This window comes from Nycticebus coucang, chromosome 21, assembly GCF_027406575.1.
Source record: "Nycticebus coucang isolate mNycCou1 chromosome 21, mNycCou1.pri, whole genome shotgun sequence".
In the NCBI taxonomy this organism is placed as follows: domain Eukaryota; kingdom Metazoa; phylum Chordata; class Mammalia; order Primates; family Lorisidae; genus Nycticebus; species Nycticebus coucang.
In genome coordinates, this window is record NC_069800.1 from 55,910,799 (window position 1) to 56,053,734 (window position 142,936).

At 48.0% G+C, this 142,936-nt stretch overlaps 2 protein-coding genes and 1 pseudogene across 4 annotated transcripts; 1 reads left to right on the forward strand and 2 right to left on the reverse strand.

Annotated features, from left to right (window-relative positions):
- Nucleotides 1–33,758: 33,758 nt before the first annotated feature.
- UBE2V1 (ubiquitin conjugating enzyme E2 V1) lies at nucleotides 33,759–73,113 on the reverse strand. Its single transcript, XM_053573482.1, has 4 exons — nucleotides 73,033–73,113; nucleotides 52,121–52,269; nucleotides 36,955–37,080; nucleotides 33,759–35,294 (listed from the first exon to the last, which is right to left on the reverse strand). The coding sequence occupies exons 1-4, from the start codon at nucleotides 73,052–73,054 to the stop codon at nucleotides 35,148–35,150; spliced, it is 444 nt and encodes a 147-aa protein (XP_053429457.1). The 5' UTR covers nucleotides 73,055–73,113; the 3' UTR covers nucleotides 33,759–35,147.
- Nucleotides 73,114–82,088: 8,975 nt separating this feature from the next.
- LOC128573346 (peptidyl-prolyl cis-trans isomerase FKBP11-like) lies at nucleotides 82,089–84,032 on the forward strand (annotated as a pseudogene).
- Nucleotides 84,033–89,206: 5,174 nt separating this feature from the next.
- Nucleotides 89,207–115,959, reverse strand: PEDS1 (plasmanylethanolamine desaturase 1). Of its 3 annotated transcripts, XM_053573479.1 has the most exons (7): nucleotides 115,735–115,959; nucleotides 107,374–107,493; nucleotides 106,899–106,952; nucleotides 96,873–96,964; nucleotides 95,517–95,661; nucleotides 94,038–94,250; nucleotides 89,207–90,219 (listed from the first exon to the last, which is right to left on the reverse strand). In XM_053573479.1, exons 1-7 carry the CDS (start codon nucleotides 115,856–115,858, stop codon nucleotides 90,098–90,100), a joined length of 870 nt encoding a protein of 289 aa, XP_053429454.1. In that variant the 5' UTR covers nucleotides 115,859–115,959; the 3' UTR covers nucleotides 89,207–90,097. The 3 variants fall into 3 exon arrangements, with proteins under 3 accessions (XP_053429454.1, XP_053429455.1, XP_053429456.1); XM_053573480.1 differs by lacking the exon at nucleotides 106,899–106,952; XM_053573481.1 differs by lacking the exons at nucleotides 106,899–106,952; nucleotides 107,374–107,493.
- Nucleotides 115,960–142,936: the final 26,977 nt, after the last annotated feature.

Consider the following 142,936-nt stretch of genomic DNA (forward strand, 5'->3'; position numbering starts at 1 on the left):
CTTGGTAGAGTCTTGTGGCATCATAGCTCATAGCAACCTCAAACTCTTGGGCTCAAGTGATTCTCTTGCCTCAGCCTCTGGAGTAACTGGGACTGTGGGTGCCCGCCACAATGCCCAGCTATTTTTAGAGATGGAGTCTTACTCTTGCTCAGGCTGGTCTTGAACCCGTGAGCTCAGACAATCCACCCATCTTGGCCTCCCAGAGTGCTAGGATTGCTGGTGTGAGCCACTGCGACTGGCCCTATTTATATAACTTTTAATCACAGTTTATTGATTTATCTAATGACAATGGTAATGATCTTGCAGCATTATCATTGTCCCAGGTGGCAGGACTGGGGAAGCCTGTGGGACCACAGGGCAGGCTGTGAGGAGGGCCAGGGCTGGTGGAGGATTTCCAGGTGGAAGAAGCTTGTCCTGGCCACACCCAAGGCCTCATGGGAAGCAGGTTTCCCAGGCCTGGCTCCAAGACCTGAGCCCCGCCACCCCCCGGGTCTCACTTGCTATCTCTGAACCTCAGCTGCCAAATGGGGACAGAATTCCACCTGGGGAGGATTTGAGAATGAAGACAGACTCAGGATTCAACTATGCTTCCAGTCCTGCCACGTCCTGGTCCAGCCCCATCCTGTCACATCCTGTGTCAGGGGCTTCTCCTGGGACTCTTTGAGTCCCCCTCCTTCTGTCACACTTGGCCAGAGAACCTAAGTCACACCAAGTCCTTCCTCCACTCAGAGCCCCCCTGGGTTCCCACCTTGAGCAGAAAGCTGAGCTGTCTCGCGCACGGGGCCCCCACGCCCCCTCCTCAGAGTCCTTCCACACTGGCTGCCTTCCTTGCTCCGTGTTCTCCTTCTCAGCACTGATGCCCTTCCTCCACCCTGTTCACCTTGTCTGCCCCCCAGGAGTGTTGGCTCCAGGAGGGCATTCCAGGTTGGTTCCTAAAACAGTAGGTGCCTAGTAGCTATTTGTGGAAGGCATGAAGGATTCCCCTGCCCTTACTGTTACTTCCACTTCAGGAAGGAGGAAAGTGAAACTAGCAAGATCTTGGCTGGGATGTGGAGAGTCAGGGCCCTGATGATAGTGATGATGAGAATGGGTAAGGCTGGGGAGGCGCCTGTGGCTCAAAGGGGTAGGGCACCGGCTCCACATGCCAGAGGTGGTAGGTTCAAACCCAGCCCCGGCCAAAAACTGCAAAAAAAAAGAATAGGTAAGGCATATTGAACACCTACTAAGTGCCAGGCAATGTTCTGGGTGTCAGAGCAATAGTGAAAGGAAAAAAAAAAAGCCAGGTATATAATAAATACTTTACACCGGGCGGCGCCTGTGGCTCAAAGGAGTAGAGCACCGGCCCCATATACCAGAGGTGGTGGGTTCAAACCCGGCCTGGTCAAATCAAAACTGCAATTAAAAAAAACAAACTTCATGGGGCTTTTTTTTTTTTTGCGATAGAGTTTCCTCAGAAGAGTGCTGTGGCATCACAGCTCACAGCAACCTCTAACTCTTGGGCTTAAGCGATTCTCTTGCCTCAGCCTCCCAAGTAGTTGGGACAACAGGCACCCGCCACAATGCCCAGCTATTTTTTGGTTGTAGTTGTCGTTGTTTGGCAGGTCCAGGTTGGGTTCAACCCACCAGCTTTGGTGTATGTGGCTGGTGCCCTAGCTGCTGAGCTACAGGTGCCGAGCCATTTGTTTTATTTATTTATTTATTTATTTTGAGACAGAGCCTCACTCTTTTGCCCACGGCTAGAGTGCCGTGGCACCATCATAGCTCATAGCAACCTCAAATTCAGCCTCCCCAGTTGGAACTCTGGGCACCCCCCACAACATCCAGCTAATTTTTCTTTCTTTCTATTTTTTTTTTTTTTTTAGAGACCGAGTCTCACTTTTGTCACCCTCTGTAGAGTACAGTGACATCACAGCTTACAGCAACCTCCAGGTCTTGGGCTTAGACGATTCTCTTGCCTCAGCCTCCAGAGTAGCTGGACTACAGGCGCCCGCCACAATACCCGGCTATTTTTTTGTTGCAGTTTTGGCTGGGGCTGGGTTTGAACCCACCACCCTTGGTATATGGGGCCAGCGCCCCATTCACTGAGCCACAGGCTCTGCCCTAATTTTTCTATTTTTCGTAAAGACGTGGTCTCTCTCTTGCTCAGGCTGGTCTCAAACTCTGCATTGGGAGAGCTTAAGGGATCCTCCTGCCTCAGGCTCCCCAGAGTGTTAGGATTACAGGTGTGAGCCACTATGCAGGCCCAAGGGGACTATTTTTATCCCCATTTTACAGATGAGGAAACAGAGGCCCAGAGGGATGAAGTGACAGGTTTCTAACAATAACTGGGACAGCAACAGCCCAGTTTCCAGAGCTGTGCTCTGGGCACTGGCTTTACATCTGGTGTCTCTAACCCTTCCCCCACTGTTGACTGTACTTGACAGCAGAGAAGCCCGGCCTCTAAGAAGTGCGGTAAGTCAAGCCCATTTTCCCAGGTTCTTCTGCCCCAGGACATGCCTGGCACCAGTCGGGACAGGCCCAATGCAGAAGCCCATTGCACATTTGGTGCTTCAGAGGAACCTATCCCGGTGTGTTTGTTTCCTTAAGTCTATTCAGGGTCTGGGTCCCACATTGTCCTTCCAACAGGAAACACCTGTCCTTCCACCTGGGACTCCTGCTATCCTCAGGGAGGGCCTAAACAAGTGGTAGCCACTCTGCTGTGGCTGTTGCTGTAGCCACTCAGGCAAGTTGCTGTACCTCTCTGATCTTCCAGACTGAACCAACTCTGTGGGGTTGTGGCTTGCTGAGAAGGCTCTGGGAGGAGTAAGGACCACTCATAGGAGGCCCGGCACCTGGGAGTACCTGCTTTCTGCCTGGAAGGACCATAAGGAAAGAGGGAACAGAGCCACCTTCGCCCCAGACCTGTTTCTCCCACCTGGTCCCCCACTAGAGCTCTGCAAGCCCCCAAGGGGTGGGATCTGGTTCTGTCCACCCATCCAACCGACCCTATTTTGTCCTGCCTGTCCTTTCTCTTCTCCAGATCCTCTCAAAACCCTGCATCCACCTGCTTCCACCTTCTCCCCCTGCTGCCCACCTCTGCGATCACTTCTCCTATTCTTTTTTTTTTTTTTTTTGTGGTTTTTGGCTGAGGCTGGGTTTGAACCCACCACCTCCAGCATATGGGACTGGTGCCCCATCCCTTTAAGCCACAGGTGCCGCCCATATTCTTTTTTCTTTTTTTATATACATATATTTATTTATTTATTTTTTGAGACAGAGCCTCAAGCTGTCGCCCTGGGTAGAGTGTTATGGCATCACAGCTCACTGCAACCTCAAACTCTTGGGCTTAAGTGCTTCTCTTGTCTCAGCCTCCCAACTACAGGTGCCCGCCATAACACCCAGGTATTTTTTGGTTGTTGTCCTTGTTGTTTGACGGGCCCTGGCTGGATTCGAACCCGCCAGCTTTGGTGTATGTGGCTGGTACCTTAACCGCTTGAGCTACAGGTGCTGAGCCACATTTCCTGTTCTTCAGTCCTTGCAGTAACCCAGGATTCGACCAGGGTGCAGCTTTGCTTCTTCCACAGATTGGAAGACTAAGGAGCAGAGAGGCACCTGGCGTGGTCTAAGTCCAGGGAAAGCCTGGATGTCATTCTCGGAGGCTAGCCTTCCCTATCCCCTGCTTGGGATCACAATGGCTCTGTTGATGGAGTTCGCATGCACTGACCTCCACTTTACAAGAGAGGGAGCTGAGCTTCAGACGGGGAGGAGGAGCCACCTACCCAAAGTCACATAGCCAGGAGGTGGCAGAAGTGGTTGGATGCAGAGTCTGTGACTACTGAGGGAAAGGCCAAGGCCCACAGAGAGGAAGGGCCTTGCTCAAGGTCATGTAGGCCCTTACGGAGCCCACCGAAGCTAGGCTAGTGCTGGGAGCACTGGAATCCCAGGCAGTGTTCCCATGGTCCAGGGTGGGGGTGGGGACAGCCTGGCATTTCCTGTTTGCATGGGCAGGGCCCAGAGCCTGGACTGAGTGGGGAGGTGGGGACACTGCCCCCGGCCCATGCCTCTCAGGAACTAGCCCAGGATGTAGTGAGAGGCAGGGGCTGGGGGCCCAGGTCCCTGGGTGTCCTTGCTCCTATCCTCCTACCCCACTCCACAGTCTCCATATCCCTGGGTTTCCCATTCTGGGAGTTCACCACTCAACCAACAGACTCATCCTGGGTCCTCCCTGGAAACTCACTTCCCCTCTTTGAGCCTTCTTTGACCCCTCCTTTGTCCAACAGGGTCACTTAGAGAGTGAAATGCGAAGTTGCCTGCTCAGCACTTTGGGAACTCCACTTCCTCGTGGGAGGGGCCATCAAGGTCCTGACCTCACATCATGCGTTTCCCAGACAGAGAACTGAGGTCATAGAGGTCACGGGACCCATGTGAGGAGACACAGCTGGCTGAGGCCTTTCCACTGCTATTTCCTCGGAGGCAGCAGTGCAGGGCCAAAAGGGGACGTTACGGTGTCCAACGCACTGAGGTCAAACCCTAGCCGTGCCACTCCCTGGCTGTGTGGCCTTGGGCAGATCACTCTACCTCTGTAAGCATCAGTTTTCTCTCCTTTGAAATGGGGAGAAAACTAACCTGATGCCAGGGCGTAATGAGCTAATTAAGCACATAAACCACCGGGCAGAGCCTGGCTCCCAGTAAGTCATGGTGGGTCCTCTTTCCAGAGGGGAGGCTGTGGTCCACCCTCTTGGATCCATTCAGGCAGGACGAAGGGCCTCCCCTGGCTGGGCAGGGTCAAGAGTCCACCCGGGGTTGCTGGAGAGCCAGGCGTGGCGGCTGACCCACAGCTCTGTGTAAACAAGACCCAGCTTGTCTGCGTCTTGACAGTCCTCTGCACTGGCCACAGCCTCTGCCCTGTTTATGCTTTCAAGTATCTGGCCTTGCTGACCTCTCCCCCCTCATCCCTCACCTCCTCGGCCTGATACTCACTATCACCATTTCTCCAACCACACAGCCCCCTTTCTGTCCCTCCATTCTCCAAGCTCTTTTTAGCCTCACAACCTTTGCACCTGGATCACCACCCCCCATATTTCCTCTATTTTATTTTTATCTTCTATCACTGGCATCTATTACGGGATAGAGAGGCCAAGGTGGGTGGATTGCCTGAGTTCACGAGTTCAAGACCAGCCTGAGCCAGAGTGAGACTCCAGCTCTTAAAAAAAAAAAAATAGCCTGGCATTAGGGCGGGTGCCTGTAGTCCCAGCTACTCAGGAAGCTGAGGCAAGAGAATCACTTGAGCCCAAGAATTTTAGGCTCTGTGAGCTGTGATGCCATGGCATTCTAACATCAGTGACAAAGTGAGACTATGTCTCAAAACAGAACAAACAAACAAAAAAAAAAAACAGGATAGAATAGGTACTTAATAAATATATGTCCAATGAATAAATGAATGAATTTTGATTTCTGATCCAACATGAGTCTTTGCTTTTTAATAGACCCATTTAACTTATTTACATCTATTATTTATTTATTTATTATTATTTTTTTAGAGACAGGCTCACTTTGTCACCCTCGGTAGAGTGCAGTGGCATCACAGCTCACAGCATCCTCCAGCTCTTGGGCTTAGCTGATTCTCTTCCCTCAGGCTCCCGAGTAGCTGGGACTACAGGCACCCACCACAACGCCCGGCTATTTTTTGTTGTTGTTGCAGTTTGACCAGGGCCAGGTTCGAACCTGCCACCCTTAGTATATGGGGCCGGCACTCTACTCACTGAGCCACAGGCGCTGCCCTACATCTATTGTTTAAACAATACATTTGGTCGCGTGTCGTCCTGTATTACGTTTTCTGTTGACTGATTGAATGATGGATAAATGAATGAATGAATGAAGCAGAGTCAATTGCACGTGGTGGATTGAGAGTAAATTCCAGGAACTGCTGCGGTGGGCTGGAGGTTGGGGCTTCTCCTACCTGCCCTGGGCCATCCAGAATGAAAAGGCTGAGACTAACCCCACACCCCCGGTTCTTGTAATTATTTATTCTACAGCATTGGTCCCCCAGAAGAGAACTCTGTCCAATTTCCTCATCCCAACCTCTCCCAGATACCCCTCTTCCCCACACAGGAGTACCAGGCTTTTGATTCTGAGTTGTGGAGCCAGATTTTTGTCCCTGTTCCCACTCTTGTTTTAACAGGCAGTGAGGCTTCCACATACCTGTGTGAGTCTTCATGTCCTCAGTTGTAAATTGGGGCTGCTGCGTTAGCTTTCTGTGATGGTTGCTGAAAGGATTACCCAGAACAACTCAGGTCTGCAGTAGGCGCTCAATAAGGGTTAGGTTTTATTATTGTTGTTGTTAATGTACCTCAGTTTCCTTCCATTGTAAATGAAGCTGATTGTCATTTCCTTTCCTTCCAAGCACCTCAGGACCCCCAGCCTCAAAAACTGGATCTGGGGAACTTGTCCAGCCCACCCTGTCACCTTCTTCACTCTCTGGGGACTTTGGGGGTGCCCATAGAGGCCTGACCTACCACCAGGAGGTGGCAAGAGAAGACGGAACACAAGGAGATCAGGGCTTTTTTTTTTTTTTTTTTTTTTTTTTAGTTTTTTTTTAGAGACAGAGTTTCATTTTATGGCCCTCGGTAGAGTGCCATGGCCTCCCACAGCTCACAGCAACCTCCAACTCCTGGGCTTAAGCGATTCTCTTGCCTCAGCCTCCTGAGTAGCTGGGACTACAGGCGCCCGCCACAGCGCCCGGCTATTTTTTGGTTGCAGTTTGGCCAGGGCCGGGCCCGAACCCGCCACCCTCGGTATATGGGGCCGGCACCCTACCGACTGAGCCACAGGTGCCGCCCCGAGATCAGGGCTTTTTATCCCTTCACAGTGGCCACCTCAGCATCGTCTCAACCACACAGATAAGGAAACTGAGACGCACGTACTCATTGGATTCCACATCCATGCCCTCAGGGAGCACCTGCTGGGTGCCAGGCTGTGCCAGGCCCTGGGAGGAACTCCTGGGGGAGCTCATAGCCCATCAGGACAGGCAGGGAAGAAGAAAGTCAGCCCTGCAGGATTTAAATCAAGTGCCTTGCCCGGCCCCTAAAAGGCTCTTAGAGAATTTTCCAGCATCCCTGCCTGGCAGCAGTGAGTGACCTTCCTTTTTCACAAAGGAGAAGGCCAGACAGGGGCATTCCGGGAGAGAGTCACAGCTTCTGAGGGGTGGTGACAGTCTTCCTGCCTTTGCATTAGCCAGTGCCCCTCCGGGAATGCTCTTCCTACGGTGGGTTGCCATGGCACTGCTGGGCGTCACTTCCTCTGGGGCCTGTCCTGGCCAGGAGGCCGAGGGCAGGCCCTGGTGCTTCTGCTCAGCACCCCAGAATTTCCTTTTTCATAACTTATTGCCTTGTCACTTGGAAAGTCTGTGTCCCTGAAGACTCTGAGCTTCTCCAGGGGTGCAGGCTCTGTCGTTGTAGCTGGTGTGTCTTATCTGCCTGACCGAGGTGTGAATGAGTCCTGCAGGGTCCTGCAGGAAGACACCCCACCTCTGCTCCAGGCATGGATAGCACCAAGGCCTCCCCCCTGAATGTGACCTACAGCAGCAATTCTGCGCTTGGTTCGTGGGGTCTTTTCATTGTCTAATTCCCTCTCTAGAATGTTGGCTCCATGGGGACAGAGATTTGTTTGTGTTTTGTTCACTGCACAATGCCAGGCACATAGTAGGTGCTTGATAACTATCTCTGGAAGGAAGGAAGGAGGGAGAGAAGAAAGAGGGAAAGAAGGGACGGAGGAAGGGAGGGAAGGAAGGAATTAGAGAGGGAAGGGAAGGAGGGAGGAAGGGGTGGGAAGGAAGGACGGAAGGAAGAGACAGAAGGAGGAAGGGAGGGAGGCAGGGTTGCAATTCTTTTGTACAGTTTTTCATTTGTTCATTCCACCAGTACTTATTGAACACCAATCTTGTGCCGATTCTGGGGAGAGGATGCTGATGGACACAGACACAGTCCTGCCCTCCAGCTGCTGACTTCTGGTCAGTGAAAGCACTTGTAATGTCTGGTGGTGCAAAGTGCTATGAGGCATCTGGCCAGGCTCCTGGCAGGAGGGGCCAGCTGGCAGAGGGGCAGGCTCTGGGCTCCCCCAGCCCCAGCTGGCAGATACACAGGGCTGTTGCAACTGCAGGCGGGTGGCCTGGGTTGCCAAACGCCACCACAGCTGCGTCAGTAAGAGACAGGAGGGTTCCCAAGGCTGAGGCGGTGGGAGGGGCCCTGCACACCCAGACTGGCTTCAGCCCTGACTCAGACAGAGCCAGTCAAAGGCCTGCCCTGTGCTCAGCTTGTCACTACGTGATGGGCCACATGGTTACTTGCTGCTATGGACCATTTATGACTTGCAAAAAGAAATGCTGCTTGAGTGTCAGCATTCCCACCTCCAAGAGAGAAATGAAAGGTGGCAGTGACCATGGGAGACCCCTGAGCATCCTGCAGGTCGCAGCTTCTCCCTTTCCTCCCACCTTGTCCTGAATCTGGCATCCATGACTTCATACTGTTACCTTCCTGGGTCTACATTTGTACATGCCTGGGCAAGTCACTTATGGACTCTGAGCCTCAGCTTCCTCATCTGTAAAATGGGGATAATTACTGTCCTCACATAGGAGGATTGTGCTGAGAATTAAACAAGCGCCTCAGTGTAAAGCCCTTAGATGAGGGCCCGACACACAGTAAGCCCTACATAAATGTTAGCCATTGTCGTGGTTATTGTTGAGCACTCAGAACAGGAGGGAGACAGCCATCACTTGTGTCAAGAATATAACCCTGAAATGAGCTCGTGTGCATGGGAGCTGAGCTGCACACTGGCACTAACCTCCTGTTGGGGTGCCTCCTGGATGTGCTCCAAAAATCCAAGGTCAGTAGGCTTGTTCTCTGCTGCCATCACTGCCCCACTCCACGGTTGGGTCAGTGGAGCTGACGAACGGGGCTCAGTTTCCTCATCTGTGTGATGGGTCTCAGTGCTGCACAACCCTCCTCTGTGACCCGCCACCCCAAGGCTAGGCCTGGGCCTCCTGCCCTCAGGAGAGCCATTACGCTGACAGAGGACCCCACTCCCTCATTCATTCATGCACTCCGGCGTTTATGCATTTGTTCATGCGTGCATTTAACACATTTTTTGAGCATCTACCAGGCTCTGCTGGAGCCCTGGGGAGAAAGAAATGAAAAATGCAGGCAAAACCTCTATCCTCTGTCTTGGTGGAGCTGACATTCTGTCAGGGGAGACAGACAATGGTTACAGTGTGGAAAGGAGTGTTATTCAAGCCTCGATGGAGGGGAGGGGTGATGGCTGGGGCCAGCTGAGACAGGCTGGACTCATTTAGGTTGTTTTTAGAGACAGGGTCTTACTCTGTCACCCAGACTGGAGTGCAATAGCACAGTCATAGCTCACTGCGGACTTGAACTCCTGGTTCTTTTTTTTTTTGAGATAGTCTCACTTTGTCGCCCTTGGTAGAGTCCCATGGTGTCACAGCTCACAACCTCAAACTCTTGGGCTTAAGCAATTCTCTTGCCTCAGCTTCACAAGTAGCTACAGGTGCCCCCCACAACGCCTGGCTATTTTTTTAGAGACAAGCTCTTGCTCTCGCTCAGGCTGGTCTCAAACTTATGAGCTCAGGGAATCCACCCACCTCAGCCTCCCAGAGTGCTAGGATTACAGGCCAAAAAACCCTTTTTTTTTAGGTTAGCAGGCTCCAGGCCAGGTTTGAACCCACCATTCCTGGTGCATGGGGCTGGCGCTCTAACCAGTGAACTATAGGCAGTGAGTCACTCTTTTTTTTGTAACAGACTTTGCTTTGGTGCCTGGGTTAGAGCACAGTGCAGTGTCATGATCATAGCTCACAGCAATCTCAAACTCCTAGGCTCAGGCAATCCTCCTGCCTCAGTCTCCCAAGTAGCTGGGACTATAGATATGTGCTAATTTTTATAATTTTTGTAGTGACAAAGTCTTGCTATATTGTCCAGACTGGTCTTGAGTGATCCTCCTACCTCAGCCTTCCCAAATACGGGGGTTACAGACAGAAGTGAGCCACCCTGCCTGGCCCGATTTAGGTTTATGAGATTTTGCCCTGGCTGTAGCGGGAGCATGGACTGGAGGGGTGAAACTGGGAGTGGGAAGAACAGTGGAGACACTGAGTCCTGTCCACCCACCAGATGGAGGGAGCTGCAAACCCTGACGCGCTGGGCCAGGCCTGAGTTCCCTGGAAACAGGCCCCGGATGTGGTAGCTGAGGTTTCCTTCCTCCCCACAGCGGGCTGGATCAGGCATTAGCAGCACCTCCCCAGGACAGCAGTTGGGCAAAGGCCCTCAGCCCAAGGGCTGCTCAGTCCTGTGACCAGCCAGGCCCCTTCTCGGAAAGGAGCCACGCCCCCCACCCCTGGGGATGTCGTCCACCAGGGTGTTCTTACACAGTTCCCACCAGCCGGAGATGAAAACAACCCAACTGTGCATCACCCGAGGCCTCGTCAGATCCACCAGGATCCATCCAGACAGCCAAATATTCTGGAGTCTCAGGAGAGGCAGCCTGGTGAGGAGTTTCAGGACATAGGCCGGGAGACCGACAGCCTGAGCCTGAATCTCCGTTCTGCCGGCCGCTGCCGCGTGTGGGCAGGTGCCGTGTGTCTCGGTGCTCCTGTTCCCTCATCTGCAAAGTGGGAATGATGATAACACGAAACCTTCCATAGGATCACTTTACCCGGTGATTAATGAGAAACTCTGTGTAGAGCCTGTGGAACTGTGTCCCACGCAGAGTAGGCCTGATAGAAATCTTTGTGGTTGCTATTATTATTATTATTATTAATGTTATTATTACTGGCAGCAGCGGCAGTGTGGATTAATCCAAGCGAGAGAACAGGAAGCAGCAGGCAGGAGGTAAAGTGAGCTGCTGCTTGTAGAAAGAGTAGAAAGAATAGCTGGATACATTTGTGCTCAGATGTTCATACTGTCTCAGGAGACCCAAGAAACTGGGGACAGTGCCTCAGGGATAGAGTGGGGACCTGGGCAGGAAGAGGGATACCGACTTTCTGCTCTGTACCCATTACCTCCTTTTCTGCTATTCCCGTTCTTTTCTCTATGCACTTGCATGCATATTCGAAACTGAACACTCCAGAAAAAAATTCTGCAAGAGGTTTACTTAGAGAAGGCCTTGAATCAGCCCCACCCCCACATCCTGGCCTGTGTGTGGCCCAGTCTCCTTGTGACAACGCTGCTGGTGTTCCCAGCCTTGGAGCAGGTCCGAGCTGGAGTGCCCTGCAAGAAAGGGGGCTCCTTGGAGACCCCCAGAGCAGCCTTGGCTCCAGGCAGCGAGGGGCATGGGGGCTGGGGGTCCCGGCCTACTGATGAGAACTCCAAATGCTCCCCAGCCCTGGCTGCTAATCGCTTCCAGATTGGCCGGGTCAGGGCCAGGGCCGCCGCCGCCTGGCTCCATAAACAGCCCGTCGCTCCAGATGGCGGCTGGCTCCAGCCTGGCGAGCAGGTTCACAAGGGACTGGGGGGTGGTAGCAGGTGGAGGACCCCCACCCCACCAGCCGGCCTCGGCTGCTACGCCTCCACATCGCCCTGAGTCAGGGATGCTGGGCTAGAAGAGGCAGGAGAGGTGAACCCATTGCTCAGAGGGGAGAAACTGAGGCCCAGAAAGGGTAAGAGGCAGTCAAAGTAGGTGGTAGACAGTTACGAGGAGGGGCTCTTCCAGGGTTGACACAGGGTGTATCATCTCTGTGAATCCAGCACACAGTGTGATCACCAAGGGAAGGAAGGGAAGGAAGGATTACTTCCTGCTGGGTTCAAATACTGACTCTAGCCTTTTACGGAGTGAATAAATTATTTCTGCTTAATGGGCCTCAGTTTCCTTATTTGTAAAATGGGGATGGGCTACAGTAGAGAGCTGGCAGGATTGCTGGAAGATCGAATGTGTGGCTCTGGCAAACTGCTTGCCCTGGGCTCAGCACATGCTTTCTCTCCCTATTCCTGAAACTCCTCCCATTCCTGCTCCTCCTCCCAGCACAATGGTCTCCTCCAGGAATCTGCCCTGATTTCTGCTCAGATCTGTCCCTTTGTGCTAGGCACGATGCTTTTCCCATGGTCTCTCTCACTGAGTCTCTCCAGCACCCGACACAACTGATACCTGATGCTATTGTCCCCTCCACAAGGGAGCAAACAGAGGGTCAGAGAGGTAACAGGTACCCAGAGGAATCAGACCCCTGTCCCCTGCTGATCAGGAAACCAAGGGCCAGGGAAGGAGCAGGATGTGCTGAGGATCCCACCGCCAGGAAAAGACAGACCCAGGTGTGCCCCTTTAGCTGTCTCTCATGGCCACACCCACCCTGGGCTGGAGAGACCCCGCCTATCAACCCCAGAGCCTGCATCCTAGCACAGGAGGAAGGACCTGGGACCATTGTCTCCCAGGTGGGTACCAGGTTGTGATCCCCCAGGGGAAGGGGGATGGAGCCCTGACCTGTTTCTACACCTGCCTATTTCCAAATGGGGCTGGAGCCTGGCTGGCCCTGGATGTCACACGGGTGGCTGGGCTGTAGTACCAGGCTGTCTGCTTTCTGGGTTCCCTTCCAATCATCCTTTCCTGCTTAGCTTCTCCAGGCCTGAGCCCCCACTTTTCATGTTAACACTAATACCCTGTACCTTGTACCCAGCACAGAACTGCCTTGGTGAAGCTTTGCTAAGTGAGGTACTAAGGGGCCACAGTGTGAAGTCCTAAGTCCTAGGTGTCTTCCACGCAATTTATAATAGTTTCTTTAATATTCTTATAACCCTCTGAGGGAGGGGCCATTACTGTGTTCCATTTTACAGATGAGGAAACTGAGGCTCAGAGAAGTTGAGTGACTTACCCAAGGTCACACAGCAGGAGATGAGATTGGAACCAAGGTTCCCAGCTCCAGAGTGCACGCACTTACCCCTGTGCCCCCACTCCCAGCGCAGTGGTGAGTCTGAAATGTGGCTGGTGCCTGCCTGGCATGTAGTAGATGCTTTTCCAAGCCCCTCTTTCACATCGCCCAGCCTTGAGGTCAGCAGCCTGTTCTGCCCTGTGCCAGGGAGGAATGTTCGTGGTGGCCCCAGCCTGGGTCCGAGAAGAAAGGCAGCCTTGTGGGCGAAAGGTGAGCGGCTGGGTGGGCGCAGGCATGTTTACCCAGGGCCGGCGTGTGGCTCGGGGTGGCGCCGCTGTCAGCCGCGCCGGCTGCCCCGGGCCTGTGCTGGCCTCCAGATGTGAGCTGGCTCCAGCCGGCCGGGCCCCCGCCCCATGCACAGAGGGGCTTTATCAAAAGCGGCTGTGAGGAGGCCCGGGAGGCCGCCTGGCTCCAGCCTGCTGGCTCTGAGCCCCGGGCCTGCAGAAGCCAGGCTGGCTGTGCCTGGGCTTTTGTGCCTGGGTCTTCATCTGCTCCACAGCCTGTTTTCCTCAGGTCCCCTGGGGGCCCAGGCAAGGGGCAGCGCCTTTGCCAGGAACCCAAGGCTGCAGAAGCAGTCTGGGGAGGTGACAATGCAAGAAGTCTCCTTAAATTTTTTTTTCTATATCTCTTCAGAGAGAGGTAACCCACACAGAAGAAAAGTGTGAATCTTGACAAAATGTAGGGTGCTCAGTGAGTAGGTACAGTGAAGACATGGGAAGGACAAACCCAAGATTCAGAACGCCAGTCCATTTGTGGGGAGGATACACAGGGGCTCTGTTCTTGCCATAGTATTAAAAAAAATTGTTTTTGATAGAGACAGGGTCTTACTATGTTGCCCAGGCTGGTCTCAGACTCCTGGTCTCAAGCTGTTCTCCCACTTCAGCCTCCCGAAGTGTTGGGATTACACGTGTGAGCCATTGCACCTGACCTCCATTGTGTTTTCTTTCTTAGGTGGGAGTTTGGGAGATGCTATTCTTTTTTTTTTTTGTAGAGACAGAGTTTCACTTTATGGCCCTCGGTAGAGTGCCATGGCCTCACACAGCTCACAGCAACCTCCAACTCCTGGGCTTATGCGATTCTCTTGCCTCAGCCTCCCGAGTAGCTGGGACTACAGGCGCCCGCCACAACGCCCGGCTATTTTTTGGTTGCAGTTTGGCTGGGGCCCGGTTTGAACCCGCCACCCTGGGTATACGGGGCCGGCGCCTTACCAACTGAGCCACAGGTGCCGCCAGGGAGATGCTATTCTTCATAGTTTCTTCATTGACCTGAATGATTTTGTAATAACAAATGATAATAACTGGGGAAAGAAAAAAAAGAAAAATATTCAGACCCCCTTCTGCTCTAGACTCTACTCCTGTTAACAATGGCTTTTTTTCTTTTTGAGACAGAGTCTCACTATGTCACCCTGGGTGGAGTGCCCATGGGGTCACCGTAGCTCATAGCAACCTCAAACTCTTAGACTTGCTCAATCCTCTTGCCTCAGCCTCCCAAGTAGCTGGGACTACAGGCTCCTGCCACAACGCCCAGCTAGTTTTTTTTCTATTTTTAGTAGAGACAGGGTTTTGCTCTTGTTCAGGCTGGTCTCCATTTGAACTCTCAAGTTCAAGCAATCTATCTGCCTCGGCCTCCCAGAGTGCTAGGATTACAGGTGTGAGCCGCCATGCCCAGCCAACAATGGCTTCTAATAATTTCTAGAGATTGTCTGAGGGCCCTGAGCAATTCATGGCCAATTCCTGTATATTCTCTTTTCCTATTTTGTTTTCATTTTTACGAATATTATCTAAATGTGTGCTGCTCTGCACCTGCCTCTTTTTGCCTAACAGTATGCCCAGCTCCCCTCTGCCGCCCCATCCTTTTTCATGGCAGTGAAGCATTCCACCACGAGCATTTTCCAGGCCCTTGTTAATGAACATGTAGGTTGCTGCCAAAGGACCACACTGACCACAGATGTCCCATATCCATGTCTTTTTCTTTCTTTCTTTTTTTTTTTTAGAGACAGAGTCTCCCTTTGTCACCCTCAGTAGAGCGCTATGATGTCACAGCTCACAGCAACCTCCAGCTCTTGGGCTTTCTTGCCTCAGCTTCCCGAATAGCTGGGACTACAGGCGCCCACCACAACACCTGGCTGCTTTTCTGTTGCAGTTTGGCTGGGCCCGGGATCGAACCTGCCACCCTCAGTATATGGGGCCAGCGCCCTACTCACTGAGCCACAGGCACAGCCCCCATATCCATGTCTTTGACGTAGGCAAGTATTTTCTTGACTGATGATTAAGTCTTAGAAGCAGCACTGCCAAGAGCCATTTTGAGAGCCCTTGCTAATTTGCCTTCCCCAAAGTTTGTGTCCACATACCATCCCACCAGCACTGTGGCTGACAGGGAAACTGGGTCACAGGGACAGTTATCTGTTCAGAAGGGTGAGTGGGAACAGCCTCTCAAGGAGTCTCTCCTAAAACAACCAATATACCTTTTCTTGATTCTGTTTCTTTCTGATTGCAAAAGAGAAACACATTCATTGAAGAAACTAAAAACATGCAGAAAATCACAATGTTAGGAAATAATCCTCCTCCTCCCCATGCACATGCACCCAGCCCACCTCCAGGGGCAGGATAAAGACCAGGGTTTGGGCCCCAGAGCAAGCTGCTGGTGTCCTCTCTGTCAAGCAGGACTGATTTGCTGTGTGACCTCAGGCAAGTCACTCAACCTCTCTGAGCCCCTGTATCCTTATCTGTAACTGGGACTTCTGAGGGTGCCACCCTCAAAAGGCTGTTGTGAGAATCAGATGAGGTCATGTGAATACAGGGGTGGCCCAAGAAAAAAGGCTTTGTAAGGAGAGGCTGTGGCGAGTCGGCTCCAGCAGCTCCACCTGCATGTACATACAGTCCAGGGCTTTCTCCTTGACTGTACCCCCACAGTGAGGTCTGGCATTCTATTCCTGCTCTGCATGGCCCTCCCCCTCAGCCAACTAGAAGGCATTCTTTTTATAAATAAATAAACACAGGAAATGGAGACTTTACATCCTTCGTATTAACCTGGATGGAAGTGGAAGACATTATTCTTAGTAAAGCATCACAAGAATGGAGAAGCATGAATCCTATGTACTCAATTTTGATATGAGGACAATTAATGACAATTAAGGTTATGGGTGGGAAGCAGAAAGAGGGACGGAGGGAGGGGGGTGGGGCCTTGGTGTGTGTCACACTTTATGGGGGCAAGACATGATTCCAAGAGGGACTTTACCTAACAATTGCAATCAGTGTAACCTGGCTTATTGTACCCTCAATGAATCCCCAACAATAAAAAAATAATAATAATGAATAAATAAATAAACATAGGGCGGCACCTGTGGTTCAGTGGGTAAGGTGCCGGCCCCATATACCAAGGGTGGTGGATTCAAACCCAGCCCCAGCCAAACTGCAACAAAGAAGTAGCTGGGCGTCATAGCGGGCGCCTGTAATCCCAGCTACTTGGGAAGCTGAGGCAAGAGAATCGCCTAAGCCCAAGGATTTGGAGGTTGCTGTGAGCTGTGACGCCATGGCACTCTACCGAGGGTTAATAAGCAAGACTCTGTCTCAAAAATAAATAAATAAATAAATAAAATAAACATAAAGGATTCCCAAGTAAGAAACAAATGCAACCCTACCTCTTTTTTTTTTTTTTTGTAGAGACCGAGTCTCACTTTATGGCCCTCGGTAGAGTGCCATGGCCTCACACAGCTCACAGCAACCTCCAACTCCTGGGCTTAAGCGATTCTCTTGCCTCAGCCTCCCAAGTAGCTGGGACTACAGGCGCCCGCCACAACGCCCGGCTATTTTTTTTTTTTTTTTTTGGTTTTGCAGTTTGGCCGGGGCCAGGTTTGAACCCGCCACCCTCGGTATATGGGGCCGGCGCCTTACCAACTGAGCTACAGGCGCCACCGCAACCCTACCTCTTACCAATGCTGGGATGGAGTTCAGGGAGCTTGGGAGGCACCTGATATAGCCTGTGTGGTCAAGGGAGGATTCCAGAAGGGAGTGAGCTCTGAGCTGAGGCCCCAGACGCATGAAAGTGATTTGGGGAGTTGGTGGGAGGCCACTGCACAGGCCCAGGTGAGGCGGATCAGTTGGGGTGCTGATGTTTGGGCCCAGCCCAGCCCAACTAAAGGTGAGACCTCTTTCCCTTTGAGCCCCTGTGTCTGATGTTTCTCAGCGGATCTTACTGCAGTCGTAATTAAAGCATCATTCCTGTAATTATCTGTCTCTGTCCTCCCATGCCGCAGCCCCATCTGTGAACTGGAACTCTAAGATGGCAGAGCCTGTTCTGTCTGCCTTGTTCACCACTCTATCCCCAGGGCCTGGAGTAGAAAGTAGGTACTTGTAGTAGGTTGAATTGTGTTCCCCTAAAATTTATGTCTGCTTGAAACCTCAGAATGTGACTGCACTTGGAAATAGGGTCTTTGTAGGTTAATTAGTTAAGGATCTTAAAATAAGATCGTGCTGGGCGGCGCCTGTGGCTCAGCGGGTAGGGCGTCGGCCCCATATGCCGAGGGTGGCGGGTTCAAACCCAGCCCCGGCCAAACTGCAACAACAACAACAAAAAGTAGCCAGGCATTGTGGCAGGCGCCTGTAGTCCCAGCTATTCGAGAGGTTGAGGCAAGAGAATCGCCTAAGCCCAGGGATTTGGAGGTTGCTGTGAGCTGTGTGACGCCATGGCACTCTACTGAGGGCAATAAGGTGAGACTCTGTTGCTACAAAAAAAAAAAATAAGATCGTGCTGGGGGTAGGGTGGACCCTGAGGCCAATGACTAGTGCCATTATAAGAAGGTGCTGGTGGCTCCCAGTGCTTTGAAAGACTGAGGTAGGAGGATTGTTTGAGGCTGGGAGTTTGAGGCCAGCCTGGGCAACATAGCAAGACCCCATCTTTACAAAACATTTTCTAAAAATATTAGCTGGGTGTGGTGGTAGGCACCTGTAATCCCAGCTACTCAGGAGGCTGAGGTTGGAGGATAACCTGAGCCCAAGAGTTGGAGGCTGTAGTGAGCTATGATCACGCCATGCACTCCAACCTGGGTGATAAGTGAGACCTTATCTTTAAAAAAAGAAAAAAAAGAGGACAGGGCATGGAGACCAATGAGGGGACGAGGTGGGCATGGGAAGAGAGGCAGAGATCAGAGATCAGAGCGACACAGCTGTAAGCCAAGGAATATCGGGGAACACAGGGAGCCACCAGGTGCCGGAAGAAGCAGTGGAAGACCCTTTCCTGGAGCATCAGAGGAACGCGACCCTGCCCACGGACACCTTGACCTCAGGTTTCTAGCATCCAGAGCTGGGGAGGACATATTTCTCTTTTCGTAAATCACCGAGTTTGTGGCAGCCCTAAGAAACCATAGAGCTTGTGTTGTGTGAATAAATATATGAATAAACGAGTGAGCAGAGGAGTTAACCACGAGCTTCTGTAGCTGGGGCAGGGCCAGTCGTGTGTGGTGAGGCATTTGCCCTCATCCCACGGGCCACAGGAGCCATGACAGGGTCTAGGCTGGGATCTGAGTGGGTTTACATCTGGGGCTCTTGCTTAGACTGTGGTGGGTAGGCCCAATGTGGTCTAGCTGGTGAAGGGGCCTGGGTGGGAGAAGCTGACGCGGGTCCAGCCTTGTGGAAGTGACCAGGAATCAGGTTCTACGGAACATCCTCAACCCCAGAAGTCCACGTCCACACTCAGCTTGGACACCCAGGGCGGAGATTTTTGGGAGATCCCTCCCCTCCTGGTGCCTTTCAGATAAGTTACAGCCAGTGCGTATCTCTGAATCCTGGACACTCCTCAGTCCACCCAAGTGACCCTCATCACCTTTGGTTACAGCCCAGGCAGTGGGAGGGAAGTTCTCCACCTATCTGCCCTTAGTCTGTTATTGAGAGGCAGTGGGTGCAGGGAGAAGAGCCTGAGTCCTGGCTCTGTGCTGAATGACTTGGGGTGAGGGACTGTCCCTTACTCAGCTGCAGTTTTCCCAACTGTACCTGGGGGAAAGTCACCTGGCTTTGCAGAACCTGTGTGGAGACTGGAGGGCGACACAGGCTGGCAGAGAGCCTGGCACTTAGAAGGGGCTGGAGTCCCCTCCCCCAGGACACAGCCTGGAATCCTAAAGGGGGGAGCAGACTTTCTGGCCTCAGATCCTTTTATACCCCCATCCCTGGCCCCTGGCCCATTCAGTTGCTTCACAAGGTCTCCCTTCCCCCAAGCAGCTCAACACCCTTGGAGAGACCAAGGCTTAGATTTCATGCCCATAAAACGACTGGAACCCAAGCAGGGCTCAGGACATGGAGGGTTTTGAAGTCAGCTCCAGGCAGGAGGGGGGCATGAAATTCCTGGCTGTCTTGGCCCCACTCTGAGGAACCTGCCATGATTGGGGGCCCATGGCAGAATGTCCAGGACCTGGGCCAGGAGAGTAGTGACTGAGTATAGGGGACATCTGTCATTTTAGCAATAATCTGAATACCAACAAAGACTTTGGGAGAAAATTTTCTGAGTTTAGAGGAGACAAATGGGGAAAAGGCAAGTGAACCTCCTCCTCGCTGGTGTTAGGGACCTGGGGGCACACAGCATGGGAATCCGGGGCCCTGGGCCCTGAGTTTCCATCCCTCCTTTCCCACTTCCTCACTGTGTGATGTTAGGCAAGCTGCCTAACCTCTCTGTGCCTCAGTTTCCTTGTCTGTCAAGTGGGGGTAATAACAGTCATTCCCTCTAAGGGTTGTGGTGAGGGTGACCAGAGTGACTTTACTTGACACTTGGCTGGGGCATAGCCGGTGAGAGGCAGGGCCGAGATTGGAGCTCCAGCCCTTCTGGATGCCCCATGCAGCTCTTAGTCACTTCCTTTTAGGAAAAATGCATAGGGGGTGGGGGTGGAATAAGAAAAGCTCCCCCACTCCCACGGGGAGATCAGAATTTTATTTTTTTTTGTAGAAACAGAGTCTCACTCTATCACCCTCAGTAGAGTGCTGTGGTGTCACGTAGCTCACAGCAACCTCCAAGTCCTGGGCTTAGGTGATTCTCTTGCTTCAGCCTCCCGAGTAGCTGGGACCACAGGTGCCCGCCACAATGCCCAGCTATTTTTTTGTTGTAGTTTGGCTGGGGCCTAGTTTGAATCCACCACTCTCCGTATATGGGGCCGGCGCCCTCCCACTGAGCCCCAGGCGCTGCCCGGAGAGGAGGATTCTTAACTTTGGCCCCATTCTGGAGCCAATAACTCTGCGTGGGAGCTGTCCTGCACCCTGCAGGGTGTCCAGCAGCACCTTGGCTTCTGCCACCAGATCCAGAAGCAGCTCCACAGCGAGACAACCAAAAATGTCTCCAAGGGTCCTGGGAGGGGTCAGATATTGGGGCTGAAATGTCAGAGTGTTTTTTGCTGGCTGTTTTTCCCCCCGACTCCACCACCCCACGAAACACACACACTTGAAAAATAGACGTGACTTTCATTTTGTGTTTTGCATTTTCCCATGAAAAATACAGCCAGATGACATCACACATGCATTGAACTTGGGCATGTTCATCTTCTTGGGTTGGGGATTCAGAAGGCAGAGCAAGACTGTGAGTGAGTAATAGGGTGACTCTGGTCCCAGGAGCTCCAGCCTCCAGCTGTTGCCAGCCCACCAGCCTTGGCTGGGGACATCCTATTGTGCGGAGTCCATCAAATGTTCAAAATCTGATTTTGCTCCGTTCTACCCTAAGCTCTGTAAGGTGCAGCAAAGAATCAAGTGGGTTCTGGGGTGTTTGCGGCCTCCCACTGGGCGTCCCTGTGGCCACAATGACCTTGCTGGGAGTGGAGCTGGGGCTCCTTCCTTCCTGACTCCACATGCCATGCTTGTGGGCAACAGGGTGCACTGGGTCTCTCCTGGTCACTTCCAGATCCCCACATTCCCCTTTCTCTGCAGCAGGACCATAGCCTAATCTTACCCTCCTAGTCCATTCATGGTCGCTAGGGAGGCTCCATTCTTTGGTATTGCACAGATGGGGAAACTGAGGCCCAGAGAGTGGGCGAGGTGGCAAAGCGCCAAGCCCAAACCGCTGGAACCCAGATGTGGCTCCTCATCTGGGGTCGCAGGTGTCACCTGAGTGGCATCCCTGTCTGGACCACCTCAGCCCCCAGGGCCTGCAGAAAACAGGACGAGGAACCCAGAGATGCGGGTGAGAAAGACAGAAGGTGGGAGGGAGGAGAGAGGTCGGAAGAGGCCCTGCGCCCACCTCGGCCCTCCAGAGCCACCCACAAGAGCACCTGCTATAGGAGAGACCCCGGACGGCCTGCTGAGGGAGACACAGGGGCCAGGGCCGAGGGTTCCCTCACCGGCACACACAGAAGCCCACTCTGAGAGGCCTTTGTCTTTCTCATTTCACAGAAGAGGACACTCAGGCCCCAGAGGTTGGGTGGTGGCCCAGAGTTGCACAGCAGTAAGTTGGGAGCTGGGGTTTGAACCCAGGCTGTCTGTCCCAGAGTCAGTTTTACCCACTCAGAATCTTATTCAGCTTGCAGACATACACACACAACACCACACACACAAAACCACACACATACATGTGTAGCAGCAGCTGCTCCCCTAGATTCAAGGACCCCTACACCTGTCTCCGGAACCCTCCAGGGCTGGGACTGCAGCAGCTGTGTCTGGTTTGCAGCCCAGCTGAGAGCAGATAATCCCGAGTCCCTCAGCTCCCATGCCGGCGCCCCATGGATCACTTACCAGCTGTGTGTCTCGGGGCAAATGGCTCCCTCTCTGAGCCTCAGGGTCACTCTGTATCACCAGGCCTCTTCCACCGCCTCATGGGGGCCTTCAGGAAGGTGGGATCTGTGCAGGGGCCAGCAGATGTTCTCTGGCAAGTCATTTAGGCCTCAGTTTTCTCTCTCTTTTTTTTTTTTAATTGAGACAGTGTCTCACTTTGTCACCCTCAATAGAGTGATGTGCTGTCATAGCTCATAGCAACCTTAAACTCCTGGGCTCAAGCCATTCTCTTGCCTCAGCCTCCCTAGTAGCTGGGACTACAGGCGCTCACCACACACCTGGCTATTTTTAGAGATGAGGTCTCGCTCTGCTTCATGCCACTGCCCACAGGGGAGGTGGGGAAGTGATGGCTTCCAAGTCCTCTGCCCAGGTGGGCCATGCTTATATGTGAGACCTTTTCCTGATTTGAGTGAAGGGCTCTCTTTTGCTTTTTTTTTTTTTTGTATGACACTGTCTCTGTTGCCCAGGCTAAAATCTAAAATGCCATGGTGTCATCATAGCAGTCTCCAACTTCTGGACTCAAGCAATCCTGCTTCAGTCTCCCAAGTAGTTGGGGCTACAGGTACCTGCTACAATACCCAGCTAATTTTATATATTTTTCGTAAAGATGGGGTCGTTCTTGCTCAGGTGGGTCTCAAACTCCTAACCTCAATCATCTTATCTCTCTCCCCCCTTTTTTTTTTTTTTTTGTAGAGACAGAGTCTCACTTTATCGCCCTGGGTAGAGTGCCATGACGTCACACAGCTCACAGTAACCTCCAACTCCTGAGCGTAAGCGATTCTCTTGCCTCAGCCTCCCAAGTAGCTGGGACTACAGGCGCCCACCACAACACCTGGCTATTTTTTGTTACAGTTTTGCTGGGGCCGGGTTTGAACCCACCACCCTCAGTATATGGGGCCGGCACTCTACCCACTGAGCCACAGGCATCGCCCCCACCTCCCTCCCTTTCTCTTTCCATTCATAGCCTACTGTAGGAGCTCAAACTTGAGGGCCACTCTGGTGCCTGTTGCCAGGTCACTCTGGACTGGCCAGCCTGTTTGATCTCTCCATCTGGTGGTCTGGCAAGCATTGCATTTTATTTTATTTTTTTTTGGTTTTTGGCCAGGGCTGGGTTTGAACCCGCCACCTCTGGCATATGGGACCGGCACCCTACTCCTTGAGCCACAGGTGCCACCCAAGCATTGCATTTTAACACACTCCTACCCAGCACCAGTGGCCCCCACAAAATTTTTCACCTGAGTTCCAGGCCAGACAAGGGGTCTCCTAACTCCTCCCTGCTTCACCCCAACATTCACCCAACTAGTGAGTCCTGGGGGCTTCACTGTCTGAGCATTCTTCATTTCACTGAATCTAAGAGGTCATGAAAGCATTTGTACCCCAGAATCAAGGAAATGTGGCATCCACCCAACCACTTCTTACCTCCTTTCCTGGGAATGCCTGAGCCAGCCCCATCCTCTGCCTCCTGGTGCACTGTAGTCACCACCCTGGTCCCCTGCTAGAGGGCCTCCATGAAAACCTGAGTCACATCTGTGCTGCAGGGCACCCCCACCCCCTGACCTCATCCTCTTCCCTCTCCTACTCTGCTCCTGCCCCACTGGCCCCCTGGCTGTGTCTACAACAAATTGGGCGTACTCCTGCCTCAGGACCTTTGTATTGGCTGTTTCCTCTGTCCGAGACATGCTTCCCCTGGTGTCAAATGCTACCTTCTCACTGTAACTATTGTAGTATAGACGCCAAGCCGAGAAGGTAGCATTTGACACCAGGGGAAGCATGTCTCAGACAGAGGAAATAGCCAATACAAAGGTCCTTGTGGCGGGCGCCTGTAGTCCCAGTTACTTGGGAGGCTGAAGCAAGAGAATCACTTAAGCCCAAGAGTTGGAGGTTGCTGTGAGCTGTGACGCTACAGCACTCTACTGAAGGGGACATAGTGAGACTCTGTCTCAAAAAAAAAAAAAAAATAGAAAACAAATGCTACCCTCTGAAGTATCAGGCCTCCCTGCCCCTGCACACCCCCATCCCCGTTCCTGTTTTATTTTCTCTTGTAGTATTTATCACCATCCATAATTTACTTTTTTTTTTTGAGACAGAGCCTCAAGCTGTTGCCCTGGGTAGAGTGCCGTAGCATCACAGCTCACAGCAACCTCCAACTCCTTGGCTCAAGTGATTCTCTTGCCTCCGCCTCCCAAGTAGCTGGGACTACAGGCGCCCGCCACAATACCTGGCTATTTTTTGGTTTCAGTCAGCCTTGTTTGGTGAGCCCGGGCTGGATTCGAACCCACCAGCTCAGGTGTATGTGGCTGGCACCTTAGCGGCTTGAGCCACAGGCGCCGAGCCGTATAATTTACTTTTTCATTTGTTCATTATCTCTCCCTGCCCCTCCACCCCTGCCCAGCACCACCTCCAGAATGTCTGTCTCACAGGGCAGTGGCTTCTGCCTGTTTTGCTCCTGGCTGTGTCTCCCGAGCCCAGGGCAGTACCTGGCACACAGGTACTGTGTCCACCTGGCTCATTAAATTTTTCTGGAATGTGTGACTGTGAAGTGTGGATGCCACCATGCCCCTGAGTTATGTGGGAAACTCTATGATTTGGAATCTATAGCGTGCAGAACCCTTTGGAGGCCACAGCTGGATCAGCATGTTTTGAGCAGGGGTTTGTGGGAAAGGAACAGCTGAGGGGCCTGGTGTTTATAGTCAGATTCCCAGGGCAAGGCTCTGTTCAGTGGGGCAGGGCAAGGGGTGGGAAAGGGGCTTCTGGGCCTGGCTTTGGGCCTCTGACCGCAGGGGCAGTGTCAAGTTTGTGAAGCAAAGGGCAAGGGAGGGCAGCAAAGGCAGCATGGCCGGAAGTGGCTGGCCCAGTCTTCTGGCCTGAATTATCTGGGAAGAAAAATAATCACATTCCAAGGAACCCATGGCTTAGATGCCAGAGCCACTAGGGGGTAAGAGGGGCAGGACCTGCCTAGGGAGATGGCGGCCCCTCCTGAGGTTCAGAGTAGTCAGATCACTAGGTTAGGGTGACCCAGGAGAACTGGGATTTAGACTGGGCCATGGCAGGTATCCCTTAAATTGAGACGGCTGGAGCACAGCTGCCAGACCTTAGGTCCTGCTTGGTGGGGAAGGAAGACCCTGCTCTGGATGGGGTACAGCTCTGAGAACCCTAGAGCTGGCTGAGTCACTGGCTTGGGCCAGGCAGTGTCCACTTCTCTCTTGGGGCAACTGCCAAGAGAGGGGACTGCCGGTGCCACAGGCTCATCCATGTGTCCATTTCTTCATACACAGAGCGCCTACTACTTGCCTTGTGCTGTGGACCTGTAATGTGACAATGTGATACACATTTACCCACCCAGGGCTTTTGCTCTTGCTGGCCCCTTCACCGAGCCCACCACCAGGTTCTGGGCCCTAGAGCTCCTCCTCACACTTGGGGGTCACCCTCAGAGAGGCTCCCACCTCCCCAGAGCTCCCCTGCTCCCCCTGCTTGTGTGCTGGCTACCTCCAGGAGGACACTGTGTGTTCCCTTCCCTGCCTCTCGGCCCCTCCACTGAAACATCAGCTCCACCCAGGCAGGAGTTTATCCCTCTGTTCACTTCCATGTCCCTCCATGCCTGTGTCTTGCATGGAACTTGGCACACAATATACAATAAAAGCTTGTTGAATGTGGCTCGGAGCCTGTAGCTCAAGTGGCTAAGGCGCCAGCCACATACACGAGAGCTGGCGGGTTTGAATCCAGCTCACCCGCCAAACAACGACAACTACAACCAGAAAATAGCTGGGTGTTGTGGCTGGCGCCTGTAGTCCCAGCTACTTGGGAGCCTGAGGCAAGAGAATCGCTTAAGCCCAGGAGTTGGAGGTTGCTGTGAGCTGTGATGCCACAGGACTCTATAGAGGGTGACAGCTTGAAGCTCTGTCTAAAAAAATATATATAATAATCATAATCATAATCATAATCATAATCATAATAAGAGCTTGTTGAATGAATGAACGCTCTGGCTGGGGCTGACTTCCAGACGGAGGATGTGGTCTGCAAAGGGCTTGAGCCGGCAGATGAAGAGACCAAGGAGATGGTTTTGTTTCAAAACACCTTCCTTCAAGAAGGGTTAAAAGGTAGTTCAGAGGTGACAACTAGCGATTAAAAACAAAAAAGCCTTTCATTTATTGCCACCTTAAAAATCGAGACATTTCACTAAGTCCTGACCGACATCCTGCTGCTCTCTTGAAAAACTGAAAGATGTGGCCATCCACGCCAACATTCCAGAGGCGAGTACGATCAGTCTTCCACGGTCCCCATCAGACCCTCGAGGTATCTGAGCTTGTGACCCCTGCTGTCGGCGGCGGCGGGGTGACCCCGGGGGCCGCTTTTCTGAGCCTGGGCCGGGTCCTCGGCGAAAGATGGGATGGTGGTAGCACAGGTACAGGGGAAGTTTGGGCACTCTCCTCTCGGGATCTCCAGCAGTCTTTCCCTGCGCCAAATGCACACACCCAGAGGTTTGGTGGTCCCCCTGCCCCGCCCAGCGGCCACGTCCGTCCCTGACTCCAGCCCAGCCCTGGCCGCCGTCTGCTAGCTGACGCGTGGCCGGGCCGAGCAGCAGCCTAGGTTCGCAGCGCGCGCACGCCCTCTGCTGGCCCAGGGCAGGCGTGCAGGCCCGAGCCGGCACGGCGAAGCCGAGGGCCGCTAGATCTGGGGAGTTTCTCCTGTGAAATGGCTTCAAAACAGGGCTAATTCACATTTACGGTTTTTACTCTGTGCCCAGGGCTGTGAGAAACCCGCTGTACGTAAAACTCCACGTATACCTTAGAATAACCCGGTGAAGTGGATACCAAAAGGCACAGAGAGGTTAATGAACCTGCTCAGGGTCACACAGCTGGTAGGCAGAGGAGTCCAGAGAGGTAGGGAGATGATGGCACGATCTTACCTCTACTCAATCACTTGAGTGTTTGTCTTTTCATCCCGTTTCCCATTTCCACGTACTTTTTTTTTTTTTTGAGACAGTCTCAAGCTGTCACTCTGGGTAGAGTGCTGTGACCATCACAGCTCACAGCAACCTTTAACTCTTGGGCTTAAGCAATTCTCTTGCCTCAGCCTCCCAAGTAACTGGGACTACAGGTGCCCGCCACAACGTACAGCCAATTTTTTGTTACACTTGTCATTGTTGTTTTAGCTGGCCTGGACCAGGTTCGAACCCGCCAGCATGTGGTCAGCGCCCTACCCACTAAGCTATGGGCGCTGCCCTACAGATATTTATTGAGTATCTACTGTATGCCATTGTGTGAGATAGCAGAACATAGCCGTGAATGCAGCAGGCCCTGTCCCTGCCCTTTTGAAGCTGACTTTTTTCTTTTTTTTTTTTTTTTGAGACCGTCTCAAGCTATTGCTCTGGATACAGAGCCATGGTGTCATAGCTCACAGCAGCCTCCAACTCAGGGTTCAAGCGATTCTCTTGCCTCAGTTTTTCTATTTTTAGTAGAGATGGGGGTCTTGCTTTTGCTCAGGCTGGTTTTGAACTCGTAAGCTCAAGCAACCCACCTGCCTTGGCCTCCAGCCGAGGGTGGCGGGTTCAAACCCAGCTCCGGCCAAATTGCAACAAAAAAATAGCTGGGTGTTGTGGCGGGCGCCTGTAGTCCCAGCTGCTCCAGGAGGCTGAGGCAAGAGAATCGCGTAAGCCCAAGAGTTAGAGGTTGCTGTGAGCCGTGTGATGCCACGGCACTCTACCCGAGGGCGGTACAGTGAGACTCTGTCTCTACAAAAATAAAACAAAAACAAAAAACAAACAAACAAAAAAAAAATAGCAAGATCTTGTCTCTACAAAAAAAAAAGAAAAAGGAATTTCATGTCATCACACCAAGCAGCATCAATTGCCATCTATTAGACAGCATCCTGGGCTGGGCTGGTGGTGATGGTGGTGGCTTCCCTCTTGGTGAAGCTCAGGGTAGGGAGGTGCCATTAGCTGCCGAGGTGGGTGGCCTACCGGCTTCTCTCTACCACTGCCTGTGCCTTTTTTTTTTGAGACAGAGTCTTACTTTGTTGCCCTGGGTAGAGTATCATGGCATCGTAGTTTACAGCAAACCCAGACTCTTGGGTTTAAGCGATTCTCTTGCCTCAGCCTCCCAAGTAGCTGGGACTACAGGCGCCCACCATAGCACCTGGCTGTTTTTTTATTTTTTTGAGACAGAGTCTTACATTGTTACCCTTGGTAGAGTGTCGTGGCATCACAGCTTGTGGCATCATAGCTCACAAGAAATCTCAAACTCCTGAGCTTAAGTGATTCTCTTGCCTCAGCCTCCCAAGTAGCTGAGACTACAGGCGCCCGCCATAACGCCCGGATATTTTTTTGGTTGTAGTTGTCGTTGTTTGGCTGGATTTGAACCCGCCAGCTCTGGTGTATGTGGCTGGCACCCTAGCCGCTGAGCCACAGGCGCTGAGCCACTTTCCAGCCTCTTGAGGGAGGTACTGACAATGTCCCTGACTGACTACGAGAGCAGAGTATAAATCTCACTGCACATGCACCTACACACCTGTCCCCGGGGCCACTTGGTGGCTGGTGTAAGTGGCCGCTGGTCAGCTGTCCCCCCAAGCTGCACCACAGCCACTTGTTTTTGCTTCCAATGACAGTTTCAGACAGCAAGAACTCATTATATAAGGCACTCTACAGGTCAGTGAGCAAAAGTAACCAAGACAAGCAAAGAACACAGTTTGTTTTTCACCATAAGGACACACAGCCTCGTCTGCACAAGATGATCATGACCAAGTGCAGCTCAAAGACAGAGTGTGCTCCCAGAGAGTGTGTGGCCCTGGGCCTGCATCCTTGGTGGGAGGGAGAGCTGCTACTTCTTTGTAGGCAAGTTGAAAACGTCAGAATTGGGCGGCGCCTGTGGCTCAGCAGGTAGGGTGCTGGCCCCATATGCCGAGGGTGGTGAGTTCAAACCCAGCCCCGGCCAAACTGCAACAACAAAAAAAAATACCCGGGTGTTGTGGCAGGCGCCTGTAGTCCCAGCTACTTGGGAGGCTGAGTCAAGAGAATCGCCTAAGCCCAAGGATTTGGAGGTTGCTGTGAGCTGTGTGACGCCACGGCACTCTACCGAGGGCGATAAGGTGAGACTCTGTCTCTACAAAAAAAAAAAGAAAACGTCAGAATTAAAAATGCCCATGTCAGGCCGGGCGTGGTGGCTCACACTCTGGGAGGCTGAGATGGGTGGATTCCTTGAGCTCAGAAGTTCAAGACCAGACTAAGCAAGAGTGAGACCCCCGTCTCTACTAAAAATAGAAAAACTAGCCAGGCACTGTGGTGGGTACCTGTAGTCCCAGCTAGTCAGGAGGCTGAGACAAGAGTATTGCTTAAGCCTGAGTTTTGAGGTTGCTGTGAGCTCTGACACCATAGTACTTTACCCAGGGTGACAGAGTGAGACTCTGTCTCCAAACAAATAAACAAACAAAAACCCATGTCCTTGAATGGAGAATTCAACTTCTAGGACTTTATTCCACAGATTTGCTCGCACACACGTGCCTTAAGGCTGGTCAGTGCAGCTTTGGAGACCATCTCAGGCCAGCAGTAAAGGCCTGGCCCGGAGGTGGTGGCGGGTCATGCAGCTGGTCAGGTGCAGGGCAGGTCTCTAGGCGCAGCTTCGCACCTGGAGAAACATCCAGGGGAGGAGGAAAGTGAAGGGCATGTGAAGGGGGCAGGGGCTCAGTCTTGGAGGAGGCTTCCCCCTGCACTCCCTTCCTTCTCTGTTGCTTAAGGTACTTTCTAAGTTTATGCAGTCTCTATTTAATAAAAAGCAAAAATGGCTGGCTCGGCACCTGTAGCTCAAGCGGCTAAGGTGCCAGCCACATACACTAGAGCTGGCGGGTTCGAATCCAGGCCAGGCCTGCCAAACAACAATGAGAACTACAACCAAAAAAATAGCCAGGCGTTGTGGCGGGCGCCTGTAGTCCCAGCTACTTGGGAGGCTGAGGCAAGAGAATTGTTTAAGCCTAAGAGTTGGAGGTTGCTGTGAGCTGTGATGTCACAGCACTCTACTCAGGGCGACAGCTTGAGACTGTCAAAAACAAAACAAACAAACCAAATGGGGTCTCTACAGTTCAGATTTGTCCTAGTGGTCCCGGCCTTCACCGGCAGGGTGGCTGCCTCCCACTCGCTGTCACGACTGACAGATATGCCAGCAGATATTCTGCTGACTCTGACGTGGACACTGTTGAACTCTAACATTTCTGGTACTGGGACATTCTTTACAATTAATAGTATCTTACATTTCCAAGTGGCAGCATTTTTTTCTCAATGGTATCTAGTGGTGCAGTGACCCGTGGGTCTGTTTCTCATGGGTCTCATAACCATGTTCTAAGGGGCCACAGCACATCCCAGGCGGAGCCGCCAGGGCCACAGGCCTCCTAGAGGTCGTGGGGATGCTACTTTGACAATCTTGGGAAGACTGGGGGCAGCTGGTGACAGAGGGCCATATGTAGCCATTTCAGCTGTGGCCTGCAAGCTGGGCTCAGCCCATGGATGAATTTACTTTGTTCTGCAGGAGGTGTGACAATTTTGTTAATTGACACAAATGTTGGGAGATTTAAAGGCCTGCATTTATAGCTTGTCATGGAAAATCAGAAAGATCAGATATTCACTGAGCCCAAGTGCCAAATACTGAGTGACACCTTCACACTTACCTGTCCCCACTCCCCTGTGTGGCATCAGACACATGCCAGAACCCCAAAGATTTGGCCTTCTTTTTTTTTTTTTAGTTTTTGGCCGGGGCTGGGTTTGAACCTGCCACCTCTGGCATATGGGGTTGGCGCCTACTCCTCTGAGCCACAGGCGCCGCCCAGATTTGGCCTTCTTGATCATGGTGACAGGACCAGTACCAACAATGAGTCACCATAGACCCATCTCATCTCTCCTCTGCCCAGGTCCCCTCAGCCTGACTGCTCCGAGTGCAGATGGCAGGTGACCTTGTGCAGGCTCCCACGAGGAAGACTGCGTAGATCTGCTATCAGCCCTGGGGCGCAGAGCTGTGGACAGCCAGCCCATGCCAGCGGCTTCTCTCTCTCAAAGTGGAAAGAATGAAGATGCTTTCGCAAGCTGCCTCTGCTTGGTTCTCCTCTGCTAAGTGAGGAAACCTGTAACGTCTGTCGCATCCTGAACTTCCTTCGTGGAGTCCCACGATGAGTGAGTGATGTTAAGCAGGGTTCCCTGCAGGACAGCAAGAGGAGCACAGAATCTGCAAGGTCTGGTCCATTTACCTGATACCATCCATGCTGCTGAACAACATCACACCTAGAGGTGGCAGAGCTGCCAACGGGGCCCCTACCCAAAGGGCCCAGAAACTTTCTTGAGCAGAGATGCAGCTCAAGGGACCTGCCTCACCCCAGACCAGGGACTTGGTCAGAGGTCACAAGGAAGCAGAGACCCATGGCTGGCTCTGCTGTTGGTAAACCAGGGGAAGGGAGTGCCTTCTGTATCTACCACCTCCTCCAACTTTGTCAGGTCACCATGGAGACTCCCCTGTACCCTAAAGTTCCACAGAGTGAAAATTAGGAGTGGACTTACCTACTCTCTGGTACAGAAAACCGGACAGAGATTGGGGATTGGAGGTGTGTGAGCAGGAAGTCACCTGGTAGGAGCGGACTCTGTGAACCTGATGAGCAGTTAAGTTTAGGCCTAAACTTCATCCATAAAATTCTGACCAACAATGGAGGGCAGTTACACAAGTGTAGGACATAATGCCACAAGATCAAACAGCGGTCACAGTGGGCTCTATTTCAGTGTCAGAGGCCTCAGCCCAGTTCTTCACAGACCAGTGATCAGAATGTTCCAAGTGCATGCTCTGGGATTTGAGACAGGACTTGTTTTCCTCTTTGGGAGTCACTCAGTACAGAAGAGGTGCCACTTCTAGATTTAGCCCTGAATTTGCTTTGGGGTTTTCCAACATTTTGAAATTATTATTATTTTTGAGACAGAGCCTCATTCTGTGCCCTGGGTAGAGTGCCACGGCATCATAGCTCACAGTAACCTCACACTCCTAGGTTCAAGTGATCCTCCTGCCTCAGCCTCCCAAGTAGCTGGGACTACAGGTGCCTGCCACAATGCCCAGCTAGTTTTTCTATTTTTAGTAGAAATGGGGTCCCACTCTTGCTCAGGCTGGTCTCAAACTCCTAACCCTGGGCTGGGTTCGAATCCGCCAGCCTCAGTGTATGTGGCTGTAGCTTAACCACTGTGATATGGGTGCCGAGCCACAAGAGCCTTTTTTTCTTTTTTTTTTTTAAGAGACAGTCTTCACTTTGTCACCCTGGGTAGAGTGCCGTGGCATCACACAGCTCACAGCAACCTCCAGCTCTTGGGCTTAGGCGATTCTTATGCCTCAGCCTCCCAAGTAGCTGGGACTACAGGTGCCCACCACAACGCTCAGCTATTTTTTTGTTGCAGTTTGGCTGGCGCCGGGTTCAAACCAGCCACCTGCAGTATATGGGGCTGGCACTCTACTCACTGAGCCACCGGTGCTGCCTAGAAGAGCCCTTTTTTAAACTAAAAAAATCTTTAAGGATAGGAGTTGCCAAACTATGGTTCATGGGCCAAATCTAGCCTGATCTTATAGAGTGTCTTCTTTTTTTTTTTTTTTTTTTTTTTGAGACAGACTCTTATTATGTCACCCTTGGTAGAGTGCTGGGGCATTATAGCTCACAGCAACCTCAAACTCTTGGGCTTAATGGCTTGGTGTCGGTAGCATAGTGATTACGGCGCCAGCCACATACACCAATGAACCAGGCTGGGCCAGCTAAACAACAATAACAATGGCAACAAAAACTGGCTGGGTATTGTGGCGGGTGCCTGTAGTACACAATCTCTTAAGCCCAAAAGTTTTAGGTTGCTGTGAGTTGTTAAACCTCAGCACTGTACCAAGGGTGACGTAGTATGATTCTGTCAAAAAAAAACAAAAACAAAAAACTTTTGGGGGGGCGGCGCCTGTGGCTCAGTGAGTAGGGCGCTGGCCCCATATACCGAGGGTGGTGGGTTCAAGCCCAGCCCCGGCCAAACTGCAACAAAAAAATAGCCGGGCGTTGTGGCGGGCGCTTGTAGTCCCAGCTGCTCGGGGAGGCTGAGGCAGGAGAATCGTGTAAGCCCAGGAGTTAGAGGTCGCTGTGAGCCATGTGATGCCACGGCACTCTACCCGAGGGTGGTACAGTGAGACTCTGTCTGTACAAAAAAAATTAAAAAAAAAAAAAAAAAAAGAAAAACTTTTGGGCTTAAGTGATTCTCTTGCCTTAGTCTCTCAAGTAGTTGGGACTACAGGTGACCGCCACAATGCTCACCTATTTTTTTTGTTGCAGTTGTCATTGTTGTTTCAGCAGGCCTGGGCCTGGTTGGAACCCGCCAGCCCCAGTGTTTGTGGCCAGCGCCCTAGCCACCTAGCTATGGGCACCGCCCATTATATGGTGTCTTGAATGAGTAATTTTTCATGAACATTTGCAATTGATCTGATAGGGAACACTAACTTTGAGCCCAAATTAAGCAAAATGTTATCCTCTAAGCCAGTGGTTCTCAACCTGTGGGTCACGACCCACAGGAACTGTTCCAAAGGGCCGCGGCATTAGGAAGGTTGAGAAACACTGCAAGCAAACTCTTCACCATAGTAGTAGGCCAGTAACATTTCAAAAATACTCTATTTTGAATTTCACCAATTAAAAAATTCGTGTAAATTTGTTTTCTCTTTTTATCTAAGTACTTCCATAATATCCTTGATTTTGCCTCTTGGCCTGCAAAGCCTAAATATTTACAAATTTAGGCCCTTTGTTGAAAAAGTTTGTCAACCCTTGCTTTAGGATGTTGACTTGAATCCAAAAACATCTAAAACATTAAATTGTCTCTAAAATTAAAATGTCAAGAGGAAGAAGAGCACAGCCTGTTAAATATTAACGCACACTTTTTTTTATTATATTAAAATCAGGCAATGGTCTGACAATCAAAAGGCTGCTTATGGAATACTGTTATGTTAAACTTTACTTACAGGATGTTAAATCCTTAGAACTAACGTTTTCCCCAGAAAAAGATTAATGGAAACATCAATTGCTTTCCAGACTTTTGACAGTTGCTGCTCAAAAGGTGGTTTTACACAAATACTAAATTTAAAAAAAAAAAAACCTTTAGTACACAATGAATTGCTTTTATTTCGGTACGCATCCACATTTCAGCATTTAGTGGTCCTGAACAGAATGTGAAAAAACGCAGCCATTTGCCAGGAAGTCAAGCCCGCCTTTTGGGGATCAGCTGTGCTCACCCAGTTCTTTCTGGATCCCTGCTGAGGATTGGATCGTGCGAAGCAGCAGCACCAAAACCAAAGTATGCACTGAATTCAAGGTTTTTTTGTTCCAGTTGTCAAATTCCAAACTAGACCCCAGTTGATTTCAAGGATGACAAAATGAGAGCCCTGTTTAAAACTTCTTTGATTTTTAAAAGCAAAAGCAATTACAGGAAAACAAAACAATTCAGAGAGATGGTGTGTGCTTACAAGTGTCTTCATGTGGGCTTTCTCCAAGTTCCCAAGGACTCTTCAGAGCTGGCAGGTCTGAGTAACCCTGGTGACTGTTCACCTTATCAAAACCTGAGCTAAAAAAATGCAACAGCTGATGATGACAGCAGAGGTGGCAGGGCTGAGGACCCAATTCATTTCCCAGGCTGGTGGAGTGAATAAATGCGATTCCAAAACTAAACAAGGGAGGTCAGAGACTCTTTCCAACCTTACCTGATGGCTTTTGGCCAAAGCAAGGAAGTGTCATGGAAAGTGTTGGGTGGTGACAGTGCAAAGAGGGAGTTGAGGAGGAGGGAGGAGAAAGCAGCACCCCTCGATAAAGGTGGGGGACAGAAGATATGGGGAAAGCCCTGAATTCCTCACCGAAGGCCAATCTCAGAGGGGAGCAGAGGGGTTACAATCTATGCTTTGGCCAAGGGTGGGAGTGGAGGAGAATGGGAAGGGGATGATGGCTTGGAAGGGGGCATCATTTAAGACTTAAAGAAATCAGGGGTGCAGACAAAGCACCCCACACACCCAGCAGTAGTCCCACAGGCTGTGACCTGAAACCTTCATGTCTACTCTAACAAGCCCCCAAGCTAGAGGGCTGTTGCAGGGAGGGGAGGAGACAGGGGCAAGGGAAAGAGAGAAGGCAGAGACCCCAGGCCATGTAATCAGCAGCAAGGTGATTGTGTGATGTGTCTTTTCACAGTTGAGTTAGATGTGCCCCACCAGTTATGATGGGAACCAATTTAAATATACTTTCTTGATCCCAGAAGTTCAGCTACGTGGACAGTGGTTACACTTGATGGGATGATTTGTTATAGCACAACTTATATATTTCAAATGGACAAAAAATTAGTATCATTTACAGTATCTTAAGATAAATTGCCTTTGAATGGGAGCTTCCTTTCCAGTACTTTGAGGTCTACAAGACGTATCTAGAAAATTTACTACTGTGGAAAATGAAGACTGCTTAAATCGAATAGGGGGAAGGGGGAGGGCCTGTGGTTTTCCTTTTGATTAATTGCTATAACACTGTCCTTCAGGTGGCTGAGGGAGTTTCATATTTTCTTTAGACATCATTAGGCGCCGAAGCTCTTGCAGGACAACTTTGATGCTATATGAATTCTGCCATTTTGCTAGCACTGATATGGCTCTTGGGTCCACCTAAAAAAGGCAAACAGAAACAAATTACTCTCAGGCTCTCAAATAAAATAGCTGTATGCTGTGGATAAGCTACAGTACAAACGTGAGTAAAGGGCATTTTTTTTTTTTAAGAGATAGAGTTTCACTTTGTTGCCCTTGGTAGAGTGTCGTGGTGTCACAGCTCACGGCAACCTCCAGCTCTTGGGCTTAGGCAATTCTCTTGCCTGGGCCTCCCGAGTAGCTGGGACTATAGGCACCTGCCACAATGCCCTACTATTTTTTTATTGCAGTTTGGCTGGGGCTGGGTTCGAACCCGCCACCCTTGGTATATGGGGCTAGTGCCCTACTCACTGAGCCATAGGCGCCGCCCGTAAAGGGCATTTTTCAAGTTCAACATGCTGACCACAAAATGACACTTGACACACAGGTCACACGCCTGCATGACTCCCTCCCTCCAGTCAGTGTTTCTGCCTAGCCTCCCGAGTAGCTGGGACTATAGGCACGTGCCACAACGCCCAGCTTTTTCCCCTATTTTTAGTAGAGATGGGGTCTGGCTCTTGCTCAGGTGGATCTTGAACTCCTGAGTTCAAGTAATCCTCCTGCCTCAGCCTCCCAGACTGCTAGGGTTACAGGTCAGAGCCACTGCTCCCAGACAGTTTCCTTTTTGTGCCCCAAATCCTCACTATTTGGGAGAAGGGAATAGTGACACTGACAGCTAGCAGGAGTCATAGCCTAACTCAACTCTGTAACAATGACCTACTGCAGGGCCCAGGGCCATCCCCACTTGACACCACCCCCAGGGGTGGGTGATGGAAAACAGGCAGGTCAGGAAAGAAAGCAAAGGCAGAGGGCAGCTTGAGCCTGAGCTTCAGTGACATCGGTCTGCACAGAGCCAAAGGCTCTGGGTTAGTGTCTTGTCTCCCAAAATAAATTCCCCAAAGTGTGGGCTGAATTCTGGGTTCAGGACTTTAGGTGTGACTGAGAGACAGCATTAAACACTGAATACACAGTGGCAAGGCTCATCTCTTTTCTGTTTCCTTTCAAGTCTTTTGAACATCTCAAAGACAAAGGCTTGGCATGATGGTGATGTGAGTATACCCTTTAACACTTGGTGATCTCCCCTTTGAACAGAACAGGTCTCTCTCTAAGGCTCAAAGCCTTTGACAAATAACATATAGAGTAAGAATTTATTAGCACTGTTCTATTTTGGTAATATTTATTGTTGCCAGAATTGCCTTCTTATGACACATGAGATTGGTTTCCATTTATGGTAGTAAAAAATAAGCTTAAAAGGCAAGGCCACTCAAGGAAAAACATTATGTACTAGTGGTTCAAAAATAAGGCCCAGGAGATAAAGGTGCTGCCTTGGGCAAGATCTTACATCTCTGTGCCTCAGTTTCCTCATCTCTACCTGATAAGAGTGTCAAGAGGGCTAAATGAGCTCATATCTCAAAGTGATCACAGAGCTGGCCCAGAGAAGGTGCTGAATGAGTGAGTGACAGTCAAATACAATCGGAAAACAGGTCCCACCCCAAATCTGCAATCACATGCACCGTGATGTATTTTATCATCAAATAACCAAAGAACATAAGGAATTTGGCCCAGTCCAAATGTTCCTGATGTTATGTAGAAAGCAATTCTCAATGCCAAGAAACAAGCAGGGACAGGAAAAGCTACTTACCACTCCGTTAGAACTATTAACTCCATTCATATTAATTTTTGTTACAAATCTTACAAAGGGGGGTGCTTCTGGGTATTTAGGTCCACATTCTATTTTAAGGCTGTATATTCGGTTTTCATAAATTGTCTGGAAAAAAAAAGGGTAGAAGGATATCAGGCAATTAGAAACAAAGAATTTGAAAAGGTGGATCTTGTGAAACCCTATTCATTTCTGACTGTAGAACTGGTACATCTGTTTCCAGCACAGCAACCATTTGTTACATGGTATGTCAGTAACTAGTTGATATGAATTCTGGGTCTTGGGGAAACAAAAAAAGAGAGAACATTTAAGCTAACATCACTGGAGTTTTTAGTTAGTATTATTAAATCCAATCAGAAGGACCTATTTTTATGTTAATTTCCCTACTCTGCAACCCTGTTCTACTCTCTGGGGAATGGTGTGGAAGAGGCAGTCTTTATTTTAGGAAACCACACTAAATGTCCACTCTCGCTGGGATCATCAACCAGTATCAAATACCACCATGTGCAAAGCATTGAACAGGCAACTGCTTTGGAAAACTACAAAACTCAGACGAGGAGCAGGTGGGGTGCAGACCCAGAGCAGCTGCCCCTTCTCCCTCACTCTGGGGCTGGACACCATGTAAGGGATCTCAGCCCCAGTGCTTTATCTTCCCTGCAGGCTTTCTTTTTTCTTTGTAGTCGTGATGACCTGAGAGATTAGTGGCATTTTGTGGGAGAGGACCCCACACCTGCACAGGAAACAAAAGTCCTGCTTAAAAGGCCAACTGAGCCTTTGTTGAGAAACACTGAAAAAGCCTATCCCAGGCTGATAACCTTTCACTGTAACATCTACCTGATGAGCAGCAAGACACGAGCTGTAGCTGGGCTCTTCCTTCTGCCTGGAGTGCCCTCCCCTACCCAGATACCTCACATCCTGAAGACTCAGTTCAACACCACCCACTCTCTAACTCTCTGTCCTACGGGAAGTCACAGTGTTAGAATGTTACGTCTGAAGACCACACCAAAGGGTGACAGCTCCCTATCAGGGTAACCCCTTTGAGGGGAAAGGCTACCCTCCTGTGGGTTATTGTCTCAGGCATCAGTGCCCCACCCTCAGGAGCCCTGTGCTGCCTAAGTAACTGTCCTGATGTAAACAGAGACACCTATTGGTCTTAAAAGGGGGAACAGATCATAGAGGATGAGATTTAAACCCTTGAAAAGGTATTCTAAACAAGATGCCATGTACTTTAGATCCAGAAGGTGTTCATCATGATAAACCCACAGAACTCTCTCATCTAGAAGGATCCCAGACTATAACCAAACCAAACCAAAATCAAATCTGGATTTCTTTTTTTTTTTTTTTTTGTAGAGACAAGAGTCTCACTTTATGGCCCTCGGTAGAGTGCCGTGGCCTCACACAGCTCACAGCAACCTCCAACTGGGCTTAAGAGATTCTCCTGCCTTGGCCTCCCAAGTAGCTGGGACCACAGGCGCCCGCCACAACGCCCGGCTATTTTTTGGTTGCAGTTTGGCCGGGGCCGGGTTTGAACCCGCCACCCTGGGTATATGGGGCCAGCGCCTTACAGACTGAGCCACAGGCGCCGCCCTCAAATCTGGATTTCAACTTATACTCAACCTACTCCTCCTCCCCTCTCTTCCTTAGAAGTGGTACCACCCAAAGCAAAAATCTAGCAGCCAACCTCGAGCTCCATTCCCCCTAACTCATACCTTCCAAGCATCAGAAGGTCCCATTGCTTCTACCTTCAAGAAACTCCATGTTCCTCCACCCCACCGTGACCTCCTCTGAACACCGAGTCTCTGCTGCCTTAACCCCTCCAATGGCTTCCTACAACACAGGAAGCCCAAGTTCCCACACTGACCCGTGCAGCCCTGGCCTCCTCTCCTTTTACTCTACACCCTCCCTGCCCAGCCCCTCACTCCTCTTCACACATGCCGTGGGGCCCAGTGCCAGCTGCTCCTCTCTCAGTGCTCCTGATCCCCGCCTGAAGACTGGCACTCAGCCACACATCAGCCTCCCTCACTAAATGCGAAACCCAGAAGGCAGGGGCCTCAACAGAACTGACCCGCAGTGTTCGGTGATTGAATGGATGGTGCTCTTTATACTTTCACAAAAGGAACACCTCATTGCAATTAATGTGTTTCTTCAAAGAAAAGTCTTCTCAGTAAACAGAACAAGTAGGAAGCAAACAAGGAAATGATTTACATACAGATTTATGGAAAATATTATAAAAGATCCTTAGCACCCAGCACAGTCTCCATCGACAACTGCGTTCTCAGGTGTCTGTTGACTGCACGGATCACAAATTCATCTCTGCGTGTGCCCAGCATTTGTGCGCCCATGGTTTTATCACACAATTTAAAGACCTTAAATTGAAGACCTTGAAGATCTTATATTAAAAAGTCTCTTTTAAGCTGGACTTGGTGACTCACACCTGTAGTCCTAGAGCTGTGGGAGGCCGAGGTGGGTGGATTGCTTGAGCTCAGAGGTTCAAGACCATCCTGAGCCAGAGTAAGACCCCGTCTCTACCCAAAAAAGCTGGGTATTGTGGTGGGCGCCTGTAGTCCCAGCTACTTGGGAGGCTAAGGGCAAGAGAATCGCTAAAGGAAGAAAAGAAAAAAAAATTAAAAACAAAAAAACAAACTTCAAACTAAGATGAGTAAAGCCAGTTGAAAGCCAGTTGAAAGCAAAATTAAAAAAAGAACAAAAACAAAAACATAAAAAGTCTCTTTCAAGGGGCATGGACTCAAAATCCCAGTCTTAAAATCATTGGTAACACATTGTGGAGGCTTGGATACACCAGTTTAGTCATCTGTTGGCATGTTCTGCAGCTTCTCAGTGCTGCTAAGATTTCACTAAGCATTTTATTGACAATAACCTCAAACGGCTAAGAAGGTGAGCAGCTTAGTAAAGGGATTCTGATCTCCAGATAGAGCAAATCTTTTTATTTTTTTGAAAGAGTCTCACTTTGTTGCCCTCGGTAGAGTGCCGTTACATCACAGCTCACAGCAACCTCAAATTCTTGGGCTTACGTGATTCTCTTGCCTCAGCCTCTCAAGTAGCTGGGACTACAGGTGCCTGCCACAACACCCTGCTATTTTTTTTGTTGTTGTTTAGCAGGCCCCGGCCAGGTTTGAATCCACCGGCTCCGGTGGATGTGGCAGGCACCGTAACCACTGAGTATGGGCGCCGAGCCTAGAGTAAATCTTAATATTACTTGATATTATGAAGTTAAAATTTAAAATACCCATGCTATCACTAATTTCTTAAAAAGAAAAAGACCTATCAAATTTTTGACCACTGATGTTCAACTGACACTTTCATACAATAAAAAAAGAAAAAAATCCTCAAGTCAAGTGATCATAGAGACAAACCTGAAGGGTCATTGAAAAGCCCCCCAAAACTTTCTTTGGTAGAGAATAGAGTTTCTGGTTTTCTGCTTCTAGTTTATTCATTGATGGTCCAGGGACTTGCTAAAAATGTCTCTGAAGGAGAATTGATAGAACATTCTGTCTCTGTGAGGAACACTACTCTTAAGACTCATTATTTGATCATGAAACAAACACTTTCCACTTTGTTGATATGGTTTAAGCTTCCTGGGGCAACTTGGCAATGCCTATCTAGTCAAGAATCAGGCAATTCCTTTTAGGAATTCCTACAGATGCACTCATACTTGGGCACAGTAATGGGAAGCAAAATAAATATGGTATATTCCTGTAACTGAACACTTTGCAGCCTTTTCAAAGGTGTGCATACACACATACACAAAGACTGCCAAGACACAGCACTTGGTAAAGACAGAAGCTGCAGATTATACACCACCTATTGAAGCAGACACACACCTTGTTCCAACTCTGGGTATATTTGTATTCACAGAGGCTATTTTAGCTATTAGGCACTACTACAGAACCAGAGCAAAATTTTCCTGGGCCTTAACATACATGCACATGTGTATATATAACCCCAGTCTGTTTATGAGAACACCAAAGTTTCTTTTTGTTGTTGTTGTTTTCTTTTTGGAGACAGAGCCTCAAGCTGTCACCCTGGGTAGAGTGCCATAGCATTACAGCTCACAGCAACCTCCAGCTTCCGGGCTTAAGTGATTCTCTTGCCCTAGGCTCCCAAGTAGCTAGGATTATAGGCGTCCACCACAACGCCCAGTTATTTTTTGCTTGTAGTTGTCATTGTTGTTTGGCAGGCCTGGCTGGATTCGAACCCACCGACTTTGGTGTATGTGGCTGACGCCTTAGTCACTTGAGCTACAGGCACCAAGCCAACACCAAAGTTTAATAGAGAGACATTCTATAAAACACTTGATCATTACTCCTCAAAATAATCAAAAGGCACCCAAACCAAGAAAAACCTGAGAAAGTGTCATAGCCACAAGGAACCTGAGATATGACTTCCAAATGTAATGGGGTACCTTGGATGGGATTCTGGAACAAAAAACAGACATAAGGTGAAAACTAAGAACAATGAATAAGGTATGGACTTTGGTTAATAATAACGTATCAAACAATATTGGTCCATTGGTTATGACCAAATGTACCGTATTAATATGAGATGTTAACATTAGGGGATATGGGGTGGGGGCATGAGGGGAACTTTCTGTACTATCTTCTGCAACTTTTCTGCAAATCTCAAAATATTATAAAATAAGATTTATTTAAAAAATGTGTAAGATATAAGGCCGGGTGCGGTGGTGCATGCCTATAATTCCAGCACTCTGGGAGGCCGAGATGGGTGGATTACTTGAGCTTAGGAGTTTAAGACCAGACTGAGCAAGAGCGAGACCCTGTCTCTAAAAACAGCTGGGCATTGTGGCGGGTGCCTGTAGTCCCAGCTACTTGGGAGGCCGAGGCAAGAGAATCACTTGAGCCCAAGAGTTCGAGGCTGATGTGAGCTATGAAGATAGGGTACTTTACTGAGGGCGAGAAAGTGAGCCTCTGTCTTAAAAAAAAAAAAAAAAAAAGATATCAGGAAAGGAATAAGGTATTAGCTATAAAAATATGAAAAGAAAATTACAAGGTCTTAAATATATAAAAAGGTAATATCAAGTCAACTAGTCAACTGCTACTCAATCCAAATCTTGCCTAGTTACGTATAACATGCATTTAATGTACAATGTGGGCACATGATATGTTAAAATGCTGATCATACCACGGTGCATCTTACAAGGGTACACGTGAAACTTACTAAATGTAGACTATAAATGTTTAACACAATAACTAAGAAAAAGCCAGAAAGGCTATGTTAACCAGTGTGATGAAAATATTTCCAATTGTATATAAAACCAGCGCATGGTACCCCCCATGATTGCATTAATGTACACAGCTATGATTTAATAAAAAAAATGCTGATCATAGTCACTCTGGGGAGAAGTTAGGGATTTGGTAGTTAGGGCTAATTCAGGAAAAAAGATACCACATTACATATTATAACACAGAATTTATTTATTTATTTTTTTGAGACAGAGTCTCACTATGTTGCCCTGGGTAGAGTGCCGTGGCTGTGATGTAGCACCTCAAACTCTTGGGCTTAAGCGATTCTCTTGCTTCTGCCTCCCAAGTAGCTGGGACTATCGGCACCTGCCAGAAAGCCTGGCTATTTTTTTGGTTGTAGTTTGTCGTTTAGCAGGCCCTGGCTGGATTCGAACCCACTAGCTCCAGTGTACGTGGCTTGCACCCTAGCTGCTGAGCTATAGGCGCTGAGCCTGTAACACAGAATTTAATACGGAGAATTGGTTAAGAAGATGTCAGTAGACTGAAAGAGCAAAAAGGCAACTTAAACTAACATAAAAGTAAAAACTACAGGAAGCAGGATGGAGACCCTTAAGGCTGGCGAATGAAGGGAGCAGCTTTACTGAACTAAGGAAGAGGTTGCAAGAGCTGAACTCAGATCTTTGAGGGGGCACTGCCTGGTTGCTGCTAGTACCTCCTGGGGGGCATGGTGTGAACTCCCTGCTGATACCAGGATAAAGGAAATCCCTTCCCTCTCCCTCTGCCTTTTAGGTGCTCTCCTGAGTGCCTGACTAGTGGAACCTTAACAAGAAGCCAGCTGATGAAGGAAATGTGTAGTGTGCAGAGTCCAGCCCCAGTACCCAAAGCAGAGCAGAGCAAAGTGGGTTTGGAGCTTACTAACCAGCACCTGTATGTACTCCTCTGCCCAGCGACAAGACACAATTCTCCTGTGAATACTCTCCCTCTTCCTCCCACTCACGAGCACAGTCCCATCTCCAGGCAATATTATTTATTCATTTCTCTGATCAAGTCCTAACACACTCAAATATCATACCACCTAAGGAATGAATTGTCAAATTAACCACAAGCTCCTAACATACAATAAAAACAAGGCGGCACCTGCTCTTCCTATTTGCTTGCTATCTCTGTCAGCATCCCCCCAGTATAAGCTCCTCAGCTTGGCGTTGGTTCTGGCTTCCACCACTTGCAATGCCACCACCCACCACCGTCAAGCCTCACCCCCAAGTCTCACCTGTACCCTGCAGGGACCAGCCAAGCACTGGGTTCTGACAGCTTCAGCTCCCTCCCTAGCTCCCCAGCCCCAGGGGTGGTGACTGTTTTCTGCAGCTGTTATCTTTGTGTCCCCATAGTGTGCCATTTTTGCTTTCTCAGTCCAACATCTATTTGATCAACTTCCTATGTTATCTGTTACCTAGTGTTGGATATAAAACCAAAGAAAATAAAATCAGTATTTTGAAGAGGCATCTGTACGTCCATGCTCTCTGCAGCATTATTCACAATAGTCCAGACTTGGACAGAAACAATGTACGTGTCTGTCAATGGATGAATGGATAAAGGAAATATGGTATAACACACACAACAGAGTATCATTTGGCCATAAATCAGAAAGAAATCTTGCCATTCTCAACAACATGGATGAACCCGGAGGACATCACATTAAGTGAAATAAACCAGACGCAGAAAGAACAGACAGCATGATCTCACTTATAAAAGCAATCTCAAAGTCGAACTCATGGCAGCCGAGAGCAGAAGAATGGTGGCCAGGGGCTGAGCTGTGTGGGAAATGGGGAGATGTTGGCCAAAGGTTACAAACTTTCAGTTATGGGTTAAGTTCTGGGAATCTAATGTATAGCATGGTGATTACAGTTAATAATATTGGATTGTTGACTTGAAATCTGCTAAAAGAGGGCGGTGCCTGTGGCTCAGTGGGTAGGGCGCCGGCCCCATATACCGAGGGTGGGGGGTTCAAACCCGGCCCCGGCCAAACTGCAACCAGGAAATAGCCGGGCGTTGTGGCGGGCACCTGTAGTCCCGGCTACTCGGGAGGCTGAGGCAAGAGAATCGCTTGAGCCCAGGAGTTGGAGGTTGCTGTGAGCTGTGTGAGGCCACGGCACTCTACCGAGGGCCATAAAGTGAGACTCTGTCTCTACAAAAAAAAAAGAATACATTTTAGCCAGGTGTGGTGGCTCATGCCTATAATCCTAGCACTCTGGGAGGCCAAGGCGGGTGGAAAGCCTGAGCTCACAGGTTTGAGACCAGCCTGAGCCAGAGCAAGATCTTGTTTCTAAAATAGCTGGGCACTGTGGCAGGTGCCTGTAGTTCCAGCTACTCGGGAGGCTGAGGCAAGAGAATCGCTTGAGCCCAAGATTTTGAGGTTGCTGTGAGCTATGACTCCAGGGTACTCTACTGAGGGTGACAAAGTAAGACTCTGTCTCAAAAAAAAAAAAAAAATCTTAAAAGTTCTCACCAGACAGAAAAACATGCAGTAAACACGTGCAAGGATGCACATGTTAATTTGATTGTGGTAATTATTACACTATATATATCAAATTATCACACTGTATAGTGTGATATAATCGGAGTCTTGACTATTTGTCAATTATACCAAATAAAGTGGGGGAGGAGGGAAGAAATAGCCGGTAGAATTTCTTTCTTCCTGACACACAGAGTTCAGAGAAACTAAGTTAGCTTCTTATTCTATATACTATCTATTTTTTTTTTTGAGATAGAGTCTCACTTTGTTGCCCTTGGTAGAGTGCCATGGCATCACAGCTCACAAAAACCTCAATCTCTTGGGCTCATGAGATCCTCTTGCCTTAGCCTCCCAAGTAGCTGGGACTACAAGTGCACAGCTATTTTTTTTTTTAGAAATGAGGTCTTGCTCTTGCTCAGGCTGGTCTTGAATGCCCTGAGCTCAGGCAATCCACCTGCCTCAGCCTTCCAGAGTGCTAGGATTATAGGTGTGCGTCACTGCACCTGGCCTATTGTTGAAAATTTTTAAGACAACATTCGTTTATCAGTCATATAACTGAAAGCTTTTAAAAAAGGGGTCAGGGGCTGGGTACAGTGGCTCACGCTTGTAATCCCAGCACTTTGAGAGGCCAAGGTGGGTGGATTGCCTGAGCTCACAAGCTCAAGACCAGCCAGAGCTAGAGTGAGACTCATCTCTAAAAAAATTAGCCAGGCCTTGTGATGGGTGCCTGTAGTCCCAGCTATTTGGGAGGCTGAGGCAAGAGAATCGCTTGAGCCCAAGAGTTAGAGGTTGCTGTGAGCTATGAAGCCAACGCACTCTACCGGGGCAAAGTGAAACTCTGTTTCAAAAACAGGCTCAAAGGGGTAGGGCACTGACCCCATACGCTGGAGGTGGCAGGTTCATACCCAGCCCCAGCCAAAAACTGCAAAAAAAAACAACAACAAAAAAGAGGTCAATACACACTGATACAGAAAGATGTCCACCATCTATTAAGTGAAAGAAGTAAAGCTACAAAACATTATGCATAGCCAGGTCCCATTTAAGAAAAATACGTATTTATGTTTGTGTACCCACAGCCAAAGCAGGTAGAAACACTCTCCACACCAACTCACGAGTTTTCTTTCTGTGGGGAGCATGATGAACTGCAGAAAGGATCACTTTCTTTTTCTTCGTATGCCGCTGAGACTATTTTGTCCCTTTTAAGCGTGGGCACAGTACTTTTGGGTATGTGTATAAACACACACCCAGGCTCTAACCCACACACAGAAACACTAACTTGGAGAACCGCAGAGGCCTAACAGTGCTTTTCAACCAGAGCGAATTTTGCCCTCGCCTGCTGGGGAGAGGAAGGATTAAACATTGTCTGGAGACATTTGTGGCTATCATGATTGGGGCAGGTACTATCGCAATCTAGTGAGTAGAGGCCAAGGATGCTGCTGAATACCCTGTAATGCCCCCTTGTAACAAAGAAAGGTTCAAGCCCAGCGGGCGTCAGTCATGCTGAGGGTAAGAAACTCTGCTATGTAACCTGACCATGCAGCCCTTCTGTGGTGAGAACAGAAATACTCCATACCTAATGCTGTGGATAGTCAGCCATTTGCCAGAAAAAATTGTACAAGGAGTACTTGGATAGAAAGGTTTGCTCTAAGGTTGAAGGACTTCCTTTTCTTTTCATGTACTCAAAGAGTATAGGTGGGAACACGGTAAAAATTAAGTTTACTTTCCACCCCAGCCCCAGCCAGCTAGCTCTTTCCTGAAGAAGCCAACCACTGTCATCAGCTTCTTTTATGATCTTCCGAAGGTATTCAAAGCTCACAGAAGCACAAGTGTACACACAGCCTCTTCTTCTCCCCCACATCCCCCACCCCAAAAGGCAGCATATTCTGTATATTGCTTTGTAACTTACTTCTTCACTTAAATATCATGGAGATCATTCCATGTCAGCACATGTATATCTGTCTCATCCTCTCCAACAGCTCAACAGTACATAATATGGTCTACTGAAAGACATTAAGGGTGTTTCCAGTATTTTGCTAATACTGACAATGCTACATAAAATAATTTTATAAACTTTCCTTGGGCAATACAGTCAAGAAAAACTAGACAGTAAACTCCTAGCAGAACTGCCGGATCAGATGGTATATACCTCTTACATTTTTTTTTTTTTTTTGAGACAAGTCTCACTATGTCGCCCTTGGTAGAGTGCCATGGCGTCACAGTACCTGGCCTATTGTTGAAAAAGAGCAACCTCCAGCTCTTGCTTGGGCTTAAGTGATTCTCTTGCCTCAGCCTCCCAAGTAGCTGGGACTATAGGTACCCGCCACAACCCTCAGCTATTTTTTTTTTTTTTTTTTGGTGTAATTGTCATTGTTGTTTGGCAGGCCCAGGTTGGGTTTGAACCCGATAGTTTCACTGTATGTGGCTGGCGTCCTAGCCGCTAAGTTACAGGCACTGAGTTATCTCTTACATTTTGTTAGAAGATTTTCTTTTGAGTAAAGCAATAACAAAAATACTTAATATAACAGGGAGATATGCTACTCAAGTGCTCTATCTAGATGCTTTAATAATTATGTGGGTATTCTAGTTACAGAGCTTATGACTTAATTTTTAACCTTGGAGAACCAGGGTGATCAGAACTACAGGGTAAAAAGACAGCCCATAAGTGTTGGGAAAGATACAGAGAAAGTGGAACCCTACGCATTGCTAATGGAAGGTAAAATGGTGCACCCACTTTAAAAACCAGTTTGGCAGTTCCTCAATATGTCAGACATAGAGGTCCCATATGATCCAGCAATTCCACTCTGAGAATATACGTCCACACAAAAACCTCTACACAAATGTTCCTAGCATTGTTATTAATAGTAGCCAAGAGGCAGAAATGACCCAAATGTCCAACCGATGAATGGATAAATAAAAAAGGTATAGCTACACTGTGAATTTTTTCAGCCATAAGAAAGAATCAAGTACTGATAAATGCTACAAAACATGGATGAACTTTGAAAAAATTATGCTAAGTAAAGGCAGCCAGTCACAAAAGATGATATATTGTATGATTATATGCAATGCCCAGAGGAGGCAAATTCACTGAGCTAGATAGAAAGTAGATTAGTTTATCAAGGATGAAAAGGGACTCTACTGGGTATGGGGTTTCTTTAGGGGGCAATAAAAATGCTCCGAAACTAGAGATGGTTGTACAACTCTGAATATGATAAAACCTACCAAACCATATACTTTAACAGGACGAATATTATCTCAAAGTTGTTATTAAAAAAATGTATGGATCCTGGGCAGCGCCTGTGGCTCAGTAAGTAGGGCACCAGCCCCATATACCGAGGGTGCCAGGTTCAAACCTGGCCCCTGCCAAACTGCAACAAAAAAAATAGCTGGGTGTCGTGGTGGGTGCCTGTGGTCCCAGCTACTCAGGAGGCTGAGGCAAGAGAATCGCCTAAGCCCAAGAGCTGGAAGTTGCTGTGAGTCATGACACCACAGTGCTCTACGGAAGGCGACAAACTAAAACTTTGTCTCTTAAAAAAAAAAAAAAAAAAGCATGGATCCCAAACCTGCAGATGCTGGTGTGGATCTGTACAGAAGGGAACCCTTTTACAATTTTGGTGGGACTGCAAGCTAATCTAGTCTCTTTGGAAAGAAAAGAATCCTCAAAGAACTCAAAATAGACCTTCCATTTGATCCTGCAATCCCATTAGTAGGCAATAACCCAGAAGAAAAAAAATCATTTTATTATTGTTTGCAGTAGATTGTGTATCGCAGCTCAATTAACAATTGCCAAGATGTGGAAACAACCTAAATGCCCATCAACCTAGGGATGTATTAATACATTGTGGTATATATGTACCATGGACTACTATCGGCCATAAAAAAAAGATGGGGACTTTACATCTTTTGTGTTAACCTGGATGGAGCTGAAACACATTTCTTAGTAAAGTATCGCAAGAATGGAAAAGCAAGTATCAGATGTAATTCAGTACTAATATGAAGCCAGTAGATGATCTCATACACCCCCACATAAGGGAAAAACTCAATTCAATTCAAGTTGGGGGGATGGGGAAAGAGGGAGGGAAAGAGAGAGGGGGATTAGTGTGCTCCCACTTAATGGGCACAATGTAAGGGTATATGGCACACCTCTTGGGTATGGAACACAACTACAATAGGGACTCTGCCTAACATATGCAAACATTGTAACCTAATTGTTTGTATCCTCGCATTAATCTAAAAATTTTTTAATAAAAGTATGGAGAGCACTTAACATACTATAGCTACTCATTAAAACTTAGCCCTGACTGGCGGCGCCAGTGGCTCAGTGAGTAGGGCGCTGACCCCATATACCGAGGGTGGCAGGTTCAAACCCGACACCAGCCAAACTGCAATAAAAAAATAGCTGGGTGTTGTGGCGGGTGCCTGTAGTTCCAGCTACTCAGTAGGCTGAGGGAAGAGAATCGCCTAAGCCCAAGAGCTGGAGGTTCCTGTAAACTGTGATGCCACAGCACTCTACTGAGGGTGACAAAGTTAAACTCTGTCTCAAAAAAAGAAAAAAAGAAAATTGCCGGGTGCAGTGGCTCATGCCTGTAATCCCAGCACTGTGGGAAGCTGAGGAGGGAGAATTGCTTGAGGTCAAGAGTTCGAGACTCGCCTGAGGGACAGTAAGACCCCCGGCTCATGAAAAAAGTGTAAAAATATGTAAAAACCCAGGACACCGGGCAAGTGCCTGTAATCCCAGTGGCTTCCGGAGGCTGAGGCAGCAGGATGCTCGTAGCCTGAATCTGCTCAGGGGCATAGGGTGGGACTCTGTCTCAACAACAAAACAAACAAACAAACAAAAAACTTAGCCCCGTTTGGAAAGAGATAAACTGAAATCCAGGGTAGTCCAAGCTGTTTTAGGAATAGAATATTTTAAACAGAACATAGTGATTCCCTGTTTTTTTATCGCCCTCGGTAGAATGTCATAGCGTTACAGCTCACAGCAACCTCCAACTCCTGGGCTTCAGCGATTCTCTTGCCTCAGCCTCCCAAGTAGCTGGGACTATAGGCGCCCCGCCACAATGCCCGGCTATTTTTTGTTGCAGTTTGGCTGGGGCCGGGTTTGAACCCACCACCCTTGGTATATGGGGCCGGCGCCCTACTCACTGAGCCACAGGCGCCGCCCCATTGGTTCAATTCTTACTATTATTATTATTATTTGCAGTTTTTGGCCAGGGCCAGGTTTGAACCCGCCACCTCTGGTATAGGGGGCTGGCGCCCTACTCCTTGAGCCACAGGCGCCACCCCTGGTTCAATTCTTAATATGTCAGACCCTGTACATCAGTTGATTAACAAATCTATTGAATAACCATTCCGTTCTAAGTCATTTCCATGTACTCTCGGGAGTAAGGAGGGGTAGAATAGTTTTCATCTTCAAGAAACCTAAACCATTCTTAGTAAGAAAAAATGCAGTGACGGAGAAAGACATCAGCGTATAATGGACTTTCAGATATAGCAAAGGAAATTATTTTAATGGAGAAATAGTATTTTTGGATTGGGTTTTCCTGAGTCTTTAAATAGAAAATTCTGGTTTTCATAGGAAAAGAGGATAAGGAAAGGAGTAAAAACAGATGGAAATACATACATTTTTATAAAACCCACAGAACTACAGGGCCGCAATATAACTCAAGAAGCAACATTAAATGGCAAAGCAAGTCATTCACATGAGTGTTGATGACCATCTGTGATGAATAACAGACTAGGATGAACACTGGATGAGCACGCCATGCTTCCCTGTTCCAGCCGGGGCCACACCCTGCACGTCTATTCCCACAGTGCTATGCAGCTCGCAGGCAGCCAAAAGAATAAATGAATGCTGTCATCCTTAAGCACAGGCAGACACAGACAGGTCCTGCTACATTCAGGCAGCGTCTCCAGCTGCTTGTCTGGAGTGTGTTACTGTATGGAATCTACTTCTTACCTCATATCAAGTTACTACTTAACACTTTGGATAATTCTACAATGGTTAGCAAATAAAAACTCAAAATTTGAACAAGAGGGAGATAATGTGGCACACAGGTTAAGAGCACAGGCTCTGGGATCAGACCTGGTGTGGGAGTTACCAGATATGATTCTGGGCAAATAACTTCACTTCTCTAAGTCTGTTTCCTCATCTGTAAAATGGAATCCAATCCTATGGCTCAGGGAGTAGGGCACCAGTCCCATATACTGAGGGTGGCAGGTTCTTACCCAGCTCCGGCCAAACTGCAACTAAAAAATAGTTGGGCATTGGGCGGCGCCTGTGGCTCAGTCGGTAGGGTGCCGGCCCCATATACGGAGGGTGGCGGGTTCAAGCCCGGCCCCGGCCAAACTGCAACTAAAAAATAGCCAGGCGTTGTGGTGGGCGCCTGTGGTCCCAGCTACTCGGGAGGCTGAGGCAGGAGAATCGCCTAAGCCCAGGAGTTGGAGGTTGCTGTGAGCTGTGTGAGGCCACGGCACTCTACCGAGGGCCATAAAGTGAGACTCTGTCTCTACAAAAAAAAAAAAAATAGTTGGGCATTTTGGCAGGCGCCTGTAGTCCCAGCTACTCGGGAGGCTGAGGCAAGAGAATCACCTGAGCCCAGGCGTTGGGAAGTTGCTGTGAGCTGTGACGCCACAGTACTCTACTGAGGGCGATAAAATGAGACTCTGTCTCTAAAAAAAAAAAAGATGGAATCCAATTAAACAACAGGAGCAACTAGATAGAGCACCGAGAGAATTAAATAACATTTTTTCCCCACCACTATATTAATGAGGATAAACTACATTTCTTGAGAGTTTACTACGTACCCTCAAAAAAAGGCTGTGGGCACCAGGAAACTCTCACAAATCATGAAGCTCTGTCTAGGCGAAATCGTTTCTCCCATACCTATCAACTTCATCTTTGCAAAGGCCTCTGGGCCTAACAGTGCCTGGAACACAGTTTATAGGCTGGCAATGAACCTTGGCTGAATGGCCCAGTGAATTAGGATACAGGTACTGGACAGACCGGGGAGGAAGTGAATAAAAACCACAAAACACAACTGTGAGGGCTTTTCAAAGTTGGTCTGGAGGCTGACTTCAGGAATGCTGGCTATACCTGGAGCTTGGCTATTTGATAAGCCCAGAGTTTATTCTAAACTACATCTGAGGGTGCAATGACCTCAAACCTCACTGTCTGTGTTGTCATGTAAATTCACACTGGAGTCTGAACAGGGTTTTGCTTACCATTTAGAGGGGTTATTAAATAGCATCAGAGGAGGTTCAAATATATAAACTGAAACTGGTCAAAAAAGAATAGCCACATTTCAGAAAATATACCATAGGTGAGCATTTTTCCATGATAAGGCTAAGATTCTTTTTAAAAGGAGGCACGGTGAATTTAAGACATTGACATTTATAGCCGTAGCTCGACGCTTACTCTTGGAGGCCCAATTATCATCCCTGTCCATCTTGTAAGTGTCATGTCTTCGTCATCTTCTAGACCCCAGCTAACTGTGCCATCTCCTACTCCTTTCTGGCCTTCTTCGAGTTCTTCCAACAGTCGGAAATTGCGAGGGACTTTTACTCCTAAAATAAATGGAAAGAAATTCAAGATACTAGCAACTCCAGGGGAACCTGTAAGCCTAGAGCTAGCTGCTCATTATTACTCCCTGGGAACAAAGGTGCTAACATGCAAAAAAAAAAAACAAAAAACTGCCACACCTCAAACCTGCCACTTAGAAACCTATCAGCATTGACCAGCACAACCTGAGGGAAAAGGCACCATGGTTCTGTGATGCATGAAGTGACCAGGGATAGATAACCAAATTCAAGGACCCCCACCCCTACCCCTCTGACAAACCTCATAAAGGATCTAAATGCTGATAAATTTGGGTCAACTTGTGAGATGAAAACTATCAGTATCAAAAGGACCTTGGAAGAGAAGAGACTTTAAGGGTATGCTCACTTGTTGGAATGACCCCCGAACGCTCCGAGGAATAGTCACCATGGACATGTCTCATAAAAATGGTGTCCTCTTAATCAGCTAAGGATCAACTGAAAGTGCCAAGGATACAATCTTTAATTATTTTTCAATTCTGTAAGCTATAGTTTCTCTCTCAACTTGTAAAAAGCTAGAAAAGGCTAGCTGGTTCTCTGATGTGTTTCAAAAAACTCAAAGCCTGACAAGGAGCTCAAGAAAGCAACACACAAACACATCTCCCAGGTTGAAACCGTGGATCTGAGTTCAGGTTGAGGCTTGAGCCATTTCTGTCTTCCAGCACGGAGCCTAGGTGATGGGGCCGCATGAGGATGGGGCGAGCGAGGGAAGGGAAGACTGCCTTTCTTTCTGTGTTTGGGCACAGAGCATCTCTCCTGGGGTTGCTCTCCTAACCAGCCTTGCCTGTCTCTTCCTCCTCCCCAACTTCCCCTAGAAAGAACTCAGGATCCAGACAAGTTTCAAATTCCCTTTGCCTTGAATGCTGGGCCCCCAACTGGCCAGACTCTCAGAGGGAAGTAGGACTTACCACCACAGAAGAGACCCACTGGAAAGATATAGGACTGAGGGACGCGTTTGCAGTGTCGGCATTTCCCGAAGCATGGGACACATGTCATTATTAATTTGATTAGAATATCTGAGCATCTATTATATGTCAGGTACTTTTCAAGGCACTGAGGAACAAGCAATAAACAAAACAAAAGTGCCTGACCTTGTGGAGATTACATTCCAGAGGGAGACATAGAAATAACAAATATGTAAATTACATAGTATGACAGATTATGGTGTTCTGGAGCAGGGAATAATGGGGAAGGGGTAATAATTTTATTTTATTTATTTTTTTGAGACAGAGTTTTATTTTGTCACCCTCAGTAGAGTGCTGTGGTGTCATAGCACACAGCAACCACAAACTCTTGGGCTCAGGTGATTCTCTTGCCTCAGCTTCCCAAGTAGCTGGGACTACAGGCGCCTACCACAAAGCCCTGCTATTGTTTAGAGACGAGGTCTCGCTCTGGCTCAGGCTGGTTTCAAACCTGTGAGCTCAGGTGATCCACCCAACTTGGCCTCCCAAGGGCTGGGATTACAGGTGTGAGCTACCTTGCCCAGCTAAAGGCAACAATTTTAAATAGAGGGATCAAAGTAAGTGTTACTATGACCAAAGACCTGAATGTAAGGAAGCTTGACTTACGGATAGATGAAGGGAGTATCTAAGGCACAGGGAACAAGTGCAAAAGCCCTGAGGTAGGGCCTTGTTTAAATTGAGAAAAAACAGCCAGATGCCAACAGTTACTTACAAGATCTGACTTGTTTTGAGACAGGGTCTCACTTTGTCACCTAGGCCAGAGTGCAATGGCCTTATAGCTCACAGCAACCTCAAACTCCTGGGCTCAAGAGATCTTCCTATTTCAGTCTCCTGAGTAGCTGGGACTATAGCCTTTTGACTACTTTGAGGAGTAATGATCAAGTGTTTTGTAGAATATCTCTCTATTATAAACTTTGGTGTTAGCTTGACGCCTGTAGCTCAAGCAGCTAAGGCGCCAGCCACGTACACTAAAGCTGGTGGGTTCGAATCCAGCCCGGGACTGCCAAACAATGACAACTACAACCAAAAAATAGCTGGGTGTTGTGGCAGGCGCCTGTAGTCCCAGCTACTTGGGAGGTAGAGGCAAGAGAATCGCTTAAGCCCAGGAGTTGGAGGTTGCTGTGAGCTGTGACACCACAGCACTCTACCCAGGGCTATAACTTGAGGCCTGTCTCAAAAATAAATAAATAAATACATAAATAAATAAAATAAAAATAAATAAAATGTAAGCTAAGGAGTCAGCTGATTAAAGAAAAATATTAAATAATAGCACATGTTACTTTGAAAGGAAACCGCAAAAATCTGAAAGGATATGTGAACTGTTCTTTTGGAAAACAGAGACATTTTTCATCTACAGAATAGTCAACTGTTTTATTCAGTCATACTGGATTATTTCCTCTAGAAAACAAAACTGGGCCAGGCGTGGTGGCTCACGCCTGTAATCCTAGAACTCTGGGAGGCCGCGGCAGGTGAACTGCCTGAGCTCAAGAGTTTGAGATCACCCAGAGCAAGAGTGAGACCCCCATCTGTAAAAATAGCTGGGTGTTGTGGCAGGCGCCTGTAGTCCCAGCAACTTGGGAAGCTGAGGCAAGAGGATCACTTAAGCTCAAGAGTTTGAGGTTGCTGTGGACTATGATATCACAGCACTCTACTGAGGGCAACAAAGTGAGACTCTCGTCTCAAGAACAAACAAACAAAAAAACCCTGAAAGATGTTTGTGATATGACAGGGAACAATTCAGTCAAAATGATACTTCTGTTCAGAAAGAATTAAATGTCAACCTTTAATAACCTACTAATTTGGCTAGGAAAAAAAGTCATTATGTATTAGTACTGGTTAATTTATAAGCCTGCACTAATGGCTCTGCGCCTGTAGCTCAAGCAGCTAAGGCACCAGCCACATACACCATAGCTGGTGGATTAGAATCTAGCCCGGGCCCACCAAACAACAATGGCAACTACAACCAAAAAATAGCTGGGCATTGTGGCAGGCACCTGTAGTCCCAGCTACTCTGGAGGGTGAGGCAAGAGAATCACTTAAGCCCAGGAGTTGGAGGTTGCTGTGAGCTGTGATGTCACAGCACTCTACCAGGATGACAGCTTGAGGCTTTGTCTCAAAAAAAAAAAAAAAAAGCCTGCACAAATAAAAATATCAAAAGAGCACAGAATCATAGTGATAGGAAGGCTGATGAAGCTACTCAGATTTAGGTGACAAATACTAACCTAAATGAAATTGAACTGATTTCCTTATTTCTTTGGTTCAATTGTGTATGTGGGCTTTGCATATTTGTTTTTAAGTAATTGGATATATAATCAAATAAAAATGTCTATTGGAAGCATAGGATTAATCATTAATAAAATATTTTGCCGTATTTCACAAGTAAAAATTAAGTATCTGAAAAATATGGGCTGGGTGCAGTGGCTCACGCCTGTAATCTTAGCACTCTGGGAGGCCTAGGCAATTGGCTTGAGGTGAGGAGTTCGAAACCAGCTTCAAACAAGAAGCAAGAATGAGCAAGAGTGAAACACCCCACCTCTTTACAAAAAATAGAAAAATTAGTGGTGGCCTGAGCCTATAGTCCTATTTGCTTAGGAGGCTTGTTTGAGTCCAGGAGTGTGAGGTTGCAGTGAGCTATGATAATGTCCCTCCACTCTAGCCTGGGCAACAGAATGAGACCTCGTCTCACAAAAAACAAAAACACTGGCTCAGCGCCTATGGCTCAAGTGCCTAAGGCGCCAGCCACATACACCTGAGCTGGTGGGTTGGAATCCAGCCCGGGCTGCCAAACGACGACAGCTGCAACCAAAAAATAGCCGGGCATTGTGACGGGCGCCTGTATTCCCAGCTACTTGGGAGGTGGAGGGAGGAGACTTGCTTGAGCCCATGAGTTGGAGGTTGCTGTGAGCTGTGATGCCACAGCACTCTACCCAGGGTAACAGCTTGAGGCTCTGTCTCAAAAACAAACAAAAAAAAACACTAAAACTTTTTGAGACAGTCTCACTAATATCCCCCACAACTCAGAGCAACCTCAAACTCTTGGGCTTAAGCGATTCTCTTGCCTCAGTCTTCCACGTAGCTGGGACTACAGGCGCCTGCCAAAACGCCCAGCTATTTTTTTGTTGTATTTGTCATTGTTGTTTGGCAGGCCTAGGCCGGGTTCGAAGCCACCAGCCTGGGTGTATGTGACCAGTGCCCTAACCGCTAGCTACAGGCGCCGAGCCAAAAAATAAAAAACACCAAAACTTTTAATTTCCTATCTCTTTTGAAACTAATAACAACAAGCTTATATTTAAATGTTAGATCTGATTATTAAGTGAAAAGGTAGTATTTTAGCCATAAGGAAGTTCTCTAAAGTTTTCAAGAGGAACAGTCCTGCTAGAAATAGTCTAGCCTGACAATTAAATACCTAACACAAGAAAGTAACACATTTTTTAAACTTGCTAAAAAGAACAATGCAAAATAAAGTGCAATTTCCCTTTAGTAATGAAGAGCTTAGTTATGGATGTTGTTACACGTGGCCACTGTCCATTTGACAGTCAGAATAAGTTTTACTGACATTAAAAACAGAGACCATTTAAAAGCAGTCACACAGGGAATGCCATTAAGTGAGATGAGGCTGTCATATAACTGAAGCTCTGAGGAAGGTGAGGGAGCGTGACTTCCAGACATCCAGGAAACAATCTTCTGAACAGAGGAAATAGCAAATGCAAAAGCCCTGAGGTAAGACCTGGCCTAGAGTGCAGTTCTTAAATTGTTCTATTACAAAAATAACATGGGATCAGGTAAAATAAATGTAAAAAAAAACGAAAAGGGGAGAAAAAACACCCATAATTCTTACATGCAGAGACGACAGCTATTAATATCTTGGTCTATATCCTTACCAACTTTATTAAGCTATGAGTTTACTAGGGCTGCCATAACAAAATACCACAGACTAGGTACAAACAACAGAAATTTATTTCTCACAGCTCTGGACTAGAAGTCCAAGATCGAGGTATCAGCCGGTTGAGGTGTTTCCCTTGGCTTGCAGATGGTCACCTTCTCACTGCGTCCTCACATTGCCTTTTTTCTGTACATACACATCCTGGTTACTTTTCATGTGTCCAGCTGTCCTCTTTTCTTGTTTTTAAAGACAGGGTCTCACTCTGTTGCCTGGGCTAGAGTGCATGGTGTCATCACAGTTCACTGCAACTTCCAAGCTCAAGTGATCCTCCTGCCTCAGCCTCCAGGGTTGCTGGGACATAGGTGTGTGCCACCACACCTGGCTAATTTTTCTATTTTTTTGTGTGTGGGGGTGTCTCCTTCTTGCTCAGGCTGATCCTGACTTCAAGAAACCCTCCCACCGTGGCCTCCCAAAGTGCTGGGATTACAGGTGTGAAGCATTGTATCCAGCCCACATTTCCCCTTCTTTAAGGAAACTGGTCAGTTTTTTTTTACTAGTTAAAGAACTTTATTAACCTTTGAGAATCACTTTTTTTTTTTTTGGCCAGGGCTGGGTTTGAACCCGCCACCTCAGGTATATGGGGCCGGCGCCCTACTCCTTGAGCCACTGGCGCCAGCCAGTAATTGGTCAGATTTATTAGAGCCCACTCTAACAGCGTCATTTTGGCTTGATCAGCCATGTAAAAGCCCTGCCTATACATGCTTGCCAGGGAATAAAAAATAATAAATACAGTCACATTTTGAGATACTAAGAGTTAGGGCTTCAATATATGAATCTGGGGGAGGGGACACAACTGGCCTGTAACAACATCTATTAAGTCAGACACAGTTTAATAAATGAAAAACTTTGGATTGACCAATATCTATTAGGCGGCCTAGAAATACTCCAAGTAGGAGCTGGAATGTATGTAATGTAAATATTGCAATAATTATAACCATATACTGAATAATTACAGTAAGCATTTATTCCATTGGAACAGCAGATTTCAGACTTGTATGGTCTCAAGACTCCTTTATAGGGCAGCGCCTGTAGGTCAATGGGTAGGGCACCAGTCACATACACCCAGGCTGGTGGGTTCCAATCCGGCACGGGCCAGCTAAACAATGATAACTACAACAAAAAAAACATAGTCGGGCATTGTGATAGGCCCCTGTAAGTCCCAGCTACTTGGGAGGCTGAGACAAGAGAATCACTTAAGCCCAAGAGTTAGAGGTTGCTGTGAGCTGTGATGTCAAAGCACTCTACCGAGGGTGACATAGTGAGACTCTGTCTCAGAAGAAAAAAAAAAAAGACTCCTTTATACTCTTAAAAATTACTGAAGACTAAAGAGCCTTTGTTTGTGAGTTATAGCTATTATTTGCCAAGTGAGAAAAAAAAATTTTTTTTAGAGTTTCACTTTGTTGCCCTCAGTAGAGTGACGTGGCATTGTGGCTCACAGCAACTTCAAACTCTTGGACTCCACAGATTCTCTTGCCTCAGTTTTTCACTTTTAGTAGAGATGGAGTCTCATTCTTGCTCAGGCTGGTCTTGAACCTGTGAGCTCAGGGCAATCCACCCACCTTGGCCTCCCAGAGTGATAGGATTACAGGCATGAGCCACCATACCTGGCCTCAAGTTAGGAATTTAAACTGAGAAATTTTTATTTTATTTTTTGAGACAGAATCTCGCTTGGTTGCCCTAGGCATGAGTACAGTGGTGTCATAGCTCACAGCAACCTCAAACTCTTGGGTTCGAGCAATTCTCTTGACTCAGCCTTCTGAGTAGTTGCCTGCCTTGATGCCCGGGTAGTTTTTCTATTTATAGAGACAGCGTCTTACTCTTGCTCAGGCTAGTCTTGAACTCCTGAGCTTAGGCAATTCACCTACCTCGGCCTCCCAGAGTACTAGGTGAATCACCTTACTAGGCCTAAACTGAGAAAATTTTAAAGTATTTATCATTTGGGCAGCACCCGTAGCTCAGTGGGTAGGGCACCAGCCATGTATACCAAGGCAGGGGATTCGAACCCGGCCTGGGCTTGCTAAACAACAACAACTGCAACAAAAAAATAGCCAGGTGTGGTGGCGGGTGCCTATAGTCCCAGCTACTTGGGAGGTTGAGGCAAGAGCATCGCTTACGCCCAGGAGTCAGAGGTTGCTGTGAGCTGTGACATCATAGCACTCTACGGAGGACGACAAAATGAGGCTGTCTCAAAAAAAAAAAAAAATTTATCATTTAAATCTAACTACAACAAAACATTGTGTTAAGTAGTTAAGAAACAACTACATTTTCCAAAGAACAAAAGAAAATCAGTGAGAAGATGGCATGGCTTTGCCAATTTTTTTAGTGACTGGTCTAAAACAGGGAGTCTGAAGAACTGATGTGAGTTGGAGAACACATGTCCAATCTAAAGGGGGACAGTTACTCCTTTGCTCTGATTAAATGTCTGTGGGCCAGATTCTTCTCATGGATCACCAGCCTACAATATCTAAGGCCACCTAATTGCTCACAAACTCCTTGAGCTCTAACACCTTAGATTTAGCTCAGAAAGTATTTTAAATTCTCTGTCAGAAGGGAATGTACAGATTGGTAAATGTGTGTTAATCTGGCATAGGGCAGTTAAGTACTGCTAACCTTTATTCAACCTTAAATCTTTTTTTTTTTTTTTTGGTTCTTGGCCAGGGCTGGGTTTGAACCCAACCCACCACCTCTGGCATATGGGACTGGTGCCCTACTCCTTGAGCCACAGGCGCCGCCCTCAACCTTAAATCTTGAAGAATTTAAGTCCTTAAAGTAGAAAGTTCTTAAAGTAGACTTAATTTTCAATTTATTTTTTCTAACACAGATTTTAATTTTCACCCAAAAATTAATTAAAAGCAAGTCTGGGGAACAATAACAGCCAGCAGAAATCAGGAATTACAAAAACACACAAATTATGGAGTGGTTCATTTAATCTTTCCTGATATTTAAATGTAAGTGTCTAACTGCCACCTGGTCCACTGAACTCTACTGTGCTAAGAACATAATGTTCTTGATAAGGGACCAATCTGGGCTCACCATGTTCAACGTGTGTAAAACTGGATTCATTCTCTCCACATTTATGGGCAAAAAAACCCTACATACTTCAGAACTATAATAAAAAACGTTTGCGGCTGGGTGCCTGGGGCTCAAGCGGCTAAGTCACATACACCTGGGCTGGAGGGTTCGAATCCAGCCCGGCCCGCCAAACAACAATGACAGCTGCAACCAAAAAATAGCCGGGCGTTGTGGCGGGCGCCTGTAGTCCCAGCTACTTGGGAGGCAGAGGCAGGAGAATCGCTTGAGCCCAGAAGTTGGAGGTTGCTGTGAGCTGTGATGCCATTGCACTCTACCCAGGGCAATAGCTTGAGGCTGTCTCATAAAAAAAAAAAAAAACAAAAAAACGTTTGCTAGGTTTTTTTACCTGCTGTCAAAATTTGCCTACATGTGAATATCAGTAACATGTATGTACACACACCTTCTTTCAGTGTGATAATTACTCAATACTTATCCAAGCACTTTACTAGACAATACAGGGGTGAGGAAGGAAATACAAATGGGCCTCCCCAGCAATTTATAGTCTTGTGTGGAAAGAAAAGATATCCCATACAAAGGTCCATGAAACAAAACATTATCAAAATGTATGAGAGGAACAGAACCCACCAGAGCACAGTGTTAACCTCTGAGAGGTCACAAACTCCTCTAAAATGTGATGAGAAGCTAGAGGTTGGGGCCATGTTATTAAAACGACTGCACTTTACCTTAACGGTAATCAGAGGGGACCAGCACAAGGCTCATGAGTAGGACAAGAGATAAGGCAAGTCTCCCGGGTAATGCTCAGGGTGGCCTGAAAGGGCAAGAGGCCAATTTAGGGATGTACCAATGCTAATCTCAGGATATAGAGCAAATTTGCTTAGAGCAAATAATATGACAGAACATTTGTTACTAAACTTCTCTTTTTTTTTTGAGACAGAGCCTCAAGCTGTACCCCTGGGTAGAGTGCTGTGGCATTCCAGCTCACAGTAACCTTCCAACTCCTGGGCTCAAGCGAATCTCCTGCTTGAGAATCCCTTGTAGGCCCCCAAGTAGCTAGGACTACAGGTGCCCACTACAATGTCCGGCTATTTTTTGGTTGCAGCCATCATTGTTGTTTGGCGGGCCCGGGCTGGATTCCAACCCACCAGCTCAGGTGTATGTGGCTGGCGCCTTAGCCGTTTGAGCCATAGGCACCGAGCGGTGTTAATAAACTTCCTTTTTTTTTTTTTTGTGGTTTTTGGCTGGGGCTGGGTTTGAACCCGCCACCTTCAGCATATGGGACCAGCGCCCTACTCCTTGAGCCACAGGCGCCGCCCGTTACTAACAGGTATGGATAACAGAAGCAGAAGGTGGCAAGTATTCATTTGCATGACTATGGCAGTAGTTCCAATACAATGTGGCCAAACCCCCCCAAAATTACAGTAGGCTTGTATGTATATACTCAAATCAATGATCTTTGGATGCCACAGATGCAGAATCACAAATGTAAGGATACATGGGCTACTACTATTTTTATTTTTTTGAGAGTCTCACTTTCTTGCCCTCAGCAGTGTGCCATGGCATCACAGCTCACAGCAACCTCCAACTCTTATGCTTAAGTGATTCTCTTGCCTCAGCCTCCCGAGTAGCTGGGACTACAGGCACGTGCCACAACGCCTGGCTTTTTTTGTTGTTGTTGTTGTTGCAGTTGTCACTGCTCTTAGCTGGCCGGGGCCAGGTTTGAATCCACTACTCTCAGTATATGGGGCCAGCGCCCTACCCACTGAGCCACAGGCACACCCCAGGCTACTGCTATTTTTAAAAGACTAGTCAATGTAATGTCTATGTTATCTCCCACAATCATAATCAGAATATATATATATTTGTAGACAAGAGTATCACTCTGTTGCCCTGTGTAGAGTGTCATGGTGTTAGAGCTCACAGCAACCTCAAACTCTTGGGCTTGAGCAATCCTCTTGCCTCAGCCTTCCCAGTAGCTGGGACTGCAGGCATATACTGCTACACCCAGCTAGTTTTTCTATTTTTAGCGGAGACTGGGTCTCACTCCCACTCAGGCTGATCTCAAACTCCTGAGCTCAAGCAATCCACGCACCTTGGCCTTCTAGAGTGCTAGGATTACAGACGTGAATCACCACGCCCAGCCCGGAATATACTTTAAATTCTATAATCTTTCAGCAGAGGATTAAGACACCTGGGATAAATTCTGACTCCACAACTTTCCAGCAATCTAGTTGTATGCCTGAGCAAGTTGCCTTGAGCCCCAGTAAAGCAGGGATCACAATACTCCTGCAAGGGGGAATAAATGAGGTGAGACTGGAAAGCACTTTGTGTAATACCTGGCATATAGTAAGCTTCTGCTGAACTGCCTGCATTAGCACATTATACTATCATAAAATACAAAACAAAACCCCCTCCCATGACCCCATGTCCCTTTTCATCTACTGTCTCATTTCTTTGTTCCTTATCAGGAAAAAAACCTCAAAAGGGCTGTTAAGAGTCCTTGTCTGTGACTCTTCAACTGGTTTGCTCCTATTCCAATCGGGCTTTTCCACTTGTCACTCAGGACAGGGGTACCCAGCAGTACCATCTGAATCCCAAGGCCAAACCGCACGGTCAGTTCTCAGCCCCAGGTTACTGGAGCTCTTTGCACCAATCCCTTCCTCTTCCCCTCTGGCTATCAGGCCTCAGGGCACAGGAGCTCTCCCCTTTGCTCAATTCTCCTGAGTGATTTTACCCAGAGCAATGCTCCAAGGAAGCTGATGACTCTCCAATGTATATTTCTAATTAACTACCCCCTAGGCATTTCCATCTAGATGGCTAATAAGCCTTTCACAATTAAAATACTTCCAAAACAGAACTCCTTGCACTCCTCCTCTAAAAACAAAAACTAGCCATTCCTCAAGCTTGGTGTATGGAGTAAACAATGCTCTGGCCAAAAACCTTTGAGTCATGGCAAGAAATCTCTCCCTTACACCCCATATCCAGCCCATTTCCAAATCTATCCCACATTTGGTCATTTTTACCATCTCCACCATGACTGCTGTCATCCAAGCCACCTTAGCTTCCTAACCAGCTCCTTCATCCCCCTGGCCTGCCTATGGCCTATACTGCATAATGATCCTTTTGAAGGTATATAAGGCACCTTCCCTCCCCTACTCAAAGCCAGCCCGGCCTCCCACTGCAACTGAACACACCTCAACTCCTCACCTGACCTATAGAGCCCCACTTGCTTTGCTAACATCATTTCCTGCCACTCTTCCCCTTGCTACTTCACCCTCCTTCAGCCACAACAGTCCTTCAAGCTTCTGAAAAGGCAGCCTAACTTCCTGTCTTTGCGCTGCTAGTCCCTCAAGCTGGAATCCTGTGTCTCAGAACTGTGACCGGCTCACTTGTTCTTCAACCTAAGGTCTAACTTCCCATTTCCTTAACTTGCTTTATTTTTCTTCATAGTACTTGTTGCCACTTGACATTTTAAATATATTCATTGCCACCTCATTGAGTGTTCATCATCTGTGTCTCCCATCTAAACATAAGTTTTGTGAGAGTAAAACTTGGTTTCATTCCCTGCTGATCTCCAATGCCTCCGAGTGCTCTAACCTTAAGTACTCAAATGCTTGTCCAAAGAATGAATGAATGGCTGGGTGCTAGCTAGGAATAGTAATTCAGAATGAATAATCATCAATCTCACAAAATCCTAACTATGGTTCATCTCTGAAACTATAAGAGGAAAACATTCACAGCACCATTTAAAGGGAGTTTAACATAATAAGCATTATCAAAGGGGCTTAGCATGAATTTTAAAGTCCAGGAAAAGTCATACATTACATTTTGAATATTACAATTTTAAAAACCATGAATCTTGGGCGGTGCCCATAGCTCTGTGGGTAAGGCGCCAGCCACATATACCAGGGCTGGCAGGTTCAAACAACCCAGCCTGGGCCAGCTAAAACAACAACTGCAACAAAAAAATAGATGGGCGTTGTGGTGGGCACCTGTAGTCCCAGCTATTTGGGAGACTGAGGCAAGAGAATCGCTTGAGCCCAAGAGTTTGAGGTTGTTGTGAACTGTGACACCACAGCACTCTCCCCAAGGGTGACAGCTTGAGACTTTGTCTCAAAAGAAAACAAAAAAACAAACAAACAAAAAACCATGAATCTTCTTTAGAAGGCAGGCAATCTGCAGAGGCCCTCTTAAAGCCCTCTGCCTCTTACACCTACCACAGGGGCTCTGCTGTATTTTTTTTTTCTTTACATTTTCTTTTCTTTATTGTCTGACTCATTCTCTGAGGTTCGCAAGGCAGAGATGTGACTCATTCAATTCTGCCTCCCCAGAATGTGGTATGCTGTCTGGCATATAATGATACTCTAATGTTTGCTAGTGGAAGAGACGGCAGTATCTCTTCCTTTCCTACTGTAAATCTAATATGGTCCACGGGGATTATAATATTGGGTATTGATACCACAGAATTGAGATACCTGAGGTTTTTATTTTGAGATAAGTAAATTTTGATAACGAGTTTTATTTTTTAATGATGGAGAATTTTAGGAAAATTTATACTTTTTTAAATGGGGGACCCCAAATCACTCAAGAGGAAGGGTTCTTCACTATAAAATGAACTTTGTTTCATAAAATATGGATGAAAGCATGTTATTAATATTCTAAACCATTTAGAAATTATACACAAAGTAAAGATATCAATATTTTCTACAAAGCAAAAGAGCATTTAATTCCAATGGCCTAACAACACTCTGAAGTTCTAGAACTTAAATAAATCTAAATATTAGTGGAATTCGAGATCCTGCAGACTAATGGATGCATCAGTAACAAATGAGGACCTCATCTTACCCCAAATGGAGAGCATAAGTCCAAAATCATGATACATTAACAATTTAATGACTATAAATATTAAAAAATTAACTCTACAGGGCGGCATCTGTGGCTCAGTCAGTTGGGTGCTGGCCCCATATACCGAGGGTGGCAGGTTCGAACCTGGCCCCGGCCAACTGCAACAAAAACTAGCTGGGCATTGTGGCGGACACCTGTAGTCCCAGCTACTCAGGAGGCTGAGGCAAGAGAATTGCCTAAGCCCAAGAGCTGGAGGTTGCTGTGAGTCTCACTTTGTCGCCCTTGGTAGAGTGCCACAAAGTGATGAGACTCTGTCTCTAAAAATAAAACAAAAACACACTCACAAAAAACCCAAAACTCCGCATCTCCACATATGCCAAAGAACAGAAACATAAGAAGTTGGAAAACCCAAGAATACTCTAACATATTATTTTATTCCTATGGCAAGTTAATCAATTGAATGAACAAATTTTAAGATTTCCAGATTTTAAGATTTTTTGTGAATCTGACTACCAAAAGCAGCTGGAAAAACAGTATCCAGTGACAAAATTATAGAAGACATAAAATTGGACTCCTATAATCTACAATAGTTAAAAATTGTTGTAAGAAAATCTAAAGAATAGACTATAACTATTAAAAAGTAAACTATGGGGCGGTGCCTGTGGCTCAAGGAGTAGGGCGTCGGTCCCATATGCCGGAGGTGGCAGGTTCAAACCCAGCCCCGGCCAAAACCACACACACACACACACACACACACACACACACACACACACACACACACACACACACACAGAAAAAAAAAAGTAAACTATGAAAATGTTAAGAAACTTCACCAAGGTACTAAAATATCACAGTAATCCAAGACTTTTTTTTTTTTTGTAGGCAGAGTCTCACTTTACCGCCCTCGGTAGAGTGCCAGGACGTCACAGGACTCATAGCAACCTCCAGCTCTTGGGCTTCTGCGATTCTCCTGCCTCAGCCTCCCCAGCAGCAGGGACTACAGGCGCCTGCCACAACGCCTGGCTATTTTTTTGTTGCAGTTTGGCCGGGGCTGAGTTTGAATCCACCACGTTCGGTATATGGGGCCAGCGCCCTACTCACTGAGCCACAGGCGCCACGCGTAATTCAAGACTTTTTAAAAGAAAGTATTTGCTCCTATTCAAAATTCTTTCCAGAAGGATTTTTCCTGGATCTGTGTCAGTATCAAAAGCCAGCCAGTTATTCTCTTGGCTAAATATAAACTGAAAAGTCAGCAGCTGCAGGATATTACAAAGAAAATATGACAACTAGGTTGGAAAAGTATGAATATTTGATAGAGCTTCATACCACAGTACAGTAAAACATTCAATGCAATAATTTGAAACACAGCAACATATTAAAATATTTGTGGTACAAAAAGGATTTCTGAAGTCCTTTAAAAAAACATCTTTTGGGAACATCATGGCCACAAAGCAGCAGCTTTCTCAGCATGTCAATCTTGAAAAACCCTGGCCTAGTTCTTGAATTGAAATGGCAGAATCTCACAGGTTACTCCTGAAAGAAAGCTGCTGATTAAAACTGGTTTGGTTGCCCATTCATGGAAGATAGTGAACTGAACTAGGAATCTGATGCTGCTCCCACTTCAGAAAATGAGGAGGTCTGGAGGGTTTTGACTGGAATTCAATGTACCTGAAAGATGCATATAAAGCCAAAGGCAAGTAACTTATTCTGAGCACCAGCTGGTGTAGTCTGGCTGCCTAATTAGCCTACCCAGATGGGCAGATTTTCTTTCTCCTGGTCTAAAGCAACAGTTCTTCCAGTGTAGCCCCAAATAGTCTGGACCTCATCTAGGAACTTGCTAGAATTGTAAATTTTCAGGCCCCACCTCAGAACTCTAGCATCTAAAACTGCAAGGGTGGACCTGGCAATCTGACAAGCCCTACAGGTGATTCTGATGCTCACTGGTTTGAGACCCATTGCTCCAGAAGAAACAGTGGCCACTTGTCATTCTTTACAATCTAGACCAGGCGTCCTCAAACTGCGGCCCGCAGGCCACATGAAGCGGTGTGAATTGTATTTGTTCCCGTTTTGTTTTTTACTTCAAAATAAGATATGTGCAGTGAGCATAGGAATTTGTTCATATATATATTTTTTAAACAATAGTCCGGCCCGCCAACGTTCTGAGGGACAGTGAATTGGCCCCCTGTTTAAAAAGTTTGAGGATGCCTGATCTAGACAACGTGACAGCAAACACGTGGTGAAAGAATGCAAGACCTATGTTCCTGCTGTGAGGGTTGGTGACTATGCCCAAAGATCAGATTTTCTCTGACAAGGATGGAGAAGAAGAGGAAGATGTAGGAAGTAAGTCAGGACAGCAGGGGAAGGAGAAGACACAGTCGATTCTATGAGAAAATGCTTCTATAAATACCAACTAGTCAGGATAAGAGCTTTCCAGTTTAATAGGCTGAACAACCACTTTTGCTTTTGCCCTATCAGATAAATTTTTTCTCATATATGTCAAATTTATATACTTGGCTATATCAAAAGTCAGACCTTAGATTAATTCATTGAAACACTGTAATTATTTTTTAGTTTATATTTTAGAGACAGGTCTTGCTCTGTGTCCAGGCTTGCCTCAGCTTCCTGAGTACCTGGGACTACAGGAACTGAACCAGGCATCTGGCTCTCACCAAGTATTTACTGAACACCCACTATTATGTCAGGGACTGTGCTGGGAACATAGAGAACAAGACAGAATCCTCCCTAGTGATAAGGCACAGAAAATACACAAGAAAAGAAAGAAAACTTTAGGTTAAGTACTTTAGAAGAAAATAAACAGTGAGCCATGACAGTGATGAAAAAACTTCATCGAATAGGGTGGCCAAGGATGGCTTTTCTGGGTAGCTATGACCTGAAGAATGAGAAGCAGTCAGGAACAGAGGAGCAGATGCAGGGACAGAGTAGGAACAGAAGTGTGTGTCATACCACGTGAGCTCAGGGGGCAGCAGGGTCTTCTGGGTCATGGAAAATTGCTGGATTTTATTCTAAGCATAGTGGGAAGTGCTTTCTGAAGGGGAATGGCAGTTTCTGTCTTATGTCTCTAAAAGATCATTCTACCTCCTGCATAGAAAATGGATCGGAAAAGGGCAAGATTGAAGCAGGCTTTTTCAGTCTTCCAGGCAAAGGAAAAATGGTTCTGGTTAGACTAGGATGACAACAGAAGAGATGGTAAAGATGGAGAGAAGGAGGATTTGACATTTACTCTGGGGTTACCCCTACCAGACTTGGGATGCATGTGAAGATGAGGAAAGACTCCTACTTGAAGGTCATTACTATCTACCCAGGAATGAACTAATTGGCCAAGACAGAAACATCAACACACAGGTCAAGAGGTTGACACCCGGAGATACTTAGTTCAGAGCGTAGGCAATGGAGGCTGGAAGAAGGATGACTGGCCAAGAGCACTTGTCCTGGAGCAAAGCTCTCCTGGTTTCTGCACTCTGGCTCTGCAAGTCACCCACTCTGAGCCTCAGGCTAGTCACTTCCCCTCCCTGAGTCTATTTCCTCATCATCACAATAGATATTTGCCTCAAAGGGTTGCTGTGAGAAGTGAGATAATGTAGTTAAATACAGTGTCTACCACATAGTAAGCACTAGACATGCAACTTAACAGAAGCCCCATGTATAATACATGACACGAGGGGGCCCCAAGCCTAGTAGGGTAAGTTATTCAGTATAAAGCATAAGCAAGAGCTTCCTTAACAATGGACCTAAGTCGTACATTACTCAGAAGGGGATGAACAGTGGCCAGGGACGCTATAAAAAGGGTTCCTGAGATGGATGGCAGCAAACACTTCTCATTAAACCCTTCGCCAAGATTAAACACTCCAAGATCTAGAAGAGCATGTCAGAATCCATGCCTTTTCCATCTCCTTCCTAAAATGCTGGAGCATGTCAGGGAGGGAACTAGAGTCAAAATGCCTGAGCTACAGTCTGAGCCTCACCAGTTTCCCTCGGCTTCCGGCTCCCTGGCTAGGCACTGGGTTGTGGTGAATTATAAGAATGAACAGGTAAGCCAAAGTACATGGAAGACTCTAACGCACCATATAGGATCTAACAATGGTATTAAAATATTTACTTCACAGTGGCCTTTCAGAATTAAACAGAGAATCCCTAATTTCGTATTCCATTTTTATCAAATTACTGTAGAGACACAACCCAGGTTGGGGCAGGGAAGGGAGAGGGAAGAATAGAGACAGATATGGAGAACAAAGAGAATGATGGGGGGAATAAATAGGGCAGTTTTCCAGTTAAGGTGAAGGAGAAAACCATGATCATCAAAATTAACCTTAGCAAGCTCTCTGGCAATCCCTCAGGAGTACAAAAGCTTGTACTAAGCCCAACAAAGCCAGTTCCCCTCCATTGCTCGAGCTGTTTGGTTAGCAATGCTGAATGTGGGGCCCATGGCACTTAACTACAATTAGTACAAGATGCTCCCACAGTGAGACACAGGGAGACTAAGACCAACTAAGGGACTATGGTTTCATACCTCCTCTCTCCAGCTTTCTCTGGGGAACACCCTTGAATGAAAAGGATAGCTACTTAAGTCTCCACTGCCCACATGATTAAATTTTCATAAGTTGAATGTGGGTATGAGACCACTCCCACGTATACAAATTAAAAATCATGCCAAGCCAGGGCTTACCTCACTGGCACTTGGTTTCTGGTTAACTGTTAGGGAAACCCGCGGGATGCTGAGTGAGAGGAAGGACCAAGGGCCACTGTCTGATGTCCTGGAATCCTTGCCAAGGCAGGAGGAAATCACCTGTCATAGCATGGGCATCCTGAAGGATGGTGGTGGGCTTTTCAGTTCCACCCTCAGGGATTTATGCAGAAATCACACATTGCAGAACCAGGGGAAGTGGGAAGGCAGTGTAGCCAAATTCTGAGAGCCGTGACCATAAAAAACTAGATTCCACCCTTACAGGAACTCCAAGGCTTCACAGCTGTTTCCTGGCAACCAGAGGCATAGATTAATCAAGAGGCTCAGTCTAAACCTGACTAAGAAGGCCTTGGGGCCCCTGACCACACCTGAAAGACTTCTCTGGGTTAGAAGGTAGAGAGACCTGTACATTCTTTTTTTTTGGAGATTCACTACGTCACCCTCAGTAGAGTGCTATGGCTTCATAGCTCACAACAATCTCAAACTCTTGGGCTTAAGTGATTCTCTTGCCTCATCTCCCAAATAGCTGGGTCTACAACGCCCAGCTATTTTTTTGTTGCAGTTGTCATTGTTGCTTTAGCTGGCCCGGGCTGGGTTTGAACCTTCCAGCCTTGGTGTATGTGGCTGGCGCCCTACCCACTGAGTTACAGGCGCTTTTTAGTTTAACTCAATTATGGTCTTTTTACTTCCACTCTTAGCACCCCGCACTATTCCCACTGCCTAAGGTCGTAGGTCTCATCGTCCTCCTCTTTTTAAGACTCTCATTCTAAACTTAAATAAATTTGAACCTATTTCTTTGGAAAAAAAAAAAAGACTCTCATTCATTCATTCATTCATTAACTATTTACTGAACACCTACTTCCCACTAGACACTTGTTCAATGGCTTCCTCTTACATTTATTAAAAGCCAAAGCCATCTTCTCCATTTCATCCCCTTACAAGCCTCCTTGCACATCGAGGCTCTTTATACTATTCTTTCAACATGCCAAGTTCCCACCATGGGCCTTTGCACTCAGTCTGCTCCTCTTTCCTCCCTTTGACATGCTGGGAGTTGGCTCTTTCCACCACTTAATCTTGGTTCAAATGCCATCTTCTCAGAGAAGTCTTCCCTGACCACCCCTGCAGATGTTATCACATAATTTCTTTCAAAGCACTTGCTGCTTATGTCTTACTTATTCCTTCAAGGCTTTCTCCCTAACTTGTACGGAAGCTGCTCAAGGACAGGGGCCACGTCCATTTTGTTTGCTATTCTCAATGGGACACAGACCCTCAGTGAGTATCTGCTGAATACATAGACAAAGAGAATTTTGGGAAGCCCATTCTAGGGCACCTCAAAGCCTGTTCTATGTTATTTAAACCATGCCAAGTGCTATTGTATTTCATCAGAGAGCAGCTGATGATGCTTTATCTGACCCTCACAACATTTATGAAGCACTCTTCAATTGGCAGGGTCTCAAGAAGTCAGAATCCAGAAGTTATTAAACTGGATTGTAGGTTGCCAACCTCAAGTGATTGCAAATGTGGCTGAGCTGCAATAATACCATAATGCTGGCTGCCCCAGGCATACCATACTCCCAAGTCCTTAGCAACCCAGCAAGGGTGTTATTCTGGTGAGAAGTTTCCCTCGGAAGTCTGACCTGATTCAGTCCCTCTCCTCTGGGTGTGCTTGTGGCGATATCTTGGTAAATTAATTGACTCAGCACTCTTCCGGCTGAAACCAAAATCTGATAAAAGGACATATGGTCTCCTTTATATTCCAAAACCTCCACTGCTTTAAGTGTAAAGTCAGCTTTTGGTGAGTCACTTCAGTAGATCCCTTACATCCAGTTCCTTTTATTCCCACCTCAACACTCAAACAAGTATGGCTCCTTGGATGCTAGAGAAACAAGATCCTAGAAAGATGGAGTCCCCTCACACCATTTCCCTTAGATCACCAATCCTTTCCCTACACTGCTGCTGCTGTGGCCTTAAATTGTCTCAGGACTATAGTACTCAGGCTGATGTCCCTGCAGGCCCACTGTGGGGAACATCGCAGCCCTGTTTGTGCCCTCCATCAGAGGGAATCCACCCTCACCCCATTTGGGAGAACCTCTTTGGCCAATTTTACCACCAGGCACTAATGCTGCACCTTCACCCAAGAGTTCCCATCTCATCTGTTCCTCTCTTCACTCCCAGCCAATGGGGGAACTTTTTAGCTAAACCCACATATCTGACCCAATAATCCAAAGGAGTGCAAAGGAGTGACAGTCTCCAAAAAGACACACACTTCTAGGGTATGCTTCCCTCTCACTCAATATAGGAAAAGGAAATTCTTCTTTAAAAGATGTATCTCTGGAACCTGACCTGTTCCCACTCTCACCTTCTGCAGGAGACTCCTTCAGTGGACCCCTGCTCCCAACCAGTCACCCCAAGGGCACAATCCCATCTGCACAATCCCCTCATCCAATGTCAGAATATCCACCAACTGCCCCAGTGAGAGCTTGCCTGCTGAAACCTAACTTGGAGGAATTCATCTGTCCCTAGAAGAGGGGTCTGGTAATAATGGGTTTATTTCACTATTGCTCCAATCAGATCCCTCTGGCATCCGAATCCTTTCTCCCTCCTCACTCATTCTGCGAAGATCCCCTTAATTCCCACGAAGAGCAGACACTCCAAGGCTCCTTCTTTCAAATCAACATAGGTATTTCTCAGCTAAACCCATCCCCAAAACTAACGCTGGAACCATTCCCTTAACCAATGGGAGATCCTCTCTGGATCCTGTTTCCTCCTATCCAGCCTGAGGGGCTTCTCTGATGTCCCTTCCAAACAGATATCCCAAGCCCTCCCCCTCACCTGGACCTCCAGCACCCAGTAAGGGACGTCCCTCCGCTTTGGGGAGCCTCCTCATTCTCCGGGGACCCTTCGATCCTCCCAGAGTCGCTAGCCCCGATCTCCTCAGGAGTGCTCCAGGGCTTGCCCCTTGCCCACTCCGGCCCCCGAGCAGCGCCGCCGGGCCCGGCCCTTCCTCTGATCGAGGCCCTCACGCCGTCCTGGGCCTCTCCGCGCCGCCCACTGGCCCCTCAGGCCCCCGCCCGTGCTTCTGGCCACCGCCTGCTCCTCCTCCCCCATCAGGCCGCGCCGATCGCCGCCGTGGAGTCCAGCGGACAGAGGCGGCGCGGAGACCCTGGCCTGCTGCAGGGGCCTCTGCGAGCCCCCGGCTCAGGCCCGAGCCCGCGCCCCATCGGCTGGCCGAGCCCGGCACCCTCGCTCACCCGAGCCCGTGGTGGCTGCCATCTTGCGTCGCTGTCGCTCGAAGGCCGGCCCCTTCTTCACCCCCCACCCGTTCCCCTGGCCCTGATGCGCAGGCGCGCGCGCACGCGCAAACGCCATCGCTGACGCCCGCTCCGCGGACCTGCGCGACTCAGGGCGGTGAAGGTGTTTTCTCCCCCTTTCCCTTTTGGAGAGCTGAAACTCGGGTGCGCGAGGGCCCAGCAACCTGCAAGACATTCTGGGCTCGGGTGCAAGGGAGGTGTTAAGGTGCTAGGTGAGAAGGGCAGGGGTAATCAGGCTTGGGAAGGCGCGATTGTGAAAGAAGAAGGAGAAAAGCAAGTTTCCAAACAAAAAGAGCCTCTTTCGCTCAGGGCATTTTCCTATCTAGTTGAATCCTCACAACATCCCTACTAGGTCAAGATTAATGTGAAAAATGAAGCTAAAAGACATGAAGCAATTTATCTAAACTCAGATGTTAAGTGGCTGAGTTAGAGTTTGAACCCGGGCCAGGTCGTCTTGCATCGAGGGATCCCGGCCAGAGGCAGCTTGCGTTAGGTGCAGCTAAATGATTTTGAGCCATTAAGGAGGCAGGGAACGCATTCGCTCATCCATCCGCCCTTTCATTTATTCATTTCTTCTCTCATCGATCTATGCATTGATCCAAATGAATATTTATTAAGCATCTACTATGTGTCAGGCACGGTGCTAGGTTCTGGGGTTGGATATATATCCCCGAGGAAGCAAGTTCCTGCTCTCGGGGGCTTACAATTTAGTTGGAGACAGAGGAGAGCAAATAAATAAATAGAGAATGTAACTATAATAGGATAGAGAATAAACCAGTAACAGGCAGCACAGAATGGTCAGGAAGGGCCTCCTAGGGTGGTCATATTCCAACGGAGACCCGAATGATGAGGTGAAGGGAACCGCCTGTACAAAAGCCCTGGGAAATGTATATATGTATGTGTGTGTGTGTATATATATATATATAATTTTATTTTTTTTGATACAGAGTCTCACTTTATCGCCCTCGGTAGTGTGCTGTGGCGTTACAGTTCACAGCAACCTCCAACTCCTGGGCTTAGGCTATTCTCTTGCCTCAGCCTCCCGAGTAGCTGGGACTACAGGCGCCTGCCACAACGCCCAGCTATTTTTTTGTTGCTGTTTGGCTGGGGCCGGGTTAGAACCCACCACCCTCGGTATATGGGACCGGCGCCCTACCCACTGAGCCACAGGCGCCACCTATATATTATTATTATTATTATTGTCATTTTTTTTTGAGACAGTCTCACTTTCCTGCCCCCGGTAGAGTGCTGTGGTGTCATAGTTCAGCAACCTAAAACTCTTGGGCTCAAGCGATTCTCTTGCCTCAGCCTTCCAAGTAGCTGGGAACCCTCCACAACGCCTGGCTATTTTTTTAGAGACCGGGTCTCACTTTTTCTCAGGTTGGTCTCAAATTTGTGAGCTCAAACCATCTACCTGCCTCAGCCTCCCAGAGTGTTGGGATTATAGGTGTGAGCCACCACACCTGGCGGAAATATATTTTCAAATAAATAAGTCCATGAAGCAGTGCCTCCTTTATCACAAATGATCTGAGAAACCCTTATATGAATGTAGAAACTGAGTGTGAGAGAAGTGAAGGAATTGACATAAGGTCACAGGGCAAAACTCTGGCAAAAGGACAAGGACTGTAAATACAGAGAGACAAGGAAGTTGGAATCCAATTCATTATTATTTTTTTTTAACTACATTCACTTCTCCCAATCAGGGCAAGCTCCATTTGCCTCCCAGTTGGAGGACTCCAGCAGCTTCCATCCTCTTCCACACTATCCATTTTCTATATGATGGTTAGAGTATACTAAAGATAGTCTCCTGTTAAAGCCTTCAGTGGCTCCCCATTTCCTCCTGATAAAATATAAACTCTGCAAGTTGAGTGACCAAAGATTTATCACCCACTGAGGACAAGGGAGACCTATTATAATCTCACCAGGATAGGCAGGGATGGTGGCCCATTCCTGTAATCCTAGCAATCCCAGGGAGACCAAGGTGTGTGGATAGCTTGAGCTCACAAGTTCAAGACCAGCCTGAGCAAAATCGAGACCCTTGTCTCTACTAAAAATAGAAAAACTGAGACAAGAGGATCGCTTGACCCCAGGAGTTGGAGGTTGCTTTGAGCTATGACGCCACGGCACTCTACCCAGGGCGACAGCTTGAGATTGTCTCAAAAAAAAAAAAAAAAATCTCAGCAGGACAATTGGAAACCAGGACAAACCAGGATAGATGACACTCTACCCATAATGCCTTGCACTCAGAGCCAGGCCACTGGGATGTCTAGGGCATCAAAATTGAAGTCTTCCACTCAAGTCATGACACTGCATTTGCACAACCCTACAAGTAAGTATCTCCATAAAGTTTGCCCCCTAATTGCCTCACTTAATCTTATCCTAGCCTTGGCACTGCCTACACCTCTGAGATTTTCTGGATCTCTGCAGCTACACTGGTCCTTTTAAAGGCCTGTAGAACACAACATGCACTCTCCCTCAGGGTCTTTGTGCTGTTCCCACTCTTCAATTTTCAGATGCAGCACCACCTCCTCAGAAAGCCTTCCCTGATTTCTGCTACCAAGTCAAATTCAGCTGTAATCAGCTCTCAAAGTGCCAAGTGTTCCTTCTTGCCAGCACTGACCACATGTGAAGGGACTTCTTATTTCTTGTATCGTGATAAAAGTTTCCCTTGGGAAGCATGGAAAATATTTGCCCTGGACTTTAGTAGCTGTAAAGCATTAATAGTAAGTGAAAGCATTTTGGGTTTCTAAGGTGTGGAGTGAAATTTTCTGAGTTCAAGTCCTTCTTCAACACTCACTTTGCTGTGTGACTTCAGGTAAGACGTTTGAACCTCTCCTGACATCAGTCTTCTTTTCTAAAAAGCAAGTTGGCCTGCAGTGGTGGCTAATCCTAGCACTCTCCGAGGCCGTAGGAGGAAGATCACTTGAGCTCAGTTCAAGACCAGCCTGAGCAAGAGTGAGACTCCATCTCTACTAAAAATAGAAAAAATCAGCCAGGCATTCAATGTGGCAGGTGCCTGTTGTCCTAGCTACTGGGGAGGCTGAGGCAGGAGGGTCGCTTGAACCTAGGAGTTTGAGGTTGTCGTGAGCTAGGCTGACCCTATGGCACTCTAGCCTGGGTAACAGAGTGAGGCGCAGTCGCCAAATAAGTGCTTTCTAGTATTGACTTCACAGGATTGCTGTGGAGATAAAATGCTTTGATAAAATTTTTGGCACAGAGAGGAGGACGGAACACTGAAAGAGCTGACATTTACCAAGGCGGTAATCCAGTTTTTAATTCTTCCCACTAGATGAACCAACTCCTAGGAATGTGCCCATTTTAGAGACCAGAAAAATGAGACTCGGAGCTAATGGGTAGAAAAATGAGGATTAAAACACAAGTCATGTGTTTTATTCATGATGATCATAAATGTTTGCTCGCATTGAATCCTTGGTTCTTGTAGAGATTTTCTTGCAAGCAAAACTGACGATACACTGTAATTCGAATTCCTGCGCAGAGCAGATCGCTGAAAGAAAATGTTAAGCGGAACGGCCTGAGGAATGCTGGTTATCGTAGTACAGCGATGTCGCGGAGCCTGCTGGGAGTTGTAGTGCTGCCCGCGTACGTGCCTTTTAGGAAGAGGCTCCGCCCCCTTCCTGGAAGACAGGGAAGGTTCGCAGAGAGGTATTCTTCTCCCTTGCTTTGTGCTTCAGCTGGTAAACACAGCTGATGGGGTAAGAGAGTCTTGTTTTATTGGATAGTTGAGAAGATTAAAATGGTATCTAGAAATAGAGAATTTAAGAATTTAAGTGCTATGTAAGTATTAGCTGGTATTGTTATTTAATCTTCGTGACCCTTGTAAAAGTAGCTATTGCCATCTCCATTTGTCAGATGAGCAAACTGAGTCTCCTTGGAGTTAGATAGGTTTTTCAGGTCACACAGGAAGGAGAAATAGTTTTGGAAACCAGTTCTCAGTAACTTTGTGCACCTGCTGATTTTCCCCTGGTGAAGGAGGTGGAGCCTGAGAGGATTCTAGCAAAATGTGGGCAGGTTTGTTTTCTCAAAGTGCATTCTGGCTGCCTGGAGGGAACTAGACGAAGATACGAAATTGGGCAGCAGCAATATTGGAGGCAGGAAGTCCAGAGAGGTGGTGTGTTTAACACTGTTTACTGCCAGACCAGCCACCATGTACCCACATGGGTGTGAGTGTTTGGAAAGTTTCCCTCTCCTGATAAAAGATGGAGAGAAAGCTTTTCTGTCCCTTTTCCTACAATATGAGGTTGTGGTGGCTGGAGCTGAGACCAGGAGGCACAAGCCAGAGGTCATAAAGCTGATATGTTGAAGATGTTAGTTCAGAAGGATGGCATGATGTGGCTGAGCTGTTACAGGACTCCTGGGGCTGACTGCCTAAACAGTTCTTAAGACATAAGTGACTATTGCTTAAGCAGCTTTTTTTTTTTGGTGTTTTTTTTTTTTTGTCGGGGGCTGGGTTTGAACCCACCACCTCCAGCATATGGGACCTGCGCCCTACTCCTTGAGCCACAGGTTCCGCCCGCTTAAGCAGCTTTTAAAGGTAGGTGCTTGTTACCTACAGCCAAAAAACATATCTAATAGATACAGAAAGCTGGTCCAGTGGTTTAGCTGAGAGAAAACTGTTCCACAGTTTTTATTCACAAACTATTATTAACAAGTAGGAAATCACTAGGGCTGCTTGGGAATCTATGGGATCTGAAAGGCATGAGTCATTTGACAAAGTATATCCAGGGTGGCGCCTATGGCTCAACAGGGTGGCCCCATATGCCGGAGGTGGCAGGTTCAAACCCAGCCCCAGCCAAAAACTGCAAAAATAAATAAATAAAAAGTATATCCAAAATATAAAAAATTATATAATGCTATCCACAGCCTTTATGTTTATATTCCCAATTTATAGTTAAAACAACTCAACTTTGGGTGGCACCTGTGGCTCAGTGAGTAGGGCGCCAGCCCCATATGCCGAGGGTGGCGGGTTCAAACCCAGCCCCGGCCAAGCAACAACAAAAAAAAATAGCCGGGCGTTGTGGCAGGCGCCTGTAGTCCCAGCTGCTTGAGAGGCTGAGGCAAGAGAATCGCATAAGCCCAAGAGTTAGAGGTTGCTGTGAGCCGTGTGATGTCATGGCACTCTACCTGAGGATGGTACAGTGAGACTCTGTTTCTACAAAAAAACAAAAAAAAAAAACCAACTCAACTTCATGTTATACTTTTTATAATTACAGAAAGTAAAGTTGAACTGTTGACAGAAAGGGTCATGGAGATCCAGAAGAGAGACAGTAAAATTCCTGGGAAGGGATCTATGGTTAGCAGGATTTGTGATGCATTTGTTAGAGGCATTTTATGGTACATATGTGAACTCATACCCCCCTGAGCTGTGTCTGAGCATAGCATTAAGACATTTAATGTATGTTGTAGTTTGTAAAATATACAGTCACAAGGGGGTGGGAGTGGATGAGTAGAGGGATCACAGTACATTTCATTTACTCTATACGTGGATGACTGGGTAGTTTTCATCAGCATTTTCCTGTACATTTTATTTTTGTAACATCTAAATTTTGTATCATGTTACTTTTATGGTCAGGGAAAAGAATGAAAGCTAGGAGCAGGGGTGTGTGGTGTGACAAAACGAACGAGGTTCCTTAATTTACTATATAAACAAAAAAGATAGACAACCCAAAAGAAAGTTATAATCATGTCAAGCATTAATAGTTACTGTGTTCCGGGAACATAATGTTTTGCATATACCAATCTTCACAATTATCCTATGAGGTAGGTACCATTATTATTTGCATTTTGCAGGTGAGGAAACTGTGACACAGAAAGATTAAGTAACTGCCCTAAGTCATAAACTTGTAAGTGGCAGAGCTGGGATTTGGAAGCCAAGTTCTTTTTTTTTTTTTTTTTGAGACAGTGCCTCAAGCTCTCTCCCTGGGTAGAGTGCTGTGGCATCACAGCTCACAGCAACCTCCAACTCCTGGGCTTAAGCAAGTCTCCTATCTCCGCCTCCCAAGTAGCTGGGACTACAGGCGCCCGCCACAACGCCCGGCTATTGTTTTGTTGCAGCCATCATTGTTGTTTGGCGGGCCCTGGGCTGTATTCCAACCTGCCAGCTCAAGTGTACGTGGCTGGCGCCTTAGCTGCTTGAGCCACAGGCGCTGAGCCTGGAAGCCAGGTTCTTAATCACTACTACTCTGCCTTCCAAGAAAAGTAGGAAAGGATGTGAACAGATAAGGAAATGCAAATGCCTTTTAAACTGACAATAATCTAGATACCCAGTATCACTCAACCTATTGTATTTCAGTGATCGTAACACACACAGTTTTACATCCGAACAGCTCTGAAATCAGGCTGCATCTTAGAATCAATGACATCTTAGATTCAAAGAAATACAGTAAGAGAAATGCAAATTAAAACCACCTATCAGATTGGCAAAGAACAAAACATTTGATAACACACTGTGTTGGCAAGGGTGTGGGGAAACAGGCACTCTCAAAAGTTGTGTGAGTTTAAATGGACACAGCCTCTGGAAAACAATTTGGTACAAGCTATCAAAATTCAGAATACAAACACCCTTTGACCCAGCAATGCCATTTCTAAGAATTGATCCTTCTTATCTACTGGCCTTAAGAGCAAAGACTTAAAGTTCTCTCTTGAGTATGGCAGTGTTGTAATGCAGTGGGAACCACAAGTGGGTTTTGGTCTAGGTCCAGTTGTTCTCTGCACAGAAGCCAAATTACTGAGTTGACCAACTAGTATTGCCGAGGAAGAAAGGATTTTTTTTTTTTTGAGACAGAGTTTCAAGCTGTTGCCCTGGGTAGAGTGCCATGGCATCATAGCTCACAGCAACCTCAAACTCCTGGGCTCAAGTGATTTTCTTGCCTCAGCCTCCCAAGTAGCTGAGACTCAGGCACCCACCACAATGCTTGGTTATTTTTTGGTTGTAGTTTCATTGTTATTTGGCAGGCCCGGGCTGGATTTGAACCCACTAGCTCTGGTCAGTATATGTAGCTGGCGCCCTAGCTGCTGAGCACTGAGCCAAAGGAATTTTTAATAATGGCAGAAAGGAATTTTTTAATGTGTCTTGCCATGAGAAGGGGAGTAGCTGCCTCTAATCTGACTCCCTGACTGAGGAAGGTCATGGGCTTTTTTTTTTTTTTTTCTGATACAGAGTCTCACTATGTCACTATGTCACCCTTGGTAGAGTGCTGTGACATCACAGCTCACAGCAACCTCAAACTCCTGGGCTTAAGTGATTCTCTTGCCTCAGCCTCCCAAGTAGCTGGGACTATAGGTGCCCACCACAATGCCCAGGTATTTTTTTTTGTTCCAGTTGTTTAGCTGGCCTGGGTAGGATTCGACCCCGCCATCCTCTGTATGTGGCTGGCATCATAACCACTGTACTACAGACACTGAGCCGATGGTCATGAGATTTTTAAGGAGGGGCCACATGCCTTGGGGTGGGTCCTGGTGATATCATAAGGGGCTACATGCATTGGGGGCAAATTGTGGGGGACTGTGATTCTTGGGTCAGGAAGTCTGCCCTGGAGCCTTCAGAATTTCAACTCCTTGTCTTGTAGAAAATCCTTCATTTCTGGCTGTGGTGGCTCACTCCTATAATCCCTGAACTTTAGGAGACTAAGGTGGAAGGATCACTTAAGGCCAGGAGTCCATCATTTCTGAGAAACAGCTCAAAGGGTCAAACAGTTAAGATTGAGAGGATTATAAAAAGTGTGTGTGTCTGTGTATGGGTTTGTGGAGCCAGTTACAGTAACACCTACAACTGTGAATGACCTCAACACCCATTGAGGTTAAAAAAATGCAGGTTGGGGCTCAGCGCCTGTAGCTCAAGCAGCTAAGGTGCCAGTCACATACACCAGAGCTGGCAGGTTTGAATCTAGCCTGGGTCTGCCAAACAACAATGACAACTGCAACCAAAAAATAGCCGGGCGTTGTGGCGGGTGTCTGTAGTCCTAGCTATTTGGGAGGCTGAGGCAAGAGAATCGCTTGAGCCCAAGAGTTTGAGGTTGCTGTGAGCTGTGACACCACGACACTCTACCGAGGGTGACATTGTGAGACTCTGCCTCAAAAAACCAAAAAAATGCAGGTTGGGTCCATTCCAAAGTTGGGAGGCTGTGCATCTAAAAAAGGACTAAGGAAGCTTTCTGAGCATAGCATTATAATGACAGTGTCTCCAAAATATGTTGTAGAGAGAAGGAAAACTTCCCCTTTGTTCCTGGAAGGTGCACTGAAAGATCAGCTCGTAATAAGGCAGATTAATAAGAAAGAGATTACAAATGTATTTATCACACAAGGGAGAATCACAGATTGATTACCCAGTATCCCAGTGGGATCCAGAAATTTAAATACCCTGATTTTAGAGGGGAGGGGGAAATGAGGAGTATAAGTTTAGGAGCAATAAATTGTTACTAGGGAAGATGAATAGATACTCCAGAGAATGAATGGGTGGTATGAAACAGACTTGTATGATTCTATGTGGAAATTAAATTAACCTGAGATAGGTATTATCTTTAAAATGGAGGGAAAGCCCCTTTCAACACCTGTTGATCTCTAAGGACCTTTATTTTTTATTTATTTAAAAAAATAAATATTTTTTGGAGACAGACTCACTATGCCACCCTCAGTAGAGTGCTGTACCATCACAGCTCACAGCAACCTCACTCTTGGGCTTAAGCAATTCTCTTGCCACAGCCTCCCGAGTAGCTGGAATTACAGGGCACTTGCCACAATGCCCGGCTATTTTTTTGTTGCAGTTGTCATTATTGTTTAGCAGGCCTGGGCTGGGCTCAAACCCTCCAGCTTCAGTGTATGTGGTCCGTGCCCTACTCTCTGAGCTACGAGTGCCAAGTCTCTAAGGGCCTTAAATTCAAAATATTCTTTAGGGTGGCGCCTGTGGCTCAGTGGGTAGGGCGCTGGCCCCATATACTGAGGGTGGTGGGATGGAACCCGGCCCTGGCCAAACTGCAACAAAAAATAGCCTGGCATTGTGGCTGGCGACTGTAGTCCCAGCTACGTGGGAGGCTGAGGCAAGAGAATTGTCTGGGCCCAAGAGCTGGAGGTTGCTGTTAGCAGTGACGCATGGCAATCTACTGAGGGCGAAGTGAGACTCTGTCTCAAAAAACAAACAAACAAAAAAACAACCAAAATGCTGGGTGCTGAGGGAAGGCTGTCCTAGCCCCCGCCATCCAAGCAGCCTGCCTTGGTGCCCCACCGCGTCCAGTCATGACCCTGCGCCCCTCACTACTCCTGCTTCATCTGCTGCTGCTGCTCAGTGGGGTGATGTGCCGGGTGGAGGCTGGGTTTGAAACCGAAAGTCCCATCGGACTCCCAAGTGGAGACACTGGTGGAGCCTGCTGCTTTGGGAGACATGCTTCACATACACTACACGGGCAGCTTGGTAGATGGATGCATTATTGGTATAACCCTCTGGTTATAGAACTAGGCCAAAAGCAGGTGATCCCAGGTCTGGAGCAGAGCCTTCTAGACGTGTGTGGGAGAGAAGTGAAGGCAATCATTCCTTCTCACTTGGCCTATGGAAAACGGGGATTTCCATCATTTATCCCAGCCAGTGCAGTGGCACAGTATGATGTGGAGCTGATTGCACTGAACCTAGCAAACTACTGGCAAAAGCTAGTTCCCGGAAGGGCATTTTGCCTGTGGTAGGCGTGGCCATAGTGCCAGCCCTCCTAGGCTTCATTGGGTATCACTTATACAGAAAGGCTAACAGACCTAAAGTCTCCAAAAAGAAGCTCAAGGAAGAATAATGAAACAAGAGCAAAAAGAAATAATAAATGGTAATTAAAAAAACAAAACCCCCTAGAGTATTCGTTATACCAAGGAGTCATATTTTCGGGTGAAATTCCCTGAGACCCTTCAATGTAAAAGGAAAAAATGCAGGACTGGGTCCATAACATCCTAGTGTGTGAAAAGGTGGAGCATACATACCTCTCTGCCTATATAGGGGACTTGCAAGGGCCTTGTGAAAGTGATGGCCTCTAAGGAGAACTGAGGGCTTAGAGGAACATGAGCTGGGGAGCAATTTAATCTTCACTTTATTTATTTTGTGAGACACAGTCTCACTTTGTCACCCTCAGTAGAGTGCTGTTGCATCACAGCTCACAGTAACCTCAAACTCTTGGGCTCAAGCAATTCTTTTGTCTCAGCCTCCCAAGTAGCTGGGACTACAGGTGCCTGCCACAACGCCCAGCTATTTTTAGAGATGAGGTCTTCCTGTGGCTCAGGCTGGTCTCTAACCTGTGAGCTCAGGAAGTTTACCCCCCTCGACCTCTTAAGTGCTGGCATTACAGGTGTGAGCTATTGGGCTGGCCTACTCTTCATTTTAAATCGAGGGTGGGGGCTTGGTATCTTTTTTCTGTAAAGGGCCAGATAGTAAATATTTTAGGCTTTCTTAGGCCATTTGGTCTTTCAGGCAGCCATTCAAATCTGCTGCTGGGAGCAAAAGCAGCCTGGGACAGGATGTAAATAAGAGGGCGTGACCACATGCCAATTAAACTTTACAAACCACCTAAATTTGAATTTCCTGTCTTAGGAAATATGCCCTCCTAATCATTTAGAAAATACTTGTGAGGCTGGGTGTGGTGGCTCACTCCTGTAATCCTAGCACTCTGGGAGGCCCAGGCAGCTGGTGGATTGCTTGAGCTCATGAGTTCCAGAACAGCGAGCAACAGGGAGAACCCTGTCTCTATGAAAAATGAAAAACTGAGGCAAGAGGATTGCTTCAGCCCAAGAGTTTGAGGTTGCTTTGAGATATGATGCCACGGCACTCTACCTCGGGGGACAGAGTGAAACTATTTCAAAACAAAACAAACAAAAAACCCCTAAACGGGTGATGTCCACAGCTCAGTGGGTAGGGTGCCAGCCATGTACACCCAGGCTGGTGGGTTCAAACTCGGCCTGGGCCTGCTAAACAACAATGACAACTGCAACAGCAACAACAACAACAACAAAAATAGCCGGGCATTGTGGCAGGTGCCTGTGGTCCCAGCTACTTGGGAGGCTGAGGCAAGAGAATCACTTAAGCCCAAGAGTTTGAGGTTGCTGGTGACACCATGGCACTCTACCGAGGGTGACATAGTGAGACTCTGTCTCAAACAAACAAAAAACAATCCAAAAAACTTGTGAGCTATAGAAAAACAAATAGGCTGAATTTGGCCCACTGGCTCGAGTCACTTAGTCCTTTTGTAGTGTTTGATTCTTTTTTTTTTGGGAGACAGAGTCTCACTATATCAGCCTTGGTAGAGTGCTATGGTGTCACAGCTCACAGCAGCCTCAAACTCCTGGGACTACAGGTGCTGGCCACAACACCCAGCTATTTTTTTGTTGTAATTGTCATTTTTGTTTGGCAGGCCGGGGCTGGGTTCAAACCTGCCAGCTCTGGTATATGTGACTGGCGCCCTAGCTGCTGAACTACAGGCGCCGAGTCAGTAGTGTTTGATTCTTATTCTTTATGCTTATGCATGTAACACCTATTGCAAAATATTGAGAAGCGTAGCTTGAAAATTTCTGGTTGTCAGTCGGGAGTGGGTTAAAGTTGGGTCAGGTGCCCTGAGGCGTGTGCCCAGACCCCCCCCCCCCCCGAAAAAAAAAAGAAATGAGCAGAGAGGGATGCGTGACCTCAGGTCAGAGCTGGAGCCCTGCATGGCACCTACCCTGCATCACCACCAGATAGCAGCACATGCCTGCCTAAAACCAAGCCACCCCTCAACCGCTGGGAGGCCGTGGGCAGAAGTTGGCTCCTGCAACTGTTTTATTTTACCCATGGTGTTTTTTTTTTTTTTTTTTTTTTTTTGTAGAGACAGAGTTTCACTTTATTGCCCTCGGTAGAGTGCCGTGGAGTCACATGGCTCACAGCAACCTCCAACTCCTGGGCTTAGGCGATTCTCCTGCCTCAGCCTCCCGAGTAGCTGGGATTACAGGCGCCTGCCACAACGCCTGGCTATTTTTTGGTTGCAGTTTGGCCAGGGCTGGGTTTTGAACCCATCACCCTCAGTATATGGGACTGGCGCCCTACTCACTGAGCCACAGGCGCCGCCCTACCTATGGTGTTTTAAACATGGAGCCAGAGTATATATGTATGTATGTATTTATTTGAGATAGAGTCTCACTATGTTGCCCTCGGTAGAGTGCAGTGGCGTCATAGCTCACAGCAACCTCAAACTCTTGGGCTTAAGCGATTCTCTTGCCTCAGCCTCTCAAGTAGCTGGGACTACAGGTGCCCACCACAACGCCCAGCTATTTTTTGGTTGTAGTTGTCATTGTTGTTTGGTGGGCCCTGGGCTGGATTCGAACTCATTAGCTCCGGTGTATGTGGCTGGAGCCCTAGCCGCTGAGCTACAGGCACGGAGCTGGCGTCAGCGTTTTTAAAGTCTGCATTTCTGGCTTCTCTTTAACTAGCTGGTATGAGTAGCAGCTGCCCTTTGGGGCCTGATGTCCCCAGGTCATCCCAGTCCCCAGTTGTCAGTTGCTGTTTCTCCTGCGGGTGGTGTTCCTCGTGGCAGACCATTTTCACTTGTCACCTGCCTCATTCCCTCTCACCAGTGAGAGTGTTTAAAGCACAAGGGCCCTGGGTCAGGCCTGGACTCTAATCTTGGTTCTGCCACCTACCAGCTGTGTGACCTTGAGCATATCACATGACCTGCGTGCCTCAGTTTCTTCACCTGCAAATGGTACTTAGAGTACTCACTTTTCAGAGCTGCATAAACTGCTTGATGGGACCTGTGCAAAGCTCCCTGCACAGTCTGGCACAAGGTAAATATTAAATAGCATTTTTCAGGCTGGGCACGGTGGCTCATGCCTGTAATCGTAGCACTCTGGGAGGCCAAGGCGGGTGGATCGCCTTGAGCTCAGGAGTTCAGGACCAGCCTGAGCCAGAGCCAGACCCTTTGTCTCTAAAAATAGCTGGGTGTTGTGGTGGGTGCCTGTAGTCCCAGCTATTCAAGACGCTGAGGCAAGGGGATCACTTAAGCCCAAGAGTTTGAGGTTGCTGTAAGCTCAAACCCACGGCACTTTGCCAAGGGTGACAAAGTGAGACTGTCTCAAAAAAAAAAAAAAAAGAAAAAATTAGCATTTTTCCATCTGGCCCTCAGAGACACTTGTTTGCAAGCCCCTGATCTCACAAGTGGCCCCAACGCTCAGACCCAATGCATACCTTCTTTAGGTTTTGAAAGGAGTTTTTGCCAGCCTGCTGGATTTAGAAGTGATATGGTCTGAATTTGAGGCCTGGCTCTGCCTCTACTAGCTGTGGAACCTTGGGGGAGTCACTTTCTCTCTCTGGACTCAGGCTGAGTCTTCTTGCTGGCTCCGGCAGAACTGACAGATTGGTAGGGCTTGGAAACCAACCTCTGCCCGCGAGGCTGCTCATCTGGCCTCTCAGAAGAGTTTGGCTGCCTGCTCCATCCACCAGACTTCCTTTTGTAGTTAATACCTTGATTTTCTTCTGGGATCCTTCCTCTCTCTTCTGGCTTGGAAAGGGTTAATCACACAATCACACTTCTACAGCTCCAGGTGGACATAGTTCAGACCTGACCAGTTGGAACATTTCTCTCTCTCTCTCTCTCTCTCTCTCTCTCTCTCTCTCTCTCGCTGTTATATAGAACATTTCTCTCTCTCTCTCTCTCTCTCTCTCACACACACACACACACACACACCTTTAGCCAAGGTGATAGGCACACTACCTAATCCAGGCCAATGAGAGTCTGGACGTTTCACTGCAACTACTGGGAAAGCTCTTGCCACTGAGATTGTTGAGCTGGTCCCAAGTTGGAGAAAAACAGAGCTAAGAGAGAGAAACCAAGCTCTGATGAGTCATGTGAGCCCGTTGGTCCTGTCAATCCTTAAGTCAGAAAGTCAGAAACCTGTGGACTTCTCAGTTTTAAGAGCTTAGATAATCGTCTTAGCAATTAACTTTTGCTTTAGTTTCTTTTTCTTTCTTTTTTTTTTTCAGATAGAGACTCTCTCACTCTGTCACCCAGGCTAGAGTGCCAGGCTTTCGCTCACAGCAACCTCAAAACGCCTGGGCTCAAGCAGTCCTCCTGCCTCAGACTCCTAAATAGCTGGGACTACAGGTGCATACTGCCACCCCAGGCCAATTTTTCTATTTTTAGTAGAGATGAGGTCTCCTTGCTCAGGCCCGTCTCAAGCTCCTAAGCTCAAGTGATCCTCCTGTTTCAGCCTCCCAGAGTGCCAGGATCACAGGTGTGACTGACATTCTATCATTTTTTTTTTTTTTTTGAGACAGAGTCTCACTTTCTCACCTTCTGTAGAGTGCTGTAATGTCATAGCTCACAGTAACCTCCCAACTCTTCAGCTCAAGTGATTCTCTTGCCTTGGCCTCCCAAGTAGCTGGAACTATAGGCACCCACCACAGTGTCCGACTATTTTTAGAGACAAGGTGGTCTCACTCTTGCTCATGCTGGTCTTGAACCTGTAGCCCAGGACAATTCACCTGCCTTGGCCTCCCAGCGTGCTAGGATTACAGGCGTAAGCCACAGTACCTGGCTCTGTTTTTTGAGACAGAGTCTCACTTTGTTGTCCTTGTAGAATGCTGTGGCGTCACAGCTCACAGCAACCTCCAACTCTTGGGCTCAAGCGATTCTGTTGCCTTAGCCTCCCAAGTAGCTGGGACTACAGGCACCCACCACAATGCCCAGCTATTTTCAGAGATGGGGTCTTGCTCTGGGCTCAGGCAGGTTTGGAACTTGTGAGCTCAGGCAGTCCACCTGCCTCAGCCTCTTGGAGTGCTAGGATTACAGGCATGAGACACTGTGCCTGGCCCATTCTATCATTCTAATAACCTTCCTTTTGTGGACCCCTTCTTTAGTCATAAATCCAAAGTCTAGTGGTAGGCAAACTTTAAAGAAAATGGAGTTATTGGGCGGCGCCTGTGGCTGAGTGAGTAGGGTGCCAGCCCCATATACCAAGAGTGGCGGGTTCGAACCTGGCTCCAGCCAAACTGCAACAAAAAATAACCAGGCGTTATGGCAGGTGCTTGTGGTCCCAGCCATTCAGGAGGCTGAGGCAAAAGAATTGCCTAAGCCCAGGAGTTGGAGGTTGCTGTGAGCTGTGATGCTACAGCCCTCTACTAAGGGAGACAAAGTGAGACTCTTGTCTCTACAAAGTAAATTAAAAACAAAACAAAATAAATGCCATTATTTGTGACTCTACCCAAGAGTCTTTTCTCATTTCCCAGGTTTTCTTTTTTTCTGGCTAAACTATCTAGCCTGGACTAGATATTAATTGTAAAGTCTGGATTGTTCGCTACAGAACCCCAGTGCCTGGCCATATGAGGTACCTTGTAATTACTTGCTTGGTGAATAAACAAGTTATTTATTTGTCAAAAATGTGTGGAGGCTCTCCACTCACTATCAGGCTGAATGTAACATGTGCCTGTTTTCCAACCTCATCTTCCACCTTCCCCTGTTCACTGTCTCCTAAAAATCCCAAGCTTTTCTGGCTAGGGAATAAGACAAAAACAAACAACCCAACCTGCTTCTCATCTCAGGGCTTTTGCACTTCCTTTCCCATCAAGAGGCCCAGTCTCAGATCAACATAACCTCCTCAGGGGCCCTCCTGGACCAACCTTCCAAAGCAGCCTCTACCCTGCTTCTCTAATGTGGTTCCATCCTGTTTAATTTTCTTCACAAATCACCACCTGAATTTCCATGTGCATTTATTTATGTTTATTTTCTCTTTCCCCAGGAGGGCAGTTCCAGCAGGGTCCTTATCAGTCTGTTCTCTGCTGTACCCCAGTGTCCAGGACAGAGCCTGGCACACACTGGGTGTCATAAAACATTTGCTGAAGGAATTCACAAATAGAGATCAGCCATCATTACTTTATCATCATGATTGACATGAAAGGCCACTTCTCACCAAATGGGGGGGTCCCCTCCAAAAGTGTTTGGAGCAGATGTCAACATTATTTCACTCTAGATGACAAAGCCCCCATCCTGAGGCCAGGGTTGGGGGGAGCTTGGAATGCGGTGGGAGTGAGGCCTCACCTCAGGCTCCTTAACACCCCTAGTCCCCCACCCCAGCCAACCAGGAAACATCACGAGGCAGCTAAGGTTAGGTAGACTCTTGCTGCTTTGTTATAAATATATTATGTGCATCCAAAACATGACATTAAAATATTACTCCGTGTTACAGAAAAGATATTAAGGCTTTCTATTATTTACATTAAACAAGCAAGCACCTTTACAAAAAAAACAAAAAAACAAAAAGCCCCACTCTTCCTTCTGACACAACCTGGCCAGAGGGGACACCATGTCCCCTTCCAAACGACCAAGACTCTTTGCAGGGACTACGCCCTGTGAAGACATCCTTGTATTGGAATTACCAGCTCTGGCTAGAATCACGTGGGCAGATGGGGGTGGGAGGATAGTGGAAAAGGGGGTTCCAGACTAGGGCAGAGAAATCCGGCCACTTCTGGCCAGCTGCCTTCAGACCCTTGAGCTTTGCCATCCGGGGCTCCAGGTTCAGTTTGCAGGGCCATGGCAGGACAATGCTCCAGGGACACTTAGTGTGCCTGGCGGCTTCCTAGACCACTGGGGACAGACAAGGAGGGACCAACAGAGGCAACTCAATGGCCCCGATGCCAGCCACACTGAAGGGCTGCTCAGCAGGGCACAGGGCAGAGTGCAGGGAGTGGGTAAGCCGCCTCTCTACAGGAGGGACGGTGGGCAGGGCGGGGCTCCCTTTTCTGCAGAGTCAGGCTTGGCAGACAGAGCAGCTCAGGTGGCTGGGGGGGGGGGAGTGGCAAAGAAAGAAAATGAAAAAAGGAAATGATAAATCAGTGGCTCAAGTATTCTGTGTCACGAGGGGTGGGCTGGGATTGCCTGGGCCCAGCCCAGGAGATGTCCTCTCCACCTGGAGGGGCCAGCTCAAAGAGGCTGGAATTTGGCAGATGGCTTCGGTTTGGGAGTTAGGGAAGGTTGGCAACCAGGTGACAGACTTGGAGAAGTTATTTGATCTTCTGGGCCCATTTCATGTCATCTGCCCGAGGCTTCTCCCCTGTCAGGCCCTGGATGATATCCTCCAGGCGTCGCCAGAAGCCTATCTTCTCCAGAGGGTAGTTGAGCCAGCCTGCAGTAGAAATGGCAGTGGGAGATTGAATGGAGGAGCAGCAAAGGGATGTTAAATATGGGCCCTGCCTGGAGTTGGGGGGGCCTAACAAAGAGAGAGTCTGCAGAGGACCTGGAACAGGGACCAATCAAGGGCTCTGGAAATGGAGGCTTCCCCACTAATGGACTTAGGGCTACATGTTCCTTTTTATGAGATGGGTTCTTGCTCTACTGCCCAACTAGACTGCTGTAGTATGTTCACAGATCACTGTAACCTCAAACTCCAGAGCTCATGCAATCCTCCTGCCTCCCCTGCTGGGACTACAGGGGTGTGACATCACCCCTGGCTAATTTTTAAAATTTTTTGGTGGAGATGGAGTCTCACTATGTTGCTCAGACTGGTCTCAAACTCCTGGACTCAAGTAATCCTCTTGCCTTGGCTTTCCAAAGTGCTGGGATTACAGGTGTGAGCCATCTCACCTGGTCTTCATTCACTGGCTTTGTTTTTGAGACAGAGTCTTGCTCTGTAGCCCTGGCTAGCATGCCGTGGTGCCATCATAGCTCACAGCAACCTCAAACTTCTGGGCTCCAGTGATCTCCTGCTTCAGCCTCCCAAGTTGCTGGGACCACAGGTGCCTACCACCATACCCAGCTGTTTTATTTTTTTTTTGAGACAGAGTCCCACTGTGTCACCTTCAGTAGAGTGCAGTGTCGCTACAGTTCACAGCAACCTCAAACTCTTGGGCCAAAGCGATTCTCTTGCCTCAGCCTCCCAAGTAGCTGGGACCACAGGCGCCCACCACAACGTCTGACTGTTTGTTGTTGTTGTTGTTGCAGTTGTCATGGTTGCTTTGGTGTGCTTAGGTTCAAACACACTACCCTTGGTGTACATGGCTGGCACCGTAACACTGTGCTACGGGCACTGAGCCCCCAGCTGTTTTTTTTTTTGGTGGCTTTTGGCCGGGGCTGGGTTTGAACCTGCCACCTCTGGCATATGGGACTGGCGCCCTACTCCTTGAGCCACAGGTGCCGCCCGCCCAACTTTTTTTTTTTTTATCTTTTGTGGAGATGGGAGTTTCCCTCTTGCTCAGGCTATTCTTGGACTCCTGAGCTCAAGCAGTCTTCTTACCTTGGCCTCCCAGACTGCTGGGATTACAGGAGGGAGCCACTGTGCCTGGCCCATTCACGTTTTCACTGAGCTCGTACTATATGCTAGGCATGTAGTAGCCTTCTTATCACTTGGCTCAAATGCCACCTCTGTCAAGAAGCCTTTCCTGATCACCCTGTTAAGCAGCATCTCAGGTTTCTCACATTACTCTCTTAATTCATTATAGCCTTTATGATAAACTAATCATCTTCATTAATTCACTGTTTTCCTATTTTGTGTTGTTTTTTTCTCTCTCACTAGAATGTCAGTTCTGCAATGCAGGACACCATGATCTTTTCACTGCTAAATCCTCAGTACCTAGAATAGAGCCTGGCACATAGTATGTGCTCAATAAATATTGCTCGCAATCTTATTTAATCCAAGTTCTTTGTCTCCCACCCCCACCATGAGATAGGTGCTAGTATTTGTCCCATTTTCCTCATGAGAAGACTGAGGCTTGGAAAAGTGTCTCCCAGCTACCAGGAAGCCAAACCAGGATTTGAACCTAGGCCTGCCTAAGTAGTTAACTGATCTCCTAAATAGCCCTCATATTTTTGTTCGTTTAGGAGACAAGTCTTTCTGTTGCCCAATCTGGAGTGCAGCTGCCAACTCACTGCAGCCTTGAGCTCCTGGATTCAAGTGATCCTCCTGCCTCAGCCTCCTGAGTAGCTGAGACTTTAAGGACTTCACCATGCTCAGCTATTTTTTTTTTTTTTAATTATATTTTGTAGAGCAGGGTGCAGTGGCTCACACCTGTGAGCTAACACTCTGAGAGGCCAAGGTGGGTGGATTGCCTGAGCTCACAGGTTCAAGACCAGCCTGAGCTAGAGCAAGACTCCATCTCTAAAAATAGTTGGGTGTTGTGGCAGGTACCTATAGTCCCAGCTACTGGGGAGGCTGAGACAAGAGAATCACTTGAGCCCTAGACTTTGAGGCTGCTGTGAGCTATGATGTCACAGTACTCTACTGAGGTGACAAAGTGAGACTCTGTCTCAAAAAAAAAAAATTATATTTTGTAGAGCTGTCTTGCCCAGACTGATCTTGCGCTCTTGACCTCAAGCGATCCTCCTGCCTTAGCCTTCCAAAGTCCTGTGCTTGTAGGTGTGACGAGTCACTGTGTATGGCCAAAATAACCTAACTTTTAATCCTTCCACCTGTATTCCAAGGAGTATGAGTATGACATTTAGGGCATGAAGACGTTATTTTTTGTGGCTCTCATTTCTCCTTCCAGAAAGACTTAAAAAAAGAAAAATACAAAAACCAAAAACAGGGGGCGGTGCCTGTGGCTCAAGGAGTAGGGCGACGGCCCCATATACTGGGGATGGTGAGTTCAAGCCCAGCCCTGGCCAAAATTGCAAAAACCAAAACCAAACCAAAAACAGTAGCTGTAATTTATTGAGTACCCACTACACACCGAGCACTTCGTATGTGCCATCTTCCCATTCTTAGCACGGCCCTGAGAGGGTGGTAAATGAAGGAGGAGGCTGCATCCCCATTTTGTGGATGAGAAAAGTGATACTCAGGGAGGTTTCGGAATTTTCCTTTTTTTTTTTTAAGTGAGACTCTGTCTTACTTTGTCACCCTCAGTAGAGTGCCGTGGCATCACAGCTCACAGCAACCTCCAGCTCTTGGGCTTACGCAATTCTCTTGCCTCAGCCTCCCGAGTAGCTGGGACTACAGGCGCCTGCCACAACGCCTGGCTATTTTTTGTTGCAGTTTGGCCAGGGCTGGGGCCACCCTCAGTGTATGGGGCCGGTGCCCTACTCACTAAACCACAGGCACTGCCCTAGGTTTCTGAATTTTCTAACAGCACAAATGGAGGAGCTGAGAGTTAAACTTGAGGTGGCCTGGGACTTGATAGTACCTGTTATACTTAACCTTGAAAGCAGCCCAGTTGGTCCATCACCTAGCATGGTACCCGAACTGTTCTTGTTCCTCAACACACTAGGTATGTTCCTGCTTCTGGCCTTTACACTTAACCCTTTCCTTTGCTTGACTCTGTCCCCATTTATCTTCAGGACCCTCCTATGCTTCTCCTCTCCCACCCTGCTGTCCCCCAACTCTCCAGTCCAGTTAGGGAACTCCTTGCTGCTCCTTAGACACATCAGCCAAGCACATGCCAGCCTCAGGGCCTTTGCACCTACGGTTCCTGCCTTCCTGGAGTGCCCTTCCTTCTCCCTCAGCCCCTGCAGGTCTTGGTTCCAATGTTACCTTCTCAGGGAGGGCTTCCCTGGCCACCCTGCTTAGAGGCACAGCCCCCATCTCCTTTTCCCACTCCCTGCTCTATTTTCCTCCACAGCATTGGCACCATCAGAGGTACTACATCTTATCTGTTATGTCTCTCTCACTAGGTGAGTACTGTAAGGGCAGGGATTTGTGCCTGTTTTGTTCACTGCTGGATCCTAAGCCTTCAGCAGTGCCTGGCATGTGGCAGGGACTCAGTATCTGCTGGATGGGTGGGGAGCTGGGAGTCACGATGCCATGAGGACAGGGAGAGGGCTTTGCTGCGGTGTCCTCAACACCGAGGAGAGTGCCTGGCACACAGTATGTGCTCAGTAAACACATGTTGGACAGACTATTCTGGGAGGGCAAGGACTACATGACCTCCCGCTGTGACCTCTGCCCTCCTGACCTCACAGCTGGTGTGGTAGCTGGGGTGGGGAAAGCCCATTCCACGCCACTTGTGGCAGCACCTGTGGTGATGCAGAAGTAGGTCTCGTGGGGCGACACGTGGTGGATGCGGTGGTGTTTACGAGGCAGGATGATATGCCAGTCTTGCAGGAGGGTGACCCAGCGTGGCAGCCCGAAGTATGTGTGTGACCACTTGTGGATTTGGTTGGTGAAGGTGCCGAAGATGATCAGGCAGAAGATGAAGCACTCCCAGGGGTAGAGATGCTCCAGGGCTTCTGCAGGATGGAGCAGAGGGGACCCATGCGGGGTGAAGGACTACTACCAACCTCCCCACCTGCCCTTGGGCAGCTTCCAACCCTGGGCAAGCACCCAGGACTTCTCCCAGTCTCCCTCCCAGCTGCAGGCAGCTCAGATCCCCCTGGGCCTCAGGCTCCCCTTCTGCTCGGTGGGCAGATAATGGAGTCACAAGAAACAAGAATGCAGGCTGTGGAGTTGATTGAGCTGGGCCAGATCCCTGCTCAGATATTCCTTGGTTGTATGGGTTTGGGTTGGTGACTCTGCCTCTCTGAGTCTCAATTTCTCCATCAGTAAAACGGGAATAAGGACTTTGTCCAGGTTCCCTAGAAGAGCTGGAGAAAGCTTTCTACCTATATGACTTCTCCAGCAGGTCTCTTCAGAGAAACATCTCAGGGAATAAGGGAAGCAAGACAAGGCCGGGAGCAGCTGAGGGCAATCATGGGCAGAGTCTTGTCTCAGCTCACCCTGGGGGGGTCTTAATGGCTCCAGAGGTGAAGAGACTGGCTCTCTGTAGCGTTTTCAGTCACTGGCTTCAGGCCTATTCCAAGGGGAGAGAGGAGATCTCCCTGGAGAGTCTCTGGAGAAGCTGGGAGCTATTGGCAGCCATTGGTGGGGGGGACACCATGGCACCTGCTACACTACAGAAATGTGTCATCTCTGCCCACAGGGAGGCTGCTCTAAGAATCAAAGGGTATTACGTTGTTAGAACAGGATCTGGCCTCTCACCTCCACCTGACAGATGAGGTTAACTGAGACTCAAGAGTCAGGAAGTGACTTGCCTGACAAAAATAGGCAAGGCCAAGATGAGAACTCAGAACTGAGTTCACAGCCTATCCTCTTCCAGGAGGTCAAAGTAGCAAAACCAAAAGCCCTCACGGCCAGGCAGACAGTGCAAATAAACAAGGTGGGTTGGGTGGAGGACAGCAAGGAGCAGTGGGGACTGTGGTATATTGGAGAACGTGTGTTCTGTCAGCCTGACAAGGAGGGTGGCCACAGCTCAGCTCCTGTCCAGCAAGGCCAGGTGTGAACAAGAACTTAGGGTGGCCAGATCAGATTGTTCAAGAGAAGCTGGAAACTTAGATCTTTATGTCAAATATCCTGATTTTCATGACACAACTGACTAAAAATATTTTAAAACACCACGAGGAGCCAAACACACACACGCACAAGCCCTGGAGGCTCGTTGGGTGAGACTCTGTCCCTGATGGCCCCCTCCTGGCCCACCACCAGCTGGCGCGCCTTACCAGGGCTTTGGGTGCAGAACTTGTAGGCCATGTTTAGCAGTGGCAGCAGTGTCAGCAGGCAGTTGTCCCCATTGGTCTCGATGAAGTCATGCCGTGTAATAGCTGTGGGATCGATGTGGTGCTCCCGGAATGGTCGAATGAAAGCCTGGGGTGGGTTGGGGTTGGAGATAACAGCCCCATCTGTCAGCCCGTGGTGGTCAGCTGCGCTTCACCACACCCTGAACACACTAGCCCTGGGCTCATGCCTCAACTTTGCTCCTGTAGTTCTCTCCACTCAGAAGGCCCCAATATTCCTTCCATGCCACTGATACAGACCCCTCCCGCCTTCAGGGTCTAGGTCTGGCAGCTATAGCAGAAGATGAGTTGAAATGGTGGCAGGGGCCTTGGGCTGGTACTATCCTCTTCTGGGCCTCAGTCTTCCCACTTGTGCTGTGAGGGTGCTTGGGGACAATCTCTATCCCTCTTCCCCACCCTAAGGCAGTTGAGGAGGCCCCTCACAATAACAGGTGGGACCATCTGTCTTCCTAGCATCTGCGCCTGTCCTTTTGGTAACAGCCTCCCTTTCTCTTGGCACAACCTGTTCTGATAGGGCTGACTCCACCCCATGACCAGGAGAGAGCATGTGTTAAAACACCACGAGGAGCCAATCAGGCCTGGCCAATCAGAGCCTTCCCTCTCTCTGGCCACAATGACTGGCTGAGGGATAGGCATATGACCCAAGCTAGGCCAATGGGAATGAGCCATGGGACTTTGGCTATAACTAGGGGAAAGGAGAAATCCTCTTCTCCTTGGAGGAGGGAAATGAGAAGTTTTCTTTTTCTGGAGATAGGAAGATAGATGAGTAGGCAGCCAGGAGCCATTGTGGCTACCTCATAAGGGGAAAGCAGAGATAGAGATGGAGGGAGACTGAGTCTGAAGAATATGATGTCTCTCCCACTGGACCCAGCCATACCCTCATTTGGCTGTAACTGAATTTTCAGTTACATGAATCAGTACCTTATTTGCTTAAGTCAGTTTAGATTTTCTATCACAGCCAAAAAAGTCTTGACTAATACTAGAAAAGTTCAATTAAAACAGTGAGATGCAGCAGAGGAGGCAATGGGAAAATAAGACATGGGCCCCAAATTCAGTGAGTTCTGGAGAGGCAGGTACATATCAGAGCTCTCTCACCATCCAAGCTTGGTGCTTTTACTTTCACAAAATGTCAAGGGATTCCTGTTCTAGTCTTGCAGAACAGGCATGAGGAATAGGTTGGAATAATGGGGGAAAGTAAGCCCGAGAGAGGAAAGGAGACTCACCTACAGTCACACAGCCCCACCTCCTTCTGGAGGAGTTAGGCTCAGTCCACATACCTACCTTCCCCACGATAGGCAGCTCCACGGAGCCCCATGTGTCGGCACCCCAGTGCACCAGGCCAGACAAGAAGTCAGCAATGAGAGCCCCTGCAACTGTGGACAAGAAGTGGGTGAGCTGGGGGAAGGGTTACACGTGGAAGGACATCCCTCACCAACCAGAGGGAGTCATTCATTCATTTACTCACTTGCCTGCTCATTTACTCATTTGTTAAGGGACAGACATCCCCCTACCTTCCCTGAGGATGAAGCTTCAGGCCTAACACTCCTGTCCCTTCTGCCCCTTACTTCCTCTGCACTCCTGGGGTAGGGGGAGGGTATGCAGGACTCTTCTGCTTGGGGAGTCTGGAGAGCATAACCGGGCATGCTCAGATCAGCTCAACCTTTCCCTGTTGGGGGCTGGCTGTCCCCGTCTTTCTGCTTTACAGGCTCACCCCACATAGGGAGCCTGCTCTGCCACAGGGCTGCCGGGGACTGGAGCAATGTCTTTGTGGGTCTGGTGTTAGGAAGTACCTTACCTGCAGATAGAAGCCACCCTCCCTACCCCAGCTTTTATCATCAATAAATATGATAATTCTGCCCCCAGCAGCCTTTTCCTTGCCTTTGTTATCAATCTGTTCAGAACTGGAGGGGAGTTCCCTTCAGAGACTCCAGCATCATTCATTTACTTGAAAGTTCCGTGTAACCCAAGAGTTAAGAGCTGTCAGATTAGCTTCAAATTCCAACCCTGGCACTCACTATCTGCACAGTGACTCTGCAAGTATTTTTTTTTTGGAGACAGAGCCTCAAGCTGTCACCCTGGGTAGAGTGCCGTGACATCACAGCTCACAGCAACTTCCAACTCCTGGGCTCAAGCGAGTCTCCTGCCTCTGCCTCCCAAGTAGCTGGGACCACAGGCGCCTGCCACAACGCCCGGCTATTTTTTGTTGCAGCCGTCATTGTTGTTTGGTGGGCCCGGGCTGGATTCGAACCCACCAGCTCAGGTGTATGTGGCTGGCCCCTTAGCCACTTGAGCCACAGGTGCTGAGCCTGCAAGTGTTAATTAACCTCTCTGTGCCTCAGTTTCCTCTTGTAAGCTAGGAATGATGATGACTAACAAAAACATACCAGCCAGCATTTACTGAGCACAAAGCCAGGCACGGATGCTGTCTGCGTTAGATCTCAGTGCATTCTCACCTTCCCTTAGAAGTTGTAACACTTTTATTTCCACTTTGTAGAGGTGGCAACTAGGAACGGAAGTAACTGGGCTGAGGTCACACATGGCAAGTGACACAGGATGTACCTCTTAACAGCAGGGTGTACCACCCCCATTGTTCACATGGGGAAACTGAGGCCCCCATCACGCTTCCCTTGCTCACTGCAGCCCAGCCCTACTGGCTTTTCCCTTACCCTTGCAAATCCTTATGTGCCTCTGGGTTTTTGTTCTTGCTGTCCCCTTTGCCTGGAACATTCTTTCCCAAGATTCAACACAACTCGCTTTCTTTTTTTTTTTTTGTAGAGAGAGAGTCTCGCTTTATCACCCTTGGTAGTGCTGCAGCATCACACAATTCACAGCAACCTCCAACTCCTGGGCTTAGGAGATTCTCTTGTCTCAGCCTCCCGAGTAGCTGGGACTACAGGCGACTGCTACACACCTGGCTATTTTTTTTGTTGTTGCAGTTTGGCCAGGGTCGGGTTTGAACCCGCCACCCTCGGTATATGGGGCTGGCGCCCTACCAACTGAGCCACAGGTGCCGCCTAACACAACTCACTTTCTTATCTCCTTTCAGTCTTTATGTAAGTGTCCTCTCTGGACACCTGATCTACAATTGTAACCACCTTATCTCCCAGCATTTCCTATCTGTCTGTATTTTTCTCCTAGCACCTCAGCATATACATGTATTTTCACTTGGCTCCTCTGACTTCTCTTTTGCTGGTTTATTGTCTCCGGCCACAAGGATGTCAGCTCCACGAGGGCCCCAATGGCCTGGTCCCTTGTCACTGAGCTTTAGTCTCTTTTGTTGATGCCCGAATCCTGGTTTCTAGAACCTAACAGGAACTCAGTAAAGCAACAAGTGCTTGACACATCGTAGGCCCTCAGCATATACATGTATTACTGTTGTTACTCAGTCACTTAATCAATCAAACATTCTGTGAAGACCTTCCGTGTGCCAAGCTCTAGGGCCAGACGCACGGCAGATACTGATTTCACATCTACTGGGGGAAGGATGTCCGAGGGAGTGTGCTATAAAACCCAGCAGGGGATGAACCCCTTCCCTGCCCCTCCCTAGGCTCAGTTTCTCTGTGTGAACTGGCTGACCAAGGCCCAGGTCTGAGTTCTGCTAGAGCCCTCAGCCCCTCAGTGACAAGGGACCAGGCCATTGGGGCCCTGTGGAGGCTGAAGAAAAGCCCCTGGACACCTCCTTGGAGAGCAGCAATCGTGACTGAGGAAGGAGGGTGAGCATGCAGCAAGCAATTCTGCTGGCTAGGCCTGAGGAAGGGGTAGCTGCTGAATGCAGAACAATTTCTGCTTCAGAGGCCTCAGAGCACCCAGCACACAAATGCCACCTATGGCAGGTGTGGCCCGGGTGACATAGCTTCATGCACACACCTGCAAGTTCCTGGAGATAAGGCCGGGTGGGGAAACTTAGCAGCTGTGCCTTCACCTGTGCAGAAGCCAAACGACAGGCTGAAGGGTATCAAAGCAGGGTGGCGGGCTGGGCGGTCCCGCCCCTTAGTGATGACGCAAGGAGGGTGGATCCAAGCTGAGGGTGTGGTTGGGGAGGCGGCAGAACCTTCTGCACCTGCTGTGCCTCTAGCCAGCACTCCACCCCCGCTCTACAGACCCTATGCTGGCTCTTTCTCAGCCTTCTCACTCAGAACAAAGGTCACCTCAATCCCCTGGCTACCTGGCCAAACCCATCCACCCAGGCAGGCACTCTTAGTCACATCTCCGCTTTCTTTCTTTCATGGTATTTGTCACCACTGGAGATAGCCTCATTTATTGTCCCCACTTCTTGGATGAGTTAAGAGGCTCAGAGAAGTGAACCACCATCCTCTAGTCAAGTGGGGGGAAAAGGGACCTCCTGTCTGCATCCCAAGCCAGCACCCCCTTTCATGCCCTTAAGCTGCACTGGTCTTGGGCATCATTAGTGCTCCTATTGCATCCTATGGGATGCTGTGTGTGCACTGCTTGTCTACAAGGAGGGACAAGAGGCTGTGTGGCCAAGTATGGCAAAGCTAGATCAAGCCTTGGGGGGGCCTCATCTATCTCCACCATATTGCTGTGTGACCCTGGGCAAACCCCTTGCCACTTCTGGCCCTCAGCATCTTTACTCACATAATGAGATCAGCTGAGGTATCTGCAGAGCCCCTGCCCCAATCGCTCTAATGGCACTTCTGAATGCTTTGTCTATGAGAGAGATAGCTACAGATGAGAAGTGACTGGATGCCACAGGGGTGTGGCCCTGCAGGGATGCAGTCCCTGAGATCTGGGCTCCTGGGGAGAATAGGACAAACCTCTTCCCCTCTCCAAATTTTGGCTCATTTGATAATTGAATATAACCTGCATATAAAAGAGGGCAAGGCCTTATGCCACTATGGCTTTTCTATATATGGACACACCTGTCTCACTACTCCTTAGGTTGAGACAGAGACTCTATACCTACATAGCATATGAGGGGTTGGCAAACTTCTTTTCAAGAGCCAGACAGTAAATATTTGGGGCTCTTCAGGTTACACAGTCTCTGCTGTGGTAGTGTGAAAGCAGACATCAACAGCAAAGGGGGACAGGGCATGGGGGCTCAGGCCTGTAATCCAGCATTTTGGGAGGCCAAAGCTTAAGGCCAAGAGTTTGAGACCAGCCTGAGCAACATATCTGTACAAAAATTTTTAAAAATTAGCCAGGTGTGGTGGTGCATGCCTGTAGTCCTAGCTACTTGGGAGACTGAGGAGGGAGGATCTCTTGAGCCCAGGAGTTCAAGGCTGCAGTGAGCTATTATCATGCCACTGCACTCTGCCTTCCAGCAGCCTGGACAACACAGGGAGATCTTGTCTCTAAAAACAAAAACAATAGCAAAAATACAGCAAATGGGAGTGGCAGCATTCCCATAATACTTGGTTCACAGTATTTCCGGTTCTCAGGCCATAATGTGCTGACCCCTGATGTGGAACATTTCTAGCCCCTCAGCAGGCTCCCCCTACTTCCCCTCCTTCTCTGCTCCATACAACCACAGACCTGCCTCCCATCACTATAGATTGGCTTTGCCCATTCTAGCATTTCATATAAATAGATTGATATGGTATGTGCTCTTTGGGATCCGGCTTCCTTTGCTAGTGTAATGCTTCTAAAGACGTCCCTGTAGTCGTGTGTATTGCTGAGTAGTATTCCACTGTCTGGATGTACCATGACGCTTTTATCCATCTGGCCATTGTTGGACATTTGGGTTGTTTCCAGTTTGAGACCATTTTGAATCAGGTTGCAGCGAACATTCATGCACAAGCCTATGTGCCCTCATTTCCTTTGGGCAAAGACATCGGCTACTTAAAAAAAAATCCTGATATTCATTGAACATTTATACCTACCAGGTCCTGTGGCAGTATCTTTTTTTTTTTTTTGCAGTTTTTGGCCGGCGCCCTACTCACTGAGCCACAGGCGCCACCCATGTGGCAGCATCTTAAATGTGTGTGTGTGTTTTTTTTTTTTTTTTTTTTGAGACAGAGTCTGATCCCATTACTCTGGTGCCATAGCTCACAGCAACCTCAATCTCTTGGGCTAAAGCGATCTTCTTTGCCTCAAACTCCCAAGTAGCTGGGACTATAGGGGCCTGCCACAAGGCCTGGCTAGTTTTCCTATTTTTAGTAGAGTTGGGGTCTTGCTCTTGCTCAGGCTGGTCTTGAGCTAGTCTCCTCGGCTCAAGCAATGCACCCACCTTGGCCCCCAGATTACAGGTTTAGCCAACGTGTCCAGCCAGCATCTTAAATGTTTTATCTCTTTTAATCCCTAAACTGTAGGAAGGCCAGGCATGGACGACATCTCCTTAATGCACATCTCCTTAATCATCCTAAACACTTAATCCTCACAGATAAAGGGAACATGGTGATAACAGAAATAATACTGGATTAGAAAAACAACACGGTCATGGTAGCTGTGTGTCTGGTGCTTCACCAGGAGTGTTAAAGCGTATTCAGATCTGCGTTCCCTAATGTGGGCTGTGCACAGTGACTTCCTCCCAAAGACGGTACAGTAGGGAAGGGGGAGGAAAGTCCCTTTACAGTGACAAACTCGACGTGTGCTAGCTCAGCTTGTGAGACAAGTCACATCAGCAGGGTATACTTTTGCTATGATGTGTTGAAAATGGTACCACGCCTGTACCATTTTCCTGGCATTAGGTAAAAACTGAGGAGATCTGAGTAAACCCTGGACTTTAGTTCACAATACTGTATCCGCATTGGTACAAGAATTGGAACAGGCAGCACCTAGCTCAGTGGGTAGGGCACCGGCCACGGCCACCGAGGCTGGTGGGTTCGAACCTGGCGCAGGTCAGCTAACTCAACAATGACAACTGCAACAAAAAAAATAGCCAGGCATTGTAGAGAGCTCCTGTAGTCCTAGCTATTTGAGAGGCTGAGGCAAGAGAATCGCTTAAGCCCAAGAATTTGAAGTTGCTGTGAGCTATGACGCAACTGCACTCTACTCAGGGCCACAGCTTGAGACTCTGTCTCAAAAAAAAGAATTGGAACAAATGTACCCAACAAGGGTGAGCTATAAGATTTAATAAAAGAGGAACCTGAGTCCAGGGGATATATGAGTACTCTCTGTACCATCTGATCAATTTTTCTGCAAATTTAGAATTGTTCTAAAAAAAGAAAGCCTGTCTTTGTAAAGTGCATTATCGCCCTTCATGCCACAGTGACAGGCCCCACCGCATCCCACCTTTCGGAAGAGGGTCAGGCCAGCCTGGCGTCACACAGTGGCAGGGTCCAGTTAAGAGCTGCTGGTGAGTAGCTGGAGACCATTGCTAGGGCCAGCAGGGAGATTCGACTTAGGCGGCTGAGCCTTGGTGGCCAGGTCTGGGGAGTGGGGATGTTAATAGCACCTGCCTCCCTTAACCAGAAATGAATATAATGGGTTGCAGCAGGCCCGTCGGACTCAGTGAGGATACCCCACTTGCAGCTGTCCTTAGTTGCCTAAGTATTATGCCCTTCTCTCAGCCTCAGTCTAGCCATCTGTCAAATGAGCAGCATCTGGCCTTTTCAGGCTACTGAGTGTGTGGGAAGGGATATGTGCTTTGTACAGATATCAGGAATTATTTTGGGTAAGGAGACTCCATGATCCTTAGGCCTCTGCTGGTGGCTGTTCCCAGGACTGGCTGCCTGAGGCCCCTTTAATGGGAGCAGTGGTGGCAGACAGGCACACAGAAGTCTCTTTGTCCCAGCTCTGGGGGTGGCTGGCAGCTGACTCTCCCTGGGGGCAGCTTCGGCCTAGTTACTGCCCCTCCCTGCACAGCACTGGGCTGAGGAAGGGGCTGGGGATGACTCACTCCAGGCTACCCTGACTCATAAGTGACTTTGAGGCCTGAGCCAGGGGCCTCTTGTTTCCCACAGGTCACCCAGCTGGAACTTTTCCGCCCTACTCACCTCAAGGGCCTGGTGTGGAGATGGAGACTGGCTGACGTGCAAGTGAACACGACTGAGGGCAAGTCCACAGCCTTTTTAGCTCACAATCTGCCCTGGGTTTAAATCCTGTCTCTGCCACCCTCCAGCTCAGAATCAAATCCAAACTCTCCACTTCCACCTATCAAGTGAGCTATGACCTGAGGCCGCATGACCCCTCTGACCTTGAAACTGACCTCTGTACTCACTGTGCCTGCTGTGCTATGCATCTGTTCACCCATTCATTCGTGACACTGTCCTTGTCAAGGTCCCTAATGACCTCCACATGGCCAAATCTGGCAGTCCCTTTGCTGCCCCATCTTGCTCATGGCTGATCCCCAGTCTTCTGGAAATCACAGTCTTCTCCTGGCCCCAGCAGCTATCTCCGGTTCTCCTCCCACTTCTCAGCTTGCTTCTGCCCCTTGGGCGCCCCAACAGCCTCTGTCAGATGACATCTGGACTTTTCACTTCCTGTTAGATGCCCATCCTGGGTGCTCTAGCAGGCAGGCATCTTGGGCTTCTCCCCTGGCCAGCTCTTCTGCCCTCTCCCCAGCTGTCAAGAATGACCTCACCCTTCTCATCACTCAGCCATAAATCCGAAAGTTGCCACTGACTCCTCCCTCTTTTGCCTCCACGGCAGACCTGGAAGCTCACTCTGGCAGCTCACCCTCCATGGCTTGTCTGCAACTGGTCAGTTCATTGCCACCCCCACTGCCCTACCTGGGTCTGGGCCACCACCTCAATGCAACTGGCCACTGTGGGCACCTCCTCCCGAGCCTCCCTAACCCTGGCCACCCTCCCTGTAACATCAGATGATGTCAGCTTCCTGTGGAAAACTCACCAATGGTTTCTCACAGTCTGTAGAATAAAACCAAGTGTCCACAGCCCTTGGGCCCTACACCATCTGCCCCAACTACCTCTGATCTGCTGCCAACTCCTTTTATTTTGATTAATTTTCTCCAGCCACACTGACCTTTCTATTCCCCAAACACATGCGGCAGACAGCAGGCTCAGGGCCTTTGCACTTCCTGTTTCCTCTGCCCAGAATGCCCTCCCAGCCCCACAATATATCCGTATGGGCCCCTTGCCCATCTCCTTCAGGTCTCTAAACAAATGTCATCTTTTTGCAGAGGGCTTCCCTGCCTTTTCTCTTATCTTGATTTTAATTCCCAGGGGCAAGTCATGTGTGTCTGTATTTACTGACTTGACACCTTTTTGTGCTTCTGTCTTCCCTGATTTCCAGGGCCTGCCTGGGACACTGGAATTCTGGGGAGATAGTGAGGAATAGGGGGCAGGCTCTGCAGGCTGGCACAGTGCCCTTACCAGTTGTGTGTTAACACCCAAATCAGAGCAGCCATTCAATCGATTAGGGACTATGCAAACATCACTATCAGGGGATTGTCTGCTTTTATCAGCCCAGGGGCAAAGGTGCATGACGGGCGAGCTGGCACCACATTTGGTAGCTTGGCAGCTAGACATGTACTGGGCCATGGCTAGATGCTCAGGTCTCAACCAAGGAAGACAGGTAGTGACCCACACTGAATGCTCACCCTCCCAGCTTGCATAGCACACCCCCGGGCTCTGATCTTCTTGATCCTTCACCCAAGCTGGGCCTGCTGGCTAGAACCCCTTCCTCTCTTGATATTAACTGTATAGCTCCTGGAGGCAGAGTATGTGGTCTGAGTACAGGTAGGTCTGGAGTTTTGATCCCAGACTCTGCTGCTGCTGGGTGTTGACCAACGGGACAGTCACTTGGTGTTTCAGAGAATAGTGATTGGAACCGCCTCACTAGGTTGTCACGAAGAGTGAAGGAAGCCCAGCATGGTGCTTGGCTCATAGTGGGTGCTTGAAAAACACTCATTGTTAAAAGACCAGTGAGGCTGAGGTGGAAGGCTTGGCCAGTGGTCTGGTGGGCAGGGAGTATGCCCAGCTCCTACAGTCAGGGCCTGGGCTCCCCAGCACTGCACAGGTTAAAACTCTCTCCCCTCCAGCAGGTCCAGAACCCCCAGAACATGCCCAATCCCACCCCAGGCCCAAATGGCTCAATTAGCTGGCCTAAGCAGAGGTGGCCAGAATGCTTTTTAATGAGATTGTAGGAGCTGAACCTTTAGGGAAGACCATGAGGGACCAAGGGCACAGCTGCACCCTCAGCCTGGGAGCTCAGGACAGGGAGGGGATGAGTGCCCAAGTTAGAAGAAGGAATGGTGGGTAGAGAGAAGGAAACCAAGTCTGGGGCCTGGGGTGGAGACGCTATCTTAAGAACTATGTTGTGCTTCTGGCTCAAGACATATGACTCTGACCCTTCTTCTGACCCTTAGTTTTCTCATCTGGAAAATGAGGACAACCTTAGTATCTATCTCCCAGGCTGTGATGGGTAAGGAATGACCCAGGAAAACACTCAGGAGATAGGAATAAATTGCACTTTTCTCATTCATTCATTCACTGATTGAATAAATATTGAGTATTGCCTTGTGAATGAAACAGACAAAAAAAATCTCTGCCCTCAGGGAGCAGACATTTGAATGGGGGGGGAGACATGATAAATAAATAAAGAAATACACTGTGTAACAATGACAGGGGTGGAGGGATAGCATGTGATGAGGCTGCTATTTTTTTTTTTTTTTGAGGCAGAGTCTCACTTTGTCACCCTGGGTAGAGTGCCATGGCAACTTCAAAGTCCTGGGCTCAAGTGATCCTCTTGCCTCAGCCTCCCGAGTAGCTGGACTATAGGTGCCTGCCACAACACCTGGCTATTTTTTAGAGATGGGGTCTTGCTCTGGCTCTGGCTAGTCTCAAACTCATGAGCTTAAGCAATCCACCTGCCTTGGCCTCCCTCAGTGCTGGTATTACAGGCATGAGCCACTGTACCTGGCTAGGCTGATTTTTTTTTTTTGAGACACAGCCTCAAGCTGTCACCTGGGGTGGAGTGCTGTAGCATCACAGCTCACAGCAACCTCCAACTCCTGGGCTCAAGTGATTCTCCTGCCTCCGCCTCCCAAGCAGCTAGGATTACAGGCGCCTGCCACAATGCCTGGCTATTTTTTTGGTTGTAGCCGTCATTGTTGCTTGGTGGGCCCGGGCTGGATTCGAACCTTCCAGCTCGGTGTATGTGGTTGGCGCTTTAGCCACTTGAGCCACAGGCGCCGAGCCTAGGCTGCTATTTTTGAGGGGCAATGAGGAAGGGCCTCTGTGAGGAGATGACCTCTGAGCAGGGACTTGGATGAGGGAGTAAACCATGGAAGTGTCCACAAGAGAGTTCCTGGCACAGGGAATAGCTCGTGTAAAGGTCCTGAGGGAGGCATGTATCAGTATGTGGTGGGGCACAGCCAGGAGGCTAGCATGGCAAGAACAGAGTGGAGGGCAGGCCGAGAGGAAGCCTGAGGAGGGGCCATTTTACCTGAGTATGCAGGTGAGAACACTGGAAGAGCATGATCTGACAGGATCCCTCGGGCTGTGTGGAGACAGAATGATGGGGGCAAAGGTGGAGGCAGGCAGACCAGGGAGGAGGTCCCTGAGAAAGTCAAGCATGAGAGGACAGTGGCTGACCAAGGTGGGGACAGTGGAGGTGGGGAGTAGTGGCTGGATCCTGTACAAATTTTGAAAGTAGAGCCAAGAACATTTGCTGATGTTTGGATGTGGAATATGAGAACAAGAGAGCAACCAAGGATGGGGTCCAGGTGTTAGGCCCAAGTGATAGGACACAGGGAGATGTCACTTACTGAGATGGGGAAGGGATGGGCTCCCACAGCATGTACCTGTACCCAAGAGGACACATTCACTCACCTCCCACCACATGCACATGTGTTAGTCACTGGGTAGGTCCCTGGCCCCCTGAGGAAACTGAGGCAGGCAGCAAAGCCTCAGGCACTCACCAACACCCAGTAAGACGAGGGGCATATGCTCCCAGCGGGCCAGCAGCAGGAGGTGGACCAAGTTGTGGGCAATGAGGCTGAAGCACAGGACCACACAGCACCACTCCTGGAAGCGCTTGCCTGCAGGGAGCAGAGGCGAGAAGTGAGTGTGGGCGGGTGGTAAAGGGGGCGGGAGGGGACCAAAGCCAGGCAGAGCTGGGGCCCATTTACAGTTCTTCGGCTGTGTTCAACAAGTCTACAGGGCCAACTACAAGCTAAGCTTACAGACTCCCATGAAGGAAAGGCCCCAACCTACCCATTCTATAGACAGTATCACTGAGGCCCAGAGAAGGTTTTTCCCTTCTCTGGAAAAGGGAAGACCTCTGGCCTGCACAAGGTCATACACTCAGGACTGGGACCATTTAGACAGCAGGCCCCTGTGCACAGGTCACATGCCCATGAAGCTGGCCCTGTATATCTCAGTTTTCTGGCAAAGAAGACCAGAACTCTGGTCCTCCTGGGCCCTTTTGGGTTCTCTTTGGAGACACCTAAGGGAACTTTAGTAAGTTTCTTTTTTAAAAAAACTGGAATCCACTGGGCGTGGTGGCTTATGCCTATAATCCTCTGGAAGGCTGAGGCGGGTGGGTTGCCCTGAGCTCAGAGATTTGAGACCAGCCTGAGCCAGAGTGAGACCCTGTGTCTACAAAAAAAAAAAAAAAAAGCCTGGCGGGTGCTGTAGTCCCAGCTACTCGGAGGTTGAGGCAAAAGAATCGCTTAAGCCCAAGAGTTGGAGGTTGCTGTGAGCTATGATGCCATGGCACTCTACCAAGAGCCACAAAGTGAGACTCTATCTCAATAAAATAAATAAATAAATAAATAACTGGAATCTTCATGCTATCACCTGTCCCCTTCTGCAGACAATTATTTGGAGGGAGAGGCTTTTAATCCCCAAGGATCTGGCCCAACCTCCATCAAGCAGGCTCCAGACAATGAGTCAGTTTAAGCAGGGCCTTGAGGACAGTGGGGTTTCTAGAAGGTTGGCTACTATCTGGCTGACTGTGTAAAGTGGGAGTATAGGCCAGGGGAGCCCAGAGCTTCTCAATCTCAAGAGAAGCTAGATACCAGATTTGGGGCGCAACCTCTCCTATTTAAATGTTGCCACATACTCTTTTTTCTGGGCTACAAAGCTGAGAGAGCCATATATTTTTAATAGACATGTAAGCATGAACAAGCTGATTTACTCACTGCAGTTTTGAGGTGTCAAAACTCAAACTGATTCACATGGAAATAACCTGAGTGCCCTGGGGATCAGCCAAATGAATTCAGTTCAAGGCACCTCTGCAGTTAGACAAAGGCCCGAAGGTGCTGACACAGAGAGATGTCCACGACATACAGGTACGTGCAAAAAGCAAAGTACATTCAGGTATGTGCAAAAAAGTCATTATATGAGAAAAAAATCCACATAGTTGAAACTGGCCTATCTTTCACTTGGTCCTTTTCCATGCACAATCATACCAAAACCTTTTAATTGGAAATTAAAATTTAAAAAAAAAGGATACAAAAACATCATGTGGATGACACAAAACATATGACTAGGCCCTGGGTATGCCCCAGACAGCCACTCCCAAAAGTACAGGAGACCTTTAATGATAACAGTTTTAGCTTTAGTGTTTTAACATTTATCAAGCAGTTACTATGTATCAGGCACCAGCCCAGGTGATACCCTTTTGCAGATGAGGAAACTAAGGGTCAGAGTGGTCCAGCAAGTAGCCCAAGGCCACCCAGCTAGTTCATGACTGACCTGGATCCATGGCCAGAGGGTCTGGCTCCTAACACCCTGCTGTTACTCCACTCTGTCCTCTCCGACTGCCTTGGTCCCTCCCTCTATTCACCACCACCCTATTGCCCTGGCAACACTTGTGTCAGGAGCCCACACCCACTAAGCAATGGGACCCAATGGGACTAGTGCATGACTAATCAAGGGGTCAGGAGATAATGAGGTGGCTATTCCTGCATCTCTCTCTTCTCTTCAAGGCTCTAAGCATGCTGTTCCCTTCACTCCCTTTGCACCTGGCTGATTGACCACTCCTGCAGATCTCAACTTGGAAAGCTCTGCTTCCAGGAAGCCATCCACGATGCCACCTCTGACCCCTGTACTCCCCTAGCATGAGGCCCATCACGCAGGACTGCGGCCTGTACCTGCCTGTCTTTCCCTACCCAGATGTGAACTCAGGAGGCCTGGGCCCATGTCTGGCTGGCTCATCAAGGCCCTAGCCCTCAGTTGGTACTTAATAAATGCATGTGGACCGAGCAAATCCCCAGCTACAATCCTAAAGGACAACGCCAAGGCTTTGTCTCCATGTGCCCCTCATCAATGCCCCTTGGGAAGGAAGTACTGGGCTTTCTATTTGTCCTGACAGGGACGTTGAAACGCAGAGAAAGCGAGGACTTTGTCCAGGCCACACAACAGCACACTGCTCCTAACCCACCCTGAACCAGAACCAGGACAGATGCCCTACCCACGCTTGGTGAAAAGGGCAAGGCTCAGAAGCAGGAAGAGGGGATCCAGAGCCCCATCTTCTGGATCCCCTCTTTACAGAAGAGAACATTGAGGCCCAGAAGGGATGAGGACCCCAACAGAGGTCACAACACAGCAGCAGCATCAGGCCTAATGCTCCTAGTCCTTGTTCTCAGGCCAGGCGCCTCTGACCCAGCAGCCTCCACCAGGGATCACCACATCAGGCCCAGTAGGGCCTTCCCTTCTCCAGTTTCTATTTGTGGCTGACTGGGGGCTCAGAAGCAGATAGCCTTAAGGGGGTGGGCTGGGGGACAAGGAGAGGTAGTGGGAAGTAAAGGACAGGTGAACCCTGCCTGTCTGCAATGAGGGACAGAAAGTGGGCAGGGCTGACAGCAACATGATCAAATAACGGTTCTGTTATCAATGGCTGGCTGACACCTATGGAAGCCCATCAGATGCTGGGGTACTGGGCATGGCCCATATCACAAATATTGCAAACTGGCTCCCTCCTGCATGTTTTGCTCAGTTTTAAAAAATGAACAATAAAGCGGCGCCTGTGGCTCAGTGGGTAGGGCACCGGCCCCATATACCAAGGGTGGTGGGTTCAAACCAAGCCCTGGCCAAACTGCAACAAAAAAACATAGCTGGGCGTTGTGGCGGGTGCCGGTAGTCCCAGCTACTTGGCAGGCTGAGGCAAGGGAATTGCCTAAGCCCTGGAGGTGGAGGTTGCTGTGAGCTGTGTGATGCCACGGCACTCTACCAAGGGTGATAAAGTGAGACTCTGTCTGTACGGAAAAAAAAAAAAAAGAAAAAGAACAGTATTTTATTTTATTTATTTATTTTTTTGTAGAGACAGAGTCTCACTTTATGGCCCTCGGTAGAGTGCCATGGCCTCACACAGCTCACAGCAACCTCCAACTCCTGGGCTTAAGCGATTCTCTTGCCTCAGCCTCCCGTGTGGCGGGCACAGGCGCCCGCCACAACGCCCGGCTATTTTTTTTTTTTTTTGGTTGCAGTTTGGCTGGGGCCGGGTCTGAACCCACCACCCTCGGTATATGGGGCTGGCGCCCCACCGACTGAGCCACAGGCGCCACCCAAGAACAATATTTTAAAATCATATAAAATTCCCAGTTTCCTGGCTCTAGAAGCAGACAGCCCTGAGGGGGCTTCCCTTGAGAACACAGGGCTCTGAGCAGCAGTGGCTACATCCATTTAATGGATACAAGCTCCAGGTTCTCCTTGGTCCTCTCCCTTCCCTGTGGCCTCACATTGGGTAGCTTCCCTTGGTAGCAGCCCTGGTGGGGCCCCTATAATCATCTGAATTTTTGTGCCCAAGGCACAGTATCTCATTCAAGTTTCAGTCCTTCAAAGAAAGAAAAGTGTGATTCCATTTTCCAGATGAGGAAACTGAGGCTCAGAGCTGGGTTTGGATCCTAGACTCATAAATGGGACAAGTTAGTCTGGATGTTCAAGACTGTCCAGATACCAAAGATGGCCCAGCTCTCCCCCCACACTATGGAAAATGTCCCTGAAATCTAAATACTTTTTCATCAAAGTTCCATTTCTCTTTGGCCTCTGGAACCTGGATCTTTCTGCAGACCAAATGCCTCAATTCTAATCCGTAAAAGCACATAAATAATAAGCGCCCTGCACTGAGCACTAAGTACATGCCGGGCACAGGGCTAAATGTGAGTTCAGTGACGCCCCCACCACACTTTGTGAGCGAGGGACCATTTGTCCCATCCTTTGGAGGAAAAAACTAGGCCTAGAGAATTGAAGTGACTTGTTCAAAGTCACCCTAGGGTCACCAAAGTCATAGTCACAGCATTAACCGTTAGCTTGGCAGGGCCTGTAGGGGTGAAGTGGCCTAAACTATACCACTTTACAGAGGGACAGACCGAGGTGAGGGGTAGGGGTTGCTTGAGACACAACAAGGCCTGGGCTGTCATCTGGGGGAGCCCTGCGGCCATTTCCTAGGCCAGCCCCTTGCTTGGCAGAGGTTGATGGTCTGGGCTGAGTCACAGTAGCGGAAGGCTTATGGCCTGGGGATGGGACTATGCTCCAGGGGTGGGCCTGGAAGGCTGGGAATAGCAGGGAGAGGCCAATGGTCAGGCCTCTGCCATCCTGCCTTCTGGTCACCAGCCAAACCCTTGGCTTCAGGCCTGACTCTTCCAGTTCTGGTCAAGTGCCAAATAACCTGCACTTCTGATGGCCTCAGCCTCAGAGAGACGAGGGGATAAGATCTTGAGAGAGGGTGGGGAACAAGAGAAGAGGACAAGAGACAGAGGGATGAATAGCAGTGAGAGGGCAGGAATCAGAGAAATAGAAAGATGAGAAACAGGAACAGGAGAGAGGGAGACTGAGACGAGAGAAAGAACAAGAGCAGAGAGCAGGCGGGGCAAAGGAGACAGTCAGAAAACTCAGCCCAGAGCGTGGCAGGGACCAGGCCAGGGAAGCGGGGGCCTCTGGCCTTGGTCAGGCCCACTTGGGGGATTGAACATTCAGCTGCTTTGGGACCAGAGCCCAGGACTCCCACTACTCCTGACACCCTCCACCTCACCGCACACTGAGTCCCTGTATCCCTCAGGGCAGGGGACATCCATGTTGTCAAGGGTGTGGTGATGGCTGGACGCAGGGCCCTTCGGGGACACCCGGCATACATGGCCAGGTTTTGGCTGACATCTGCTGGGAAGCTGGACACCTTGTGGCTTATGTATGCAGCTGGGAGAGGCCTTGTCAAGCCTGCTAGGCTCATCACAAACCCTGGTACTTGGTACCAAGTGGGCTTAGCTGCGAAACAAACCTGGAGTAGGTCCCTTTATGGCTCCCAGGTCCCAACTCCTGGGACTCCTGGCTGAAGAATCAAGCTGAGGCCGCCTGTCTGCCTCACCCCTCTCCGTTCCCTCCACCCCATGCTGCCTTTCTGCACCCACCCTGAGCCTGCACACATGCTGGTCCGCTGGTGTGGAGTGTATGCTCCCCTCTTGCACGTCCACCCCTAGCTGGCTCATTCCCACAGTGAAGAGTAAGAACACAGGACCTAGGACCTCCACACCCTGTGTTCCAGTTCTGGTCTGCTGCTGACCTGCTGTGACTCCAAAGGTGGGCTGGGTACTATGCGCTTCAGGTGAATGCAACAGAGAGATACAATCCCTGACCCTGCTGACCTGCCCATCTGGTGGTGGAGGCATGGGCCTCATCCCAACCAGGACACACTTTAGAAGAACAAGTGTGGGGGACTGACAGGGGCCTTGGCCTTCTGCTCTGTAAATTGGGGTGTCAGGGTGCACCCCAGACAGCTGTAGTGAGGAGGAAATGACAGTAAAATGTGAGGAAAATGCCCTGCACACAGTCAGTGCTCAACAATGTCCACTAGATTAACTGCCATTATTACCCTTGTCAACTGTTAATGGTTGACCAAACCACCTCTGTCCCCAAGAATCTCAAAAATTCAACTCTTGGGACCCAGGAATTTCTCCCACTCTTCCCTTGCTCCCTGTGCCCCAGCCCACAGGCTTCCCCGGTGCTCCAAGAACATGCCAGGCACACTCCTACCTCAGGGCCTTTGTACTTGCTAGACCAATCCTCGATATGCTCATGGATTCTTCCCTTCAGGTCTCTGTTCAAATGTCACTTGCTCAGTGAGAACTTAAGGCTCCCTCTCTAAAATGTCACCCCTTTTACAACATTTCACTCCTTCTTTCCTGCTATTTATTTGCTCTATTGTGCTTGCCATCGTTGGGTATATGAGACATTTCCCCTATTTATTGAGTTTGCTGTTTGTCTTTATGTCTTGTTCATGGCTCTGCCTCCAGGGCCTAGAACGTAAGATGCTCAATGTGTATTGGGCCTGAGCCCTCATATTGCAGGTCAGGCCCAGAGAGGTCAAGGCACTTGCCCAAGGTCACACAGAAGCAAACAGAGAGAGGCCTCTGGAAAGGAAGGAATTTGAAGAAACCAGTTTGGCAAGTGCCAAGTGGCCCTCCCTTCCTGCCCACCTCCAGGTCTGGAGGAGAGAAGGAGCCTTGACTGCAGGTCTGGGGCACCAGGAGGCTGTGTGTAGTCTCAGATTCCCACACAGCTGTTCTTCAGAAGGTGAGGGGCAATTGCGGAAACCAGAAATGGACAGATTTGAAATTGTGATGGAGTGGGGAGATAGTAGTACCCTGGGGAGGCTCAGAACGCCTGGAATGGTTTAGGTTGGTTGCAAGTGGGTACACTTGAGTAGGCGGTATTAGACATTGGTACTAGACATCAAAGAAGAAGGCCTTTGAACCCTTACCCTCAATTCTCAGGTGGGAAGTCTGAGGTCAGACTACGGCCAGCACCTATGAATGCCAAGCAATGCACCAAAGTGACTCTTCCTAACAACACTAGAGGACAGATAAACTTTACCTGTGCCCACTGCAGAGGTAAGAAAACTGAGGCTTAGAGGAGGAAAAAATGGCTTGGCCTAGGTCACACAGCTAAGCAGCAGAGTCAGGATGCCAACTGTGGCCTGTCCCAGGGAGAGCACAAGGTTCTGTGTCCACAGGCTGGGTGTTTGGGGTATAGGTTGAAGAAACCATGGCAGCAGGGATCAGGTGCTCAAGTCAGGTGAGAAAAATCACACACAGAAACTAGTGATCAAGGACCCAAGGAGGAAAAGCAAATGGCCCAAGGTCATGAAGTCACTTAAGGCAGAGACTCATCCAACCCAGGACAGCCAGGGAAGGAAGCCAAGGTGGTGGTGGCCCCAGGCTCATCCTAGGCAAGGGCTGTGCACTCGGCTGCCCCAAAGCAAAAGGAAATAAGTTGGAATGTTTGAAAAATAAAGCTTGATGTGAGATTGACTCTCAGTCAGAGGGGCCCTCCAGTCTCCTAACCCTGGATTCTCAAAGGCACTTCCTTAACCCTCTAGGAACACAGGACCTCAGGGACCATGTGACAAAACTCCTGGGGCTCACATAGAAGGGGCTGGGGGCTGGTGCTTGCTGGAGCATGACTAGGGACAAAGCAAGAAGAAGGTAGAGTAGACCTTAGCCTGTGGGAAAGGGGCAGACAGGCTCTCCAAGTTGTGATTTGGTCTGGGGAATCTGAAGACTCCACCTCCAAGCCCTGATGGTCAGGGCTAATATGTGGATGTGGGGCAGAGAAAACCGGGGCATCTGCAGTCCCCTCATCTCTGAAGGTCCAGGAATTCTGAGTGAGGGCTGATGCTCTCACTGAAGGGTCCTGGGAGGGGTAGAGGAGTGCGGTCGGTAGCCACTGAAGATGTGACCAGTATGCAGACTTAGGGTAAGGGTGTCAGGGATACTCTGCAGCTGGGAGCCCCTGAGTTGAGGTTCCTTGAGCAGATAGGACTGATATTCCAGGTCACTGGGGTGAAGACACTGCCGCCCAGGGCCCTGGCTGAGGGCGCAGAGGAGGCAGGAGGATGTGGACTGACGATCTAGGGAGCTGGGATAAGGTGTGACTTTTAGGAGGGCCAGGGCAGCGCTAACAGCTGCGGGGTTGCCGTGGGCTTCTACTTTGTTCTGGAGCGGGGGTCCCTAAATCTAGGGGCGCTCACTGCAGTCGAGGGTGCCCTGGGGGACTAGGATTCCGGATTTGCCAGTACGATAGGAGCTCTGTTTGTCACCCATGGAGCTGACCTGGTAATTTCTTGAACTGGGGGGTATTTCTGCAGCTGGGAAGCCTCAAGGCCAGGGTTCTGGTTTGGGTTTGGAAAGGACGTTGGGGTGGGGTTCCTAGACCAAGTTAGCAGCCAGGGCTGGAGTTCCGCATCTGGGCCCAAGGCTGGGTTTTTGATCTGGGAGACCCGGGGTCGCTGTCCACAGCTTGGCTGCTGACTGCAGGCCTGGAGGGGGCCCGGGAGGTCCTACCTGGCGAGTAGAGCGCAGCCAGCTCGCGGGCCCCGGCGTGCTGCGCGCCCCAGCGCCGGCAATACGCCGCCTCGTCCTCGTCGAGCTCCGGCTGCTGGCCCGGCCCGTCCTCGGCGCCCGCCATGGCCACTCGCCCGGCCAGCCCGGTGCGCTCTGCTGGCGGCGGCGGCGCGGCGGCGGCAGGGCCGCGGAATCGTGGAGAGATCACACCGCCCAATGACCGGCCTGCTCCAGGCGCGGCGGCAGGGCGGGCGGGGGCCTAGCCTGGCCGCGCGTCATAGCCAATCGGAGTCCGCGCCGGAACCGCGCTGGCCAATCGGCGGCCGCTGAGCCGCAGCCAACAGCGGCGCTTCGGGGGCTGGGCCGCAGCTGGGCGCAGAAGCTTGGGGCCGAGGCAAGTCCTGGCTTTCTCTGCTCTGCCCGCTGGCCGGCGCCAGAGTCCTGCCCTCGGCGACCCGCGGCGAGTCTGGGCCAAGCGCGGCTTGGGCTTCCGGGCCTGTGCAATGAGCCGAGGCCGGGTCCAGAAACCGGCACTGTTTCATGCCGCAGTGTTAAGTGCTTACTGTGCTCAAGGGAAGGGCGTCAGGCCGAGGCCGGGCTCCGGCCAAGGAAGCGTTTGGTGGGCAATCCATACAGCGCTCCCTAGAAGGCCCAATTGACAGTGGAGCAGCAGTTTATCAAGCCCTACTGTGTGCAGAGGTTAAAAGTACATCACCTATGTGCCAGCTCAGTGCTGTGTGCCCAGGGGAAACCTTGAGTCTTCCCTATCTCCTCTGGAATTCATCTTCTCTGAATATAATAAGAGGCACTATAAGATTTGTTGAGTACTTAGTATCGGCCAGGCAATGGGCCAGGAAGTCGCTGGGCAACATTTCATTTACTCTTAATAACCAGTGATGATGCCTCCTTAGAGATGCCCCGCCTGACCTCTCTGCTCAAAGTTGCCACCCCTCCAGTCACTGTGACATCATCCCGTTTTGTCTTCACAGCGTTTGTCATGAGCACTGATCTTGCAGTTCCTGTTTCTTCTACCAGAAAACAAACTCCTAAGGGCAGAGATTTGCTTTGTTCACAGCGGAACCTCTGAGCACAGATCCACGGCAGGCACATGGTAGAGAAGCTGAATGAATGCTTCTGGAATGAATAGAAGATTTTAATACTTCAGCTGGTAAATGACAGCTGCGGGGTTTTACCCCAAGTCTGGCTGACTATCAAGTACACAATCACTGCTCATACAAATTCCATGGAGTGTGATCACACAGGAGCTGGCCTAGAGGCTGTGGAAGGACCCAAGAGGTGCCTGGGGAGAGGAGGGAGGTGGAGACAAAAATCTTCCAGAATTTCTTTCTGAGGCTCCATCCTGCCCTGGTTCTCTGCTGTTTTTAAGTCCTGGATTCCTAAGCTACCGGTCCCTCCCTGGATGTTTCCTGAGCAGTCCTGCTCTGGGCAGCCACTGTCCCCAGCCAGACACACTCTCTCTCCCCATTTTCTTCCCACACCTCTTCTCAGGAAGGAAAAGTCACCTTTAAATGTTAGGAACAGGCTGCTGCCCAAGTCCTGGTGAGTTCTGGTGAAGCTGGCCGGCCTTGCTTCCTTTATCAACTAGGCAGTTGTATTTTTAAGCCAGGTGCTTAAGGCAGGAGGCAGGAGGGTGGTTGCTTTGGTGGGGCTACATCTCAGGTTTCAGGGAAACACCCTCCAAAGCTCTCCTCTTGTGTCCCAGAGCCCCGGAGCTGGATGGGGTGGCTGGCTATTCCTAGATTCTATAAATCCCCCTCAGTGGCTGGTGCCAGACCGGTGATGCACAAATAGACAGCTTCATTTCTTCATCCATTCACTCAGCACATGTTTATTAAGCGCCAACTTGGCCCAGGCACTGTTCTAGGGAAATAGCAGGGAACACAGTAGAATTCCTGCTCTCCTGGGAGATGGGGAAGGAGGTCCCAGGAGGCCTGTTCAAGGCAATGCTGTTGGAGCCAAGACCTAAAGGAGATGAGGGAGTCAGTTGCACAAATACCTGTGGGCAAACTGTTCCAAGCAAGATAACAACATGCTTCTGATATTCCAGGTCTGAACAAGGATAGTGAGAGGAGGGAGGTCAGGGACAGATGGAGGGGTCCCTGAAAGGCATTATAGGGTTTTTGATTTATACTCACAATGAGATGGGGAGAACTTTTCCCTATAAAGGAACAACATGATCTGACTTATATTTTTAAAAATAATTTTATTTTTTTTCTGCGTAAGATATTCACATGCTTTGAAAATAAAAATGATATGAAAGTCTTTGAGAAGTCTTGCTCCCAGCTCTGGCTCCATCCACCCCTTTTCCACTCTGAGCCCAAGTAACTATTTATTAGTTTCTTATGTATCCTTCTGGCATTTTTATATAACCACAGGCTAAATAATATATTTTCTGGGCGGCGCCTGTGGCTCAGTGAGCAGGGCGCTGGCCCCATATACCGAGGGTGGCGGGTTCAAACCCAGCCCCGGCCAAACTGCAACAAAAAAATAGCCAGGCGTTGTGGCAGGCGCCTGTAGTCCCAGCTACTCGGGAGGCTGAGGCAGGAGAATCGCTTAAGCCCAGGAGTTGGAGGTTGCTGTGAGCTGTGTGAAGCCACAGCACTCTACCGAGGGCCATAAAGTGAAATTCTGTCTCTACCAAAAAAAAAATAATAATAATATATTTTCTTGGGCTGGGCGTGGTGGTTCATGACTGTAATCCTAGTACTCTGGGAGGCCAAGGCAGGTGGATTGCCTGTCAGGAGTTTAAGACTAGCCCAAGCTAGAGTGAGACCCTGTCTCTAAAACTAGCTGGGACATTGTGACCAGCACCTGTAGTCCCAGCTACTTGGGAGGCTCAGGCAAGAGTATCACTTTAGCCCAAGAGTTTGAGGTTGCTGTGAGCTATGACACTACAGCACTCTACTAAGGGCAGCAAAATGAGACTGTATCTCAATTAAAAAAATAGTATATTTTCTTATTGGCCTCCCCCTTTTTACACAAAGGCTCCATACACTATTCTGCTATTGGATTTTTGTTGTTCAGTCTTGCCCTAGCAGTACAGAGATTATCTTTTTTTAATGAAATAGACATTTTTTTAACATATGAAGTGTACCCTATTAAAGTGTACAATTCAGTGGGTTTTTTTTTTTTTTTTTGAGACAGAGTCTTTTCGCCCTTGGTGGAGTGCTGTACCGTCACAGCTCACAGCAACCTCTAACTCCTGGGCTATGGGATTCTCCTGCCTCAGCCTCCTGAGTAGCTGGGACCACAGGTGCCTGCCACAACGCCCGGCTATTTCTTTTTTTGTTGTTGTTGTTGAGACATGGTCCCACCCTATGCCCCTGAGCAGAGTGCAGTGGGCATGGTAGCTCACAGCAACCTCAGACTCGGGCTGCGGGCACCCCGCTGCCTCAGCCTCCGGAAGCCGCTGGGATTACAGGCACTCGCCGCGGCGCCCGGCTGGGTTTTTCCATTTTTTTCATGAGTCAAGTCTCGAACTCCTGAGCTCAAGCGATTCTCCCTCCTCAGTCTACCACAGTGCTGGGATTACAGGCGTGAGCCACCGCGCCCGGCACGCCCGGCTATTTCTTTGTTGCAGTTTGGCTGGGGCTGGATTTGAACCCACCACCCTCGGTATATGGGGCCAGCACCCTACTCACTGAGTCACAGGAGCCAACCCAATTCAGTGGTTTTTAGCATATTCACAAAGTTGTATATAATCATCACCATTTTCTACTTCTAGAACATTTTCAGTAAGAAACCCCATATCCATTAGCAGATACATTCTGTTTCCTTCTTCCCTTGATAACATTTAATCTACTTTTCTGTCTGTGGATTTGCTTCTTCTGGACATTCACATATGATGGAATTGTATAATATGTAGTCTTTTTATCTGGCTCCTTTAACCAAGTATTATGTTTTCAAGGATCATCCATGTTGTTACATGTGTTAGGACTTCATTTAAAAAAACATTGAATACCATCCCATTTGAATACCATCCCATTTTCATGGATATACCCCATTTTGTTTATATATTTAATTGGTGGACATTTACATTGTTTCTGCTTTTTTGGCTGTTTGAGTAATGCTTCTATAAACGTTGGTGTACAGATTTTCGTGCAGACATACGTTTTTCTTTCTTTCTTTTTTTTTTTTAATAATTAACTCCTCTTTTTTTTTTTAAGGTGTCTTTTATTTATTTATTTTTTGCAGTTTTGGCTGGGGCCGGGTTTGAACCCGCCACCTCCGGTATATGGGGCCGGCGCCCTACTCCTTGAGCCACAGGCACTGCCCACGTTTTTCTTTCTTTCTTTTTTTTTTTGGCTGGGATTGGGTTTGAACCCACCACCCTCAGTATATGGGGCCGGCGCCCTACTCACTGAGCCACAGGCACCGCCCCTTATTTCTTATGGGGCTATGCCTAAAAGTAGAGTTACTGGATCAAATGGTATCTCTCTGCTTAATTTGTGGAGGAACTGCCACATTGTCTTCCATGGCAGCTATGCCTTTCTATGTACACACCAATAATGTGGGTATATAAAACCTGTGTGAGTGTTCCAGTTGCTCCACATTCTTGCCAATATTTGTTATTTTCCATTTTGGCTTATAGGCGTCATAATGGTTATGAACTGGTGTCTTACTGGTTTTGTTGTTTTTCTTTTGTTTTTGTTTCTTTTTTTTTTTTTGTGTGTGTGTGAGACAGGGTCTCTCTATGTTGCCCTTAGTAGAGTGCCATGGTGTCACAGCTCACAGCAACCTCAAACTCATGGGCTTAAGTGATTCTCTCCCCTCAGCCTCCCAAGTAGCTGGAACTACAGGCGCCTGCCAAAATGCCTGGCTATTTTGGTTGCAGTTGTCAATTGTTGTTTAGCTGGCCCAGGCGAGGTTTGAACCCACCACCCTCCATGCTGGCACCATAAACACTGTGCTATGGGCGCTAAGCCATTGTTTCTGTTTTTGAAACAGGATCTTGTTTTGTTGCCCAGGCTAGAGTGCAGTGGCATCATCATAGTTCACTGCAACCTCAAATTCCCAAGCAATCCTCCTATATCAGCCTCCTGGGTAGCTGGACCTACAAGTGTGCACCACCACACCTGGCTAATTTTTCTGTTTTTTTTTTTTTTGTGTGTGTGTGTGTGGAGTCTTGCTATGTTGCTCAGATTGATTTTCAACTTCCATCTTCTATTGATCCTTCCGCCTCAGCCTCCCACAGCGCCAGAATTACAGGAGTGAGCCACTGTGCCTACCTGTGTTTTTGATTTACATTTCCCCCATGACTAACGACATAGAGCATCTTCTCATGTGCTTATTAGCCATTTGTATACGTTTCTTTTTTTTTTTCTGGAGAGATGTCTATTCAAATAATGCCCATTTTAAATATGGGTTGTCTTTTATTGTTGAATTGTAACAGTTCTTCATATATTATGGATATTAATCTCCTATCAGATATATGGTTTGTAAATATTTTCTCTCATTCTATTGGTTACCCTTTCATTTTCTTTTTTTTTTTTTTTTTGGCCAGGGTTGGGTTTGAACCTGGCACCTCCGGTATATGGGGCCGGCGCCCTACTCCTTGAGCCATAGACGCCGCCCCTTTTCATTTTCTTGATAGTGTCCTTTGACACACAACATTTTATTTTACCATTGGAGTGCAAATTATCTATTTTTTCCTTTGGTTATAGGAGTCTTATCTCCTCATTCTTTTTACAACTGCATTGCATTCTGCTGTGTAGACCATAATTTATGGAAATTTGGGTGGTTTTTTTGTCTTTGGGTGTTATAAGCCTGTTGTAATGTCATGTTTTACACGTCTAGGTAAATCACTAGGGCCCACCTCTTAAAGCGGGATTTCCATGACAAATGTTAAATGCCTTTGTCATTTTGAGAGATATTGACAAACCGATCCTTAGGTAGGTAGATATTGCTGTTCGAATTATGTATTAATTTATAATCCTACCAACTATGTCCCTACCTGACCAAGGAGGGACAGCTCCTTAGGTTTTAGGGGACTGAGTCCCCATGGCTTAGCCCAAGTCACATTGATCCAGATTACCTCATTCATTTATTTACCAAATCTGACTGCTGTGGGCCAGATACTGTGTAAAATTCACTGCGATATGACAATGAACCAGATGGATGACATCCCTGCCTTCACAGTTAGCAGAGGGACAGGCTATAAACAGGTAAAGACGTTAGGTTAGGTTCCTACCTGGTGTCAGGTAAGAACAAGTGCTGTGGAAGGAAATTAAGCAGGGTGAAGAATGAGGGAGTGTGGTGGGGAGTGTAATGGGTTGAGGGGAGGGGTGCCAGGGAAGGCCTCTCTGATGAGGCAACATTTCAGCAGAGACCTGAAGGAAGTAAAGGAGATACCTAGGAGTGGGAAAGTGCAAAGGGCCTGAGGCAGGAGCTTGCTTGGTGTATTCAGGAACAGCAAAGAGGCCCATATAGCTGCGCAGAGAGTAAAGGAGATAGAGGGGAAAGATGGAATCAGAGAGATATTAAGAGGCACCTTTTAGTCCAGGTATATGTTCAATAAATGAATCAATGAAAGACAGAGGCAAACACAGGGCTATGGGAATACATGTAGTATGTGTTATGGGGGTGAGCTACCCCAGGGTAGAAGAAATCAGGGAGGGCTTCCCGGAGGAAGGGCTAACTGAGCGGAAATCTGAAAGTTTAAGAGCTGGCTAGGGGAGGGATCTTAGGTGTAGTATGAGAGTCTTCTAGGCAGAGGAGGAGTCTTCCAGATAGAGGAACAGCATGTACAAAGGCCCAGAGGTGGAAGATTGTTTTTAAGTTACTGAATGGAGGTGGATAATCAGCTAGGCTGGACTGTAGCATGAAAATTTGGTGGGGACCTCGGCAAGCTTAGTGCCATACATAGGAATCTAGACTTTATCCCAAGGGCAACAGGGAGCCCTCTAGGGTCAAAGAGTCAGTTAATGCTGAGAAGATCCCATCAACTACTGAGAGGAGAGTGAGTAAACCTGGACTCAGGGTGATAAATGAGAAAGGTCCCATAATGACAGAGGGAGTGGAGGTGGAGTAAAGATGGAGGCAGGGGCTGAAGGTCAAGGGAAGCTATGGCCAGGTGTGGTGGTGCCCTCTTGTAGTCCGAGCTTGGGGGTGGAGGCAGGAGGATTGCTTGAGCCCAGGATTTTGAGCTTGCTGTGAGTTATGACGACACCACTGTACTCAAGCCTGGGCAACAGAGTGAGACCCTGTTTCACCAGCAGACCACTTTCTCCCACCTCCGCATTCTCCTGATCATTTGTGTGCTGGAGAAACATTTTTTTTTTTTGCAGTTTTTGGCCAGGGCCGGGTTTGAACCCACCACCTCTGTATATGTGGCCAGCACCTTACTCCTTTGAGCCACAGGCACTGCGCGGAGAAACATTTTTAACACCTTCTCTGTGCCAGGCCCTGTGCTGAGTGGGAAGAGACCTGTGGTGAGTCAAGCCTCCTTCCTGATAGATGTTTCTTCATGAACATGCAGTGCCCTGTGTCTGGGAGAATGTTTAAGATCCCTTCTCAGCATGTTTTTTTAGGCTCGAAAGTACAAAAATTGAATGCAAAAGGGAGCATCATTATAATTTTAAATCCTTTTCCATTCACTCATTCATTCAGCAATTATTTATTGAGCAGATACCATATGCCAGAACCTGTCTAAAGTGCTAGAGACAGCAGTGAGCAAAAAAAGACAAAAATCTCCATCTCCTGTTGCTGATACTCAGGGGTGCAGCTGGGAGATGTACAATAAACAGTAGGAATAAACTCTGGAACATGCTAGAAGGTCGATGGTTGCTTTGGGGAAAAGAGAGCAAAGTTAGGAGGATTGGGTTGTTAATGAGGGTGACCAGGGAAGGCCTCATTGAGCAAGTGACATGTGAGCAAATATTTGAAGGTGAAGGAGGGAGCCCTGCAGGATTATAGGGGAAGAGTGTTCCAGGCAGACCAAACAGCCAGTGTAAAGGCCCTGAGGTGGGAAGGAGCCTTATTGGCTGCAGGCCAATATACTTTATTTTTCAGGGCAGTTTTAGGTTTACAGCAAAATTGAGGGATCATTTCTGATACACCCCCTGCCCTACATGCACAGCTTCCCCCATTACCATGCCCCACCAGAATGGTAATCTGTTGGAACTGATGAACCTGTCTTGACACCTTATCACCCAAAGTCAAGTTTACCTTAGGGTTTGCTCTTGGTATATGTTCTGTAAGTTTGGACAAATGTATAATCATGTGTCCACCATGATAGTATCAGAGTAGTCAATCTGTTGCAGATGCATTTTAATGATTTGACTGAACTTGTAGGCTGCCAAGAAGTGGGCTTGGAGCCCAGGGGGATCTTAGAGAACCCAGGCCATAGCCTGGCAGAATGACATATGGTGAAGGGGGAGGCTCAGTCAGAGCTTCCCAGGCTGCACGAATAGCCTCAGAGGTCACTGTGTGGTATGGTGGGGATGTCAGGGGGCTTCTGAGAAGCTGTGTGTGCCCAGCCAGGCCACTTGCTCTCTGAGCCAGTCCCTGGGCACATCTCTCCTGTCCCCAGCAGGGGCTCCTTACTCAGCAGGAAGTGCCCCAGTATGTGCTCTGGTCACACTGAGTGTGCCCGCCTCCTGACCCCGCCACCACCTTGGGGTGAGGGTGTAGATAGGAAGACTTCCTTCCCTGGGGGGTCATGGAGGGAAGAACCAGATACTTCCTGCCCAGGCTATGGCATAGCCACCCCCAAATCAAGCCTCCTTTCCCCTCCAAATGATCATTTCAAAATGTTTTATGGTACATGTGAGTTGTGGGGATGTAGACGTGTTTCGGGCTGCCCAAATCCATTCCCCCTTCTTCATAGAAATAATACCATGAAGTTTCGGAGAAATGAATCTCTCTTGCTCTCATTTTTTTTCATTTTTTAATTAAGTTTTTTGTACATAGATCATAAATACATTTATGCCATTTTCAATGTGTTGATTATTTGTACAAATTGGAGTGCTTACATCAACATAACTTTCACCTCATTTACCCATTTATAGCATTAGGACATTTGTGTTCTACACATGATAGATCCAACTTGTACTTGCAATGTGCTCCATAGGTGTGGTCCCCCTACTAACCCCTACTTCTTGCTCTCATTTTTAACTTTGGGGTTGTATGAGACTGATGACCCTCCTCTCTTAAGCATAAGCCAAGTAACATTATCTGGTCCCCTGGGACACAGTGGATTGGTTCTGAGATGGGCATGTGACTATAGATAGTCCAATCACAGTGGATTTCGGGATCTTGGCATGGAATTGAGATGTGAATGAGGAAGCAAGTCTCATGAGAATCTGCTGACAGCCACAGTTGTCCTTAGGGTGAGTTCAGCATTAGAGAAAGCAAAGAGGAGACATCGAGAAGAACAGGTCCTTGCTGAGATCTTTGGCTGGATCAAGCCTCACCTCAAAGCTACTGTTCTAGCCAGAAAGACTTAGTTTTAACTCGCAGCCTTGCCACTTGTGCACCATGTGACCACGGGCAAACTATTTACTCTCTTGATTTCCTCATGCAGAAAATAGGGATCATAATAGCATGCTTGTTTCATAGAGTTGTGAAGATGAACAAATGAATAAATATATACTGGTTAGAAGAGTGCCTGGGGCGGCGCCTGTGGCTCAGTCGGTAGGGCGCCGGCCCCATATGCCGAGGGTGACGGGTTCGGACTCGGCCCCAGCCAAACTGCAACCAAAAAATAGCCGGGCGTTGTGGCGGGCGCCTGTAGTCCCAGCTACTCGGGAGGCTGAGGCAAGAGAATCGCTTAAGCCCAGGAGTTGGAGGTTGCTGTGAGCTGTGTGAGGCCACGGCACTCTACCGAGGGCCATAAAGTGAGACTCTGTCTCTACAAAAAAAAAAAAAAAAAAAAAAAAAAAAGAAGAGTGCCTGGCACATTGTTAGCACTCAATAACTTTTTTTTTTTATTGTTGGGGATTCATTGAGGGCACAAGAAACCAGGTTACACTGATTGCATTTGTTAGGTAAAGTCCCTTGCCCCCCAAAAGTGTGTCACACACCAAGACCCCATCTCCTCCTTCCCTCTCTCTGCTCCTCCTTTCCCCCACCCACTCCCTCCTTTCTCTGTCTGCTCTCCCTTTCCTCCACCCCCACTGTGTCATTAATTGTCCTCATATCAAAATTGAGAACATAGGGGGCGGCGCCTGTGGCTCAGTTGGTAAGGCGCCAGCCCCATATACCGAGGGTGGCGGGTTCAAACCCGGCCCCGGCCAAACTGCAACCAAAAAATAGCCGGGCGTTGTGGCGGGCTCCTGTAGTCCCAGCTACTTGGGAGGCTGAGGCAGGAGAATCGCTTAAGCCCAGGAGTTGGAGGTTGCTGTGAGCTGTGTGAGGCCATGGCACTCTACCGAGGGCCATAAAGTGAGACTCTGTCTCTACAAAAAAAAAAAAAAAAATTGAGAACATAGGATTCATGCTTCTCCATTCTTGTGATGCTTTACTAAGAATAATGTCTTCCACTTCCATCTATGTTAATACAAAGGCTATAAAGTCTCCATTTTTTTAATAGCTGAATAGTATTCCATGATGTACTTATACCACAGCTTGTTAATCCATTCCTGGGTTGGTGGGCATTTAGGCTATTTCCACATTTTAGCAATTGTAAATTGAGCCGTGATAAACAGTGTAGTGCAAGTGTCCTTATGATAAAAGGATTTTTTCCTTCTGGTTAGATGCCCAGTAACGGGATTGTAGGATCACACAGGAGTTCTAGTTTGAGTGCTTTGAGGTTTCTCCATACTTCCTTCCAAAAAGGTTGTATTAGTTTGCAGTCCCACCAGCAGTGTAAAAGTGTTCCCTTCTCTCCACATCCACGCCAGCATCGGCAGTTTTGAGATTTTGTGATGTGGGCCATTCTCACTGGGGTTAGATGGTATCTCAGGGTGGTTTTGATCTGCATTTCTCTAATAGATAGGGATGATGAACATTTTTTCATGTTTGTTAGCCATTCGTCTGTCTTCTTTAGAGAAGGTTCTATTCATGTCTCTTGCCCATTGATATATGGGATTGTTGGCTTTTTTCATGTGGATTAATTTGAGTTCTCTATAGATCCTAGTTATCAAGCTTTTGTCTGATTCAAAATATGCAAATATCCTTTCCCATTGCGTAGGTTGTCTATTTGCTTTGGTTGTTGTCTCCTTAGCTGTACAGAAGCTTTTCAGTTTAATTAAGTCCCATTTGTTTATTTTTGTTGTTATTGCAATTGACATAGCAGTCTTCTTCAGGAAGTCTTTCCCAAGGCCAATATCTTCCAGTGTTTTTCCTATGCTTTCTTTGAGGATTTTTATTGTTTCATGCCTTAAATTTAAGTCCTTTATCCATCTTGAATCAATTATTGTGAGTGGAGAAAGGTGTGGGTCCAGTTTCAGTCTTTTACATGTGGACATCCAGTTCTCCCAGCACCATTTATTGAATAGGGAGTCTTTCCCTCAGTGTATGTTAGCACTCAATAAATTTTAACTATTATTATTAACAAATGAGCCCTTAGAACAAACCTTACCTGAACTATAACTTTCCTCTGGACTTCATAGTTCTAGGAATCAAATAAATTCTCTGCTTTTATTTTGCTATCTTTTTTTTTTTTTACTTGCAGGGTGTGGGGGTTGAGACTAGGGAAAGAACAGGGAGAACTGATTGTGTTTGTGGGGAATTCTTGTTTCAAGGTGGCTATTACTGTATGCCAGGCATTTTGCACACACTTGCTATTGGTCCCATTTTACAGAAGAGAAAACTGAGCCTCAGAAAAGTTAACTTGCTCAATGATGACTAAGATTTCACCAAAGAGAAAGGTGAGGCAGGGAAGCTGGGCAGTGAGTATGCCAAGAGTAAAGGCCAGGAGGTGCGAGTGTCCATAGTGTGCTGCTCAGGCAGTGAGACTCATTTGGGGTCTAGCAGGATTCGTAAATAATGGAAAGACAGGTGCCTAGGAAGGGCGGGGGCTGGCCCAATCAAAGTTGGTAGTTGTTGAAGTTATCCTAGTGTTATGTTAACAACTGTTGCGTCCTTGTATCCGTTGTCTCATTGGTGAAAGGGGGACAAAGAGGTGCATTTGTTTGGATTAGACTGGAAGTGACAGATACCCCAAAGTTATAGTGGCTTAAATGTGATAGACATTTCTGTCTCTTTCATGCAGATCTAGGAGACTTGTGGTGCTACAGCTCCACAAATCGCCAGGTGCCTCGTCTCTGGTCACGCCACAATCTGTAACAGGTGGCTTCTACCTCAGGTGGAAGGAGCCCGTGCTTTAGCCATGTTGTTACTTTCCAGGCAGCAGGCAGCACTTCTCTGCTTCTGTCCCCCGGGTCAGGACTTAGTCACCTGGCACTCTGTACTCCCCAGGAAGCTGGGGAATGTAGCTTTTTTCTTAGGGGACCAACTAAGAAGCGGGGTTCTATTAATGGTGGACGTTAGTCCTTCCCTTTGGCCTCCAGTATCTGAGCAGCTTTCTTAGAGTCTTCAGCTCTCCTGGGGTTCCTGAGAGTTCCCCAGTATCCTCCTAGTAAATTCTTTGTGTCGACCAAAGCAGGTTTCTTGCCTGTCATCCTGGGCCCTCACGGTGCTTCTCCAGCAGAGGGAGTGAACGGCAGAGGAGATGGGAGCAGAAATGCATGGTCGATGGTAATGGGCATTTATTGAGTGCTGACTGCATGAATGTTCACATTCGTCCGCAAATCTTAGTTGCTAAAACCATACTGATTTATTCCTTCTCGAGATTCTGTGAGCTGGCTGGTGGCTCTTGTGCTCGCCTCACCCGGGCTTACTTGGGCAGCTCCCTTGGGCTTCTAGCTGTGCTGGCAGTGCCAAGATGGACTTGGTCATGGGGAGATGAGATTCGGATGAGATTCAGATAGCAGCTGATTGTTGACTGTGGCATCCTAACTTCTGTTATTTTCCAGAAAGCTTGACTGGCTTCTGTACACAGTGTTCTCATAAAGTAATTTCCTTCTGTTTAGTCTGTATTAAAGCAGGTCAGACATCAGGCCAAGGCTTCCCATAAACTGTTCCTTATTGGCTCATGTGCATCATTAGCCTACACTAGCAAAGACTGCCCTTTGACCCATAATGCCCTCCAAGCACCTGGGCTGCCTGGGGGAGGGGTGGACACTTGAACAAAACTGGGGAGGGGCTGCTATAGGGAGAGGATGGTTACTGGAGGCCACAGGTAACAGGACCATTGAGACCCACTGTTAATATTCAATGGAATTTTTGTCACGGCATTTTACAGAGCCAAATACATGCAAATGATCTTTCTGCCAGCTATACTTATACTGAGAACCCTTTCTGAGACTCTTGGACTGTGCCCTAAGTGGGGCCTGAACTCTGGGCACAATCATGCAATGATTTTTCCTTTTCCTGGGAGCAGGATGACAGATTGAACCCATCATTTTAAATTCTTTTTTTTTTAGAGACACAGTTATATTTTATCGCCCTCGGTAGGAGCTCACAGCAACCTCCAACTCCTGGGCTTATCCAATTCTCTTGCCTCAGCCTCCTGAGTAGCTGGGACTACAGGCGCCTGCCACAACGTCCAGCTATTTTTTTGTGGCAGTTTGGCTGGGGCTGGGTTCGAACCAGCCATCTTCGGCATATGGGTCCGGTGCCCTACCCACTGAGCCACAGGTGCAGCCCAAACCTATCATTTTAAAACTAGAATAAGACACAGGTGATTTTTTAAAAAAGACTTTTTAAGGTGGTAATTTTAGGAAGGATTTCAAATTTACAGAGAAGTTGTAAGAATAGTACAATAAATTCCCATAGGTCCTCCTTTCAGATCCCCCAATTGTCAACATCGTGCTACCCTGGCTTTGTCCTTTCTCCCCATGTGTGAGATTTCTCTGAACTAGTAAAGAGTCACGATGCCCTTTTACCCCTAAATACTTCAGTATGTATTTCCTAAGAATAAGGACATTCTTTTCCATGACTATGTATAGCTTTCAAAATCAGAAATTTAATATGGACACAATGTTATAATTTAATTTCTGTTGTTCATACTCAGATCTTGCTAATTGTCCCAATAATGATCTGAAACCCTTACCCTTAAACGAGGGACTACCAATGTCATGGTGAAATCATCCTTTATAAAATTAATAAAGGGCCAAAAGATGGGAACTGTGGTAGGGGCCTCAACTCTGCAATGGCATAGGCAGAGCAGAAATGTATGCGGGAGGATGGCTTGAGTTCAGGAGTTAAGAGAACAGACTGAGCAAGAGCAAGATCCCGTCTCTACTAACAATAGAAAAAATTAGCTGTGTGTTGTGGCAGGTGCCTGTAGTCTTAGCTACTTGGAAGGCTGAGGCAGGAGGATCATTTGAGCTCAGGAGTTTAAGGTTGCTGTGAGCAACTAGGCTGACACCATAGCACTCTAGCCTGGGCAACAGAATAAGACTCTGTCTCAAAAACACAAAAACTCCACATACATATAATCATTTTCCCCTAACTTCCTCTGTGCTCATAAGATTCATAGCTTTCTTAATTGCTTCCATAGGTAACAGCACCATTATGGAACCTAAGACTGGTCTTTGACATATTGTTCAGGCTCCGAATTCTAGTGGACTCACTGATGCCAAGTGGAACAGTGGTCATACTTAGGGATTGACTCAACAGGTCCTATAACCCGCTACTTGGGAACTGACTTAGCACAATTTCTGTTTCCCAAACCCTGTGGGTTCATCCCCAGCCAATCAACAGAATCCAATTGCTTAGGCTTTTGTCTGCCAAACTATCTTCTAAAACTCTGGCTCCTGGACAGGTGCAGCGGCTTGCACCTGTAATTCTTGAACTCTGGGAGGCCAAGGCGGGTGGATAGTCTGAGCTCAGCAGTTCAAGACCACCCTGAGCAAAGTGAGACTCCGTCTCTACTAACAATAGAAAAACTAGTCAGGCATTGTGTCACGGCAGGCACCTATAGTTCCAACTACTCAGAAGGCTGAGGCAGGAAGATTGCTTGAGCCCAAGAGTTTGAGATTGCTGTGAGCTATGATGCCACAGCACTCAGGGCTGGGCAATAGAGTGAGACTAAGTCAACAACAACAACAACAACAACAACAAACCCTGGCTGCCAAATTCTCAGAGGTGGATTTGAGAAATTTCTCCTGTCCCTTCATTGGACACTCTGTGATACTAAACTCTTTCTCTGCTGTAATCCCTGCTGTCTCAGTATATTGGCTTCCTCTTGAGCAGTGATCAGTGAACCTGGTTGTGTGGTAACAACTGTACCCCTTCTAAAAAGGCAAAGTGTACACCTGCCCAAAGAGAAGAAAATCAATAACATGCAGGAATCTATTTAAAGAATTTGTGCTTAGAAATCCTTCTTACAAGCGCTGTACAGTTACAGCAATGGTTCTCAACTGGGGGTGAATTTGACTCCCAGGGGACATTTGTGGTTTTATTGGGGGTGGTGACTTGCTACTGGCATGTAGTGGGTACAGGCCAGGGATGCCGCTGAACATCCTATTGTGCACAGGACAGTCCCCACGTTGAAGAAATCCTGGTCTGGGAATGCTCCTCCCTTGGCTGCAGTTGGAGAACCTATAGCTCTACGGTGCGCCCAGCAATTCCACTTGGACCCAGTTATGCCTGGAACACCCCCTCTGTAGGCCCATGGAGTTCTGCCCAAGTTAGTTTATATTTTTTCTTTTTTTTTGTGGTTTTTTTGGCCGGGGCTGGGTTTGAACCCGCCACCTCTGGCATATGGGACCGGCTCCCTACTCCCTGAACCACAGGCGCCGCCCCCAAGTTAGTTTATGATCGCTGGAAAATGGAACCCACCTACCTACCAGTCCGGAGGAAACAGGTAAAGTAAAGCTGTGAAGTCATGTGTGGCATTTGCTTCCCTTAGTTTTGGCAAATGGGGCTGGGGAGGTGGGAAGGACAGGAAATGCCTGCTACTTTGTCCTGTGGACACAGCTGCTATGACTCATGCATGATCGGCTTCTTTGCACTTTTTTTTTTTTTTTGGCTTCTTTGGATTTTGTGCTGACATGTCAGTGGGAGGTTGTTCTGGAGTGTTTCTGCATTTGAATGAAGGGTGTGCTCTCTGCTGAGTCACCTTAGGCCCCTGGATGGAAGCTCAGGATCTGGCTCAGTTTATAAGCAGCTGCTTTTTCTTCCTCCCGTCCTCCTTCCCTCTTTTCTCTCCTCTCCCTGCCCTCTCCCGCTTTCCCTCTCTTCTTCCCTTCCTCTTTCTCTCCTTCCCTCCCCCCTTCCTTCCTCCCTTCTTGCCTCCTTTTTATCGTGATAAAATACACATACCAAAATTTACCTCCGTAAACATTTTAAGTGTACAGTTCAGTGATTTTAAGTACATTTGTAATGTTGTGCAGCCATCGCCACCATCTCCAGAACACTTGTAAAACTGAAACTCATCTCCCATCGGGCAATAATTCCCCACCCTCTGGCAACTACTTTCTGTAGTTTTATGAATTTGACTATTCTAGGTATCTTATGTGAGGTACCTCAAGACTTATCCACTATGTAGCATGAGTCAGAATTTCCTTTCTTTTACAGCTGAATAATATTCCGTTATATGTACAGACCACATTTTGCTTATTCATTCTTCCAGTGATGGACATTTGGGTTGTTTTTACTTTTCAGCTATTGTGAATAGTGTTACTATGAACGTGGATATACCAATATCTCTTTGAGATTTTACTTTCAATTTTTTAGGTATATTCCTAGAATCTGGATCATATGGTAATTCTAGGTTTAATTTTTTGAGGAACTGTCATACTGTTTTGTTTTTTTTTCCCTTTGAGACAGTCTCACTATGTTGCCCTTGGTAGAGTGTGGCAGTGTCACAGCTCACAGCAACCTCAGACACTTGGGCTCAAGTGATTCTCTTGCCTCAGCTTCCCATGTGGCTGGGACTATAGGCACCTGCCACAACATCCAGCTATTTTTTAGAGATGGGGTCTCTCAGGCTGGTCTCAAATTTGTGGGCTTAGGTGATCCACTCGCCTTGGCTTCCCAAAGTGCTGGGATTACAGGCATGAGCTACCATGCCCAGCCAATTGTAATTTTTGCTTCTGTATAGAAATGCAACCAGTTTTGTGTGTTTTGATTCTGCTACTTTGCTAAATTTCTAACATTTTTGTGCATGTGTGTGCATGAACACATGTGTGCATGGAATCTTTAGGACTTTTAACATTTAAGATCACGTTACAGGCTCAGCACCTGTAGCTCAGTGGTTAGGGTGCCAGCCACATACAACAGGGCTGGTGGATTCAACCCGGACTAGGCCTGCTAAACAACGATGACAACTACAACAGCAACAACAACAACAAAATAGCCTGTAGTCCCAGCTACTTGGGAGGCCAAGGCAAGAGAATGGCTTAAGCCCAAGAGTTTGAGGTTGCTGTGAGCTGTGATGCCAAGGCACTCTACCGAGGCTGACACAGTGTGATTCTGTTTCAAAAAAAAAAAAAATCACGTTGCATATCATCTGAGAACAGAGATAATATTACTTCCTCCTTTCCAATTTGGATGCCTTTTACTACTTTTTCTTGCCTAATTGCTATGACTAGAATTTCTAGTACCATATTGACTAGAAGTGATGAAAGCAGGCACCCTTGCTTTGTTCTTGCTCTTAAAAGAAAAGCTTTCAGTCTTTGCCAGCTGAGTGTGATGTTAGCTATATATAGTCTTTATTATGTTGAGGTAGTTTTCTTCTATTCCTAGTTAAGTGTGTTTAATCATGAAAGGGTTTAGAATTTTGTCAAATGCTTTTTGTGCATCAAGTGAGATGACTGTGTGTATGTTTCCCCCTTTGTTCTGTTAATGTGGTGCATTATATTTATATTGATTAATTTTTGCATGTTGAACCATCCTTGCATTCTGAGAATTAATTCCACTTGCTCATGGTGTATAACCTTTTTAGTATGCTGCTGAATTAAGTTTCTTAGTATTTTGTCGAGGATCTTTGCACCAATGTTCACAGGGATATTGCTTTTTTTTTTTTCAGTGTACATTTTTGGCTTTGATATCAGGGTAATGCTGGCCTGAAAGAATGAGTTAGGAAGTGTTCCTTTCTTTTTAATTTTGTGGAAAAGTTCACAAAAGATTGATGTTAATTCTTCTTTAAATGTTTGGTAGAGTTAGTTCACTCGTAAAACCACCAGGTCCAGAGTTTTCTTTGCCAGGAAGTTTTTGGTTACTGATTCAACCTCCTTCCTACTTATTGGTCTGTTCTTATTTTCCATTTCTTCATGGTTGAGTCTTGGTAGGTTTTGTGTTTTTAGGAATTTGTTAATTTCATCTAGGTTATCCAATTTGTTGGCTTATAATTATTCATAGTACTCTCTTATAATTTTTTGTATTTCTGTAGAGTTGGTAGTAATGCCCTCATTTTCATTTTTGATTGCTTCCATTTCTTTAGTGCCAACTATATGTCAGACTCAATATATAGGGTTTTATGTCGTGACTTCTCATGACCCCTCCACGGGATGAGGATACTTTTTCTCTTATTGTCTTCATTTTATAAACAAGGAAACTGAGGCTTAGAGAAGATCAGAATACACAGCTGGGAAAGGCAGAATCATAATTCAAATCTAAATTCCAAAGTGTATGCTATTCCTAGTGTGCTGCACCATACATGGTAGGTACTCAGAGAACATGAGTGGCAGAAAATGGACAACATCTTCCTTGGTGATAGAACTCCACTAAATCATGGCTGCCTAGCTATGTTAGCCAATGACTACCATTCCCAGTTTCCCTCACACCAGGGAAATGGTGCTAATATATGACTAATTTTGGCCCATAGAATGAGAGTAGAAGTGATGTGATATCTTCTGGTTTGAGCCCTTAAAGAGGCTGACTTCTATTTCTTTTTTCCTACTTCCCACTGATAGGAATGCAGATGTGATGGTAGGTTCTAGGGCAGCTGCTTTGAATCAAGAGACAGAAACTGCCAGTTGAAGATAGAAAGAGGCTGGGTTCCTGACACCATCAAGCCACCATGCAGCTCTGGACTGCTTTCACTCGGATTGACATGAGAGAAAGAAAATACTTTATGTTCTTGATTAGCAGACAGTTTTTATTTTAGCCTTTCTTAGAGCATTGAGTCCGTATCTCACTAATGAATTTTACCTAATGAATAAATGGATAATTGAGTAACAGAAGGTGCATTCACATCCAGGCCCAAACAAATAAATGTGTGCACACAGACTGCTTCAGCCTAGGTGGGAGCAACATTCAACTGCAGTGGAAATTTTCATGGCCAGCAGAGCTTGTTCTAAACTTGGCTCTCCACTAGCTTGCTGTGTGTCCCTGGATAATCCATGTGCCCTTTCCAGGTCCCACATCACATTCCTCAGTTGTAAGCCGGGCTTAGAATCTATGCAATTTTAAAGATTTTCTGCTCTTTGAAATTCCATTTCTAGCGATCCATTCCCAGAGAAATTCTCACTTTGTAGCCCATGAACACAGGTGAAGGACAAAGCTGCAGCTTTATTTGTGGGGAAAAAACTTGGAAACATCCTTAAAGGTGATGAAATAAACAATGGCACGGTCTCGCTCACCTTTTCTCCTGCATAAGAGGGACCCACTTCCAACTCTCTTCAGAAGTGCTCTAAACTTTCTTTTTTTTGTGTGTGTGGTTTTTGGCTGGGGCTGGGTTTGAACCCACCACCTCTGGCATTTGGGGCCGGCGTCCTACTCCTTGAGCCACAGGCGCCACCCTAAACTTTCTTTTTGTTCTTCCTAAATAAAATCTCTTTGTTACCCTGGAAGAAACAAAACAAAACAAAACAAAAAACGATGGCACATTCATGCTCTGCAGCATGAGACTGTGAACCACAGCCATCGGGAATTCCCTGGTGACACCTGCTGGTGAAAAATGATAGCTTGGCTAGGACTTGGGAATTTTCCAGAATAAGAGAAGTTAGGGGCAAGCTAGCTGTGAGGGTAGTTTGGAAGCCATAGAGCAGGGAGAGATTTGGAAGGAAGGTCAAGGCAAGGAGGTGTCTTGCGTGTGGGGTTACAAGCATTTACTACTTACTAGCTGGGTGAGTGTGAGCCTCTGTTTCTTCCATAAAATGAGGATCCTCTGGCCCACCTTACAAACTTCTGGTGAGGGTCTGATTAAAGAATTCATTCATTTCATCATTTACTGAGGCAATATTGAGCACCTACGCCCTCAGTGATTGATGGAGAATCTCATGTAGGTGCTGGGGAGACAGCAGTGAACAAGACCTCCTGGAAATTATGGTCTAGTGTATGATTTTTCAACCTTTTTTATCTCATGGAACATTTGAACTTATATGGCTAAACTTCCCAGGCACAACTTATGTTGACAAAAAAAAAAAAAAAAGAAAAAGAAAAAGTAAAAAAAAAATAGTACGCTTTGAACTTCTTTTGAAAATAATTTAATTAATGATCTTTAAAACTTTTCATGGCATACCTAAGATTCCGTCATGGCACACCAGTTGAAAATCACTGTTCTAGCGGGAAGGAGAGGACAAAGCCATAAACATGCATATGAGATGATTTCAAGCATAGACAATACTACACAGGAAAATAAACCAGGCGATGGGTTGGTGTGGGTGGAGGCGTTACTGTTAGAGCAGCGAGGTGGCTTGAGGTAGTTTCCAAAACAATGGAAAAGAGCAAGTAAGTTTTTTTTGTTTTTTTTTTTTTTAGAGACAGAGTCTCACTTTATTGCCCTCGGTAGAGTGCCTTGACATCACAGCTCACAGCAACCTCCAACTCTTGGGCTTAGGAGATTCTCTTGCCTCAGCCTTCCGAGTAGCTGGGACTACAGGTGCCTGCCACAATGCTCGGCTATTTTTTGTTGCAGTTTGGCCGGCGCTGGGTTCAAACCCGCCACCCTCAGTATATGGGGCCGGCACCCTACTCACTGAGCCATAGGCACTGCCCAGAGCAAATAAGTTTTAGCAAGAAAAAGAAAGTTTATTAATGACTTGCACAGCAAGCCAGGCCCATCCTAGTGACTGCAGGCTTCATAGAAAGTGCAGTTTGAGTTTTGAGGAATATCAGTTGCTTCTTGGAAGCCTACCAGGGATTTAATGAACTCTATTCTCAAAACAACCACCAGAAAGGTCTTGTAAACAATTCACCTGCAAGGTCTTAATCAGCCTTGTTCCCATAATAGCCCAGGCCAGCCTGACCATATCGGTCATCTGCCTAGCTCATCCACCCTGCTTCTGTCTTGCTAACCGCCTAGCGTGTGTGGAGAGGGTGTCTCTGAGGAGATCTGAGCAGAGGCCCCAAGAAGGTGCATTTCCTGTGCATATGGAATGCACAGAAGACACCAGGGGAGAGCCTGCACTTAGTAAAGTTTCAGTAAATGGTGGGTTACAGCATTATCTTTTTTTTTTTTTTTTTGAGATAGAGTCTTACTTTATTACCCTCAGTAGAGTGCTGTGGCGTCACACCTCACAGCAACCTCCAACTCCTGGGCTTAGGCGATTCTCTTGCCTCAGCCTCCCAAGTAGCTGGGACTCCGGCTATTTCTTTTGCAGTTTGGCCAGGGCTGGGTTTGAACCTGCCACCCTCAGTATATGGGGCTGGCGCCCTACCCACTGAACCACAGGCGCCTCCCACCCCCACCCCAGGTTACAGCATTATCACACAAATCAGAGGGAAAGGAATGAAAGGAGGGGTTGGAGGCAGCCACAGAGAGGGACAGAGGTTCCTTAGGGGCTGGCAGGTAGGGATATAGCCTTCCTCATGGCAAGGTGCACGTGGGGGGTCCCCAGCCTGAGCAGACCCAGTTGTGGGAGCCTTGGGCAAGTCACTGTTGGGGCCTCCATTTCCTCATTTGGAAATCAAAGCTGATAATGCCCACATGGTGAAATTGGGGAGGGCTATGGGCTGAATTGTGTCCCCTGCCAAATTCGTGATGTTGAAATCCTAACCTCTAGTATCTCAGAATGTGACTGTACTTGTAGACATGGACTTCAAAGAAGTAGTTAAGTGGGCTCCGTGTCTGTGGCTCAAGTGGCTAAGGCGCCAGCCACATATACCTGAGCTGGCAGGTTCGAATCCAGCCCGGGCCTGCCAAACAACAATGACGGCTGCAACCAAAAAATAGCCTGGTGCTGTGGTGGGTGCCTGTAGTCCCAGCTACTTGGGAGGCGGAGGCAGGAGAATCTCTTGAACCCAGGAGCTGGAGGTTGCTGTGAGCTGTGATGCCACAGCACTCTACCCAGGGTGACAGGCTCTGTTTCAAAAAAAAAGAAGTAGTTAAGTGAAAATGAAGTCATCAGAGTGGCCCTTAAGCTGATACAACTATTGTTCTTATAAGAGGAGGGGATTTGGGTGCAGATGCCCACAGAGGGAAGACCACGTGAACACAGAGCAAGGAGGTGGCTGTCCACAAGCCAAGGAGAGAGGCCTCAGAAGAAACCAACTCTGCTGAGATGCTGACTGTGGATTTCCAGCCTACAGAACTGTGAGCAAATAGATTTCTGTTGTTTAAGTCACCTTCTCTGTGGTACTTTGGTATTGTAAACCCTAGCATACAGATGTGCGCATAGGTCTTCAAGGCTGGTTTCCTTACCTCAGCACCACATGAAGCCCCTCCACTGAGCCTGGGGCCCAAGGCTGACTCTCCAGCATCTCTGCAGAGTCCGTCTCCTCCCCCTTCCTCCTCTCCCTTCCCTCACCTACTCCTGCTCTCCCCACCCTCTCCTCTTCCCCTCTCTCCCTCTCCTCTTCCTCCTCCAATATTTTGTTAGTATTTTTTAAATATGGAATGTATGTTGAAATGGTTTAAATAAAATATTAAAATTAATTTCATCTGTATCATTTTTCTTTTTTTTTTTGAGACAGAGTCTCACTTTGTTGCCCTCTGTAGAGTGCTGTCATATCACAGCTCACAGCAACCTCAAACTCTTGCGCTCAAGCAATTCTCTTGCCTTAGCCTCCTGTGTAACTGGGACTACAGGCGCCTGCCACAATGCCTGGCTATTTTTAGAGATGGGGTCTCGCTCTTGCTCAGGCTGGTCTTGAACCCGTGAGCTTAGACAATCCACCTGCCTTGGCCTCCCAGAGTGCTAGGATTTCAGGCATGAGCCACTGCACCCGGCCTCATTTTTTACTTTTTAAAATGTGGCTACTAGAAAATTTAAATATGCGGTTTACATTTATGACTCACATTATATTTCTATTGGACAGTGCTGCTTGAGGCCCTGGTGCTACTTGAGGCCTTGCTGAACCTCTGGATAGATGTAGTACCACCTTACAGCTGTTTTTTTTTGTTTCCCTCTGTTGCCCCAGCTACAATGCCATGACATTATCATAGCTCACAGCAATCTGGGACTCCTGGGTTTAAGCAATTCTCCTGTCTCAGCCTCCCACCACAACACTTGGGCTAATTTTTCTGTTTTTAGTAGAGACAGGGCCTCACTCTTGCTCAGGCTGGGGTCTTGAACTCCTGAGCTCAAGTGATCCTCTGGCCTCAGCCTCCCCCACCTGACAGCTGGACCATCACCTTCTAAGAGTCTCTAAGAAAGAATCTTCCAGCCAAACTGCTCCTGAATTCGTGATCCAGAGAAGCAGTGAGGAAATGAATGATTATTGTTTTAAGCTGCTAAATTTTGGGCGATTATGAAGCAATAGATTGAGGCAAGCATTATAAATGGATATTAACATTAGTGGGTGGGAGCTGGAGGTGTAACAGGATATTTAAATCATCTAAAAATATCTTTCCTCAAGATGGTTACTCACTACAAAGAGAAATAACAGTCACTTGTCAGTGGTGCCATGAGGCAGATATTAAGTTGACCAAGTCATCAACGGTAACATCCTAGTAACGGGACACCCAGATCTCAGGAGGCTCCTGCTGTGATGCCTCCTGGAGGAGGACTCATCATTGCCTCTGAGGTTCCTGATGAAGGTGCACAGCCTGGGTCTCACCATGCGGAAACGTGAGACAGACCCACAGTGAGGGAGTTTCTACGAAAGAACTGGCCTGTCTTCTCCCAAGGTGTTGAAGTTATGAATGACAAAGACTGAGGGGCTTTTCCCGACTGGAGGAGACCAAAGAGATGAGGCAGCTAAATGCAAGAGAATGAAAATCCTGGACCAAAAGAGAACATTATTGGGACAACTGGTGACATTTGAATAGGAACGAAAGACAACAGTATTCTATCACTGTTAATTCCTGATATTGTGGTTACATACAAGAAAACCTTTATTCTTAGGAACTATACTCCAAAGTATTGTATTTAGGAATAAAGGTGCATGATGTCTGCAACTTACTCTGAGAAATGGTTCAAAGCAAATTTTGTGTTTCTGTATGTCTGTAGGAGAGAGAGGGACACTGTGATAAATCAAATGTATTAAAATGTAAAATACATTTGGGAATATCTATTAAATGTAAAATACATTTGGGAATAACATTTGGGAATCTGGGGAATATCAGGACTATTTGTAATTTTTCCCTGGTCTGAAATTCTCTCAAAATTAAAACCCATTTAAAAGGTGAAGAGTACCAAGGGTTGGTGGGGTATAGGCGGATATAAAGACCCTTGGGCATCCCTAGTGGGTGTGCAGGTGGGAGGCCTCTCTGAAGAGCAACTGGGGGTACTCAGAGTAACTGTCCTTATCCCTTACACTCTACTCCCAGGTGAAAGTTTCAGACACATCTTCACACCAGCCACGAGGTCTGTGGAGGATGATGCTCCTGGGACAAGTTGGGGATAACTTGACGTCCACCCCAAGGCCTAGGTAGCTGAGACTGGGGATGCTTGCACAAAGGATTATGCAGCTGGTGTTAAGAGCAATGGGCCACATACTCACTTCAACAGGGCTGGATCTCAAAACCCTAAAAGGGAAAGGATGAACAACAGCTACAAAATCTTTCACATAAATTAAATAATCACGCCACAGAATAGCCACAGACGTTTTGGAGGGACACATTCAAAACAAAGAGACACAAAGCAATAGAATGGCTGCCTTTGAGCAGAAAGAAGGGGTGGATGGCAGGTACCGGAAGGTGAGGGCATACATACATGATGAAGAAAAAGGACCCCCCGGTACAATGTCTGGCACCGCGCAAGTGTCCAGTAAGCAGAGGCCAGGCTGCTTACACTGTGGGAGGCAGAGCTGGGACAAAGGGTTAGAATCCAGACCCTGGGATCTCTGATCCTGCACGACCCTATGACGGGTCCCAGCGCCGACACAGCCGCTGAGGGCAAAGGAGGGGCTATAGCGCCATCTGGTGGCGTCTCTGGGCAGCGCAACCCCAGCTGCAGGTGGGTGGCCAGCTGGGTGGGGGAGGCGGTGGATTGGGCTAGTGTGTTTTCCCGGGTTACCCCTCAAATTATGGAGCACCAGCTCTCAGCTCCTGCATGATTCCACTGTGCGTGCGCACGTGTAGGTGGACAGAGATGACTTAGATTGAGCTGACCTTGAGGGACTCAAAGGAGGGAGTGATTACATAAAAGTAACTCCACCAGGGGTGGAATGAGCCGCCGAGGAGCAAAGCCTAGCAGGAGCCCAGAGGAGGGGAAGAGTCATTTGACTCGGGTGTTCGGGGAGCCTTTCCCTGTGCATCTTTACAGCTGGAGATGGAAAGGAAAGGTTCAAATAGAGGCAAAAGGAGCTGCAGGAGCAAATGTGTGGGGACAGGACTGTGCCATGGTGGCTTTCCAGACCCAAATAAATAAGGTAATACACCCCCCTCCCCGTGAACTTTCTATTTTTAATTAAATTAATTAACGAATTAATGAACTTTTATTTTATTTTATTTTTTAGAGATGGGGTCTTGCTCTGTTATCCAGGCTGGAGTGCAGGGATGTGGTTATAGCTCACGGTAACTTTGAACTTATGGCCTCAAGTGATCCCCTTGCCCCTGCCTCCTAAAGCGCTAGGATAACAAGTGTGAGCCACTGTCCAGCCACGGTGAACATTTGAAAGTCACAAAAGGATGCAGGCCGTCCTCCCCACCTCCCTACTCAGCCCTACCTTCTCCTTGTGGTAGAGTCACTTTCCTGGCTCCCAGTGACCTGTCCTCCTGAAGGGAATGCCCTTGTGGTGCCTTCCCCTTAAGAAGACCTGGTAGCTTCTACTGCTGTTCTCCAAGGGAGAACTTGGACCACGTGCAGAGGACATTAGGAATGGCCACATGGGAAGGAAGAAACTTCCTTGAGGGAAAATTGAGAAACCAAGAACTAAGATTGGGTCACTACAAATATTTTGAGACAGACTGTGTTATGTTCCATTATTCCATTTCCAAGAAACACAGTTGACAGTGTCCTGATTCACCCATGCAAGTTTCAACTTGTTTAGTTTATTGGTGTTGCTGGGAGATTTTCATTTGTTCTTGTCTGTGTGGCTTTTATGTTTCTTGAATTTTGTGTATCTGGAAACTTTTGTAATGACCCATGTATGATCCAGCCAACCATCAGCCACTCAGGCCATCCTAGCTGATGTCCCACAGATGGTGACGAAGATGCCACCTTGGACACTCCAGCTGGCAGCCACCATTGGAGCAGAGAAAAGCTGTCTCCTTTTCCAAATGTGTGGCCCACAGGATTATGAGCAAGAAATTGGTGGTTGTTTTAAGCCAACTAAGTTTGGGGGTGCATTGTTACACAAAATCCAGAACCTCCCCTCAAACCCTCCTCCGCAGGGGCTATTATTGCTAGTTTCTTGTATTCCTTCCAGCAGAAGTCTCTACATCCTCAAACAAATTTAACATCTGGAGGCTGAGGCCAGGAGTTCAAGGCTATAGTGCACTGTGCTTGGGCCCGTGAACAGCACTGCACTTCGGCGTGGACAAGATAGTGAGATGCTGTCTCTAAAGCACCCCCCAAACCTGACGACAAAGACACAAGTAAATTCCCACATCTCCCCTCAGTTATGTGGGGGTTTGCACATTATACATCCTGACCTGTACTTGGCTTTTTTTTTCAATTAATGATAGATCTTGGAGATCATTTTAGATGTGTGCTGTTCAATATAGTAGTCACTAGTCACAGGAAGTGATTTAAGTTAAAATTCAATAAAATAAAAAAAATTCAGTTTCTCAACTGCATGTCACATTTCAAGGGCTTAATAGCCACATGTGGCTGGTAGCTACTGTATGGTACAGCCCAGATAGAGGATATTTCCACCATTCCTGAAGGTCCCCATGGAGAGCAGCCTCATTCTTTATAGTATTCTCTGATAAATACAGGCACTGTATTATCATAATGGT

Excerpts from the sequence above, each read along its gene's own strand:
- UBE2V1 (XM_053573482.1), bottom strand. The coding sequence starts at position 73,054 with ATGGCAGCCACCACGGGCTCGG. Across the intron at positions 52,270-73,032 it reads GGCAGCCACCACGGGCTCGG|GAGTAAAAGTCCCTCGCAAT; the intron begins GTGAGCGAGGGT and ends CATTTATTTTAG. Across the intron at positions 37,081-52,120 it reads TGATAATTGGGCCTCCAAGA|ACAATTTATGAAAACCGAAT; the intron begins GTAAGCGTCGAG and ends TTTTTTTTCCAG.
- PEDS1 (XM_053573479.1), bottom strand. The coding sequence starts at position 115,858 with ATGGCGGGCGCCGAGGACGGGCCGGGCCAGCAGCCGGAGCTCGACGAG. Across the intron at positions 106,953-107,373 it reads CCTCGTCTTACTGGGTGTTG|CCCGAGGGATCCTGTCAGAT; the intron begins GTGAGTGCCTGA and ends GTCTCCACACAG. Across the intron at positions 90,220-94,037 it reads CTACTTCTGCATCACCACAG|GCTGGCTCAACTACCCTCTG; the intron begins GTGCTGCCACAA and ends TTTCTACTGCAG.